This window comes from Canis aureus, chromosome 2 (assembly GCF_053574225.1).
Source record: "Canis aureus isolate CA01 chromosome 2, VMU_Caureus_v.1.0, whole genome shotgun sequence".
Classification (NCBI taxonomy): Eukaryota; Metazoa; Chordata; class Mammalia; order Carnivora; family Canidae; genus Canis; species Canis aureus.
This window is the reverse complement of record NC_135612.1, coordinates 86,433,168-86,577,346: the sequence shown is the minus strand read 5'-3', so window position 1 is coordinate 86,577,346 and position 144,179 is coordinate 86,433,168. Positions and strand designations below refer to the sequence as shown.

Sequence of the window (144,179 nt, the reverse complement as noted above, 5' to 3'; positions counted from 1 at the left end):
CCTCGCAGGTTGAAAAGCACAACAGAAAAAAAAAAAAAAAAAAAAAAGATAATGCTGGGTTTTGGAAGCTTGCACTACTGCCATCCCTAGGCGTGAAACTGTAAATTAAAGAATGGTCTGCTGTCTGCTGCACTGAGCCAAGTCAGAGACATTTCACATACACACTTTAATTGGGGTTTTCATTCTAATTGAAGAAATAAATTCCACCTAAGCAGATGCTTCCCACACACACACATACACACATACACACTCGCACTATGGTATGTTTTGCACATTGGCAAGTGGGTGCAAAATATCTGCAACATGGTCTATTCGGATATAAGATGGAATTTCCCAGTTTTTAAATGGTAACAGATGCAGTTTCGGCTCTGATACACATTGGGCTCTCTCCAGAAACATCACCCTGATTCCCCTCCCCCAGCCTCAGTGATAAAATGTCACAGAGAAACTAAAAAAAAACCAAACAAACAAACAAAAAAAACCTCCCAGTCCACGATGATCTGTGGTTGGGTTTTTGGTTTTTGTTTTGGGGGTTTAGTAATGAATAAGTGCCCGGGGTTGTTTCCAAATTTCTAGATTTCTATATAAAGAACCCCCAATCCTCATTATTTTTTTCACTCACTTGTTTATAACCAGAGGTGTCATAATCATGTTTCTTGTGAAAATGAAAGCAAATCAAAATGCCTTGTGATTCCAGGAAAAGAGCTTCTTAGGGAGACATGCCTGCCTGCTATTGATGTTGTAAAAAGGCTCCTTTTACATGGTATTAGATGTTGAGAGCACATCATATTGATCTAGAAATAAAAAGCTTGATTTTTTTTTTTTTTTAGTACAGTCAACCCTTACCTTCATAAGCACTTTATAACACTAGGGAAGATGGTTTTATTTTTAATTGAGGTAGAGTAAACAAATTATATTTGAAGAGCTTTGCTATTTTTAGGGAATGGAGGATTTGTAAGCTTTTTTGGCAGCAATTCAGGTAAAAATCATGAATAAGTCTCACTCTTTCAAATTTGGCCCAGGCCTTCCCATCGCAGCCCTGCCTGAGTCCAAGATGCGATTTAGTGTTGTCTTTGTTTCAGCCTTTTTCAAGGAAGGAACAGTCAGGAGCAGGTTTCTCAGTCCCCGGCCCAGGCTCAACCGCTGAAACCGTGACCTGCAGGGCACCCTCGCCGAGAGCCCGGGTCCTCACGCACATGTACACGCCTCACCCCTGCAAATGGGGAGCGGGCCGCGGTGGAAGCCGCACATCCCGGCACGACGCACCGCCTGGCTGCGTTCGTCACCGAGGCTTAAAGCTTCCGTGGCACTCGCGGGCCCCTTAGTCTAACGATGTGCACCTGCCATTTGCTTCTGTACTTTATGGCAAAGTTCACACCGCACCCCTGGAGGGAGAGATCAATTTTCCAGACCGGCCCCCTCTCCCCAGCACACGATTCCACCGCACTCCGAGGAGCGCGCCCCCCGGCACCAGCCTGCGAGCTAATCAGCCTGCACCGAGCAGCGCCAGCTGCTTTATCAGAAAATTCTTTTCCGATTTTCTTAGCAACACGAGTCTCCCTTTCTGCAAGGAAGAGCTCGCGTTCGGGGAGGGGGGTGGGGGGGATGCTTTTCCAAATCAAGTTAAAGTAACTTTACCCGAGGAAACCGAGAGTTTTCCTCTTTTTTTAAAAAAAAAAGGGGGGGGGGCTGCCTCTCCCCCCTCGCACCCCCCTCCCCGACTCCCCCAACCCCGCCCCCATCACCTTCTCGGGCTTTCTGCCTCCTTTACTCCAACCCTGCCCCCTCCCCTCCCTGCCGCCCACCTCCTTCGGTTTCCAAGGAGTTGGCACGTGATTGCCAGTCTTGCAAATTCGGGCCGCGGCCCTTGGCTTTGCCAGCGCTCTCCAGCGACTAGTTCCCTAGCTCGTTAGGGACGCTGCCCGCGCTGAGCTTCCCTCCACCCTTCCTCTGCCTCCGCGCGCGGCGGAGACGCGGAGCCCGAGACCCAGGTCGGAGGGACGCGCCCCGCGGAAACTTCTCCGAGCGCCCCGGGCGCGGGCGCGGGGGCGGGGGCGGGGGCGGGGGCGCGGCGCCGCCGGGAGCCCCGAGTCCTGAGTCCTGCAGCCGCGCGGGGCCGGGCCGGGCCGGGCCGGGGCTGCGGGGCCGGCCTCCCGCGCTCGCTCGGTCCTCGCAGGCGGGCTGGGGCTGGTCTCTGACTCATCGGCAGTCACACGCGCGCGCACGCACACTCACACTCACACGCGCGCACGCCCGGCCCTGGGGAGCCGGACCCGGCCGCCCGGAGGGGTCGCCGGGGACGCGTCCGGAGCCCCGGGCCGCGCGCCCCCAAGGAGCCCCCCCGCCCCCCGCGCTGCGCCGGCCGCGCGCGTCCGGGGCGCCCCCCTCCGGGTCCCCCAACTCCGGCGACCACCCCGCCAGTTCTGCAAGTTTCTCGGCACCGCGGGGCCTGCGCCCCCCGCCCCCCCGCCCCCCCGCCCGCCTCGCCCCCCAGCCGCCCTCCGCGCGCCGTGCGCTCCCCGGGGGCCCCGCGGCGGTCCGGCCCCAGCTCGCCGCCTCCCGCCGCCTCCCGCCGCCTCCCGGGCTGCTGCTGCTGCTGCCGCCGCGGCGGAGGAGCTGCTCCGGGGCTCCCGGGCTCGGTGGCCGCGGCGCCTCCGCGGAGCCCTCGCCGTGAGCCGGGGCTTCGGCCGGCAACTCCTAGTTTGGGGAGCTCCGTCCCCTGGACACTGGGGGTGAGGCGGGGGCGGCGGGGCGCAGGTCTCGGGGGCTCGGCTTTGGAGGGGCGGGTGGCTTCCCAGCCCGGAGCTGGCGGGGAGGGAGCGCGCTGCGCCCCGGGCCCGGGAGGGAGCGCGGCGGGCGGCCGAGGCCGGCGGGCGGGCGGGCGGGCGGGCGGCCGGGCCGAGCCGAGCCGAGCTCCGTTCCTCGACACCCCCACCCCCGCCGCCCGGCTCCCCCCGCGGCGCGCGCTCCGCCGGCCCGGGAATCCCCGCGCCCCGCGCCCCGCGCCCCGACCGCCGCCGCCTCCCCTCCCCTCCCCTCCGGGCCCCAACTTTCCCCAGCCTGGACACGCGCGTGCACACACACACACACACACACACACCCCTCCCTGCCTCGACTCCGGCTCCACTTCCCCGTGTAGTTTGGAGATGACAGATGCCTGTAGACTTTCACCAAACAAGCGGTGGGGGCAGCAGACTACAACAGTTATTTAATTAAAAGGCATTTTTCCCTCTCTCTCTCTCTCTCGCTCTCTCTCGCTCTGGCTCCCAGAATAGCTCTTGCACCCCCTGAACCCCGAGCACACTCCCGTCTCCCCAGGTTACCCGGGGCCGCCCAACCCCCGTCTCCTTCCCCCCTCCGGCGTCTACCGCCGGCTTCCCGGGCCCTCCGCCCCGGAGCCACACCGACATGCACACCTACAGGCCGGCGGCGGGGAGCGTCGAGGGCACGATGCAGCCGGACTGCATTGCACAGTCATCAAAGTTAAGTGTGTGTGTTCGTGGGGTGCTCGTGCGCGCCGGGGGAAGCGCCGGGTCACGGGCGCCCGAGCATCCACTCTGCCCCCCCACCCCCACCCCGCCTCCGCGGGGTCAGGGGACGCCTCCACTTGAGATTGCAGCCATTTTAGGGAAAAGAGGTGGCTCCGGGCCCGGGGCGGGGAGGGGGGCGGGGGGCAGCGGCAGGGCACCGGCACGTCGCGGGGGACTCACAGCTCCGCAGCCCCTCGGCGCAACTGGAGGGCGGGCAGGCGCCGGGCGCACAGGGGCGCGGCGCCCGCGGCGACTTGGGGAAGGTTGCGCTCGAGTTCCCTGGTTTTGCCAGGAGTTGTTCGGGGTAACGTGCCGGCTCCTGCCTCTTCCTCGGGTTCCCGCTGGGTTGGGAGGTGGTGGTGACGGTGGGGGGGGGCGGATGGGGCACGGGGAGGGGGGGCGCGACCGCCCCTGGAGACCGGAGAGCTGGCGCTGGGGAAGGGGGCACCCCCTGTCGCCGGTTGGCACTGCCCCAGACAGTGCGACCCACTTGGCCCCCCGGCCTCCCCACCCCCCTCCCGAGCCTCTGCCTCCCCGCCGAGCGCCAAGTGAGCGCGCGGCAGGGGGCACAGGGCGCGACGCCGCCGGGCCCCGAGCCGCCCCTTACCTGGCTGGAGGGGGTTTCCCAGGAGGAGCCGTAGTTGTAAAAGAAGGAAGAGAAGAAGGTGTCTTCCGACAGCCCGCAGCCCGCCATGCTCTGGATGCAAATAAAATGAGGAAAGGGGGGAAAAGAAAGAAAAAAAAAAAAGGCACACACACAAAAGCAACCCAAAATTTTCAAAATCAAATTAAAACCAATAAGCGAGGAGGAAACGCTCTCCGAAATAAAGAAAAGGAGGTGGGGGGGGGGGGGGGGAAGGGAACGGCGAAGGGAACGCAAACTCTCGGCGGTGCTCGCTCTCGGGGAGACGAGGGATGCTCGGGATGCTCGGGATGCTCGGGATGCTCGGGATGCTCGGGATGCTCGGGCTGCCGCCGCCGCCGCCGCCTTCTCGAGACGGTGCCTACAGAGGTTCGTCCTGACTTGGGCAGCCGCCGCCGCCGCCGCCGCCGCCTGTGCCGGCTGCGTGTGTGCGCGCGTGTGTGTGCGTGTGCGTGTGTGCGGGGTGTGCGCGCAGAGCGAGAGACCGCAGGGGAGGCGAGAGGGCGAGGGAAGGAGCGAGCCGGGATGGAGGGCGCAGAGGCAGAGCGGGCGGGCGTGTGCGCGCGGGGGTGCGTGCGTGTGTGTGCGCGCGTGTGGCTGGGTGTGCGTCTGTTTGGGGAGCTCACCGGAGAGCCGGGGCCGTCACGTGGGCGCGCTGACTCCGCCGGCTGCCGGGGACAGCCTGTACTACAGCCCCGGCCGCCCGCCCGCCGCGAGCAGCGCCCCCTCCGCGCCCCGCCGCCGGCCGTGCGCGCCCCGGGGCGCCAGGGGGCGCGGGTGCGGCGGGCGGGCAGGTGGGCCGGGGCCGGGGGCGGGGGCGGGGGCGGGGGGGCGCCCGCGGGGACGCCGGGGGCCTCGCCGCGCCCCGCACCCTCCTGGCCAGCCTCCCTCCCGCCCTCTTTGAAGATTTTCTTTTTTTTTTATAATTCCTAAAATTGCTTCCCCCGTGCAGAGAGAGACCCCTCTTGCAGCCACGGGGGCATTCTTTGCACACAGTTGCTGGGGCCCGATGCTCTTTCTTCCCCGGTGCCCCGCGCCCCCCGCGCGCGCACACGCAGGCACACACACACACACACACACACACACGCACGCACGCCCGTGGCCGCCTCCTCCCATCCCAAATGCAAACCCACTTCCTTTTGCCGGTTGCTGTAGTTAAGCTAAGTCGATGCTACATCAAACTAGGCTAGGCTGAGAAAACTGGAAAGTGGATTATAGGGGACAATACTGCCCCAGCAGGAAGAAAGGCTCTAGCTTGGCATTCTGTTGATTTAACAGTTTTAAACGGAAAGGGAAATTTTGGAGCTTCTGCACCCAAAACTCAGGCCCCTTGAGTCGCAATTCTTTAAGCGGAGCTATTGTCTTAAGTCTCCAGTGTGGTCCAAAAATATAAGCGGATATAATCTCTCCCCAACCTCAAAATGGCATTTTTTTTTTTTTAGGACCAAACCTTTTTCTCAATTTTAATAATTGAGTAGCCAGAAGTTTTTGGTTTTTTTTTTTTTTAATGCAAAAATCCATGCCTTACCGGCTCCCCGGAACTCTTTATAGAGATCTTTCCAGTGAGTAAAACTCAAATAAAAATGGCCAAATGAGTGTAAGATGCTCTCACAAGTATTTGAATCCTCACAGGACACACTTGAAACAACCTGTTCTAAGGCAATTTAAATTGTTTTCTTTCTGAATTCTTTTTCCAAATGCTGCCCATTTATATTCGGAGCCAATTGTGTTTTTCCAAGACTTCACACTTCCTCCTGCAAATTCCCCACTTGAGGTCGAAATCCTCTGTGAAATAAACATTTCCACAGCAACCCAGTGATGTCACAAACATCGGCTCATGATTTCAGAGGGGAAATAAAGCAGGAGAGAGGATCTCTCTAGAAAGACAGTTTCTGTTTTCCTGCAAACAGCATCGCTCCAAGCAGAGATTCAGAAAACACTAAATTTCTGGCTAAATACTTGGTTTTGTTTTTGTTTTCTGGGATTGGCTTATTTTTCAAAGCCATGTCAACCAATCTATTTAAAAAAAAAATAGGTCATCATCCCCTTTTCTGGGTTCACGAGCAATGATGTTGCAAATCAGTAGCCCCTGACCACACTTGGCCACTACAAATTTTAATGAAGAAATTAATTAGAAATTTTTTCTAAAAAAAAAAAAAAAAAAATGTCAGAGAGAACATTGGGAGACAAAATTTAATGTACTAACTTCAGACCCAAATAATGCTGACTGACCTCACTTCAAAAATACAATAGTTTTTAAAAAGTATTAGACCCACAGAAATTCTATTCCATTATCAAAAGTAGTGCTGATGGCGCCACTATTGCCTGGAGGGGCTTCACCTCCATCATTCCTTCCACTGTTTCTTTTGTCTCCAGGCTTGGGGAGAGAGGGAAGCATTCTTAATGCTGCCCCCCTCCCTTTTTAATCCTCCTGCCGTCTCTACTCTTATAAATATTAAACGCAAAAAGACTGGAAAATATAAGATGAGGACTAATGCCTGGCGTTTCTGAGCTTTCCTGTCTAAATAAAGTTCTGTAGACAATATTTCTACCTATGGAAATGTAGAATCAATCGCTTCAGTAGAAATCCAATCTGTAAAGCGCTTTCATTTACAGTTGACCTTTGAACAACGCAGGGGTTGGGGCAGCCCCAGCACAGTCGAAAATCTGGGCCTGGGATCCCTGGGTGGCGCAGCGGTTTGGCGCCTGCCTTTGGCCCAGGGCGCGATCCTGGAGACCTGGGATCGAATCCCACGTCGGGCTCCCTGCATGGAGCCTGCTTCTCCCTCTGCCTGTGTCTCTGCCTCTCTCTCTCTCTCTGTGACTATCATAAATAAATTTAAAAAATAAAAAAAAAAGAAAATCTAGGCCTCACTAACTGACTCCCCCAAAAGTTCATTACTAACAGCTTACTATTGACTGGAAGCCTTTCCAACAGCATAAATAGCTGATTAAAACCTATTTCGCGTATGTATCATATACTGTACTCTTCCAAGGAAGTAAGCTAGAGAAAAGAAAATGTTATTAAGAAGAGCAGAAGGAAGAGGAAATACGTTCACAGTACTGTGCTGTATTTATTTTTAAAAATCCACATATAAGGGGACCCGGGTGGTTTGACCCCATGTTGTGCAAGGGTCAACTGGATCTTTTAGTTCAGATTTACTTTCTGTGCCTGTGGCCACTTAGCTGCTTCCCTGCTTTCAGCTCAGGTCCCACCTCCACCCCAGTAGAGGAAGTTCATCCTGCATCTGTGACCCCCTTCCCATTTGCTGCGTGGATGGATGCATGCCTCGCGACAACCCTGGAAGAATCCGGACACTCTGTCCCCATTTCACAGGTGTGGAAATCGCCTTGGAGATGCTAAGGAACCTGCCCAAAGTTCCCCCCCGCTACAAAGTAGTAGGAATTGAACCCAAACTTTGAGACCCCACCCACCTCTCCCATCCAGCTCTACCCAAGCCCATCAGAGTACTGCTCTTATGCGACCGTTCCACATCCCCCCTCAAGTGGAGAGAGAGAGGTTCCCCCCCAACAGTCCCCCTTGTGATACATGTACATTCGTAAGGTGTTCATTTAACCCCGATTGCACGTTCACTAGCTCATCCACCCTTCACGAGGACCCCGTCAGGAAGCTATTACCGTGTTTGCTTTATGGATAAGGAAACTGAGGCTCAGACGCCCAACCCCCTCCAACCCACAGCTAGTAAAAGGCAGAGCTGGGTCTTGAACCAGACTTCTGGCTCGGGGCTTCTCTTTTCCTGAAAATTTGTGTCTCCCATCTCCAAACACACAGGGAAACAAATGGATGGATCCACTGAGCAGGCCCGGGACCCCCGGAGACAGGCGGAGGCGGGTGGGGTGCGGGGGTGGGGAGGTAGAAACAGGTGGAAAGAATCTCCTCTGGGCAACAGGAAAACATTTGTATAAATGAAGTCTGGCCTCCAGCCACAAACGTTTGGCTCCCTTCAAATCTCAAGCTCTTTCCCTTTAAACAGGGAAGGCCCAAGGAGGGCCACCTGGATAGACTTCTGCTAGGAGGACCCCCCCAACCCCCTTTGCCCAGCTCAGCGCTCTCCCAGGGCCTCCCTGTCACCCCGAAAGGCCTCTTCCTCAGTAGGTTTTTGCTCACCTGGCATGAGCACAGTGACGTGGAGGCTTGTTTGCTGAGTTCCCAACAACATAAAAACAAGCCACCCCCCTCCCTGCCCCCGCTGGGGCCCAGAACAGATGCAGACAACCCCACGGGAGGCAGAGACAGCCAGAGGCTCATTGAGGAAAGATCACCCCAGCCACCTCGCCAACTTCTTGCCACGCAGCGTTCGGAGGTCTGAAGATGGAAACCCGAAACAAAGCTCTTGATTTCTAAGTCCACGGGGGTTGGTTCTCTCCAGACAAACCAAACTCTTCCGCGTGCAATCCTGTCGTATTGCCACGTCACAATTTGTCACACCAAAAATGTGTGAAGTGTTGAACTGGGATCATGCCACTAAGGAGGGGGGTCTTTATTCATACCCTCTTCCCCCCACCCCAGAAATAAGTTTTGCATTAATCTCGTATTGGAAACGGGTTAACGGTCCAGACGACGCTCCGGGGTGTCTCCTTGGTTATAAACGAGGCGCATTAACGGTCTCGTCCCACTAGAGTTTCATTTAGCGAATGGTGGTGGCTCCGCTCTGCAGATGCGAGAGGCCAAATTGTCATGGATCGTGTGGATTAAAAAAAAAAAGTGATCGTTTTGGCTAAAACTGCAGCGGGGAAGCAGATGCGGTACACAGAGGAAGTAGGTTTCATTCAGTCTCCTTCCTTTACGAAAATAAACTCTGCTAATCCGTCTTATTTCTAAAAGCCCCCTGCATCCAAAGGCATGTGTTCCTCCCGAGGCAAAGTGAAAAACCAGGGTCCTTCCTGCCTTCAAGAAGGTGCCAGTCCCCACAAACTGTGGTCTGACCTACCCTTTTTCCTACTCGCCAGTTTGTCTCCGGAATTGTCAAAAATCTTCCATCCTCTCGTGGAAATGAGAGTTGCTCTGGGGAAAGAGGGAAATTAGGAAGTAGTAAGAGGGGGCAGAGGGCAGAGGAATGGCCAGACAGCGAAAAGTGCAGAAAGGCAAGGGCAGAAGGAAGGGGCACAGCCTGGGGGCGACAAGAAACTACAGCAGAGGGACCCCTGGGTGGCTCAGTGGTTGGGGTCTGCCTTGGGCTCAGGGCGTGACCCCGGGGTCCCGGGATTAAGTCGTGAATCAGGTTCCCCACAGAGAGCCTGCTTAACCCTCTGCCTGTGTCTCTGCTTCTCTGTGTCTCATAAATAAATAAATAAATAAATCTTTTTTAAAAAAAAGAAAAGAAAAGGGAGGCCTGGGGGGCTCAGTGGTTTAGCGCCTGCCTTCAGCCCAGGACGTGGTCCTGTAGTCCCGGGATCGAGTCCCGCATCGGGCTCCCTGCATGGGGCCTGCTTCTCCCTCTGCCATGTCTCTGCCTCTCTGTGGCAGAGACAAAGAATTAAAAAAATCAATTAAAAAAAAAAAAAGAAAGAAAGAAAGAAAAGAAAAGCTACAGCAGAAAGGAACTAGGAGGTCCTGGTAACAAGCAGGTCCTGCATGCTGGCGGCACGTCCACCCTGGGGTCGGTGCGGGACACCCTTTCGGGGTGCAGGCTTCCCTGCGACAGGACCGCAGGGCCACGTGTGGGGCAGGGAGCAGCGGCAGGGAAGTTAGAGAAGCGAGAGCAGCGAGCGGCGGGGGCGTGATGGGTGCCACTGCGGGCACCCGGAGCTCAGTACTGCTTGGGAACCCCTGCGAGTGGCAGGGACCGCACACGACTGTCACCCGGTCAAGGGCCGGGGTGGAGGGGGACGCTGGGTGCTGACCCTCCGGCTCCTCCTCAGCCCAAGGCTGCTCCCAGGCTGTGCTCCCTCTGGACGAGCTGTGGCGGACATGGACGGGGGGGGGGGGGGGGGGGGGGGCGGGCAGGGGACCCACAGGTAGAGGGATGCCGAGGCCGGGCTGAGGAGCTGGGGCTGTGGACCTGGAAATGGTTAAGGGCTGTGGGGACAAGGGTGAGGCACCAAAAGCATCTGCTACCCACACATTAACTCATTTCATTTCACAAAAAAAAAAAAAAAAAAAAACCCTTGTGAAGTGGGAACTATTACATTTCCACTTTCCCCCCAGAGAACACAGCCTAGGAGAGTGAGAAGTGGCATCTGTTGTTTGTCCCCAGTTACCATCAGCTCCCTCTTGCTGGAACGCCCCTCTCCCCTGCTTTTCCTTGGAGAAACATTCCTTCCCCGCCACCCCCCCCCCCAGGCTCTGACCTAACTGCCTCCATCCATGTACCTGCCTGTGACCCGGACTGTCCCGCTGAGAGCTCTCCCCCAGGCGGCCCCAGGAGCTGTAGGGCAGGAGGCGTGCTCTTCCTGCTGGGAGAGCAAAGCCAGGAAGATGTAAGCCTGCAGCTCTTCCAGGCCGTGTTCCTCCCACGAGAATGAGCCCAACCGCCTGAGCCTGCAGCCAGCCCAGAGGAAAGCCGGCCTGAAGATCCAGCCCCGACAGGAGGCACCGCAGGTTCCCGACATACATCTTTGGAGCAACTGGATCCAGCCCAACCTGAAGCTGGACACCTCCCCGGCCTTTCCAAGTTCATGAGCCAGTAAGCGCCTCTTGAAGTATACGCCAGGTGGAGCTGCGTTCATGGAAGCCAAGCACCTTGGCCGAGATCACACATCTAACGAGTGTGGAGCAATACTCAAACCCAAGGAACCCTAATTGCATTCGGCGCCACGGCGCATGTTCTGAGCCATCACGCTCAACGGAGCATCTGCCACAGGGCAGAGCTCAGAGCCACATCCTCCTTCTCGTTCCTTGACCCTCGCTGGGGGCCTCTTTCCTTCCAGAAGCAGCTGCCGACGATAAGGAAGGGATCGAGGTGCATCTCGGTTTTATTTGAATGGTTTGTCCCATCGAATTGTTAAAAGTGCAGCCACGTCATAATGACGGTCACTTGCAGAAAGTCTGCAGTAGAAGCGAAAGAAAGTTTTAAAAGAAAAAGAAATAGGGGCACCTGGGCGGCTCCGCGGCTGAGCATCTGCCTTCAGCTCAGGGCATGAGACCCCGGGGTCCCCGGATCGAGCCCCGCATCGGGCTCTCTGCATGGAGCCTGCTTCCCCCTCTGCCTGGGTCTCTGCCTCTCTCGCTGTCTCTCATGAAGAAATAAATACGATCTTTAAAAAAAATAAAGAAAGAAAAAGAAATAGAGAATCAGGCCTTCCCTCAGATTTTTGGTGGCTGGTGAGTGTTGTTTCATTTGGGTTTTTGCTTTTTTGTTTTGATGAGCCCATCAGGAGATATTTAGGGACAACTGTGCTAGCCAGCCTTGTGGTTGCAGGGGACAAAAACCCCACTTCCCTGGCTAAAGCAGGAGAGAAAGAGAGAGAGAGAGAGTTGCTGGCTTACGGAACCGAAGAGACCGAGGGTAGGGCCGTCTCCAGGCAATGCTAGATCAATGCAAGGCTCGAACAGCACCAACAGTTTCTCGGCTTCGCTAGCCAAGCCGTCTCTCGCTTGACCTTTGTCGGGTCCCACGCAGAGACTCCAGCAGCACCTGGCTCGCCTCTTCCTCTTACCTGCCCACGGATGCCCCCCTCTCCCAACGGCCCTCGCAGAAACCCGGAGGCGGCACATCCCTGGCTCTGCCTGGGTCCTGGGCCATCCTTGCACTGGCCAGTGGGATGCCCCGGTCCGACCGGCCAGACTTGAGTCACACGTCGGTGGAGTCAACACTCCCAAAGCAGGTAGACTGTGAGGCGAGAGAAGATGCGGGCCCCCAGAGGAAAATTGGGGCACAATCTGGTAATCGCCTATTTCTGGAAGAGCGACGATTGGCTGTCGAGCAGTCGAAAGTGGCTGTGATCCACACTGATCGACATTACAGGGGACCCCTGACCTCTCCCTTGTCCTTGAAGACCTCGAACCGTGTTCAGGGGAATGGGACGCCCCCCAGAGAACGACAGAGAAAATACACGATAGCGAATGAACTTGACGGCAGGCTCTCCTTCGCAGGCAGCACCATTCACTTCAATACTTGCAGCAGATAAGTCTGAGGTAACTTATATAATTACTGGGATGGGCCAGAGAATTGGGTTTAGATGCTACAAATAGGAACAAAGCAGCCAGAAAAAGAAGCTTGCGTGACAGGAGGGAGTGGACACCCCTCGCTCTACCACCCGCTGCCCTGGAAAACCAAGACGGCTTGGCCACCTCGTTGGCCAGACGTGCGCTCGCCCGCTCAGCAGCCCATGCGCTGCTGGCCTCCGCAGGCCCGTGCGGGGGCCTCAGGCGCAGGCATGACCTTACCTGCCGAGGAGTCCGGGAAGGGTCTTCAGCTTCCTGGCCTCCAAGCCCCGAGGGGTCAGGTAGGAGGTGCTGCGGCGGGCGGTGGGTGCGTTCGTTTACGGTACGGGCCGCAGAGCAGATTAGAGGGGTCCAGGGGGAAGGAGCCCAGAAGGATGGGACTCGGGGTCCAATCACCTGTCACACCCTGGGTCAGGGTGCCCAAGTTTTCTGACTTGGGCTCTGACTGCAAAGTCAGAGGCTCTAGATGCCAGAGGACAGGATGTCCACAGGCGCCGGACGCTCAGACCCCCGGCGACCCCCGGGAACCCCCGGACTGTAGGGCCATTTGAGGGCTTGGTGGCACATGGTGTTTGTCTGGGGGAGCCAATCAGGAGGAAGCCTGCACCACGCTGTGTGAAGAGTGACCTTGACACCTCCGTCCCCTTCCACACCCACAGGCCGTGTTTCTTTGACTTAAAGACTTCCACTGGTCTCCACTTCCACTCTGTCACCCTAGGCCCATCCACTGTCCTCTCGCCAGGACCTTACAGGAGACTCCTGACAGGTGCGTCTGCATCCATTCTTGCCCTACCCCCACCCCTGCCCCAACCAGCCATCCTTCCCCCCTGCAAACGGGATCATCTTTCCATTTGCTTCCCCTCGGTGATCGTGGCTTCCCCTCGGTGGCTTCCCTTGCTCGTTGGGTCAAAGCCCAAATCCGTAAAACCGCCCTTCCAAACCCCTCCAGCCTAGCCACCCACAGCTGACCCAAGTCTGGCACAGTTTTCTAGGATCCCATGTGGCCTACAAAGCCACAAGGCCCATCAGCGTCACCATCCAGTCCTACCATATACCTCTCCAATGTCATCCTAAGTCACGTTCTCCTGGGACGCCTGGGTGGTCCCTGGATCGAGGCCCGCATCCGGTTCTCCGCGGGGAGCCCGCTTCTCCCTCTGCCTGCGTCTCTGCCTCTGTGTGTCTCTCAGGAATAAATAAATTTAAAAAATCCTTTTTAAAAAAATCAAATAAAATAAGTCCTTTCCTCCTCTGCTCCTTCTCTCGGTCTCTCAGCACACACGCCCAAGTCCCACAGACATCAGACTCCTCCACCGGAGTGTCGCTTTGCCCTCCCCGCCCCCGCCCCGTTGTTCCATGTGCCTCGAATGCCTTTTCCATCCTTTCTGCCTGGCAAAGACCTTCTCAAAGTCTAGCTTGGAAGTCACCTTTTTGGGAGACAGGCCTTTGTCACAGCCCCAAGAGGAAACGCCCCGTGTGTCTCTTCTCCCCGTTTCCACCGCTCCTCCGGTCCATTTCCCACCGGCCAGTCTCATTCGCTTTGATTTTCCCCACCTAGCACAGCACCTGCTCGATAAAAGTTGACTGAACAAGGCAAAATAAACTTAAAAAAAAAAAAAAAAGCAATCCCCTACACAGAAAGCAGTAATAAAGAAAATGTGCTCTACTAGCACCTTGAGACCTCAATTAATGTGCTTTTCTCCTCGCGAATCCTTGCTTCCAAGCAAACAGAACCTGACAGCCTGAATTAAATCATTTATCTTTCTAGTTCTCTGCCTTGGCTCTCACGCTGGTGGAAGAGCCCTGATATTTCATAAGAAAATGCCAAAAACAAAGGCTACGGCCCAGCACCTTGGCTTTATCAGCTTGCCAAGCCCGTCTGCAGGCCGACAGGAGAGGGGTTCCTCTCCCCGTCCCTCGCGCACCGAGGCTCAGCTCGACGCCCCATTTCTGTCTTCGGTCATGTTGGTTTGGGTCCAGGAACCCCGAAGGGCCCACCTCTGCGAGCGCCCCAGCCCCGCCGCGGGGCCCGTGCGGGGATCACACACCTGCTACAGCCTTCTAGACCGGAGCACGAGTCTTCCGCTGAACGTGATGTTCTGGTGCCTTCTGATCGGCTGTGGAGCCTTGTGATGCAGGGTGACCCACGGGTCCTTGACCTCGGGCCGGTGAGGAAACAAGACTATCTCCACTCGGCGCCCCCTCCCATATAATTAAATACCTGGATGAAGTTTTCTCCGGTTCCGCGTTCGGAGCCAAACAGCGCTTGTTTGCATTCCATCATCATATATAAACACCCGCAGGCCAGGACGGTTTAGCTTGGCCCTGCTGTCGCCAGACCCTTAAATCGGGGCCGCCGGAATGGCATTTACGGCCTCAGAAGGGCCTCCGGTTGTGAAGCCTGCAGTGTTTATTTTTCTTTAAATAACAAAAACACCCTGGTTACCGGCCACCGCCTGGAAAGGGGGAACCGGGCCGCTGCAGCCACTCTGTAGGTGGCTGCTCTAGGGCTCCAGTGTCTTTCCTCTCTGCCCCTTTGTCTCAGAGCAGCTGAGTAGTCACCAAGAAGGGGGGGGGGCCACCACCGGGGGACCTGGTCACCCGGCAGCTCCTGGCCGCTCCTGGGTGAGGATGAGGCTCCCGGCCCCACAGTTTGTGATGAGGCTCCAGGCTACACAGGCCCAGCTGGGGGCTGTCTCCCGGGATGCTGGGCCCTCCGGGGGCAGATGACTTGGCCTCTCTGGGCCCTGGATTCCTTACCTGTGTAACCGCGGTGACAACACCTATCTGGCGGGTGGGCCGGAGGATTAAATTGTGTAATTGGTGACAGGGGCTGAGTGTAAAAGCATTCAGTAAGCGTCAACTTACTGCGACCGGCCCGGAGGCCTCCTGTGCCCAAGCAGGACGGTGACAGGACCGAAACCGAGCCCACCTCCCCTACTCCCTGGAAAGGGTACCTCGTCCACTCTACTGTTTCACTATTTTTTGTAATAAACGACTTTTCTTGGTGTTACTGCGATGCTATGCAAAGTAACGCGTGTTTGCTTAAAGGGCGAAAGAGAGGAAGGGGGCAAAGGGGGGTCGGAGGAAGGGAGGCAGGGGGACCCCTGGGTGGCTCAGGGTTGAGCATCTGCCTTCGGCTGAGGGTGTGACCCCGGGGTCCCTGGATGACTCCCACATCGGGCTCCCCGCAGGGAGCTGCTTCTCCCTCTGCCTGTGTCTCTGCTCCTCTCTCTGTGTCTCATGAATAAATACAATCTTAAAAAAACAAAAAAAACAAAAAAAAAAACCAAGGAATGGAGGAAAGAAAGAACAAAACAAAACGAGGAAAGTCACCGTGTCCCCGAGAGATCACGCGGCCCTGTGGTCGGTGTACCTGCAGCCATACGTACACACCCACTAGAAACACTGGAATCGTGCTGCTCGTATTTTCTGACCTTGTATTTTCACGTGACACCTCACAGAGACAAGGGGGCCCATACAGAAATAAGCAAAGAGAGCGGCTCTTCCTCATTAGGCTCCTACTGTGTACCACCCCCACCCCCCACCACGTGGTGCCCTAGCTCATTAATTTCCGCAGCACTTTGGCACAGACTCTCAACCTGATTCACAGGCGAGGGCCCCGAGCACCGAGCGTGTCATTTGCCCGCGTCGCACAGTCAGCATACGGGATGCGAGGCGGAGAGCGGGCAGCCTGGGAGCGCGGCTTACACACCTCGGGCCTCACAGGTTCATCCTGACACGCCATCCGATGGCCTGACCTTTCCCCCCACTTAGCACGTCCGGGATGCCTGTCCGGGCGGTGCCTGCCTTAGCCCGGCTTTCCTGGGGGCCTCGTGGCATTCCGCTGTCTACGCTCGCGTCCATCCCGCAGGTGGCAAAGGCGAGGCTTGGGCGCGGGAGACTGGCAGACGCTCAGGGAACCAACCACAGCTGCCGGGGCCTGGGCCCTGTGCCCCTGACGAGGCTCCCTCCCAGGGCGACACGGAGCACCTGCCACACGCACACACGCGCTCGTCCCGGGAGGGTGGGAGACCACCTCGTCCGTCCGCCGCGCTGCCCGGCCGGTGGAGCCAGGCGGAGAACGGTAAGCGAACGCGTGACCCAGACCATCCGAGATTTTGATAAGTGACAGAAAAAGAGTTCCAGCCTCTGATCTGAAGACTGGAAGCAGCAGTGAGAATCTAGAAAGACAGGGAGCCTGCGAGGCTCAGGGGACGAGCGGGTGCCCTCGGCTCAGGGTGTGACCCCGGGGTCCCGGGATCGAGTCCCGCATCGGGCTCCCGGCGGGGAGCTGCTTCTCCCTCTGCCTGTGTCTCTGCCTCTCTCTGTCTCTCATGAATAGAATATTAAGGGGAAAAAATTTAGAAAGACAGAAGAGGTAAGACTGGAGGTGACCCCCGTGACAAGCAGGAGGGAGTCACACCGTCATCTAGTCGGATTTATCTAAATCTCTTCACACAAAACCAAACCCAACCAAACCCCAGGGAACGGGCCCCAGAAGTATGTTTACAAAGTCCGGGGATCCCTGGGTGGCGCAGCGGTTTAGCGCCTGCCTTTGGCCCAGGGCGCGATCCTGGGGACCCGGGATTGAATCCCACGTCGGGCTCCCGGTGCATGGAGCCTGCTTCTCCCTCTGCCTGTGTCTCTGCCTCTCTCTCTCTCTCTCTCTCTCTGTGACTACCATAAATAAATAAAAATTAAAAAACAAAAACAAAAACAAAAAAAAAAAACAAAGTCCCCATAAAGAACACGGGCGAGAGGGCGCGGAGGCTGGGGGCGATCCTGGCTCTGCCCTCCTGTGGCCTCAGGCGGGCTTCAGTCTCCTGGTCTGCAAAATGGGCTTGGGACACTTCCCTTCAGGCAGGGCTGCTGGGAACAGGAAATGGAATAACCCAGTAGGGGACCTGCCTGGGGGGGTGAGGGCGGTGGGGGGGGGGGGACGGTGGGGCCGAGGGGGGAACCTGGGCCCCGTGGGGACCTGCCTGAGGAGGGGACAGTGGGCCTCATGGGGACCTGCCCGGCGGGAGGGGAGACGGTGGGCCCCGTGGGGACCTGCCCAAGGCGGGGACCTGGGCCCCGTGGGGACCTGCCCGAGGGGGAGAAGGTGGGCTCTGTGGGGACCTGCCCAAGAGGCGGGGGGACAGTGGGCCCTGTGGGGACCTGCCCAACAGGGGGACGGTGGGCCCAAGTGGGGGACCTGGGCCTTGTGGGGACCTGCCCGAGGAAGAGACGGTGGGCCCCATGGGAACCTGTCTGGGGGAGGGGAACCTGGGCTCCGTGGGAACCTGCCGGGGGGGGGGGGACAGCGGGCCCGTTGGGGGGGACCTGGGCCCCGTGGGAACCTGCCCGAGGGGGGGTGGACAGTGGGCCCGAGGGAGAGGACCTGGGCCCCGCAGGGACCTGCCCGAGGGGGGACCCGGCAGGGATCGCTGACGTGGACACCCACTGTTAGGAGGCCTGGCTGCTGAGAGGGCCGCAGGCGGAGAGCTCAGGGGCTTGGACCCCATCTCAGGATCCGGGAGGTCGAGGAGCCCCAAGGTCAGCAGCTGGTTAAGTGGCCGAGCTGGGTCTGGCCTGAATCCTCGCTGCTCCTCCGGCCACGGGGTCTTTCCTTCCCACCCGGGGGGTGAACACCCATGGTCTGGGTGCTCGAGGTGGCACCGGGGTCCCAGGAGCCTCGGCAGGTGCAGGTGCACGGGGCCTGCAGAGTCGCGTCACCCCGCCCCCCCAGTGGCCAGAAACAGGGGGGGCCAGGGGGGCCTCTGTGGGGGCGGGGGGGGGGGCTCCCGTGGGGCCTCCAGCTCCTGGACACAGAAGGCCGCAGGGGGAGCTCCCACCCCTCCAAGGCCCTGGTGTTTCTACCTCCTTCCTCTACTTCCCGGGGGCCGGCGATTTCCCGTGAAAGCCCCCCGGTGTCTTCCCGAGTCCTCGGAGGGGGGCCCTCCAGCCAGGCCGGCTCCACTCCCCGGCCTCCACCCTCCCGGGCCAACCAAGCCAGCACTTTATTCGCTGGGATTTTTAAGAGCCTTGCAGACACAGAGATCCTTTTAGCTTTTAACATATTTAATAATTTATCGTTTATCTGAGGTTTCTGTAAACGTGCCCCTCAGCTGGGGCCTCTGCACGTCCGGCTTCTAATTTGCAGCTACCTGACGGTTGCTCGGAGGCCGGGCTGGGCCTCGCCTCTGCAGCCCCGGGGCCCCCTGGCCCCGCTCCCCGCTCCCCCGCTCGCCGGCCTGCGCCCCACACGTGCCAGGGACACGCCGTTGCTTTCCCAGGCGCCGGGTCTTTCCTTAAACAGGTTTGCCCTTCAGCCTGCCATTAACCAGTCTCTTCCTCCTTTGAAAAACTCGCTCTTTTAAATTTCATCATTCAGTTTTTTCCTCGGGGATTTTACCCTTTATTAAGAAGTCAAAACCAATTTTGGAGCAATCAGAGATACCAAATAGTCTCATGAATCTTTTGTATCCTTCGCGGCTCCTGGCACGGGGCGGGCACCCGGCGGGGACGTGGCACACGCATGGGAGCCCGGGCGGTGTGCAAGCTGGGCGCACAGGGGTGGAAGTGGGCTGCACGGCTGGGGTGCGGGCTTCACCCCCCCCCCCCGCCCCCGGAGCTGGGGGGCCTCGCACGTGCCGCTCCATGCTCTGTGCCTCGGCTTCCTCGGCGCGCGCGTGGGAGGCAGAGTCGTGCCGCCGTCCTCCTACCGGCTTCCAAGGCTTCTGGCCGGCAGGTGCTCCCGCACAGGCCACGCTCTCGGTGAGCGGCGACTTTTGTCATCACCGGCTGCTCTTTGCCCAATTTACGTCCTTCGAGATGAACATCAGCCCGCGAGTCGGGGAATCGCAGCCCCCCGTCCAGATGAAGACCCACGCATGACAGTTAGGGGGGCCTGCCCTTGGTTGTCCGCCCGGGCTTTCAGCCGCGTGGGGAGGACCCCTCGTGAGCCCCAGGGTCACCCTGTCCCTTCGGCGCCACCTCGAGGGTGGCATCTGTGAAATGGGGACGGTGCTTGGGCGTTTTCTGAGAAAAGAACCCACGGCTCCGTCCTAAAATCCGTCGTCTCCATCCGAGCGGTCTCTCCACTCGTGTCCGTCCAGAGCAAACTGCCACACGCGGCTCACAGCGGCGGCTGCTGCGCCATCGGGTCCCTGAGGGACAGTGGACTCGGGTGGCAGAGGCCGAAAGGCCTGCTGGGGGCGAGTGCGCTGCTCAGTGGTCCCCGTGCTCGGTGTGGGCCCCAGGCCCGGGCAGGGCCAGGCCACCTCCCTGCCTACTGCCCCCCATAACCTGCCCGCTGCCCCCCTCAAGCAACTGCGTGAGCTCCGCAGTAGCCCCGAGGCACCGAGGCCAGCCTGCCCGGGACCCCACACCCGGGACAAGAAACGGAGGGAACCCCGTTTTCTCGGACTCTTCCAGGCTGGCCCCAGGTTCCCAGGAGAGGGCAGCACTCCGCTTGCCTGGCGGAAGGGAAGGCTGCACACACCTGGAACGCAGACGCGAACAAGGTGGTGGGTCACGTGCATCTTCCCCCAAAAAGGAGCACAGGTTCGGGCCTCCCTTTCCTAAAGGAGGTCCCAGGTCCTGGGGAGTGCTCTGTAAAAAGACTCGAGAATCACATGGGTCCATGAAACAGGGCCTTCAATTTTCTCTTTCCGAAATACAAAGTGTGCAGAAACTAAAGGTTCTGAGAAGTCCTGCAGGGAAGAAACCTGTTTGTTTGACTCGTTCAGCCCCCTCTGACATCAGGGTCGTTATATGCAGAGCGTGTCTATTAATATTCTCTTTGTTTCAGTAAATAAAGAACATAATGAAAGAGAAAAAAAAAATAAAACCTTACGCACTTGAATAAGGAATTGCCACAGATGCCTCAGGACAGAGGAAAATGCGTCCAAGCGAGATACTCATGGCAAGTCTGAGTTACGAAACAACAGAACCCGAACTACAAAGAGCCCCGAAGTCTTTCGGCGTTCAGGGTGACCCCCCCCCAAATAATCCAGAGGACAAAACCAAATGGCAACCAAGTTGTTTTGCACCGTGGGGCACAAACTGTATTTTATGAGTTCGTGCGCAGAGCTAAGGCCTTGAGCACGGGATGCAAGTTTATTCATGAGGTTGCTATGTTCACCAACACGGTCAGAGGTTTTGCTGCAGCGTGACATTTGAATGACCTAGAAAAGTATAGTCCAGGGGACGCCTGGGCGGTTCAGTGGCCGAGTGGCTGCCTTCGGCCCAGGGCGTGATCCTGGAGACCCGGGGTCAAGTCCCACATCAGGTTCCCGGCATGGAGCCTGCTTCTCCCTCTGCCTGTGTCTCTGCATCCCTCTCTCTGTGTGTCTCTCATGAATGAATGAATGAATGAATGAATAAATAAACAAACAAATAAATAAATAAATATAAATAAAAAGCCGTAGAGAGCTGAAACGCCACCTTCCTGAGCGACGGTCCACCAGCCACCGCGGCCGGTGCTCTGCTCCGTCCTGGATCTTCAGGAGCCTGGGGAGGGAGGGACTTCAGGTACAGACGGGACAGTGAAGGCACTGGCCTCGGGAAAGTTAAGAACTCACCCAAAGTAATACAAGAGCTCTGCTCCATCCGTCTCTGATAGCTGTAAGGAGTAGGAAACTTCTTTTTTCGTAAGATTTTATTTATTTGAGGGAGACAGCGAGGACGCACACACGAGCAGGGGCAGAGGGAGAAGCAGGCTGGGCAGGGAGCCCGACGCAGGACTCGATCCCAGGACCCCGGGGCCATGAGCAGACGCTTCACCGACGGAGCCCGACTAGGAAACTCTTAAACTCTTTAGGAGAAAGGTCCACCAAACGTGCTAGAGATAAAATCGAAAAGAAAATGGAAAGGTGGTTGTGGGGGCAACAGGCCACAGCTCAGATTCTGCCTAAGAGAGAATAAAGGTTGTAGGTTATGGAGAATTTTCATCGAAACGTGCTCTCCCTCTGGCTGCAGTCACGTCGCGGCTGTGGCCCGAATAGGAAACAGAGGGAGGGGGCGTCCGGGTGGCTCAGTGCGTTAAGGGGCCTGGATCTCGAGCCCCGCATGCACTCCGCTTGGCCCCCTCCCTGTGCTCCTCCCCCTCCCTGCTCACACTCTCTGTCAAATAAATAAATAAATAACATCTTTAAAAAACAAAACAAAACAGTGGTACGTGGGGGGCTCAGCCGTTGAGCGTCTGCCTTCGGCTCAGGTCGTGACCCCGGGGTCCTGGGATCGAGTCCTGTGTCGGGCTCCCTGCATGGAGCCTGCTTCTCCCTCTGCCTGTGTCTCTGCCTCTCTCTGTGTCTCATGATTAAATAAATAAAATCTTTAAAAAAGAGAGAGAGTATGTTCACAATGCCGAAGACTTTCCCCCGTAAGTGAGCACAGCTACCCCCTGACGACGCCCCCGACGTCCGTCACTGGAGGGCACTGATGCCATGGGCTTGGCCCCTGCTAGGGCCGGGCAGTGCCGCGGGCACACCCCTAACATTTGTAAGCGCTGTGGGGTTTATAGGCTACGTTTACGCCCGTGCTCATTTCATCACGAGCACAGATGCTTTTCCCTGGGGAGCAAACGGGGCCAAATCAATCGATGAGCAATTAATATTTATCAGGCAGCACCGATGTGCGGGGACATCGGGCCTCCTCGCCGCCCCCCGGGCAGGGCCCCTCGGGGCTGTAGGCCGCCCCTGCACACCAGCAGCCGCGCCGCAGCGCTTGGGCCAACGCGGCAAGGGGTGACGCTGGGGAGGACGGATGGGCGGACAGGGATGGACGGACGGGCTGCAGTTAGTTAGGCGGCGCCGTGCAGGAGATCTGCAGGGTCACCCCCTCCTTGCCCCATCCCGGACATGCGACCGACCGTGGGCCAGGCCGACCTGCCGTCGCTACCGGGGAGTAGGCGACTTGCTGCCCATTTGTCGGGGGCTGGAGGCGATGTTCACTCCAAAGCAGGAGCTCCGGAGAGGGGATGGGGGGGCAACTGCAGGGGAGAGGGCCACGGGGAAGGGAGCACCGGGCACGTTGCCAAGGCAGAAAAACAGATGCATCTGAAGTCTCACCTGGTCCCCAAGGGATCCAAGGCTACCAGGCCTTTCCCATCGGGCGTTAGGTGCGGGTGTGGACAGAAGCGGGGTGCGGGGAGCTGGGGGTCCTGGGGGCGGTGCGCGGGGTGCAGGCAGGACACCCGCCCTAGACCCTAGACCAGGGACTGGGGGCGGTCACCGCAGGCGTGCTGTCATCCGGTAGCCATGACACACTCACTGGTGCTGCCCACGCTCGTACCCCCACTTCACGGTTGAGGGAACAGAACTGAGGTCACAGGTCACAGACCTGGGGGCAGGCCTGCCCGGCTCCACCGCGGGGGGCTGGGACGCTGCAGCAGGCCACCCTCCATGCTGTTGCAGAAGGGCAGAGGTCAACCCTCATTCTACAGACACGACGTGGGCGCAGCAGGGACGCTTCTCCCAGAACCAGGGCCAGGCCTGATGCCCACCCCCAAGCCCGCCCCCGGGACACCCGTCGCCGGAGGGGACGGGGATGGGGGCGACAGGTAAGGGCGCTCTAGGACTCCGCCGTGTTTCCAGGTCGCCCAGCCTCTCCTGAGCTCCTCCCGACACGGCTGCATAGGGACAGCTCTGGTGCTGTCGGCTTTGTCGTCCTCGCCCATTTGAACTTCTCCGAGGAAAAGTCAAGGGAAGGGGGTTTGGCATGAAGAAGGGACATCGAGTTCGACGGGTTTACCTAAGGAACCGGCCTCCAGATCCGTAGGCGACGGGTCAGCAAGACACAGGCTCCCGGAGGAGGACACCCTGATGGGAGAAGACTTGCAAATCCCACCCCGACCATAAAACAGGGGCTCGCCTACAGCTCCACGGGGCTGCGTCCGGGGGGTCCCCCCCAACGGGAGGCAGCAGGAAGGACACTGCCGGGACCTGCTGCTTTGGGAGGCCAGACCCGGTGACGCCCAGCACCGCGTGCATAATGTGGTGCGATGGAACGGCATCCCATCACAGTCTCCCGCTCTTCCAGAAAGTTCTACGAGGTGCCTGACCCAGGGGCTTGTGGTACGTCGTGGAACGTGACTGCAGAGACGGCGTCCCATCAGCCTCCCCCTCCTCCAGAAGGGGCTACAGTTCACGTTGGCTCCAACCGACTGGTCGGTCAAAGGCGGGCCCGCGAGCCTCCCGCGCCCCCTCTGCGTGTGCAGCTACTGCCCAAGCGCTGAGCAGCCTCCTCCCCACGACTTCTACGCTGCCCGGTCGAGAAACGGTCAGTCCTCGGTGAGCGGACCGATCATCCAGCAAGGGCCACTGCGGAGGCGCCCGGGCGAACCGCGTGACAAGAATCCCGTTGTATTTGGGAGAACCACTGCAGTAAGTTTGAAACACAGGTTTTCGATTTTCCCTGTTTTCTTTGTGTTTTTATGGTGTCAAGACTTCCCTCTAAGTCTCTACCCATGTCAAGGTAACCTTTGTGTGTGGTGTAGAGTGAGGGTCCAGCTTCATGCTCTCCTGGGGTTACCTGGTTCTCCCAAGGCCAATCACTGAAGAGACTATTCCTTCCCTGAGTGCGTGTTTGTGGCATCCTTGCCCCAAATCAGCTGGCTGTGTACGGGTGTGGGTTTACGTCTAGACTCCGTTCTGTTCCACTGAAGTGGGAGAAAATACACGCGAAACCATGATCTGATAAGGGGTTGGTAAATAAAATATAAAGAATCTACACAAGTCAGTAGCAAAAAAAATAAAAAAAAAAAAAAGAAAATCCAACTTAAAAATGGACAAAGGGGGATCCCTGGGTGGCGCAGCGGTTTGGCGCCTGCTTTTGGCCCAGGGCGCGATCCTGGAGACCCGGGATCGAATCCCACGTCGGGCTCCCGGTGCATGGAGCCTGCTTCTCCCTCTGCCTGTGTCTCTGCCTCTCTCTCTCTGTGTGTGTGTAACTATCGTAGATTAAAAAAAAAAAAAAAAAAAAGGACAACGGACCTGAATAGATTTTTTTTTTCAAAGAAGACATACAAATGGCCAATAGGTGCATAAACAGGTACTTAGTGTCACTGATCACCAAGGAAATGCACATCAAAGCCAGAACAAGGGACCGCCTCGCACCTGTCAGGACGGCTACTATGAAAAAGACAAGAGGTAACAAACGTCGGCAAGGATGTGGGGGGGGGGGGCCTTGGACACTGCTGATGGGCGTGTACGCGGCACAGCCATTATGGGGAACAGAGGTGGCCCCTCAAAGACGGGATCCGGCCATCCCGCGCCGGGTGTTACCTGAAGGACAGGAAATCGGTATTTGGCAGTGGTCTCCGCAGCCCCCTGTACACCGGGCTTCGTTCACAGCAGCCAAGACATGGAACAGTCCAAGCGCCCTTCCGCGAATGAATGGACAAAGAAAACGTGGTACCGACACACACGCGCACACACAATATACACAAAGGAATGGTGTTCGGGCGTAAAAAAGGAAATTCTACCAATTGTGACAATACGGATGAATCTGGGGAGGATGATGCTCAGTGAAATAAGCCGGAGAAAGCCAAAGGTAAGTATGGGGTCACTTACATGCGGAAACTTAAAAAAAAAAATCCTACTTTATAGAAATACAGAATAGAAGGGTGGTTGCCAGGGACCTGGGGGAAGGGAAATGGGGTGTCACAGGTCAAAGGCTACAAACTTCAGTTTTTTTTTAAATAAAGATTTTATTTATTTATTCATGAGAGACACGCAGAGAGAGGCAGAGACCCAGGCAGAGGGAGAAGCAGGCTCCCCACAGGGAGCCCGATGTGGGGCTCGATCCTGGGACCCCGGGGTCATGACCTGAGCTGGAGGCAGACGCTCAACCGCGCGGCCACCCGGGGGCCCCTCAATGGTTCAGGTCTAAGAGCTAGTTCTCCGGATCTAATGTACATCTTGGTGACTACGGGTGGCCCAGGGATGTGACCGTTTTCAAGAGCCAGCCTTTTCCCAACGGGTCGGTTCCAATGCTGGGAAGGAGCACTTCTGCTTCTACAGTATCAACAACGCTTGTTCACCTTGTTCCGACAAGGGTGCGCATGTCCTGGGTGCTCCCCTAGGGCCGGGCAATGTGCTGAACTCCATCAATCCCCGTAACACTATTCCCATTTTAAAGACAAGGAACAGGTACTGTGGGCTCAGCTGCCAGAGTCACCCCGTGTGATCAGGGTCTGAGGGAGCAGGAACCCCTTCTCCTGCAGTCGCAGAGGCCACCCGCCACCCTGTCTGAACCACAGGGATTGGCTCAGGGGCGGGTACAGGTCCCACGGGTGCAGCCTTAGGCGAGAGCTCCTGGGAAGAACCACTATCTTTACAATGAGGCGGCTGGCCACGAAGTCGGGATCCAGGGGACCCCCAAGCCGAGTGCTAGAGCGCAAAGCCAACAGGGGGAAGCGGGGCGGGGAGAAGGGTCCTGAGTCCCAAAGCCATCATCTGAGCCCCGCCTGAAGTCATTCCCTGGACTCTTGTGCCCTAGGAGCCACCATATGGCAGTCCCCTCAGACCGTAGGAGTCGGGCTTTCTGTCCTCTACAAAGATGTCTGTAAGTGAATTTCTAACCACAATCCTTTTTTTCTGGATACCTGTCATTGCACTAGTGTTTGATGCGAACCTACTAGGTGTCAGGGTGCAAGACTGGATTTCTGGGGGAGATGAACAGGTCTGACAGTCCCTGCCCCCCAGGAACTTCCGGCCGCACCGGGAGGGATATGCCCACCCCGTGTACCCTGCCTCCACCAAAAGCTGGACAGTCAGAGCTGCCACAGGCGGTGGGTATGCGCCCAGGGCGAAGAGGGCTAGTAGCTGCTGGGGAAGGGCCGGGCCGAGCCGTCTGGGGAGGGGACGACAGGCTGAGGTGGGGAGTGCCACGAGCAGCTGCTCAGATGCCAGGGGAGCACCCACGGAGTGAACCAACCAGCGAGGGGAGAGCCGAGGGCTGATTTCCAGTTCGTGTTTCCCTAAAAGCAGACCCTGAGATGACCATTCAGTGCGTGGGTCTTATTTGGGATGTGATCCCTGAGGATACTGAGAAGGGGCGGGGAAGGGAAGGAAGCCAATAGCAGGGCCGCTGGAGGCCTGTCCTGGGAACCACTGCGGGACAGCGTGCAACACGCTTGAGAGGCAGTCCCCCGCAAACCTCCCACCGCAGCGACTCAAAGCTGCTTCTGGGGCCACCGCTCAAGCCTGCCCGCCGCCGCCGGGCAGCCACGAAGGCCTTGGTAGCCAGGCAGGCACCGGAGCTGGTCCCACAGGCCTGCGAGTCACCAATGCAACTGCCTCGGCATCACCCAGGCCAGCCAGGATTTCTGTGCCCCCGGGGGTACCACAAGACCTGTCAAGTGGCCTGCTGAAGGCTGGAAGTTTGAGGCCAGATGGCAACGGGAGAAGGAATGTTCTGAAAGGGGGCACTATTTTCTCAAACTCCAGAGCCCAGCGAATGTTTCCACAGTCCCACGGCCAAGGCAAGGATGATCTCCCCAGCACCCTCCCAGCTCTGATCTCTGAGAGATTAGGATGAAACAAATCTGCTCCTCCTGGGAAGCCCCGGTGAACCACTGGGCTCACCTTTGCCCTCTGCCCAGCACAGTGGCCCGAATCCCCACAATCATGGTTTTAAAAAGCTGCTGGTCTTGGACCAGGCACTTTGTTTTTCTCATTTGCAATGTAGAATTAATGCCAATTTCTTGCTGGCAACCTGCTGTGTGTTTGAAGCATTCCGTCATTTAAGCAGAGTGCCCTCGTTTTATTGAAAGATTTGAGGGAGAAATACACAAACTACACTAGGAATATAGATGAAGTGGGAATACCATTTAGGAAGCCTTTACGTTAGAGGAGTCCTGTCACAAACAACATCTTTCCTTCCTTCACTCAATCAGCAGATATTTCAGGGAGCCCCTGCTTTGTGCAGGTAAAGTGAGTAAAGCCAAGACTCTGCTCTTCTGTATATATGTAAATTAAAGTACGCGTTTATGGTCAGGTTGTGATCAGTGCTATGGAAAAAAAAAATTAAGCAGGGGAAAAGAGAGATACGAGAGCATGTTATTTGAAATAAATAGGTCCCTCTGGGTAGGTGGCATACGAGTACACAGAGAGCTAAGAAGGCAAAGATGAGGAAGGAAGCCATGTGGGTATCTGGGGAAGGGCATTTTAGAAAAAGGGAACCAGGGGCGCCTGGGTGGCTCAGTTGGTTAAGCATCTGCCTTGGGCTCAGGTCATCATCCAGGGACCTGAAATTGAGCCTCCTGTCAAGAGTCTGCTTCTCCTTCTGTGCCCCTCCTCCCCCTAACTTGCGATCTCTTGCTGTCTTTCCCTCTCAAATAAATAAGTAATCTTAAAAAAAAAAAAAAAAAGGAAACCAGAAAGCACGGCCATACTGCCTCTATAACTCCCACATGAAAACACGTGATTCAGGCTGTATTAGTTTCCGACTGCTGCTGTGACAAGCTATTGCAAATTCAGCAGCATAAAACAAAAAACAGATTTATTATCTTACATCTGGAGGTCAGAGGTCCAAGATGGGTCTTAGAGGCTAACATCGTGGTGTCAACACATGTGCATTCCTTCTGTAGGCTCTAGAGGTTCTCCTTGCCTCGTCTAGCTTCTAGAAGCCCCTTGCTGCACCAAATTGATGGAAAGTCACACAGCTGTGTGAGTGGTGGGAGCCAGCACCACAATGCCCACCCTCTCACACTGCACCGTAAGGCCCACACTGGGACGGACAGGCCCAGATAATCATTTATTTGAAATGTGCCTTCACTTTCCCAAGCCCTGAGCCACGTTACCCAAGGGAATATTTAAAGAAGGGAGAGAAGCAGGCTGGGGACAGCCGGAGGCCTTTAGGGAGGCATAACTGGGGTGGAGGTGCTTCCGTAGCCCAGGGTTTTCATTCCCGAAGTGCTTACCTTGTCCTCGTAAAGGCCCCCGGCTCATTCCTGGTGGCTTATTTAAGGAATGCTCTCTGGCATAACTTACCTGAGGTTTATGGGGAATCTGCATGGAAGGACAAGAAAATTAGAACTGGAAGAGGAAACAGGATCCTGGGACTGGACGTGAGAACTTGGGCCAGGTGCTTCTCAAACTTGTGTCGAGGTTGGGTTTGCCTCACTGCGAACGGAGACCTCTTTTCCGGCTCCACCTGCTACATATAGTTCCTAGTCGTTTACAAATAAAACACAGTAATAATCTTTGGGGAACCTGATCAACCTCGGGACTACGTTCTTTACTTGTATACTTGGTACACATGGATGAGGTAGATGCTAATACGGTCCCCGTTTTAGACGGCAAAACGAAAAGGGTAAGTAATTTCCTCAGTGGACCCAGGATGGAATGCAAGTCTGTCTGGCCAACAAGAGCCCCGTGATGTTAGGTTAGTGGAAACAGGGCATGACTGAAACATATCCTTGAAGGATCTGGATCTATCTTTTTTCCATTATGAGTTCCAAGGAGTTCATGTCATACTTAACTCACAGCTGCGCCTCTACCATAAGCCTTGATTGGTTTCGGCCTACAGGTCCGACAGCACAGAACCAAGTAAAACGGGTGTGTCTCAGTCGGGACAGGCTAAGTCACACTGCAAGGACACGGTCCCCAGACCTCAGAGGCTTCTACGACACAGGGTTATTTCTTGTTCATCTCCAGCTGAGGTCATCTGGGCACTCCGCTCTGGGTCCCCTCGCTCTGGAAGTAAAGTTGCTGTGGCAAAGGGAGAGGGCACACGGGAAATGCACACTGGCTGCGCTCTGCCTCCACGCAGGTGTGCCCGTCACCTCTGCTCCATCCCACCAGCTGAAGCAAGTCACATGACCATACCTAACTTCAAGGGTGAAAATTGACCACAGGGCCTGGAACCAAAAATGCCCGGGGAACTGCACTCGTGACTACCACAGGGATCTTACAGTTTACAAAGCATCTGTCACCAGTGACTACCCAACTTCATTCTCACCATAACCAAGACAGCAATTAATTAGGCATCAATTATAAGGCATCAACAAAACACCAAAAACAAGACAAAACTGGCGAAAATGCAGTCCTTAACAGTTTGGACAACTCTGCCCGCTGCTCGGAGCGCCTGGAGTCTATGGAATAGGAAGTGTGAGCAGACTCAGCTTATCATCTGAAGAGTTGCCTGCCTCTTCAAGTCTGTGCGTCGTCTATAACAAGTGGGATTCTCTCTTGATAGGGATTTTCTGTAAAAAATCTGAATGAAGGCCAACTGAATCAATTCTCAGCTTAAAAATTAGGATCTTCCAATACTGAAGGGGACAATGGCCATTCCCCCCAATCCCTTGAAATAGCCCAACATGCATAACATCTCCCCTACCTGGGGAGATTTAATTTGAATTATATAGTGATTTTCACCTTAAGGAGTCTGATCCTTGGGTGAAAGACAAGACTGCTTTATCCCTCTCTAAAGGAGGGAATGAAAAGAGGCTCAGCAACCAAGTAACTAGGACAGTGAGCAAGGAAGCAGCTCAGGATCCCCATCTCCTCATGTCAGGCTTCAGGGGGAAAGAAAATAAATAGAGATGGTTTATCAACCCCACTTAATTATGCCAATATAACCCAAGTGAGATTTGCTAAAGGACAGGAAATCGGCTGGCCCAAGTATGTTAATATGTCAGGGAGAGTTTACTAAACTTTCACTCATCTGATTCCATCAATTAATATTTATCTTTTCTACATCTGTACAAATAATTCATTAGGCAGCACAGTGAAGGGACCTCAATCCTTTCTCTTGATTAAAGATGAAGGAGTGGTCAACTTCCACATCCAACAATTCTAGAGACCGATAACCTGAAAGCTTCCTACAACAAAATACTGGAAATGTGGAAGAAAATAAACATAACAAGAGATTTTATTTATTTACTTAAGTAGGCTCCATGCCCAGTGTGGAGCCCAGTGCGGAACCTGAATTCAACACCTGAGCTGAGATGAAGAGCTGGACCAGAGATCAAGAGTTGGGCGCTGGACTGACTGAGCCCCACCAGGCGCCTCTCACAGGATGTTTTAAAATGCACAGCTGGGCCTATTAGGAAATAGGGGAAATCTCTGGTGTGGAGATGGGAGGAAAGGACTGAAGATGATGCTGTGGCTGGGTACACCCTGACATTTGCTAAACTTGGCAAGATAACGACAAGAGGGAGGGAGCTAGGAATGGACACATTGCTCAACTTCTACATAAAGGAAGCCTGAGCCTTAGAGACCACGGCCCGAGTGGCACAGAGATATGACAACGAAGGTCCACTTCACACTGGCTTGGAGGGGGGTGAGGTGGATTATGGGGAGAACATGGCTGGAGAGACAGTCAATGGGGCTTTTGGGTCTGCTCCCCTCACCCTTCACCTCCATCACCAAAGTTTAAAACCCAGCTTTCACTAGTCCTAGACCTTGGGCAAGTTACATTAACTTCACAGGGCTTCATTTTCCTTGGCTAGGCTGTCGTGAAAAATGGATGTAAATTTAGTGCATGTTCAGTGCTTAACTAGTACAGGATCTATACGTGAAAGTTGTGTTCAAAACATGGTAAGGCAAATCCAACTGTATGTGAAATGTTTTTCTTCCAGAGTTCAACACATTTTTCTTTAAGGAAGTCAAGAAATGGTATGCATTACCCGAAAATTCAATGAAAAATGAAACAAACTTGATCTTTACTTACAAAGGGCCAAGATCTTATAGCCATATGAGATCCTAATCAAATGATTTGGAAGAAACAATTGTATGAAATTAGCAAAGGTTTAAAACTTACTCCATGGTTAAATCACTAAAATAATGCACACACACAAGTTTTGATAACTATTATCCACATTCCCTTAATGCCACCGGCATAATTCAAAAGCCATTTTTGTTTATTTGAGGAAAGCAGGAAATCATGTGCAATTAAAAGCCACCATGTCTGCAACTGCATCTGAGGGGAAATGCCCTGACTTGGAATGCAGAGACGAAATAACAAACTGAATGACCTTGAAGAGAATTTGGTTATCTCGGGGGCCTTGGTTTTCTTTGAAAATGAGGGTTTAAAATCAAGGACTTCTGAGGCCCCTTCCAGCACTTTCTTTGATTCTATGACAGCTGTTGCAATTGCAACAGAAACTAACTACCCATTTGGCCTTCCCATTCCACAGAAACAAAACACAGTATCATTTTAAGAGTCAAAGAGTCAAATTCTTGATTTGAATTTTAAAGTGCTACATGACTGCTAAGGTTAAAACTCCTCTTTCAGAAATCGAAAAGGTTGAATCATCAGAGGATAAAACCCATCACCAATGTAAACCAAAGTGGATTTTCAACCTAGTAGAAAATTTGAATTGACAAAGCATGCAAAAATTAGCTCAAATAGCTGCAGCCTTGCTCTATGAGTATTCAGGCAAATGCTTAGTGGTTTAAGTGTTTATTGTTTATGCTGCAGGAAGCAATGAGGCTGGAAGCGTGAATGTGATATGCCCAGAAACTAGAATCTTCACTCAACAGGGAAGGAGTCTTCTTCAAGGAAAAAATAACACAACTAAAAAATGACAAATTCTTAATCAGAATTGTTTAATTTTTTCCACAAAGGATGGGGGGTGGCAGGGAAGGGGTGATGCGTGGGGGTAAATCACCAACTGTCAGTCATTGTTTGCAAATTTCCAATTTCTTACAGTCACTGGATTTACATACATTTGTTGGTGATGTTTCCTTCTCCGTGTACACAGTGAAAGACATTGTCCAAAATAAATTTTGATATAAAGTGGAACTTAGAAAGAAAAATCACTTAAGAAATCAAATCTTATATAATAGAAATACTTTAAACCACAGCATTCACACATTTGACTGTGGATCCCAAATGCTTATCTAAACAGAGGCAACGCAATTAAACTGCCTTCACTCAAAATGGTGTCAGAAGGCAACTACCCTATTTACTAGCCCCTGATAAGTTATGACAACACTATTTCATAGCCTGTCACTGTATTGCTTTTAACCCCCCGGCTCTAGGATTCAGGATTTCCTCAACACTAAGGACTTATCTCAAATATTTTAGTGCAGAACAGTAAGAAAAAAAAATCCGGGTGGCAATGCCATATTCAGAAACCAGATAATGACTTGGAAGTAAAAGAGGGATGGGCTCTGGAAGTGATGAACTGCCACTTACTTGTTTCCCTAGGCTTTAAATTTTTGAATCAAGAGTGAAACTTTGAACACTAACTTAAAAAGATAAATCTAGTAGGCCTAAAGATTGGGTGGGAAATCCTATAAGCCATGAAAATCTTTTAGGTCATTATTAGTCTTTGTATTATCCAGATCTAACTTAGTAATAATAAACATGAACATATGATTGATGGAGTTTATATTTGCTAGCCAGATAAGTTTGGCAAAAATGCCTAACATTCCCTTTCATAAAGTAAATGAATTTTGAAAAAGTAATTCTCTAGATCTACCTACACAAAAGCTATCAGTATTAAAAGCGCTCAGTATTACTTTTTAATACGGAATATGTAACAAACGAAGTTCCTTATTTATGCCATTTTTTATTTTCCCCCTCTTATGAGACTGAAAAAAATGCTACAGAAGAAAAATAACCGTTAAATGCCAAATAGTTCAAAACTCTTCTGAAGTCTGAACACCTGGCTCTCCTGTCTGCCTACTGGTGCCAAAACCCTTGTCATGAGACTAAAAAGAAAGATCCAAATGAGTACGGCCTTCCCCTGGAAACTTAAACTAGATGTTTAGAGAGTGCATGATGCCAAGTTCATCTTGTAGACCAATACTTCTTCGGTCATTTATCTGTAATCAAGTAACGACTTCAAAAGACTAAAGTACAATTTTTAAAACCCTGTGAACAGACACTAGACTCTGCCAATTTGTAATACAATACAGGGCAGCTCTGGTGGCTCAGCGGTTTAGCGCCGCCTTGAGCCCAGGGCATGATCCTGGAGACCCTGGATCAAGTCCCACATCAGGCTCCCTGCATGAAGCCTGCTTCTCCCTCTGCCTGTGTCTCTCTGTGTGTCTCTCATGAATAAATAAATAAAATTAAAAAAAAAAAAAAACAATACAAATTACCCATAACAAACTTGTGATTCTTTTCAATACATTCTTTCTTTCGAATACTTCCTGCAAGCATCCCCTAGGATGTAATCAGGGAAGGAAAACATTCAGGTTACTCAGATCTGCTTGTCTCAGTCACAGCAGTATCGATGTTTATACAGGGCAATCTCTTTCCAAGTGACTTTAAAAACAAGACCGATCTCTGGAAGGAGGTCACAATAACTATTCCAAGTACTAGGTAAAGGATGGACCCACAAAGTACCTATTTAAATCCTATTTTTAACAGTGGAATAGGAAAACCTGTCAATTATGAGCATCCACAGGACCAAATGCTATATATTATTTTATTTAGTGAACCAAACCCTTTGGGCAAGGTATTATAATCAAGCCTCTGCTTACAAATGAGGAAGCAGGCTAGGTAAATCACAAATCTACAACCTTACTGCCAGATAAGGGCAGAGGAAGGTTTGAAACCTATTGACTAGAAAAAGAAGAAAAAATAAAATGTGATTGGTCTGTTTACAAAATTTGTTACATCACATTCTTGCCCCAGTCCATTGCATACCCTTTTAACAATCTGGTTTTTAGCCTAATGGGAAAAAAAAAAAAAAAACTAGTAGGGAGTCATAAGTTCTACTACTACCATTAAGAAAGGAACATACAGGGAAACCTGGGTGGCTCAGGGGTTGAGCGTCTGCCTTCCGCTCAGGGTGTGATCTCTCAGGGTCCTGGGACTGAGTCCTGCATCAGGCTCCCTGCATGGAGTCTGCTTCTCCCTCAGCCTGTGTCTCTCATGAATAAATAAATATTTTTAAATAAATTTAAAAAACCCACACACATAAGAAAGCAAACATGAAAGCCACAACAGTTTTAAGTATGTGCTGAAAAGTGATTGCATACCAGGCCTAGGGTTAGATACTAAGGACACAGAGACGTGCAACATAGCTCTAGCCCTTAAGGAACTCACAGCCTAGCAGAGAAAAACAGCCCCAAATACTCAAACTCAAAGTATAGAAATTGGAAAGATGATCCATCCTCAAAATGGCTCCAAGTCATGGGGAACAGCAGTTTAGTATGAATAAAAGCAGGAGGAAATAACATGATTCGCTTTGGTTTGGAAATATTTCTAATCCCAAAACTCAACAAGTGACTTCTGGATTATTTTCAGACTTCACTTCAGATTATGTTCCCTGATCCATTCTAAAAACACAATCAAGAAACGGTTGCACTGAAAATCCACACTACAATAAACAAGTCGGTCACCAACTACAAGTATCCTCCTCAGACCCTTATAGTACCACTTAAGGAAGACGAGGGATAAAGTTCCCTTTCCATTTCTCACCAACATTAAACAAAAATGGAAAACTACCCACCTTGGTTACAAACGTGCCTAATACATGATATGGATAATGCTCTAAACTTATGATTCATAAGCATCACAATCTTTAAGACCATGCAGCCAATCAAGGACTCCTGACGAGGCTTTATATATCTTAGCTCCCCAAGCTATACAGCTTGGGGAAAACACTTTTAGTCCAGGGGGCTCAGGCAACATGAGGAATAGCCAGTCCTGCTGCTGTTAAGTGGCCACGTGACCTTGGTCCTCAGTTCGCCCCTCACTGCCTTCCAAAAAAGGAAATAATGAAATATACTGCAGAGCTATAAGGTTCAGTTCTGATTAAAGGACTCTGAAGATTTCCTAGGAAGCATTTTTAAAAGTTGCTATTGATTGCTTTTCCTTTCCTCCACCAGGCCCCATTATTTCTACTGCCCTTAGTTCTTGATGAAAACATGACCAAAACTATCCAAGAGCCATCAATTGGTGTCAAAGTCCTCCATACAGACAATACTTATATACTTCTCCATACTAATAAAACAAAAAAGGGGAAATGTATTCTTACCCAACAAATAAAATTATCTCGTACCAAAACTGACATGAGATCCTGATCATAACATTACTTGAAGGAGACAACTCTAATGTAGTCGGCCATTGCTTTCAGTACAAAGTCCTAGGTTTCTCTAAGGTAACTAAATGTCTCCAGAAGGCAAGTGCAGAAAGACATTCAAAGCTTAAAAAAATACCTTTAACAATCATCAGTCCAGCCCCTCTTAAATGTAAAAAGGTACATAATAAAACAATTAAATATATTAATTATAGAAAATTTCATTACTATAATTAATCTTGGTTATGAGTGATTACACAAAACAGCCCAATATAAAGCTTTAACAATTTTTAAGTTATTTTACAAAATAGTCCTGTGTGTTTTTGTACCAGGGAGAACTGAGACTGTACAACTAAGGAGCAAATATAATAAAGCAGTGTCACAATACACTATCCCGATTCAGAGATGAAATTCTAATCATTTGATAGAATTTACTGCATGAGTTTATCATTCATAAAAACTGTGTTTCCCTTTTAAAGAAGAATGTCAGCAACTAGTAAATAAATCTTCCCTATGAATCAAAGACTAGGTTCTTTGAGAAGACACTACATAGAACTAGTAATATAAAGCTGAAATACTCCCTATCATCTAACCTTAGTAATTCCACTTCTTTATATAATCTAAAATAAAACACATACCTCTGTAAGCATTAAATTTTCATTCATTAAGGGTTTTAAAATAAGTCACTCCCTGAAATTGAGAGCATGCCTCATTTCACTCTGACCAGGTCTCAGATTTGCCTGGGACAAAATTTCAATTGCTTAACAATTCATAAGAAAAACAAACATGGGGATGCCTGGGTGGCTCAGTGGTTGAGTGTCTGCTCAGGTCCTGATCCTGGAGTCCCGGGGTCGAGTCCCACATCGGGCTCCTTGCAAGGAGCCTGCTTCTCCCTCTGCCTGTGTCTCTGTCTCTCATGAATATTTTTTTTAAATCTTAAAAAAACAAAACAAAAAAACCAAAAACGTATGAGCTGAAATGAATCTAATTCTTAGCAAGGACATTACGACTAGTACTGTGTATAGAATGTTCACCAATGCTACTAACCAAACATCACAGAGAAGCACAAGGCATGAGGAAAATTCACGGATACTAGATGAATATATAGGGACAGCTATCAAGGATTCATTTTGTTTTTTTCAAGATTTGAGAGACAAAGAGAGCGTGCGTGTGCGCGCAGATGCACATGAAGGGCGCATGAGCAGGAGGAAAAGAGAGAAAGGAAGAATCCCAAGCAGGTGCCATGCTCAGGAAGACGACTAGCAAGAAACCCGACTCAAGGCTCAATCTCATGACCCTCGGCTCATGACCTGATGCCGAATTCAAGACGGATGCTTAACCAACTGAGCCCTGCAGCAGGCTCCCATCAACCATTCTAATGGCAAGATCTTAAACACTTGACCACTCTTCTCCAGGCCTTTGTTCCCACACTGCAGCAGTGCAGCCTTCTCCCTGTTTTTTACTCCCAGGGTAGAGACCACAGAGGAGGAGCCTGAGAAGTCAAATTCACACAATATACCTGTCCCTCAGGCCTGAACTTGATCCCCTGCACTCTCCACAAAAGGTCATTTGAACTGAGGCCCCTTGGCAGACCTAATCTAAGGAAATCTCTTCCTCATTTCCAAGGCTAACGTGAATCACCAACCTTGGCTTCAACCCCAGTCTCTTAAAACATTAGTTGAAATTTTGACTAAAAACATGTTAACGTGGTCCCTTTCTTTAAAAAAGTATCCCCTCTCCTTGATCCTAACCATGCAACTTCTTGTAAAAGGTAAACTGCGAAGTATTTTCTACTTCAAAACCCTCTCAACAACAAAGTTATTTAAATGTGGTTTTCCCAAGTTTATGCCTTCTTGAGTTTCCCAACAGGTTCCATTTACTACAACCTATAATTACAAATGAAGACCCTATAAGTAATAGCAAGCATCTTTTAAGTTGTAATAAAAGAGGCCCACACATTAACAAAAAAAAAGTAAGACACTTGCCAAACCTAATCAACTCCCAGGTTGAGTTAACTTATTATTAGCACACAAATGATGACAGAGGTGGCCACAGAGAACAGACCTGCTTTTGCTAAGTGAGGTTCAAATACCCTAGAAATGAGCGATTATCAAGTCCAAGCTAGAGAATTCAGTTCAGCAAAACTGGAAAATTCCCATCATCTAGCCAGTGTATACCAAGAAAAGTAATTAGAAGTCACCACGGCAACAAATTCCAAATAAGTACATTTGTCTTGGCAATGCAAGATAAACCACTTGACCACTTGTGCAATAGTTTATCTACAGGACCATTTTGTCCATAGGCCCAGTACTAGCGCACCACTAAAAATGCCTGGGAACACAATTCCTCCCCTACTTTCTCTAATATAGAAAGAAATTGTAAAATTCAAATCCTTGTTTAAATATGTACATACTAAATCTGTCAACTTAAAAACTGCATTTGAAACAATGTGTATGTTAGTTTCACAGTACAAGAATTCTAAAACTATGAGAAAACATGTACTTGAGATACTCCTTTCCCAATTATTTAGGAAACAATTTTTATGTCTAGAATTTTTTACTTTTTATTTATTTATTTTTAAAGATTTTATTTATTCATAGAGACACACGGGGGGGGGGCGGGGGGGGGATGCGCAGAGGCACAGGCAGAGGGAGAAGCAGGCTCCATGCAGGGAGCCCGATGTGGGGACTTGATCCAGGGTCCACAGGATCAAACCCCGGGCTGCAGGGGGCGCTAAACCGCTGCGCCACCGGGGCTGCCCGGTCTAGAATTTTTTAAATGTTATTTAATGGGCGATATAGAGATGCATTTAAAAGCATGAGGTGAGGTCTCCAAAGATGAACATGTCCACGGTGTGAGGGTCTTTCCTCAGCCCTGAGCCACATCCAAAACTATCACCTAATAATTGGATGCCTTAAATTTATGGTAAGATTAATGTGAGCCAAAAGTATGCTGTGGTTATTTGAATGGTTAATGTAACCATAAGCTGCATTAAAGAAGTGATGTCATGTCTGGTCCCCTGGGAAATACAAGTTCACCTCACTCTGCCCACTTTAGGCCACACTACTTGACTACAAGCCACAGAATCTTCAGCAGAGGTTTATCAGAGATGTCCAGGCTATCGAGAAACCGTATCAAAGAGACGGGTAAGGGACAGGCTATTCAGCCTAAATGGCATTGTGCAGTAAAACAATTATCCTTATTTAACTTTGTTCTAGAAGCGAGAATCAGAAACAATTAGTCACAGAGAAAGAAATTTTAGCTCAGCATTTCTACAACTATTAAAATGTCTTTGAAAGTAATGGTTTTCTTTAAAATATCTGAGCAGAGGGGATGGCCTTTAAAATCATTCAGAAGAGAATCTCAGGATATTTGTGTTACCTTATAAACCTGAAATTCTAGGACTAAGCCATATGCTGTTTTGTGGACTGTGGCTAAGTGGGTTGACTGTAGGGTATACTTTACTGTCCCATTCCCCTTGAGTTGTGTTCATTTCCTCAACTGTAGTCAAAGGCCTTCCCTTTCTTATGCTACATTCACAACAAAAAACAGCTCAACTATTCTAAGAGGTAAGGAGAGGTCTTCAGAAAATCTGGTTTTCTGAATATTAAGGAGAAAATTTTAAATTTAGCTTTCTTGTTCTACACCACTGAGGATTCATTTGATAGTTTTAGCCACCTGTGTGAACAAGGGAAATTGTGACCACTTTTGTATTCTGTTGCCAAACCTGTAACGAAGGGGTGAGGGTACACAAATTACAGAAGCCTATCTTTGCCAATTACATCAATGCTTAAGATTCACAGCTTTGGTCAGATGTGGCCAGCCTTGCAAAAACTAACGGCAGAGTGGGCACAATGACAGTTTGCTCTGCTGTCTGCCATGTAGCCACTCACAGTGCACACTCATCACTTACAAGATGGAAAAGTGTACTACTCGCTGTTCCTAGAAACTTGGCCAAATGCCAAACTTCCTCCTTTACATCTTTTTTAAGTTTCCCTTTAAGAAAATCTAATGGTTTAATTTAGGATTTTAAAAAGCACAAGATTAAACAACAAATACGCTAAAATGTGATCTATTTAAAACTAGATAGTCAGAATATAAAAAATATGCGCAAATGGAAAAAATGCAACATAATACTTTGGCAAAAGCTACCTATTTAGGGGAAACAGTCTGACCAAGTGCCTAGGCTTTCTTAACATACTCTAAAAATATCCTAGCAGACAATTTGCCGATACTGAGAGTAGGATAAATTTTTAACCAACTTAAATGCAACCCAAAATATTATGTCAACATGTAAATTATTCCACAGGAATAACACTAGGCCCTTACAGAAGTGTATTAACTAAGCCACTAGCATCATTTAATAACACCTATCTTATATTAAAAAGTATACAGCCTGAAAAACTCTTATTAGCCCAATTAACTCCCTTAAACCACATGATAAATGCTTTAATATATTTAAATTCCAACTAAACACACTTACAAATTTCCTTTAACATTTAAATATTTGTAAAAAGGGGGGGGGGGGAGTAAAAGAGGGGAGTCCAGACATTTCGGAGTACAGTATTTAGTCTTCAAGTGAAAGGAACTGATTACAGGCCCCTTGAAGGGTCACACCAAACACCTCATTTGCTGTTAAAAAAAAAGGGTTTTAACTTGTCTACTGCCTGTTACAGGAAACAGGAAAGTCAAGTTCACATCTTAACATACTTTGCTAATTACTTTGTACACTGGATAAAATATCCCACTGAGAGTTTAGAAAAACTAAGATCTACAATATAACATCATTCCCTACTATTTAATACAAATAAACATTTGTTTCAGAGGGTAGGGTGTTTAGGTTTCTCTAAGCATAATAAAAAGATCTGCTAAAAAAGTAGTAACAAATCAGCCTTACAAAATGAACTTTAAGACAATGAGAAAACTATTCTACCAGTATTCTGTCCTGAGAGCCAATATTGAATGAAAACTATATATTTTTATCCCATTAGGTTACACCTTAATTAACCTAACCAAGTGTCCTGCCATGTTCTTAAAAATGTTGTTTTAATAACTATTTCATCTAAGGAATAGCCTTTGTGGAAAGATGTTAAATATGTAATCATAGTATACTTACAATAAAAAAAAAAAAAGCCCCACATTTGAGAAGAAGCCATATTTAAAGAGATTAGAACAAAGATATCAAAGTGCTTTGGCTGAAATTAGTATAAATAGACTTTATTGAAGTCAGTGCCTCTGTACTGAGACAGAAGATTGTGTCTACATAAGCACAAGTTGTAACATTTCACAACTTCTAAAAGGAATGTCAACAATTACAACGATCATGCATACCATGGTCGATAATCACATTTTAGAAGCATTTTCAACCATTTCTAAAGAAATGCTTATAACATTGTTATATATAGAACTACTTTCAATAAACTGCAAAACATTGATCGACTTTTCCAGTATGAGCTACAGTGTCAACACAAAAGGGAGGCATAAATGTTTAATTTATGAAATCAGAATGGAATATTTACTGTAAAGAAAAATTAAAAAGCTTTCAAATAAAGGCCATTATTGAACCAACGTGAAGAGCACAACTTGAACTTTTCAGTTCATTCATCTTTTAAAGCTGTCCTCTGAATAACTTCAGTTCTAAGCACTGAATTCAGTACTGTGAATATTCCTTGGATTGAAGTTTGGCAATGATGCGGTCCAACTGTCTCTTTGCTTCACACTGTGGGAAATTGCTCATGTCATAATATTGAGGGGCAATTTTCACCAACCTGTCCAGAAGGGGGGGAAAAATTAGCAAATTAACATTTAATTAAAGACTGGAGTTGCTAATAGGATAAGAATTACTCATTAATATACTGATGAACAAAGGCAAATCTATGAATCCAAATCAACATTACAATTGCAAATGCCTAATCCATATAAACACCGCTTTCAGAAATGCATTATTTTAGTAAGCTGTAAATTTTCTGATGTTGGACTTTCTGTAACTTAAAAAAAAAAAAAAAAAAAAAAAACCTTTCTTTACACTAATGTAAAGATATTAAAATAAGGTTATTAATTTCTTTAATAACCCTATTTTGACCAACCTCCCCAAGGTTGTATTAATACAGGTTCTAAGTGAGAAATATCTTTGTATTCAAATGATTGGATCTTCTCATTTTCCAAGTTTAATAACTATAAATATAGATCTATACCCCAAAGAATTCACTTGACTGAATCTTTTTAAATGTTTAGCCATAGAATTTTTTCTCCAAAAAGCATTTAAGATAAAATGGTAATGTCCTACACAAGTGTCAAAAGTCATAAATCTGTGTAGGAAAAAAGCCTCACACTATCTAGCAAGTGACAACAACTAAAATAAGTGCTTTCAGCCCACCATTCTTGGCTGACATCTCTAATCCTAAGTTACGGAATGGATTTTGTTTGGCAAAACCACCACCAACCAACCAACCAAAACAAAAAACAAGACACACAAAAGGGGAGGAGTGGTAATTTTGCTTAAGATAACACAATCAGTTCCAGTAACAATTTGTAAATCAAATATGCTAAGACACAAGATGTGTAGCTTTTATGTTTGCTTAACTCTGTCTAAAGCATCAACATATAAAAATAAATAGTTCAGAGCTAATGATAAATGGGACAGATTCATTTCTAGTGCAGTACCAGGAGACTTGAGTTGATCACAACAACAAGAGAATAGCTCCAAAGATAGTCTTTGATTCTAGTCAACTACAATTTTATATTTGACTTCAAATCCTGCCCATGCCCATACCAACAATCCCACTATTCTCTTAGCAAAGATTTAAAGAGATCAACCATACCATCAGGTCGAAGCCCCATGCCTAAACCCTGGAGCACATATCCTGAGCTGATGATAACATTAACTTCAGGACATGACTACTGAAACAAAATCAGATTCCATTCTGAGCAAAATGTTAACAAAAACCTTTAAAACAAAGGGTGGTGCTTACCATTCTGGCTTGATATCTGTACACGTCCGGATGTAATTCTTTGTCGTAAGAACAAACTCATTATAAAGCACCCATTCAGGCTTGTGGTCAAGAACAGTAGAGGGATGCAACTGAACCACCTGGTTATCTTTCACAGTTAAGTAATGCCCTGTTCGTTCTAAATGTGCCACCTGAAACCAAAACCCAGTAAAATTAATACAATGCTTTTGATGTGCTAGTTATAAAGCAAAAGTGCTGTAAAGCTACTATAATTAGGAACAGAGAAGCTTCATCTTTTGCTTTTTATTCAATGGCTACACTTATTTACAACTGCCTGATAAAAGCAGGGATAAGCAAACTCCTGCAAGCCAAATCCAGCTCATTGCTTGTATTTGTTAAAGGCCTGTCGGACAAACATGCTCTATACATCTTTACAGAATGGGGAAGGGTGGGTGGGTGGGGCTGGCAAAAGGAAAATATCTGGTCACGAGTAAAAATCATGTAATTCAAATGTCAGGGTTCCTAAGTAGAGTTTCACTGGAGGGAAACCTGGGTGGCTCAGTGGTTAAGTGTCTGCCTTCGGCTTAGTGCGTGATCCTGGAGTCCTGGGATGAAGTCCCACATCGGGCTCCCTGCATGGAGCCTGCTTCTCCCTCTGCCTGTGTCTCTGCCTCTTTCTGTGTGTCTCTCATGAATAAATAATAAAAATCTTTAAAAAATAAAGTTTCTCTGGAACCCAGGGAGCCCATTTGCCCATGGCCGCTTTTGCACTGCAAGGGGAGGCAGAGCTAAGTAGTTTCAGAATGACTGAATGGGTCCACAGAGCCTTATATATGCACTATCCAGTCCTTCCTGCCTTAGACCATCTAGAGTAGGTTCTTTAGTGCTAGGTGACAAACTGTGTAGTAGATGAACAATTACTAAAACATTCACAATTAAGATAGAAAAAAATAAAGCAAAAAGGAGTGAAAAGCAAATGGTAGTCTACGAAAAAATAAATAAAAAGAATAGAGGGGACAAAGGTGCACATGCTTCTTGCCTGCATTTCTTCTATCTGTAATCAAATATGTCTACCTAATATTTAATTAGCAAACACTGAAACAGTTGATATGCCCTTTCTAATTCTAGAATTAGATAGTAATATGAAGAATGTGTGTCAATGATAGAAATGAGTAAGTATTAATAACAGAAAATGAACTCAGTTTCCTTTAAAAAATACTAAGTACCTAATTAATAGGTCCTAGGTACTATAGTGCATGCCCTGTTTCTAACAAATTTAATCTTCAAAGTAGAAATCCATGTTTGAATATGGCTTTGTCAATGTTTTTGGAATTACAAGCAAATTTAAGAATATGTCAAAAAGCCACTATATACTAATATATATTATATATTAAGAATAAAGTGTCTAGAATGAATTTTCATACCTAGCTCTATTATTTTCCTAACTTTAATGAATGAGATCTTATATGAGATGCCATAATAAAAATTCTTACTGTTATTACGATTTCAACTACAGACTATGCACCAATCAATTTTTATTTTGATTTTGAGCATTTGGGTCCATTCTATTTATTCAGCTCATTTGGCCTTAAGGCAGGCTACATCTTGCTTAAAAGACCTAGCCAAAATAGAAAATGAAAAAACAAACAGGAGATAGAAGAGATAATTAAAATCAATCCAATCCCAAGTAATGGATAGATTTGTTTTCAATTTTTACCAGTAGAGAATGAGTTTAAAACATAATTTAAAATCTCTTAAACACTTTGTTTACCTGACAAGCTATATATACTTCAATTAGTATCGTCCCCACGACAACACACTTAAAACTAAATAAAACATTTTAAATTATTTTTCATCATTATCACTTAAAAGACATTTTTGGCTTTTGCAGCACCCAGGTGTCTGCTATATATTTCCATGATCATTCTACAGCACTGTGAATGAAATACAGTTATCTCAATACTTGATTTTTTGGGTAGTCTTTAGTTGCTATATAAAGACAAAAGTGAACTGCACTTCTTGGATCCACCCAGACAACTGCAATGTTTTAGCATGATTTATAACTGTATCTCTCCAGTTACCACCTAGATTCACAGAAATGTTTCAATATTTTAAAATCAAAAGCCAAAAACTGAAATTTACATTGAAGAAATAGCTGTTAATCCCACCTGAAAATGGCTAACATATCATTTGGTATAATAAAGACTCTTAATTAAAAAATAACTACAAATTGATTTCTACATAACTGGATTACTAACTTTGTCATTTAACAAATTAATCTGTTACTCATTAGACACATAAAATTAGTATATTATATTAATTCACTTGAGAATCTAGACATAACATATAAAGTCAATATTCAGAGGCATTCTTTTTTTTTTTTTTTTTTTAAAAGATTTAATTTATTTATTCATGAGAATACACAGGGAGGAGAGAGAGGAGAAAGGCAGAGACACCGGCAGAGGGAGAAGCAGGCTCCATGCAGGGAGCCTGACATGGGATACGATCCCGGGTCTCCAGCATCAGGCCCTGGGCTGTAGGCAGCACTAAACTGCTGAGCCACCAGGGCTGCCCTAACTTGTTTTCAAGTAGATTTGAAGGGCTGTTATAGAAAGCAAATATGATGTAAACATTTAATTACGCATACATATGTTATCCACATACCTGCATAAAATACCCAGTAACCAAAGCTTTCCTTATATTAATATAATAGTCCCTGCTTGTAAAGTCAGTACTTCGACGAGGCAAATTAAATCTGTCCATAATTCGCGATAGCTGCTGGCGTACGTTATCTGCTGACATCAGGGACCTGTAGTTAATGAAGTTGTCATAACACCACTGAACCGATTCATGATCTACAAAGTTGGAGGGAGGGGGGAAAAAGAGGGGATATGAATCATCCAAATAGGTATATTATCTAATTAAAAATAAAAATCATTATTAAGAGTAAAATAAGTAACCCAGAAAGAATTATCCACATCACCGTTATAAAAGAATCACAATGTTATCAACTTTCCTAAAAATCTAGTGTAGTGAAGTTCAAAATCAGAAATAGCACTAAGGTTTCCGGCTACTGGATTTTGTGATTTTGAATAAACTATTTTGAATCAATGAAGTTAGGTTACTCATGAAAATCTACATGGATGCTTCTAGTATAGTCTAACAGACAGGGGTGGGTTGAGGGAATTTGATAAAATGCCATGTCTGCCTCATTTTCATAGAAAGTACACCTTAGATTAAGATTACCAAATATAATTTATGAGTTATAAAACTGAACTCAAAGGACTACTGTAATTTTTATTTAATTACTCCTGGGCTAAGGCACCAAACCTGAAGGGTTTAAAGGTTTTACTGCAACCTATGTGGTCTCTTAGTGGTGGACGAACAAGACTTAAAATACAAGTGGTTAAGTGCATTCCTTAATCCTCACCTATTTTTTTTTTTTTAACTCATCCCTCTTCCACCTCCCCTCTGGTAACTATCCATTTGCTCTCTGTAGTTAAGAGTCTGTTTATTGATTTGACCTTATTTTTTTTTCCCCTTTGTTGTTTCTTGAATTCTACATGAGTGAAATCATACGGTGTCTTTCTCTGACTTACTGCACTTGGCATTATACTTTGTTGTCACAAATGGCAACATTCCACTTTTTTTATAGCTCAGTAATATTCCATCATATACATACATACACACATTTATACATACACACACCACCTCTTTATTCATTCATCAATTAATAGACACTTGAGTGGCTTCCCCATCTTGGCTATTGTAAAATACTGCTGCTATAAACATAGGGATGCATGTATCCTGTTGAATAGTGATGAGCATAGGATGATGTTTGGAAGTATCGAATTACTATACTGAACATCTGAAATTAATACAACACTGTTATCTCAACTAACGGGAATTAAAACAAAAAATATCAAACAAAGAGCTATATTATAAAAGTAAAAAACAAAATAAAAAATAAAATACAAGTGGCATAATTTATAGGAATGTCTGGAATCCCCACTCATGTTTAATAAACAAGACTTGCTAATTATTATTAATAAACAAAGCTAACACTTCAAGTAATTTCACTGCATGTATTTATTATCAAAGGGATATTTCTCCACTGATGAATAATACTTGCGAAGCTTCCAACCAATCCACTGTGTGCTCATTTGAGCAAAAAGCTCAAACTGCAGCAAAATATAAAATATTATATAATGACATTTTTATGTCCTGGAGAGTCACAATGGAAAACTTCACTATTTACCTCACAGGCCTTTTGATAAATAAACCTAAGAGGGTTATGTGAAATTGGGGGTTGGAGCAGGGGGAGGACCTTAAAATAAGAACGATGTTGATCCTTCCGCAGCTTCTGGAACATACATTGATCTTTGGCACACTCTTTTCGCTTTAGTTCTACGATAATACCAATTATAACATACAACCTTTTCTCACTTAATTTTCAAAGGAATAACAACTGTATTAATAAATGTTTGTCCATTACAAAATGTGGCCACATTTCAGAAAAGGCAAGTGGGTAGGTGAGGTAGTAAAACGGATCTTTAAACTGAAGAACTGATGTGTTCAAGTCAATTAAATAACTGATCTAGAATGAGTAGTAGTATTTAAGACAACGCAGCAAATATCTTCTGGAGATAACTCAAAGAGAAAAAAGTGTGTTTTAAAGGCATCCTCGCTTATGCTGGTGCAATGTACAGAGCTGAAAGGCAATGGAAATGTCCACGCTGAGACAGTAAGAAAGGGGGCCCTTTGAAAAGGGCAGCTGATTTGCAGACTCTGATCTGGAGTATAGCTTTTCTGAAGGTTCTAAATTTCAGAATTCATACCCTAAAGAGTAACAAAATGGCAATTTTAAGTTGTCAAGATAAACAAACACTATCTGGTAGTTCTACTGTATTTTCTAAATTTGGTAAATGGGAGAAATAAAATCTAAAAATGGAAATATTTTCGTACAATAATGTTGGCTATAGATTTATTACCAATACAGCAAAACTGCTTCTAAGATCTAAGGTCAAACCAGTTCAGGGTGAAATCAGGCAGATACACAGAGCAATCAAGGTGTTGCAAAACAACTTAAATCTAGCTGTTTCTCAAAGGTGTGATTTCAGGGATGCCTGGGTGGCTCGGTAGGTTGGATATCCGATTCTTGATTTTCAGCTCAGGTCTTGATCTCAGAATGGTGAGATCAAGCCCCAAGGTGGATTCCAAGATGAGTGGGGAGGAGTCTGCTTAAGATTCTCCCTCTCTCTGCTCATGTGTGCACATGTGTGTGCTCTCTGAAATAAATCCTTTTTTAAAGTGTTATTTCAACATATGAATTTTAGCTTTTCTATGTAATCAACTATTGTCTCTTAATGAAATAGTTCCTCTTGACCAATATCTGAATAAGTTAATTTTTCAAACACATTTAATGTTTCAATTAATAATGTAACACAGCATCACTTAAAAATCATTAGTGAAAAAAAAAATCATTAGTGAAAACATTCCAAATTCAATAAATGGATATTAAATGTCCAAATATTACAGAGAGATCTGGAAGTCTGATACTTTTAAATGACTCCCCTTATTTAAGATGACAGGCAATAATTAAAGGCTAATCCTTTGACTAATGGGGACATTTCTATCAAATGTTCAGTCATCCGATTTCCTTTGACCTTATTTATTACAAGTATATAGAATAAAATAATAAAACATAAGAAGCATGTAGCAGGAAGACAAGGATCAAGCATCTAGGGAATGGATGTTACCACTCTAACTCACTCCCTCTGCTAGTCCTATTAACACGTGGCTGTGCCATTTATCAAAACTTAAAACAAATGAACACAATCTCCTAATTTACGGAACATTAAAATTTCTTGTGACACATACATGGTAAAAAACCCATGCTGATCCTTTAGAAATCTTTAATTTCCACTTAAAACAGTATCTTAAAGATAACAAAGGATTTTGAGAACTAAGATGGACGTGAATCCTTCTCAAGGCCTTCCTCTCTGCAGCCATTCCCACTGTCAGTTAATTATGTGCTCGGTGCTCAGCTCAACCACCACAATACAATGTGGCACATGTAGGAATATAGCATATTTCTTGGGACAGATCAAACCTATCAGGAATAGTCTTTAACATTATGTGTTATCAATACATTGAACACAAGAGGGATAAAATGTTCTTAAGTAAGCTGTGTAGTGGCCTTTGCTTCTTCACCAGATATTTATCAATTCTATTCAACTCATGACAGAGTTGATATGTAAGCCACAGACATGCAGCACGTTGGCAGCTATGCCTTTTGTTCCACTCTGCAGTACTTTTGGATTCTGAGATAAATAAATTCACCTCCATCCCAAAAGAGATGTGTTAAAATGACCAGACTATTTTAGGAGTATAAACAAAAGTTTTAGGAGATAACAAATGGCAATGCTATAGTAAATTAGGAAACCATTTTCTTATTGGCAGAAACCATACACTTTACTGACCGTGAACTCCACATTTTTGGTAAAGTGTGATGATGTAAGGCTATCGTTACTTGATTACATATCTAAGAGGTTAACCTACTGATATGTAGAAATCAAAAATTTTCAAAACTCGCAATTATTTCTCCATTTTTTTCTTTCTTTTTTTTTTTTTTTATTTATTTATGATAGTCACAGAGAGAGAGAGGCAGAGACACAGGCAGAGGGAGAAGCAGGCTCCATGCACCGGGAGCCCGACGTGGGATTCGATCCAGGGTCTCCAGGATCGCGCCCTGGGCCAAAGGCAGGCGCCAAACCGCTGCGCCACCCAGGGATCCCTCCATTTTTTTCTTTAATTGAAGTTCTCTCATTTAACTTTTATAAATGGTGGATTCCAATAATAGCATCTGGCAATAACTTCATTATGACTGTATTTCCTTATTTTCAAACAACTGGAAAATGTTTTTCATGTCACTAAATATTCTCCGAAAACATGATTTAAAGCTAGAACAGGGCGCCCGGGTGGCTCAGCCAGTTAACCGTCTGCCTTCAGCTCAGGTCATGATCACAGGGTCCTGGGATGGAGCCTGGAACAGTATTTCATCATGTGGCTATAGCATAAATTCTGAACTATCTTTTTACTGGTGGGCATTAAGGTAATTCCCTCCCACCCTTTTTTACTATCATAAATAATTCTGGGATGAAATCTTTAATTATATCTGTGTGCACAGGATACTGGAAGATCAGAGATTATTCATAGATTATTTCTGAGTCACAGGATCTGAACTTAACTTTCTCAGTAACATAAAATCTACTGCTTTTCACAAAGACCACATCAATTTATAGTTCCACCTCTCTTGTAGGACTGTTTCACTAAACCCACTCCTACATAGCTAAGGACTACTTTGCCCTAACCTCTGCCAATTTTGTAGGTGAGAAAATGGTACCCCTAGATAATAATGCTCTTGAACTACAAGTAGAGTTGACTTTCCTCCTCATGTTTACAGACCACTTGAAGCCTGACTGAGAACGCTGATTCACATCTACAGCCCATTTTTCTATTTTCTTAGTTTTGTATTTAAGAGCTACTTATTAGTAAAATTACTAAACAGTAAAGATTCTATAAATAATACAAAACTAAACACACAAAACGAATGAAAATAAACAGTGAAACAAAGTATATAAAAATCTGTGTATTAGTGGTAAATATTATACTGGTATTTTGTTTTTAACGCTCTCCATTTTCCAGCTTTCTATAATAGGTATTTTCCCCACTGATTATAAGAGTAAACAACTTTGAAAAAGACAGACAATTTCCATTTTAAATGCTAGTCAGGAGTTTTTTCTAAAGTACCTCTGGGTTTCTAATGTAAAGTTGTCACAGATAATAAATGAAAGTGAGATGAAGAAACATCTTATATACTGCAAGTGACATTTAGACAAAAGAGTGCCTTCAATCTAATTTACACTTACTTTGTTTAAAAGCGTGGTAGACATTCAGCAGTGTCAGATGATCTCCATCTATGTGGGCAAATCTCATCTTGGCTTCATCTGCGGCTTTCTTGGCCTCCGTGGGGCGAACAAAACACTGTGGGACTAAACAAGGTTGGTATGGGCCCAACACAAACGCCCATATCGATGAGTCACGCATTCACAGATAGAGGAACAAGGCCTAGCTAGGTCAGTTCACAGAGCATAGGGCAGGGCAGGATGGCCTCCAACTGCATCTTGGACTGTTTACTACCTTGATTTGGTACATCAACACCTAACCACATCTGTAAGACAAGAGGGTTTCAAAGCTACAGAGTACCTGATGATTTTAACTAGATCTAAAAGTAGGCATCAAACAGCTATTCTGAAGGCCATCAAGATACTAGAAATAGAAAGCTCAACTTATTTCAAAAACCAGTGCCGATAGCTCTACCAATAACCAGAATTATGGTGTCAATAGCCTTTAAGCTAAATGTAATTTTTCAAAAGGCCATCCACTGAATCCACTGAATGGCTATGGAAGTTATGAAGCTGTATCTGCCCACTGCAGGGCTAAAAACCACTTTCTAACCAGTCTATTGCCACATTTCTATTGTAATTTTTTCCCTAATGCTATGGCTATTACCAACTGGTGGGTATCACTATTAGCACCGGTGAGCAGAAGCATATGGAAACATAAAAAATATCATGAAATGTTGGGTTTTGATGATAGCAGTAGTGGTGGAAGGTTAAACCGCCTTTGAATTAAGAAAATTCAAAAAGGCTGAGGAAATTCAGCCTAGTTTTCCAGCATTTTAATAAAAAGATTAGAAAATGACGTCCCAAGTTTAAAAAAAAAAAACTGTTATTTGGTTATTTGAATCAAAACCTCAATATAAAAACCAAATCCAATATTTGAAAGTTGACAATTAGTCTGAAACAGTCATTATTTCAAGGGTCATCAAAATATGTAACTACAGTATTTGTTTAGAGCCTCGATGTTAATTCACATAAAATTTTAAGTTGTTACAAAGCGTGCACTACATTTTTAAAATACAACTTTCCTTAATTCACTTTAGCAATTCCATAGTCATAAAAGCAGTATGAAAGTAAAAATACTTAACAGCTTGGGACTTTGTCAACACATTTTTAAAGCTCTTAAAACCTTTTCAATATAAAAAAGTATAAATGAATCAGTCCAGATAGAAGATAATGGGAATAATCAACAACAAGATCAAATACAGTATCAAATTACTTTCCCATACAGTTTCCCCTTTAAAAGATACCAAAGAAGCCAAATAGAGACAATGACACATGATCACAATAAATATTAATTAAATGTCTTGCTTAATGTAATTGAAGCAAGCTAATTCATGAAAGTACAGAAACCTCTCAAAGATACGAAAGTAAAAGTGAACTAGCTCCCAGAATTAACAGTGGGAATAAGTAGCACTCTATAAGGCCCCTGATTTGCACTATTTATATCAGGACCTGAAAATGTCAAAAACTATTTAAATGAAAAACAAAACAGTATAAGCTTGGCAAACTGTTTTTGTTCTGTGACTTCTTCCTCACCTTTTAATACCCGCCCCCGACAAGTGCCTTGCTTAATAATCACTAAACATAAATGTCCATTCTCTTGATGTGCTAATAAACTCCTGTGTTGTACAGAGCTCCTTATTACAAATAAGAGATATAGGTGGAAGATTTCAACTGCGTCACAATGACCAGTTTTTTAAAGAACTAGTAATATAGACTCAAACGATGGTAATTATATAGTATGCCTGATAAGAGAAACTGGAAGAATAAAATCTGAGCAGATAACAAATAAATATGCAATCTGTTAACCCTTGCCCCACACTTTCTCTAAAACTAAAATCTTGGGTAAGTACCAACTGGGAGCATCTAACAAAAACATGTAAGAAAGGCAGACAACAACCTACCACCACCTCCGCAAGTGAGACTACAATTTTATTAAAATGATTCGATACTGCCCTGCCCATCTGCTCTGAGTCTGATCAGTCATAACTCTGCAAAAAAACATTTTTAGCTAGTTCTTAAATAAAAAATTCACACCATTAAAACATATCATACATCTAAACTAAGCCATAATTTTATAATTATAAAATTTTTCAATTTATCTTTTAATTCCATGTAAGATTTTGAATTATTTGAGGCATTAGGTTATAATTATAGACTAATAAACCACTCTGAAACTGAAGTCATTCTCCCCAGTACTGGAACTAGTAGTATAGTATAGAGTACTTTGGTCATCAGTAAAAATATAAAATGTCTTCTATTTTTTAGCTGTAAGAATCAGTGTAAAGCTGTTAATCATATTTCTTCTTTTTGGAAAATCTAATTTCCAAGTTATAATTCATTGATGGATACGCTTTACTGCTACTAAAAACAGCATGACTTGTTAACCTTAATGCTCCAATTTCCGAAATCAGCAATATTATCTATTAGGTGTCTTTCACGTATCAACTGTTTTCTGCCATTGTAAAAGAATTATGATCTGATGAGATTTTAAACCTAAAATTACACATTACTACTTCTATTTATTTGATACTAAGTTTGAAATTCACATTTGCTCAACTGCCACTAGAATATATTATTTATATGTGTAGGAAAAGTTCAATTTAAATGATAGTTTGGGTTTGTCCCAGGCTCACTTAATAGTGCCAAGTACTAGAACAAAGTTCTTCTTGTACTTTCAGTAATAAACCGCAAAACTGATGAACCTACCAAAGAACTGTTACAATTGTGTTCAGACTTGTTCTTTTCTTATTGCAATTTTTATTCGCACTCAAGAGAGCCAATGTTTTTACTATTATTTTGTGCACAAGCAATTACTTTACTTTTGTAAATACTGTATCTTCATAAATCTATTTACAAGATATTTAGGAAACAAAATGAGCTCCTCAAAACCATCTATAAAATCTACTATCATACTAAATAATAAAAAACAAAACCAAATGTGAAGTCCACCCAAACTGTGAAGAGCTGGGCTTTTTTTAGTTCCTTTCCCTCTATTACCTGACAACATAGCAGTAATAGATAGGACCTCATTAGAACAGTTGTAGTCACAACTTGCAATAACCATTTTAGCGAGCTGTGGATCTAGAGGAAACTCTGCCATCATGGATCCCAATTCAGTCAGATCTCCATCATCATTTAAAGCAGCCAGGTAATTCAAAAGTTCTAAGGCTCTCATCAGAGTTTCAGGAGCTGGGGGAAAAGGCAATCTATTAGACAAACTGCTTTAACAAGCAAAAAGGTGATAAAGTACAAACTATTATAAGCAATCTCATTTTTCATTCTTCAGTGGACCAAACTCAAACTGTCATCAAATTCAGTTAGAGTTCTAGCAAACAACAATTCATATAAATTTGCAATATTTTCCTGCACAGTAGTTAAAACTGTCATTTTCCTAAATAAATTAATTCCTAACAAAAAGAAAAATTAGAAATTTCTCATTTTCCTGCTGGGTCAGTAATTCCCGGGATAATTTAGTTACTCTGAGGAAAGAAAAAAAAAAAAAACTTTCTCATATAGTTGTCATTCTTAGTTTTAATACTAACATATAGGACTTTTCTTGACGCATACTACAAGAAAAAGTAAAGGGTGTGTGTGTGTGTGTGAGATAAGATGTAGAGATAGTGAATTTTGGTTAAAAGGCTTGCTAAAATATGCTTTGAGAATTCATACCTGGTGGATCCATAAAGTCAAAATGCACCAAATCATCAATACCAAGCTTCTTCAATTGTAACACAACTGATCCTAAATTAGAACGCAAAATCTCAGGATAGGTGTTATCCTAGCAAAAAACAAAAGTGTTTATTGTTAAACATGCCTTAATCCTCTTGCTCCAGAAAACAAAACATACCTGTTCTCTGCCTCTTTAGCTATTTACTTTGGCATTACTTCTAAACCAATGATCCACAGGAGAAGAATACTGGTGGAATATACCAGAAAGGAATCAGACACCTTCTGTGAACTATCTTTACAGGGTTGAAAGTGTTACTGCGAACTGTTCACTTCAACTTAAAATTTTAACAGAGAGCTGTATTGGTAGATTACACCATAAATCTCACTCAGGGAAAATGTAAGGCGCTTATGGTGCCAAAAGGCAAGATGAAGTAAATAAAGCAATTTTCTTCTGGTAACAAATTCAACTTAACCTTCCAAACACAGGAAGGATACAGCAAAACCTCTTACCTGCATTTCTGTTTTATAAGCTTTCTCTGTATAAAGTCTGAAGCATTTCCCAGGTCTTGTACGCCCAGCTCGACCAGCCCTCTGCTGAGCTGAAGCTTTACTAATGGCTGTTACCAAAAGAGACTCAACTCTGATTCGAGGATTATACACCTATAAGAATGAAAATAATGTAAGAATTTTTCCTTCAGTTAACCACAAAACTGTAATCTGTATGCAAAGTCCACAGCTAATCTCAAAATAAACAAAGCAGTATAGTGATGAAGGCTGCACATCAGAGACAGAAACTGAGAACTGGTTGTGCCTTAACTTTCTTTCAGATATTCTGAAATAATCATTCTGAAGACTCAAGCTAACATGGAAAGGTTCTTATCTATTACACACAAAGCTTACATCATCTTCACTCTTCTTAATTAAAAGCTTACATCATCCTTACTCCTCCTAACTGAAAATTAATTTCAGTTCTACCAGCTTTACTTTGCTTTTTTAGAGTGGATCAACAGTGTTGAAGGCTTTTGCCTGTAAAGAACCTGTCAATTTCAATACCTGATGTTCAGTGTGAACATCAAGAAAAATATTTTGAACTCAGTTCAGAGGTCAGTTACACACTGCCAGTTTAAAGTGAAAAATTTCCATCAGAAACATAAATACTGCATGCAACAAATTCTCCCAATTATACCTATAAAATGTAACCAAATGTAATTTTAAAAATCTGTGAATCATACAACATCACCAGTTATTTCCTGAGTAGTCACTTCCTCTGGCCAAAGTGCTTGGTATTCAGCACTGCTCAACTAGAAGATAACGTTAAAACCTTTTCAGATACTATGCCCAACACATAATAGAAACTCTAATCTTACTGGGTGATCAACCTACAAGAATGACAATCCTGTCCTCTTATTACTACTCTCATACTCCTTAAATGAACACAGAAACCGAAACACTTCCAACTGCTACAGAGAAACAAACAAAAAAACCCCAAAGCACCCTTAAAAAAAAAAAAAAAAAAAAAGGCCTAGGATTCAACATTATGCATGGGTTTAATAAAGGATAGTCAGCTAAGAACAGAAAGGGTTCATATCACCAAAGTCTGAAAACAAAACACAAGACAACAGGAAAATAATTCTAAAAAGTAAATTCTAGTCACTGAACAAGTACACAACACAGTATGTACTCTTAAGCTAACACCAATTTAATAAAGTAAACAACTAAAGTATTAAAGTATGTACCTTTTGTTTTGCAAATCCAGGATCAATCACAAATACCACACCATCTATTGTCAGAGAAGTCTCTGCAATGTTAGTTGACACAACTACCTGTTAAGAAATAAACAGTATATAAATTATATTATAAATGAAGTAAAATTGAAAAAAACCATAAGGGTAGCCATGACCTTTCACTAATGAATTTCAATCCAGTAAGTAAACTAGAAATAAGGTTTCATCCTCAATGGCCAATGCAATGCAATACAAAGACAAATTAATATTTAAGATCTTAATTCAAAATCTCATTTAGTCCATCATAGCAAATTCCTTTTTCAAAGAAAGCTATTATTTCAGGTTATCACTCAATCACATATGTTTTCATTACTTAAACAGAAAGATAGCATCAAGCGAAAAATTATTGATGAAACAGTATAATAGCTTGCCTTACATGTCTTGCTGACAGAACACTACTTTGGTTATTATCCAAAGTCCACAAAACATGTATATCTTTTGGTATTTTCTGGCAGTATTTACAAAGGGAACTTTGTATCACCAAAACTAAACATTTAAAACAAAATGGCACAGGAGGGCACAGGGGGACAAAATCTCAAGTTAAGATCTAAGAAGCATTGGCACATCATCAGAATCAAATGCAGATGTTTTAGAAAGTATACAATTTCAAAGAAGATGTCACTGCATTCAAAGCAACTGTTAATCATTTGAACCTTTTACTGCCAGGGAAAAACGTTTCAAGTATTTACATACTAATATGATCCCTTGTTTTTTTCTTTACGTAAGCGTGTGATGTATGTTAGATCTATTTTAGGAAACTGGCTGGGGTTTGAGAATAACATGTCACATAATTTTTCTTATTTAACGATAAGAAAATGGGATTCTTGTTAGATTGTTTTTCCCCCAGAACCTTTGATTTTTCAGGAACAGAAAAGTGCCATTAAGTGAAAATGCCTGTATATGCAAGCAGAGGACAAAAAAGATGAATCAGATACAGGGCCTGCTCTTGCAGCCTGTGAAGGAAGATTACACATGCATAGTGTAAATGACACCATAGACTCACCCTGAGACTTAAAAAGGGTTTACTTCCACAGTTAAGACCAAGGAAACTTACCATTTGAGTTGTCTAGAGTAAGGTGGAATCTACCACGAGAGAGAAGGGAACAAGAACACTAGGAGTAGAAGATTCAGCTTAAACTATGACATACAGGCAAAAAAGCCCATAGGCACATCTGAGAAATGAAAAAGACTCATACCACCAGGAAATCCTGGAGGTTTTGAAAATTTACTAGAGACCTATTGACAGGTTAATATTTTAGAATCATTCACACATCTAAAACCAAAAATCCTTCCTTTTTTTGTATTGTGTAGTTGCAAAGACTGGTAACTAGCAAATGATAAGGAACGCAGGTCATCTAATGTTACTCAAATACAGTTTTCAGTACATTTAAGATGGCACGCACATGGCTCAAAAATTAGAACCAAAGCAAACATAAACAAGGCTATGAGGGGATCCCTGGGTGGCTCCGCGGTTTGGCACCTGCCTTCGGCCCAGGGCCTGGAGACCTGGAATCAAGTCCCACATCGGGCTTCCTGCACGGAGCCTGCTTCTCCCTCTGCCTGTGTCTCTGCCTCTCTTTCTCTGTCTCTCATGAATAAATGAATAAAATCTTAAAAACAAAAAACAAGGCTATGAAATTGACAGGTGAATTTGAATAAATATCCTGAGTTTAATATTCTTCTACAAAGTCAAGTACGTTGACCTGGAAGGAGCAATGAATTTAGAAGTCAGTGACAGAGCCTGGAAGCCAACCTAAGTAGCTAAAGGTTTTAACACTCCCAAATCTCCATTTGCTTTTATAATTCCTGAATATTCATCTAGCTAAGACAAAACTGTTAACAAAATTAGGCAATAAATAGAGAAAGTCCTTATAAACCTATTACAGAACCAGTGACATGCTTGTGATTATATAAAAGGTCTTATGGTTTTCTGGAATTCTGGGGTGATATTATAATAGTTTTGGATACAGATTTAGAGCAGTGGAGGAAATAAAAAAATACATTTCACATGTTTCTTCTAAAACAGAATACAGTTAGTATGGAAAAATTTCTTGTTATGATCAATTCTTCAGAATTTAAAAATAATTTTTAAAAGATTTTATTTATTTGAAAGAAAGAGAGCACAAGCAGGGGAAGTGGCAAAGGGAGAGGAAGCAGCAGGCTCCCCCATGAGCAGGGAATCTGACTCCAGGATCCCCAAATCAAGACCTCAATAGAAGGGAGGCTTTTAATCAACTGAGCCACCCAGGCACCCCTAAAGTAATTTTTCTTTAGAAAATAATTTCACTTGGTGTGCATGCGTCTTTGGCTATGTCTGTGTGGCAAATAATGTAATACTTACAAGAACTGTGGATTTAAGAATCACAGGATTATGCCAAGCTGGCAAACCCCATGTCCTTATCGATAGTCTACTGCCAACCAAAAGTCAAACTCCAAAACAGAGGTGTTAAAAAAAAAAAAAAAAAGACCTTAGGCTTTCTTCCAAGGACTAAAAGTAAATTGGTTAAAAAGCTTTAAGGTAATAAAAGCTTTTTGAATAGGACTTATTTGCCATACTGATTTATTAAAGTACTATGAAAAAAAAGGCAGGGCTCGTAAACCATGGGAGGTAGGTTTGGGGACAAAAAGGGGGAAAACTCCTGTAACAAACTGTAGGACTTTCAAGAATGCTTCTTCTAATGACTTTACTACTAAAGCTGGAGAGGTAATTCTAGCTATGGCTAAAGAAAACATATATATATATATATGATGCGCAAGAACAAATACATGAGATGATAAAAAGTTATCTAGCTTCCTCGAAACCTTAGTAGTAGACTAATGCAAGCCCTAAGTGTGTTCTAGATGTAGCTTGCATATGATCTAATTAGGAACTGTTCAGAACACAAAGTGATCCTGAATTTGGTCAGGGGATCTACATACAACACATGGGAATATACACAAATGATACAAGCTTTCTAGACTGTAACATGGAAATAAGTGTTTCCCCCTCAATAACATGCCTCGCAATGAAATCCACTTTGATTTATTTCAATAATTCCACTTAGAAGTAGTAGAAGTGAGAGTACCCTAAGTTACTCTATTTGAATTCTATTTGGACACAATAATGCACTTAGGTTCAACTAGTTTGGATTTTCAGTCCCCAGGGAATTCTGTGGGGGTTGCCAATTCAGTAAGGACATTAACTTCTTTATCTGTCCACATCCCAGCAGTACCACACTAAGTTATCTTCAGATAGTGGATCATTAAGCCTCTCTTTAAAACTATAGAACCATCTCCACAAGGGCCATTTCTCTTTTTTATTGAGCAGTGTATGCTTTGAGCCATGTTAATTAGTAAACTGTAAGATAAGCTACAGAAAAATCAGCTATTTGTATGGATAAAATTAATGAAACCTAAATAAAATCAAAGAGTAGTTCCTGGATTTTAATAACATCAAATCTATAAAATAGCAATTCTAAGTCTTAGTCAAAAAATGCATATGAGTAAATTTGAGTAAACTTTTAACGCTTATAACAAAACCATAGCTTGAACTTAAACTCAAATATCTGAATAAATGTCAAGCATGATCAAAACAAGCAAAATAATCTACACTCACAAAAACACATGCATTCTCAACCTTTCTTTTTTTTTAAACATTTTTTTTTTTTTTTTTTTTTATGATAGTCATACAGAGAGAGAGAGAGAGAGAGAGGCAGAGACACAACAGGCAGAGGGAGAAGCAGGCTCCATGCACCGGGAGCCTGATGTGGGATTCGATCCCGGGTCTCCAGGATCGCGCCCTGGGCCAAAGGCAGGCACCAAACCGCTGCGCCACCCAGGGATCCCCTCAACCTTTCTTGATCATTAAAAATTCGAAACTATTCACCAGTAGTGCTGTGTTAGAAGCCCACATAAAAGGAACTCAGTAACTATTTGTAAAAGGAATGCTAGTTAAATCCCCCATGCCCATTAAAACTTTACCCTTAATATAGCCTACATTTTAAAACTTTAATACGAAAAGGTGCTTTTGGTAGTTCTACAACTGTATTAGGCCCTATTTTGCATAAATTAATACGAGTAAGACAACAACAAATAAGGCACTACCTTACAAAGGGTGTCCAAATATAAATACAGAATTACACTTATTTTGGTGGAAATTAAAAAACTATTAAATATTCTCTTTGTTTCCAAACGTTTTAACTTCTTACATTCTACTCTATGCCAGCTATTATCCTTGTATTAGAACAAATTTAACAAAAAATGAATCAAATCCTATTTGGTTTTACACAACTGGAAGCAGACCATAAATCCCTAAATGTTCCTTTGTATTTTTAAATCAATTGTAAATATCAACCAGTGACAGTTTAACACTTGTGAATGAAAGCGCCATTCTAGTAACTGGCAGTGAATTCAGGACAGAAGCAGCAAGCCTGGCCTCTAGTCCTTTATTTTATAATATAAACGGGATATTATCAAAGTTGCAGCATTTTAAAAAAAAGACAACAGGAAAACAGCAACTGACTGCCAGTTCTTCCTATTCCAGCAGAGAGCCACTCTCCTTTCACAGGACTTAAATTCGTCCCTTCCTCCTTCCACACAGTCTCTCAACCCTTCTGACGACTCTAACCCAGTCAGTCCGTCTGTAGGTCACCTGCTCCTCTGAAACTACCAGTTAGTGCCTGGCTAGAGTGTATTTTCTGCTCTCTCTGGTCCTATCTTCTTCCAGGCAGCTTCCCTGTTGTCCAGCATCAAAAACTTGAATGGATGAATGAATCCTGCTCTGTGCACTAGGCTTCCATAAAAACGTTCATTTTTCCTTCAACATGCCAGGCTTCAAAGCGTTTTTTTCGCATAATGAGAATGACACACAAACTGTGTCCTCCCTCCCTCTCTTTGGGTCATAGGTGCATGTGTGTATGCATGCACGCTAGAGACAGTTCTTCTCAGACTCTAAAATGAAGTTGATTCATGCCAAGAGAGAACATGATTTCCCAGCAAGAGGTCATGTAGTTTCAGCTGAATGAAACACTGTCATAAAGCATCACTGTGGCCCTAGGACGGGTTCCCAAGGTAAGCCCTGCCCTGGGAACTCCAGCGGTTCGCTCGTCATCTCTGGCCATCAAGCACACATATATCCAACTGTTGCCAAGTCACTCTTTCCAGTAAGACAAAATTCTCCTCGATATCCTTAGGATTTATAAGAACACAAAAAGCAATACAGTTAAATAAATTCTATTCCCCATGGGCTTAAGCTGTAGATTCTACAAAATGTATCACATTGGACTGGCACCAGACTGAATCTAAATTTCCAATAAACTAATAATTAACAGAGCAAAGAATTCAGATGTGAACTACATTTCAGTAAATTCAGGCCATACTTCTCAAGGAAGCCTAAAAATGGAATGAAAAGAGCTATGTGAAAAGACACAAATATGGAAAATCTTGCTATATGCCAAATTTACTCAATGGTTAAAAAAAATCAGCTTAAAATTAAAACAAATGTAGATATCCAAAGTATACATGATTTCAAGAAAAATTATCTGCCTCCACTCTACTCTTTACTATAGAATGTTTAAGAAATCCACACCTTTATTTACATACATCCACTAATACAAAATTAAGCTAAGAATTCCTCAGAAAATCAGAATTCTTCAGTCAACAAATTAACTTTAAAATTGTATACTAAAGCTATCACCTAAAATTTCAACTTTTCTCCAAAGTTCAGAATGCACACAAAGTTAACCGGGGAAAATGTTTTAACACGTTCTAGAGACAACACAGAGACAACACTATGACAAAAGTAGTTGGAAAGTCCAACAAAATGAAGCTATGACCAAACTGTTTTTGAAAAGTCAAGTCATATTCACTACTCTTGTTGATCTATGAAATACTCAGAACCTGATTTTTTTTCCCTATCAATCTCTTGATAATTTATATTCCACTAGGCTGGTGTTGTATACCCCTTCACTAAGCTTCTTCAATTTCAAAAATGTATTTGGTTCATTTAACTTTTACACAGCCATGTAAAGAAATAATTAGCCCTGATATATTTAAGTATCCTTTTATAATGTGTAATTTTTCTATAATCATGATAAACATTAGCAAAAAGATTGAAATAAAAAGCCGAAAAAAGTTGTGAGAGTCTGTTAGTCCTGAATTTAGAAAGAAGAAAGCAATTAATTCTAAATCTGACAAACAAGTAAATCATACATAAGTAATATTTCAAGTAACACTTTTTTTTTACATGAATATACTCCAGGAACTGATAGTAGTTATAGTTACCCTGAGGGATTAGTTTATTTTACATATATTAGTACCCTGTACACACAAAGTGTGATCCTTGAAGATAATCCCCTAAAGTGATGATGGTAAACTATACCTATTTTTAAAAATCAAAACTTTAAGATTAAGAATCTTACCAAAATTCATATGCAGCTACTATTTAACCTAATGATTGACTCCACTATACTAATGTTTTTCAAACCTTTTCAGACAATGTAATCTTATTTTTGAAGATCTAGTAAGAACATTGCTCTTAATAAAAGTGTAACTGTTCAGTTTCAAATTACAACTCAGATCCCCTTCCCAGAAGGGAGCCCAGAAACAGGTCTGGAAAACCCTTGTCCCTTTCTATGCCAGGCAGACACCCATACTCATAGAAACCACCTATTTAGGCAGCATGATGAGTGCTACTGTTATCAGAGATCTCTGTAGTCAATATTTCATACCTGTAAGACATGACATTTGGTTAGGTCCTTAAGGCAAATTCTAGGCAGAAGCCAAACCACTGAAGAAAGAACACAGTGCTTAGCTTTTGCCAAGTGACTTAATGGAGAGAAAGACAACACTTGGCCATCTCCTGCTTTCTTGACCCATCATAACCAACCACCCGTTTACTAAGAGGGGCTTCCTGTGGGGACAGGAAACAGTGCATGCTCTTACTTAAGGTCAAAAGATACACAAAATAATACCAAAATATACTTTTTTCTATTTGCTTTTTAAATACAGATTATTTTGTAGTGTGCAACACAGATTGCCATCACACATAACTTAGTCCTTAATAATTTGATATAGTGTCTTTTCTCATAGACAGTTCTTTTGGTATTAATGAAATGTTTACACAGAATATCTCTAGGCTAACCTTTCTTCCAATTGCTCCATTCTGCTTTTTTGGAGGCGGAGGCTCAAAAATGCGTTGCTGTTGCTGAGGAGGAAGTGTAGAATATAATGGAATGATTTTAATGTCACCAACTTCAGGGCCCAGATCATCAACCTCACGCTTTATTCTCTTACAGGCTTCATCAATTTCCTACAAAATACAAGTCTGAGTGTAAAAACAAAACACATACACACTAAAACATTCAAGTATTTATCATAATCCTAGTTCTATGCAGCTTACTTTGAACTTGGTAAGTCAAAACTCGGTAAACTTCATCGGGATTTCCAAAACTATCATTGAAATTTTGATTTCTGTACTCAAATAAATAGACACAACTATCTCATTGGCATTCTACACTTTTTCTTCTAGTCAAACGTCCTAATTAATTCTCAACAAATTGTACTAAAATTGAAATTTCTCACCCAGGAATATTTAACTGCACTCATAACCTTTTAAATTTTCACAATCTAAAAGAAATGGATGTGCTAGATATTTTAAATAAGCCAATTAGGCTTTAATGTCACGTATCACTAATGTAATTATATGGAAGATTTGCTTCATTGTGCCTAATGAGAACAAACACCTTTACAGTATCAACATAGATATTTAAGAAGTAGGCTAACCCAAATAACTCAGAGGATCTTCAAAAATTTCCCGACCACAGAAAATAATTCTAACACATTTGCATTCATCTCTAGGTTTTAAAGAGAGGACACACAATGAATACTCAGAGAGTGCAGAAGACAGAGAAAGAGAGGGAGATGGAGGCTCCAAGGGAAGGGCAAATGGACTTAAAAGGGGGGTAAGACAAATTTAAAGTTTACTGAAGCATTCATCAGATTAAATTCAGAAGTATGTTAAATGATTTGGCAGTCTGTCCAAAGCATAACTGAATTAGAAGCTATCCTTATCAACAAATTATCTCTTATCTGAAAAATCAGAATGATTAAAGAAAAACTTATTCAAAAGTCAGAATTAAAGAAAAAAATGGGAAAAAGTCTATCAGGTAAATATAGTCTGTATTTTTATTATATTAAACTACAATTATTTTCCTTGAAATTATTTTAAATCAAAGTGCAATTCTGTTTCCATGTTAAAAAATACAAAGCCTTTGGATACCTAAGAACAAAATTTTTCACTCTTTTAACCATAGGAGTTCTCTTAAAAACTGGATAAGGGTCTTGAAAATTATCAAGTAGAAAATTACTATTAAGTATTGGATGTTCACAGTTCCCTTTGAGATGACGTTTCTAAAAGAAAATTAAAGAATGGTATTGATTGAAAAAAAGAATATAACAAAACAAATAATTTTAAAGAAAAAAGGCTTTCAAATGCTGTATCTAGACTAGAATGCCCCCTGCTGGTATGCAAATACAAAATTATATCTCTTCCAAATCAAAATGATTTGAATATAAACCCCAAATTAGACTTCTCTAAAATAAAATAGAAAAACTGATGCCAATATTCAGAGTATTTTTAACTTAGTTAATCTCACCATATATTTGACCAGAAAACAAAGGGTCCAAAAAGTCACCAAACATCCAGATTTCACAAAGTAGAAAACACAGTGCCCCAAATTATACATGAGCACATTCCAAATTTTAGCAAGAAGATAATTCCAATTTTACTTGGGACTACACTATCCAATCTGTCAAATACATCTAAAATGAGATCACTACTGCATGGGATATAAAGACAACTCTAAAGATGGAAGAAGAAAAAAATCCCACACCACTTGTTTTTTAGACAAGCAAGGTTCTAAACACTTAGTTTTAAAACTGCAACAAATTTTTCCCTAAAGTTTACCAAATATCCATAGACAACACTAAGTTCAGAAGAGCACAAAGCTCATTGACATTCAGCAGCATAAAGCAACCATCTGCTAAGAGCTGCTTAGTTATGAGCAATATTGACTACTGAGACAGAAGCTCAGGAGTTTTTAAAGACTTTCAGCTCCAAAAGTATTAATATATGTGAGTAAATAAATTTGGACTGCTAATTTGAGGAGGCTGAATTCACTGCATATGGAAAAGACATTTTACTCAGCAAAATTAAAGATAAAAGAATGTGCTCCTTAAAGAATGGTTTTAACATCTTCATGTAACCCTTGACAATTGATATTTCAATTATAATCATTCTTATCTAATTCAGAAGTGTAGCTCCCCGAAGGACTTCTACTAGGCAACACTTAATTTTAATCATAGCTCCAGATTTTATGCATTAAGATAAAATAAAAAATATTCTAGAATTCAAATCTTTCCCAACCTTTCACCAATCAAGATTAATCTCCTATTCCCAAATTAACTCAGATTACTACAGATGCATTATTGTTTAAGTCAAAATGGTAAAATGCTCTTAAAAATCATTTTAAAATTTCACGGGAAAATTAAATTTTACAGGTGCTATTCATATTTATGAAGACAATAGTGAATTCCAAGAATCTACCACTTAACTGACCATGTAAAAATAACAAACCTTCACAGGCATGAAAAACAGTAATATTTTATGTATCTTTAATTCAACTCTACTAAAAACAATCAATGAAACAAAATACATTATGTACTCTGATACTTTCTCCCTGAAGATCTTCAAATTAAAGACTAGTCACCCAACAAAAGGTGATTTAAAAATGTAAGAGGACATATGCAAACCTTATTCACAGTTACAGTTAATAACTTTATTGGAAAACATGTACTCAAGCACACATTTGAAAACCATGGGGCTTACTCCCTTCCTTTCCCCAACTATGGGATAGCTGCCAAATACAAGAAGTTAAATCACAGGAAAGCCTTTCAGGTTCTCACCATGAGATCATCTGATATTTCTGATAAAATTCTAATATGCTTAGTTATCTGAACATAATGGCTATTTTAAAAAGTCATTTAAGAAAATACACTACACAGCACTCTATATGAATCAAGAAACTAGAGACCAGGCACAAAAGGACAAGATGAATACCTCAAATGCCTAAAGCTGCATTATTGCATAAATACCATTTTTATGCCCTCAAAAAAGCATTTGGTACTCTTGCTTCTAAAATTTATAAAAATTCTTCCATTCAAAATGCATAAAAATAAAGACAGGTACCAACAGAGGGTTTATCTGTAAAAGTGAATTTGCAACACATTTTATTTCCCAAAAGAACAAGTATGATTTTGTACTGGGAATGATTTTCTACCCAGGGGACATGTGACAATGTTTCTGCAGACATTTTTGGTTGTTACAACTGGAGGAGAGAATGTTACCGCATGTAATGGGTAAAGACCAAAGATGCCACAATGCACAGGTTACCCCACAACAAAAAAAACTGATAGGCCAACCATGTAAATAGTGAAGTTGAAAAAACCTGCTCTACAGAAAAAGCATTGTGGCCAATGGGGGTACAAATCATAGATCATACAAATACTGAAGAAATGCAAGGACAAAGAAATGACGCAACATTTATAGCTCTTAAAACAACAGCCTTTGCTGGAATATTATGTGTATCAAGCATTCCTGTAGAAATTGAATACAAATAAAATAATTCACATTCCAATGGAGGTAGGCAGTCACAGAAGACCTGTGATTTTTGTATCTGGGAGAATTAGAGCAATTCCCCACAACACTGTTTACAGTTGTGTCATTAATGTACTACAGGAATTATACTGGTTTAAACATTCCTCTGGGACAATGACCTTTAAACCTAGGGAAATATAAAAATGGCCCACAGACCTCATTGAAGATGCAGATTCCTTTTTCGCCTCAGATTTCACCTATCTCAGCAAGTCTGGAACAGGACCAAGAACTTGCTTTTAACAAACTCTTCTACTCTTCTCTCCTAAGTAGACTGTCCAATGATCACACTTGAGAAAAATGTTCTGGGGCAGGGGTCAGACCTTTTCCTTTTACTGTAAAGGGCCAAAACAATTTAGGCTTTGAATGCACACATCATCTCTGTTGCACATTCTTTGCTCTTATTTACAACTGCTTAAAAATGTAAAAACAATTCTTAACTAGTGGGCCATACAAAAACTGAAACTGGAGGAAGGTTGGCACATGTAGCTATTTAAATTAAAATGCTATAAAATTAAAATGTATTCCCTCCTCTCACCAGCCACATTTCAAATCCTCAAAAGCCATACACTCCTGGTGAGTGACATACTGAACGGCAGACAGAACATGTTCAGCACCAACAAAAGGTCTGATGGAACAGCACTACCCCAAAACCTCACCACTCAACCCTGGAGAGCTTCAACATTACTTGGGAGCTTGTTAGGTAGACAGAATCTCAGGCTACACCTGACCTACTGAATCAGAATCAGTAAGTGGAAATTTTCTAAGTGGAACTGCATGTATGTTAGAAAAATACATTCTAGAAAGTTCATAAAGCCTACTGAAACAGAGGACAAGCTCTAAGAAAACCTCCAGTAAGAGGCTCTCTGAAATGGTCTTCTCCAGATAGCTTTTTCCTGAACTTTAGCTTGAGAATTTCATAGCACACCTATAAACCTACGGTGGAAAACAAGTTTTAAAAAATGCAGCACAAAAAAAAAAAAAAAAAATCTACACCTGAGAATAAAACCTGTCAAAGTGAGGTAAATTCCAACTAAGAAATTTCACTGATTCCTTCTAATCTTCAGTGAACACATGAAGACAAAATCAAAACACAAACATTTGAAGCCACTCAACTTCACTCACAAGCTGACTAGGACAACATGATTTCACTGCAGCTGTGTGGTTCAAATTTATGCTTTAGCAAAGCTGCAAATTATCACACCACCACTTACCACTCAGGTATCTCCAAAGTTGAAAACTGCAATTGCTAAATCTTGAAATTCTAAAAGCACGTAACATTCTTAGGATAATTAACAAACACCAATTGTATAAAAGGGTATTCTTAGAGTACATATAAAAAGGGGTTATAATGCTTCATACATAAATACAGTCAAGTTGAAGAAAATCTTTAAACCTTGGGATAAGAAATACGTGGTTAATATATACCATGTTCTTAGATTTTAAAAGCTGTTGTATAATTTAACATGCTAAAGGCTAAATAATTAAGCAAATAATGACAATTAATACCTCTTGACCAGTTAAGAAAAGTAGAAGATCTCCTTCCTCCTCCTCACACATATGAATTTGGATCACTGTTCGAATGGCTGCTTCGAGATAATCTCTCTCTGGTTCAGGAGTATAAAAGATCTCAACAGGATGTGTACGTCCAGGAATAGTTAAGAGAGGACAGTTATCAAAGTAAATCTGGAATTTCCCTGCATCTAATGTAGCACTCATAACTATAACCTGGGGGAAACAAAAAAACACAAAAGTTAATTATTTGAAGCAGTCTTCAAGGATTCTTACATGGTCCTAAGGAAAAAAAGACAAGTAATGTCTATGTTCTATATATATCTCAATTATTAAAAAACCTACAAAAATGATTAAAAAAATCAAATGCAGGGGCACCTGGGTGACTCAGATAAGCATCTAATTCTTGGGGCACCTGGGTGGCTCAGTAGTTGAGCATCTGCCTTTGGCTCAGGTTGTGATCCCAAGGTCCTGGGATTGAGTCCCACATTAGGCTCCTCACAGGAAGTCTGCTTCTCCCTCTGCCTATGTCTCGGCCTCTCTCTGTGGGTCTCTCATGAATAAATAAAATCTTCAAAAGTAAAAATAGTAATTTTTAAAAAGCATCCGACTCTTGATTTTAGCTCAGATCACGATCTCAAGATCCTGAGAGCAAGTCCCTCATCTCCTCCTCGGGCTAAGCAGGGAGTCTGCTTGAAGGTCTCCTTTCCCCTGTCCCTTGCCTTGCACACACTCCCTTTCTCTAAAATAATAAATAAATACATCTTAAAAAAAAAATCAAATACAGAAATGCTGAACTATGATAAAAGAGTTACTGACATTTTTAAAAAATTAGAAATGAACACAGTATATAATAAGAAATAAATAACACCTGAAGGCCCAAAGTTCATAAACTGTTTTAACATATTTATGTTTACATAAGATTTATATAATATATAAAAGGGAAGGGTAAAAGACAACATAAATAAATAGCACAATTACTACTGTGTTTATTAAGACAGAACAGGACAACCTTACACACAGGAAAGAGCAGGAAATGCAAATAGAAAAAAAGAAAAACATCAGTGGCACAGATATAAATTTTCTCTTTTTCCAAATCACCTTTAATAAGAATGACTTCTTTAGAAAAATTGCTAAACAGGGATTTTCTACACTGTTGTAAAAAGCCAGTCACCAAAAGGCTGTTCCAAATACAGAGCGATGAAGACTGTACAGTCACCCTCTCTCCATGTAACTCAAACATTATAGCACCCATTAAAAATTTACTTAAAAAGAAGGCTCCCTCATAAAACATTCTACTACAGAGTAAATTCTACTTTGAGTTTCTTTCCAAAAAACCTTAATAGCTCATACCTGATTTCACTTATATATGAAATCTAAAAAACAAAAAGCAGAAACAGGCTCATAAATACAAAAAACAAACTGGTTGCTGCCAGGGAGGGATGGACAAAATGAATGAAGGAGACTAGGAGTTTCAAAGTTCCAGTTACAGAGTAAGTCAGTCACAGGAATAAAAGGCATAGCATAGGGAATATAGTCAATGGTATTGTAATAGCATTGCATGGTGACAGATGGTAGCTACACTCAAGGTGAACACAGCGTAACAGGGAGTTGTCATTGCCAATCACTACACTGTACATCAGAAACTAACATTATTAACACTGTTGTTGGTCAACTATACTTCAATTAAAACAAAATGAAAATTTCAAAAGCTCATAACATTTAATCAATAATGGGAATACTCCTCATTCTTCAAATACATTCTTTAAAATAATAAATTTAAACAAAAACATACTAAGATAACAATTTTTTAAGACCCAGAATCTTTCTGCCCCCCAGTGTAAAATCCCTCTATAACACATATACTAACAATCAAAGAATGAGTCTAAGTTCCAATAAATGGTGTATATACAACAGCAAAAAGAGGCACTTCATAAACTCTGGGAGGCAGAGAGATCAGAAATTCAGCCCGTTTTAGGCCCTTATCAAAACAGTAACACTGGCCAGGGCAGTAGTAGTAGGACTGACAGAAAAAAAAAAAACTCAAGCCAACTAGATTAAGTGAACAGAGTTCTGATGGGTGGCTTGCTTGTTCTGGGTATAGTTGTTCCTACTACCCAACATGATGAGTTAGAATGGGTGTGTTTATGTTGGGGCAGGACAAAGATTTGAGGTTTCTGTATTTAATGAAGGGGACGGTGAGCAGCAGGGATACAAAACTACCATGTTATTAAAACACAAAAAAGTCAGGTGGGTTAGAAATGGAAAAGGTTTGGTCTAAAAATACATACATCACTAGAAAGTGGAATCAAAGTAAAAACACATGAAGACACAGCTACATATATTAGAAACAAAGAAAAATAACAATGTAGGTACTTATTGTTCCTTATTTTACAATTGATATATTATAGTTGATTTAGTGATTGGCATATGTTCTGTTTTCTATACATACCCCTATTTTTAATGAGATGATTAAGAAAAAAAAAATTACTTCACCTTTAAGTCTGATCTTTGTCTTACAACTTCCTTCAGAACACCCATGAGGATATCTGTAGCCAATGTTCTTTCATGAGCCTCATCAAGAATTATTACACCATAACGCTCCAGAAGGGGATCATTCATAGCTTCACGAAGTAACATCCCATCAGTCATATACCTATATTCACAGTAAACAAGTTGGTCAAGGTTCGTTTAGGGCATTTGAAAAACTAAACTCCATGACACGCAAAGAGATCGGGTAAATCAAAATTAAATTTTTCTCAAAACCAATGTGTTATTGTTTCATGATCAATCGCAAAATTAAGCATCAAGAAAAATTTCTAAGAGTATCAAACGTGTTATACACTATCAAATTCTGTCAAGTGAGACTGTAATACTGAAATGCATTAAGATTGAATCTGATTACTGAATATAATGATTACATGGTTTTACACAAATGCATCACTTAAATGCAAAACAAAATTTAAAAGTTCGACCTACAAAACAAAGAAACCAATTTGTTTTGTAACATCATATCACTAAAATGTTACCACATGCAAATGTACATTTCTTTAAAGCCTTAGTAATTCCTCACTTAAGCTAACAATAGGCTTCCCTGGTTCAAAAGGGCTGAGACAGCACAAAAGTCTACCATTTCTTTCCCCCAGCCCCACCCAACCTAATGAAACGATGGCAAAGAAGCACAAAAAGAACAGAATAAGGGATGGCATGTGCAATATAGAGATGTTGATAAATAAGTATGAAAGACAAAAGAAATCCACTAACTCAATGAACCAGAGAGGGAAACCAGGTTGAGAGAAGGCTCAAGATAAACAGCATCTCCTCCTATCCATTCTATTCTGGCTGCTACTGCCACTAACACAAAACAACTATCCCTAGTTTGGCACAGGTACAAAACAAAGTCGGCCTGCATATGCTAAGGTCACAGTTCATTAAATTCATGATTTTATTTAAAATTTAAAAGCAGTATAAAAATGTAAAGTCATCATTTATGATTTCACTATTTTGGGTCTTTATTTTTCACAAATTAATCTAACCTAATCTTTCATGGACCAACTTGGTATTTCTAGTTAATACCGTTTGTTGGAGCAGTTAAGTTCACCAAATTGACAATGTACAGCAGAACTGAATCCTTCTCCTTACATCCCTTGAATTTAATTCTAAACTTATTAAGGCTTTTGGCAAACGAATCCATCCTTATTCTATATATTTTAGGCTTCTTTCTTCTTTGATCATATTTTTAAAAGTAAACTACATTTCTGGAGTTGACACTGCATTACCTGCAAGATTATTTTATATTAAGACCATGAAAGAAAAAACAGTGCCAATTAAACTATGACTCAATGCCTTAACGACAGTGTGGTGCAGTGCATGAATCAGCTATAGCCTCTAGCTACTTTAAATTATCTCTGATCTATTTGAGAACATTTAGTAATTTCTCCTGACTTCAGCTGCTAATTACTGACATGAGATAGGCAATCCTTTTGCACATCATCTCAATAGCAAAACATAATACAGTTCCATCTACTTGTGAGTAACTACCTCAGATCCCACAGACCTCATCTGGTCTTTTGCAGGGGAAAAAAAAAAAGAAATGAACTAGTAGTGACTCTTCAAATGATAAGTATTTGCTTAAATACTATAAAATTTACACCATGCTGTTCAGTTTCCAAGCTTACTCAATTCAACATGGAATCCCACTGTAATCTTTCTGAAAACATTTTAATTAGTAAATAAACCCAGTACACATAGTTTCAACAGTAGCACATTACTTATTTGATGTACAAGTAGATCAAGTTCAAGCATTCACAGGCAATAACCACCACCAAACTGCTACCAGTTTATAAGACTCTCAGATTGTAAAAATGTGCCTCAGTCTCACATATTAAAAATGTGAAAAAGTCACAGAACTGACAAAAGTATCAGGCTTTAACTTGAAAACTCCTTCAAACTCATTAAAAAAAAAAAAAAAAAAAGCCATTCTTTTTGACCTTTTTCCTCCATACATTCCTTAACCTTCAGACACCACAGGTAGAGAGGCATTCAAAAGCACAGCTAACCCAAATACTCATTCTTTTATATTTTTCTGAGGGGAAATGTTGTAAATGGCAGAAGAGATACTGTACGTTAATGAACTATTTGCCTTGTTTTATTAGAAACTACGCATAAAATACGTACTATGTTAAATAGTCAACTAAGCCTGACTTCCAGACTCCGGAGATAGACTCCTAACAGATGTCTCAATACTTGATCATCACTCAGTGATCCAATTATGAGATGCTACTCTTACCTCTACTGCATCACAGGAGCATAGGAAGCTTGCTGTCTGTGCAACAGAGAGCTTCAGGAAAAATTACACCTGTAGGGACACCTGGGTGGCTCAGTTAAGTGTCCGACTCTGTTTCAGCTCAGGTCATGATCTCAGGGTCCGGATGAAGCCCCAAGTTGAGTCAGGCTCTGTATTCAGTAGGGAGTCTGCTTAAGATTCTCTCTGCCAACGCATGCATGCAAGCTCTCTCCTTCTTTCAAATAAATAAAGTTGAACGGTCTCTTAAAAATACAATCAATATTGCTGCGTTTCCAATGTAGGAAATTCACTATTAGTAGTTAACTTTCCCAGGGTCTCAAAACCAGTTAAATAGTTTAAGACTAGGTATCAGCACACTGATGCCCATTGCTGGGCCCCTCCTACACTAATACAATCTCTTCAAAGTCCGAGAAAAATATACATATAAATACAACAGCAAAAGTTACCTAGTGTGGGGGTGGAGATTGGAAAGGGGGGGGGGAGTAGTTTGTAAACTCATCTGTGATCTACCAAAAACAGGTTAATATTAAAACAGTACTACTCTTCCCTTTCTTTATCCTCTGAAAAGACTGCAGGGGATGCTCTTAGCCATAACTTTTTTTTTTTTTTTGCCCTGATTTAATTGACCCAACTGTTAAGATGGCCTTTTGGTTTTTTTTTTTTTTTTTAAAGATTTTATTTATTTATTCATGAGAGACAGAGAGAGAGAGAGAGAGAGACATGCAGAGGGAGGAGCAGGCTCCATGCAGGGAGCCTGACATGGGACTCCATCCCAGGTCTCTAGGATCACACCCTGGGCAGAAGGTAGGCGCTAAACCGCTGAGCCACCCAGGGATCCTGTTTTTGTTTTTATTTGAGAAAGAGAGCCAGAGAGCACAAGGGGGGGCGGGGGGGGGGGAGGAGGGGGAGGAAAAGCAGGCCTCCCACTGAGTAAGGGGCCCAAAGCAGGGCTCAATCCCAGGACCCTGAGATCATGACCTGAGCTGAAGGCAGAAGCTTAACTGACTGAACTACTGGCATCCTTTTTTTTTTTTTAATTAGATAGATAGATGATAGATTGATTAGATAGATTTTACTTACTTATTGATTGATTGAGAGAGAGAGAAAGTCAAACAGACTCCACACTGAGCGTGGAGGACAGGACATCTCATCACAACCCTGAGATGAAATCAACAGTTGGAGGCTTAACCAACTGAGCCAGCCAGGCACCCCAGCTGGCCTTTTGTTTTAAATCAGGGAAACAGCTAGACCTCCCAAATACATCTGTATCTTCTATATAGAAATTTTTAGAAAAATCAACCCGTTACCAGATGCAAGTCAGATAAAAAAGTGTTTCCCCAAAACAGTTATGTCCTTTTCCTCCTCCTCCCCATCTTGCTTTATTTCTGAATAATCCTCTCTTTAAGTGTTCCAAAATGAGCAGATTTCTGCCATCTAACATCTTTCTCATGTGTCACCTCAAAAATTCTAATTTTGTCTCTGCTGGTATATCTTATGAACATCTGAGAAACATACATATTTTTATCGGAAAACTAGCTTGTCAGACCTTGAGTTTGGGGACAATTCTTTTGCTGTACATCGCCACAATCACAGACTCCTACCAGCATGCTTTGATTACTAGACTTCAGGCAGTCTTTTCCATTGTATCATATTCATACTCAATTTTTTTGTATGTGCTGTATGTGTGAAGTTTTGAAGTTTTAAATAAAAAAGTGTGCCAGTATGAACATAAGCAATTGATTTTAGGAACACTGGACTTTTCTTAAAGTACATTAAGTGGCTGGAACTATAGACATGCTGTTCACTGGCAAGATAGAGGGGATTAAGACCCAAACAAGTTCAATAGGTCAAATGTCAAAACAACAGAGACCAATCAACTGACCTGGCCCATTTCAAGAACAGAGGGGAGGCTGAGAGCAAGACCACACACCTATCCTCCCCAGGTTTCCCTCCCTCTCTGATTGTCCTTCCATCTAGACTCTCTGGCCCTTGTCACTGTTGTTTACTCATGCTAAAAAAAAAACAGAAGGAAAGGTCCCATGCTTTGCCTAATTAAGCCACTACCAGATTTACTGGCAACTATGGCACATTTGAGGTGATATTTTTTGTGTTCAGGGTGACTTGATTCTTTCTGTTGTTTTGTTTGGAACGAATGTTTACCTGTGTCTTTTACAGTTTTTGCTTGTTTTTTTGTTTCCTTTTTAAATTATGTGTGGCATTGTGTGTGTGTGTAATTAAAGCCTTTATTAACCTCAAGAAAAAAGGGAAGCTACCCAATGATTTGCTATACTACTAGATATATGAAGCTCCCTGCTTTAAAAAAAAAAAAGGGGGGGGGGAGGGATCCCTGGGTGGCGCAGCAGTTTAGCGCCTGCCTTTGGCCCAGGGCACGATCCTGGAGACTCAGGATCGAATCCCACGTCGGGCTCCCGGTGCATGGAGCCTGCTTCTCCCTCTGCTTGTGTCTCTGCCTCTCTCTCTCTCTCTCTCTCTGTGTGTGTGACTATCATAAAAAAAAAAAAAAAAAAAAAAAGTGACCAAACACCAAGCACAGAAAAAGGCAGAACCAAGTACTGGACATCCTATAAAAGTCTTAGCCATTTCCCTTTTACGTTTTATACCCTCCATAGTACTAATGGAATATTTAACCAGACTCAGGCATCAGTCACAAAAAATAGTGTCACAATAATAAAACTTGTGATTACCTAATTTTGAAGTTTCAATAACAGACTAAACTGCATAAGAGAGTCAAACTCTACATTTGAATGGATACCCTATTATCCAGTGTTTCTGTTTTAAAACAAAGACTCACTAAAAAGTTTTCTGTGTTACCTGTGAACTGGTTAGAAATACAAAACTTGGGTCTCATCCCTGACCTACTTAGAAATTTTGAAGATGAGGCATGGCAATCTGTTCTAACAAGCTTTCATGTATTTGATTCTAATATGCTTGCTAAAGTATTAGAATCACTAGCCTAAATCAAGTGAAACAAGAGGCAGATTAAGTAGATGCCTAAAGCAGCAAAACATCCCTGAAAAATAAGTCAGAAACAGTTGATATTTTCAACCATGACTACTATCTAATTAATAAAATACACAAAATATTAAAACATGTAAGAATAATTTGTGTGCTGAGTAGTACGAGCTTACATAGCTTGAGTATTTTTTTTGCAACAGGCACGTGCAAATAGCATAGTACAACTACAAGCCAGCTGCTAACCCTGATCCTAGCCAATATCATCAATTCCGACATGAACACGGTATGATAAAACATTACAGACTACAAAGGTATTGTTTAGTTTTGTGTTTACATATATTTAGAATTTTTTGAAAAATTCCTCAACTTGCCTGGTTCAAAGAAAAAAGAACCACAAAAAGGTGAAATGGTTTCCTAAAATGTACACCAGAAATTCTAAATTGTTTAATGAACTCTGATCTGTATCAAATTATTTGTAAGTTTAATGAATGTCAAGTAATGAAAAACTGTCTATAGGGGGAAACAATTCCCAATAACTTAGTATTATGTTCCCTGGTGTAGGAATGTGCTTAGAGACACAGTTGAACCTTCCTAAATCCCTATCTCAAGCCTTATATCTCTCTAAAGAAATTCCATATTGATCCAAGATGTGTAAAACAAAAAACTAAAACACATGGATTCATAGAATTATTCAATACACTGAATACATCTTTAATTAAGAACACTTGTATAAAATTCAAGTTTCTGCATGGCATGATGTGTGATAAACAAAGAAACATGGTAAAGTGAGCAAAAATTGGAACTTAAATTCAGAATGCCAATTTTGTTAAGAAAGTTGCAACCTATATCCAGAATGCTAATCCTGTGAAAAGCTCCTACAGTCAATATAAAAAAGGCCAACTAACCAACCACAGAAAGATGGGCAAAGAATGTGAACAAACACCAAGTTTATTACTCCCATAATACTGTACATTTTTTTTTTCAAATTTACCTTCTCTGTGATTGGGATGCATTTTAAAATAGCCCCTTACAAAAATGACTGTCAAGCAAGTAGCAATAATTCTGGAAAGATGAGAAAGCACTAGTCTCAGATCCAAAAAGAAACACAAATGACTCAAAAATACATGTAAAGATGCTCAATTTCATATAAAAGAAATGCAAATTAAAACAATAATATTCCATTTTTCACTTAAAATACTGACAAAGAAAAGTTCCATATTACACTGTGGGCAAGGATACATAAAGTGACACTCATTTGCTCATTCCTTACTGGTCAGAGTAGATAAATCTCTATAAAAGGCAATCTGGCAATCTAATAAAATTCAAACATACCCTGTGACTCAACCAATTTCATCTGAAGGTAATTCATTTCAGATATATACCTGCGCATTTGCAGAAAAATGTGTACACAAGGTTTTCTAAGAGGGTACTAAGGACAGTGTTTTTAATAGCAAAAACTACAAATCTGAGTGTCCATCAAAAGAATGAAACAATATACAGTCATTAAAAATAATAAAGCATCTTTATATTTACTGTTCTAGAACAATATTAAGTGAAATCAGCAACCATGTCTTGAACCAATCCCTGCTCCAACACTGAAAATCCTAGTTATGTAGTGCTCTTGCAATACTGTTAGGATTTGGTTACCTTTCAAAGTATAGGTTTTATTCTAGCGTAATTACACATGCAGATAAATCAAAACTGCATTTCTAAAGAATCCAAAACTTGACTCAGCACGACCCAAAGAAATTTTTGGTAACTGCTTCCAAGTTTATCATAAATGACTAGCATTGTTTAATTTGAGTAGTAAGATTTACTGCTTTCCAAATTACCTAGGAAAACTTTACAAATACTTAGACATAAGAGAATTACATGGAGATGAGGAATGAGGATGGTGAGGAACAACACACCCTTGTGAGCAGCCCGGATGGCTGTGGTTTAGCGCCGCTTTCAGTCCAGGGTGTGATCCTGGAGGCCCGGGATCGAGTCCCATGTCAGGCTCCCTGCATGAAGCCTGCTTCTCCCTCTGCCTGTGTCTCTGCCACTCTCTCTCTGTGTCTCTCATGAATAAATAAATAAAATCTTAAAAAAAAAAAAATGCACCCTTGTTACAAGATAAACCTAAGTTAAAGCCCCTACTTTCTTCTTGGCATTTGATCTTGAACATCAACTTCTCTAAAGCACCATTTGTAAAATGTGAATATGGTGGCTTTTGCTTAAATGAAAGAAAAGAATGTATCTAAAGCACCTACTATACCAATTATCTGGCACTTGTAAAATAACTACAAATAGAATTCTATACTAGCTCTTAACTAACCTTTCCCTAATAAATCCTTGGAATAACCTTACCCTCTGTATAACACACTGTGTTATAGCCACATGTCTGTCTCTACCAGCTGGGTCAACATAATTATATTTACATGTAATGACAAGCTCTTAGCGCAGAAAAGAGTTGTATAGATGTTTCTTGTTACATGCTTCACAAAAGCTTGAAAAACAGGAGTCTCATACACACACGAAACTATCAAATGTATGACATAACTACAAAAGAGTGAAAGGGAGTCTGGAATTTCAGAATTTCTAAAGACAATTCTCTTGAATTCCAGAAAAGTAACACCTGTGTATTTTTCAAGTGTGTGAAGTTTAAATACCACTGTTAAGATCTAGACTTTTTAATTGCATAATTGAATTCCAAACAACTTATATTCAAGGAAATGGTGATGGTCCTATATTAAAAGACTGATGAATAAATATACAGGTTTTAAATTAAACTTTTTTTAAAAGATTTTATTCATTTTTTTTTTTATCTTTTTAAAAGATTTTATTTATTTATTCATGAGACACACATAGAGAGGTAGAGACACAGGCAGAGGGAGGAGAAGCAGGCTACATGCAGGGAGCCCAAAGCAGGACTCAATCCCGGGAATCCAGAATCACGCCCTAGGCCGAAGGCAGACACTCAACCACTGAGCCACCCAGGCATCCCTTAAATTAAAATTTTAAAAAAGTTTAAGGCATTTTTTTTTTTTTTTTTTTACTATTTACTACTAAAACTTAGATTAACCCACTACAATCCAATAAGGTCGTATGAGTGCCTGCACTAAAAACTACACATATTAAAATGCCTGCACAAAAAGGTATGTAGAATTTTTTAAGTTATACTAGATCAAGACCTCTAAAATAGACCATAACCAAAAAAACATTTATTCACTTTTTTCCTCCCTACCATATAACCTATTTTTGTGTAAAGCCCCTATCCATAGACGGGGCACCTGGCTGGCTCAGTCGGTAGAGCACACAACTTGAACTCTGAGTTTGAGCCCCACACTGGATACAGAGATCACTTAAAAATTAAAAAAAAAAAAAAAAAAAAATTTTTTTTAAAGTAAAGCAACCTCAGGACACCTGGGGTCTCAGTGGTTGAGTGTCTGCCTTTGGCTCAGGGCATGATCCCAGATTCCCAGGATGGAGTCCCACATTAGGCTCCCCACAGGGAGCCTGCTTCTCCCTCTGCCTGTGTCTCTGCCTCTCTCTGTGTCTCTCATGAATAAATACAAAAAAATCATTCAAATAAATAAATAAATAAATAAATAAATAAATAAATAAATAAATAAAGCAGCCCCTTGCAGTAGAATACTTTTTGAATGACAACAGTAAAAGAAGAAGAATGACAAAACTAAAACAGCTTGCACTTACCAGGAACTATATTAGAAGAAAAAAAACACATATAGTATATAGGGACTTTATAAAATACAACTCTTTTCACTACTATAAATACAGTGAGCCTGAATACCCACAACTTACCCATCCTTCACAATGTCAACATTATGGTCAATTACCAACTTTTAAAAATGCTCACAGTGAATCAGGAGCTACTGAGAGTCATCAAATTACCTTCCTCCAACAATTCTTCCAATATCAAGTTATTTCTACATGCCATAAGTACAAAAATAAAGACGGGATCATCTAAGTATACATAAGTCAGTTTATTTTATTTTTTTTAAAGATTTTATTTATTCATGACAGACACACAGAGAGAGGCAGGGACACAGGAAGAGGGAGAAGCAGGCTCCATGCAGGGAGCCCAATGTGGGACTCGATCCCAGGTCTCCAAGATCACACCCCAGGCTGCAGGCAGCGCCAAACCGCTGCGCCACCAAGGCTGCCCCATACATGAATCAGTTTAAAACAAAGTTATTTACCTCTTTTAGGTGATCTGGCTATTTCTGGATTCACTGTTACCTTTAAAGTCTTCTCTGTGTCCATAATGCTAGAACACTGTACTTCTCAATATATGTAAGTTCTATGAACTTATGTTAAAAAAAAAAAGCCCTTACGGGGGGCACATGGTGGCTCAGTGGGTTAAGTGTCTGCCTTTGGCTGAGGTCATTCATTACTCAGGGTCCTGGGATGGAGCCCCACGTCAGGCTCCCTGCTCAAGCAGGGTGTCTGCTTCTCCCTTTCTCTGCCCCTCCTCACTCATGTGAGCTCTCTCTCTGTTCTCTCAAATAAATATATAAAATCTTAAAACAAAAACAAAAACCCTTACAAACCTGATCCATGTGAACACAGCAGTTAAAAAAAAATAAGACATTTCGTTGTTCAATATTAAGATCTCCCAAAGGGCAGTTTATGTATAATTCCCTAGCACAGTCCAAGTTTAGATTACTGTAGAACTTTAACATCTATTTATATATCCAGTAAAGAGAAGAGTAAACTACTTCCTTCTTTGGATATAAACAGGTAACTTTACTTGCTACAGTAAGTTGATTAAATTTGTTAAATGAAATCTTATTTCCAGAGAATAATTATATTCTTCCCTTATGATTCAAAACAATTTATATTATTGTTTTTCATACTCAACATGTGATGCCATAATACTACTGGCAGAGGCATTTCATTATTCTATATTCCTTTCAAAGACAGTATCTTTGAAAAGCTCTATTTTTGATAGTTGCTCTAATAAAAAGCAAATATTAGGCAAATATCAGTGTAAAACAAACAGTAAGTAAATAAAGGTGGCAGTGTCCATCCGACTCTAAAGTTTAAGAAACTGCAGTGTTCAACTGGCAAAGATACCACACTAGTAGATAATGGTGATTAATAATGAAATAAAAAGATTTTTCCTCCAATATATGTGTGGTATTTGTTTAAAGGCTACTAAGTTGTTAGAACATAAATACTTAACTATGTTTTTAGGACTAAACTAATAAACGGAATTCTGAGTTATTTCTTCAGGACAGGGTACTGTGAAGACTGAGACATTAAGCATGAAACTTTGAACCAAGGTAGCATGGGAACTTCTACTCTACTTAAAACCTAGCTCATCTAGTTAATCGGCCTATCTAAGTCTCTCTACCCTTCTCAGCTCAGATGAAATACCTTCTCCTCTGTGAAATCATCTACATAATTCGTGTGACTGAGTCAAACTATCTTCTTCATTGCTTCACAGCCTAAGTCCCCAACCAAGAAGTCCCAAGAGAAGAACCAGAGATAACACAGTTCCTTTATGCACATAATGTTTTTTTTCATTTGTAAAAGGATAAACATACATTTATATAGGGTCAAGTTCAACTTGATACATTCAAACACTAAACTTACTACAATCACAACCTATATATAGCATTTCTTACAATGAGAACTACTAGACGTGAACAGTCACATGGAAAGGCACCACACAGTATTTTGAATTTGGAATCTACAATGTTTCAATGCATTTCTACTACCAAAAAACAGACAAAAAGAAAGCAAACAAAACCTCAAACCTCACTTCTATATAAATAGCCTCACAGTTCTGAGATCAGCATTCAAAGCATACAGCTTTATTTGGGCAAACAGCTAAAACACATGTGGTATGTTTCAGTTAGCTATGTAAATCAACAAAAAGAAATGCCTAAGAAATTAACAACAGAAGGCAACTAAATTCTTTTCAAAATACACTGCCCATTCCTCACGTTTTTAAGGAAATGCCTATCATCCTCACAACAGAATTTACAGAAAGCTATTATGAATGTATAGGTTCTATTTAATATTTCGTAAGATGTTAGCACTGTAAACAAAGAGCCTTCTATAACTAAACCCTTCCCAAGTACTTAAGCATAAACACAAAGGTCAAATGTAATAATATATGCATACCTTTAGGAAAGAAATCAAGTTCGTTTTCATGAATTAACAAAAGCCAAAGAATTCTAATTCTAAGGTGATGATGATGAGTTTTCAGTATGACAGAAAACATGCAAGTGGTAAACAACCACATTTATTCTTTATTACTGCTCCTTGACTAAAGATTTTGTAAAACTACCTTTATCTAATCCCAATGCTATACTTGAATTAGAATAAAATCTACCATGTAACAGGTGTTCAATAAATTAGTATATAATCAATGTTTATATAATTAATGGTCTTTAAGTACCAGGCCTATTTCCAGGGCTTACCTCTAGCTCTAAAGAATATTTGCATTTATTCATTCATTTCAGAGACAAGTAACATCAAGTTTTAATTTCAGTTAAAACCCAAATTATAATTCAATTGCTGCACTAAAAGGAACTTTATTAAGTTGTTTTTATTGTCTCTTTTTAATTAACTGGGTTAACTGGTTAAAAGATTCAATAATTTCCCAAACTGAAAATCTACCACCACTATCAGCAGCAACAAAAGTAGAACTGTTGACTTAGCACTTGCTGGGCGACAGGAATTACTCTAAGGGCTGTACACGAATTACGCTATTTTATCTCAGAACAACCATATGAGGTAGTTATTATCACCTCTATCTTCTGAAAAAGCAACAATCACAGGGAGGTTAATTAACATTGCCAAGATCACAGCTAATAAGTGACAAAGCTGGGACACAACTCCGGCCATGTAATCTTAGTCTGTGGTTTGGGGTGTATTTCCTTTTGATTCTCTTTTCAACTCACCCTTTTAAGGAGGTTGCCTTATAGGAAACCCACTGTGGAATCTTTAAGTAGTCTTTTTATGCAGTTAGTGCTTCTAACTCTTATTTCCAGGGGCCCAAAGAATCTGCTACAGCAATGCCAGGTAAATCCTTCTTCTCAGTGTCAACCTCAAAGGTACTATACCAGCCAGCTCCTTATTGTAGCTGTGTTTCTACTGGAATCTCCTTACTTATTAAATATTTTTAGATTTTCTTTCATCTTCTTGTCTAGATTGCCTTTTTGAGATTAAAAAATGCATAAAGTTTCTGACACATATTGCATAGAATAGTACTTCTTTGGCTGGTTTTTCAAAACTTTTCTCCCTTCCTTTTTCTCCCTCTCCCTTTTCTCCTTGTAAACAAGGGGTTTATCACACCGTGAGACCCTAAGTTCTGTTCATTCTTATCACTCAATTATAGATTTAAACTACGTCCTGTCCGTAACTTTTCCTGATTTTTCCAGCAGCTTGTCCTGAAGCTATATATACAAACAACTCAGGATAGTACAGGTCTTACAAAACACATGTCCTTGAAAGAGTTACAACACTTTCTGCTTCATAAACATTACCCCAGATCAATTCCTTGGCCTGTGACAGATGCCAAAATTGAAATGAATCTGATACCAAAAGCAAAAGATTCAGAAGAGAAGGCAAATTATAAATTATATACACCAAGTCACCCTATCATTACACACTCTCCACCAAGAAATCAGGGGAAAATGTCTTTTCATGAAAAAGTTACCCATTTTTCACGATTATGTCAAAGATTCACCCGCAGTCTACAGTGTAGTGACAAATTTCACTCTCCTCTGTTGCCTTTTCCATCTCAGGGTTTTTTTCCCTGAAATTCCATCCACAAGGCAAGTATAAAGATAGAGACACAAACTCTGTTTCCCAAAGAGTTTATGCAAAAAAAGAAATCAATCTTTAGTTATCCATACAGTCCATAAGCCAGTCCTGTAACATCTCAAGTGATCTGGCATGGAAATGCTGACTTAACACAAATCATCTGAATACTTTAAAAAATACACAGACTGCAGTGTCCCTTAAAGTAAAAAATACTCTTTTTTCCCTTCAGAAAGAAAGTTTTTTATTTTTATTTTTTAAGATTTTATTTACTTATTCATGAGAGACACAGAGAGTGGCAGAGACACAGGCAGAGGGAGAAGCAGGCTCCCTGCGGGGGTGAGCCTGATTGATACAGGACTTGATCCCAGGATTCCAGGATGACACCCTGAGCCAAAGGCAGATGCTCAACCACTGAGCCACCCAGGTGGCCCCCCCCCCAAAATTCTTAAAAATGCTGTTCCATCTGCCAAGAAAGCTTTGCTCCCTGTACCCCAATCCCTACCCTGTTGAACTATCACTTTCAATTCAGGCCTTTATTCCATCCGCTCTTTTCCAATCTAAATTGAATTTTCAAATCATGCTTTCACACAAACCCCAGTATTCTCTTTCTGAAGCCTAATCACAATTTGAAATTGTATTTACTTTATTTACTTTATGGGGACAAGAACCAGATTACTTTTTAGTACTGTATCTAGCACTGTCCAACACACAAGATAATTAAATGAACAACTAACTTATCATTACTTATGTAAATTACTGGGTTCCCTCAACATCAAAATATCTCAGAATTTTGTAGCTGGGGAGGGACAAAAAGGAAATAACTAAATTAGCTACAAAACTACCAACTTCAAATGTTATGTCTGCCTGAAAGCTCAAGACTATTAAACTATTTTATTACCTAAAAAACAATTATCAGCTCCCTCAAAATAAATGGAGATTTCTCAAAATTTGTCGTAACTTCAAAGTGCTTCTTAAAATCCACTGAAACAGTTTATTACCTCATCTTCCTTAAAGTGAATTATATTTTCACTGACTAGTCACAAATTTGGCAACATCTTCCACTGACTAGTGTGCTCTTCTTTAACTAGCTCACTTTTTTTCTCCCAAAATTTCCAAGCCAAAATAGCAAAAGGAACATAAGTATTTTGCAAAAGGAATACTTCAGAAAAGCAACAGAAGCAGGCAAAAATCATAACAAGTGATACATAAAAACCATTTACAGTGGTAGCCGTTTGAAAACTAACTTGCCTGGGACATCTGAATAAATGAGAGACACAGAAGGAGGCTGAGACATAGAAGGAAAAAACATAGAGAAAAGAAAACTAACTTGTTTGAGACTGGACAGGTTTTTAAGACTAGTCTAATAGAGAGAGTACACTAATTTACACTAGAACCAATTCTCTGAAAACAGCACAATATTAGATCAAGGATCTAGAATTTATGGATATATGTCCCATACACCAGAAAAGGTATCTTTAGATCCCGCCCCCCCTTTTTTAAAGATTTTATTTATTAATCATGAGAGACACAGAGAGAGAGAGAGAGAGAGGCAGAGACACAGGCAGAGGGAGAAGCAGGCTCCATGCAGGAAGCCCGATGCGGGACTGGATTCCAGGACCCCAGGATCACGCCCTGAGCCAAAGTCAGATGCTCAACTGCTGAGCCACCCAGGTGTCCCGATACCTTAGATCCTCAGTGTACACAGAGATTTAAAGATACATTAATTTAAAGTACTCTGAAACAAATTTAATTAGTAAAAAAGTGTGTTTACTGTCAATAATGAAATCAGGAAAAATGTGGTTGAATTCTGAGTCCCTCAGACAGAATCTTCGGAAGTTAGTCCTCTTCACCATCCTTCTATGGTGAAAATTAGCAGCTTTTTACCTGACTAAATAATGGATACATAGGCTTTTTACATCCAAGACTGCCCCTGAACAACACAGGTTTGAACTGCACAAGTCCACTTATACACAGATTTGTTTCAATACAATACAGGACTGTACATGTATTTTCTCTCATGATTTTTCCCTCACCTTATTTTGAGAATATGGTAGATAATACATACATACCTACATAATGTGCTAACTGTTAATAGTGAGGTCAACAGTAGGCTATTAGTAGGTAATTTGTGGCAAAGTCAGAAGTTAAACACAGATTTGTGGGGGGTGGGGGCAGGAGGTGCTCCTACCCTCTCCATGGCTCAAAGGTCAATAGTGTTATGAGAAGAGCTCCAGGAGGAGACTGATAGGTGTCGTAGGTATTCACTCTTCCTACCCAACTGATTAATGTAACTGATCCTTAAATCTTGGCTGTTTTAACATCTGGGGTTCTCAAAAAAATGAGTTGATAGATAACTATACAAAATATATCTAGGGATTTATACTCCCATTTAGTGAAGCATTCCTATTATCAAAACTATCACTTGCTCCATACTCTTATATTGGATTTAGTATCACATAAAGACAGTATTACGTTAGCTTCTATCTCTTCAGATTCTCCAAGATATCCCAGTAAGCTTGCCCTGTCCAGAATTAAGCGGAGATTTTTGTTTAAAGTTTAGTTATAGCCTCTGGGAATCATTCCGTAAGAAAACATCACAATGCCAAAAATACGTTCATTTTGATCTATCAAATCTATTTTTATGTTACTTGTCATTCCCTATTAACCGAACCAAAATCTTTCACAAGTATACCTTTTGAAAACCTTCCACTTCCTACCACACACACACAGACCCAATATTGCATATAACTTGCCTCTCCCCAATTTCCAAATTCGTTTTCCCTGTTCAACTGTGGTTTGCCAAAAAAATTCAAGTGAATAATTGTATCATTTCTCCTAAAGATGAGTAAAGCCTGCCCTTTATTGTCCTCAAGTCCTTGACATTATCTACATTTTAAATTAGTATAAAACCTTAAGTTATGATTTATGTAATTCTTTCAAAAATTATATAATTAAAAGTGAACGTGATAATCACTAAACTAAAAAGATGCTCTCAATGAAACTTAAGATATAAACCAAAAACATACCCTAAAATCATAAAGACAAGCTGATTTAAGTAAATTGTCCAGCTACTATTAAAAACAATATTTAACTCTTTAACCTGAAGTTCTAATAATGCTTATCAAAGAAACTAGAAAAAAGCTGACATGAAACTTGAATGACTGGATGCTTGGAATAAGGAGATTTTTAAACCTGTGAATATCGTAACTGTATAAGAAACTGTATCTCTGACCTCTGTATTCTGAAATATTTACAGATCAAAGTATAAAACGTCTGATTTGCTTCAAATTATATGGGGCAGGGAAAAGGTTGGGATATGGATGAAACAAGCTGGGCAATGGTCGAAGATGCATGATAAACACATGGAAGTTCATCATACTATTGTATTTCTGTATACATTTGAAAATTTCTACAATAAAAAAAAGAAAATTTCTACAATATATATTTTTCCCTATAAGATTACATATATTTTTGCCATCAGTGACTCATTTCACTACCCATGTAACTTTTTTTTTTTCCAGAATTGTCTTTTAAAAAACCTCAGGGAGATTACATTGTGACAAAGAAATCATTTTTTAAAAAATGACTTAAATGTCACATATATACAGAATAAACAGAAGCAACAAAAGGGTAAATTTTTCAAAAGAATTACCATCCAGCAACACAACATTTCCACAACTTAAGCAGAATATAAGTGTAAGATGAAAAAAAATTAGGACAGTTAAAGAAAATATTACAAAAAAGCTCAACATGATAGTCAATCGTGCACCACAGCTATAAAGGAAAAGGACTTTGAGGAGACTCTAAGACTCTATTACACAACAAAAGATTCCTCCTTTTAGCTCATAACATCTGTATGATAATAACTGTATAATTAACATTAAAAGCCCTATCCCCCAAATAATTTCTATTCCATCCCACACAACATTCTTTCTAAAAGAAACTCATTTACTAAGATCTATCACTTTTCTATCACATTTAAATGATACATTTCACCTAAGATACAGCACCAAATAACTAAAATCTGACCTTTGAAGCTGTCTACTGAACAGCTATATACATTACCAGCAAGAAAGAGAATTCATATTAAAAAGTCACCTGCTAAATCTAAGAAGGTCTACTCTTGGACTATTTTAAATTTGGATGACTTGAGACTCCACTATCTAAGCCCTCTATCTAGTGGCAGAAAACCAGTAGAGAAACAAAATATGCATATTTAAAGATAGTACTTACTTAAGAATGGTTTTTGCACTACTGCAGTCTTCAAATCGAATGGAGTAACCAACTTCCTGGCCCAACATCACATCCATTTCATCAGCAACTCTCTGAGCCACACTCATTGCAGCCACTCTCCTGGGTTGGGTACAGGCAACTCCTCTCTTGGGTCCTGGTAATGATCGCATGTACTCCACACACCACTGTGGAATCTATCAAATAATTTCACATTTAAATTAATTCCACTCTGCCAGCATATCAGGTATATTTTACATGTAGTATTTCATTGCATTCTAATAATATAAAACAAAATTCAATTAGGCACACCACAAATTACTATTTAAGACCCAAACTTATAGCATGAGCTCTCCAAGCCAAGGAGGGGCCATATATAACACTAATCCAACGTAACTGTACTTCTGAGCAGGTTAGGTCCACTGAGGCTATGCTGAATATGCTCTACAGTGTCAACTATTCTATCATTAAGCATTTCTCTATACACTGGAAAAAAACTCAACTTATGAAAAATTCTACTTTATAACAAATGTTGAGTCTCCAAAAATATTCTCAGAAATAATAAATTCTTATGCAATTTGAATTACAAAATGCAGGTGAAAATAGAAATCACAAACCCTTGTGGTTATAAACCTGTATCTTTTACGTCAATACAAATTAAGTTGGTAAGCTCCTATTCTTCTGCCTTCAAGAGAGGTATGTACAACAGAACACCACCTTAGGTGCCATCTTAAAAGTCAATTTCAATAACTGTCAATCTCAAATTCAACAGCACCTAGAGAAAAATACCAACAAGCACAAGTTGGTTGGCTGCCAGGACAATGGCACATTTTCTCCTTGTTCCATCAATAGAACCTCTAATTTCATGGCTCTTCACTCACTTACCTGGGTAAGAACCATGGGAAAAATCTTAAGTGATCACTACATTAAATGGGAGTCCACTGCTATAAAGTCATGATAGGTCTCCAACAAAGCATTCAAAAGCCTGTCAAATACTACAGAAAATGTGTGTGTGTGGGGGGGGGAGGGGTGTTACAGGATTTGTACAAATGCACCTGAAGAATACTGGTTGCTGTACCATTACTACATTTTAGTTAGGTTACTTGTGCAAACTGGGGATAAGTGTTTTCACTTACAAATACCTGAAAGGGGAGGGATGACTATGTCGCTTCTCTAAGAATGTAACAATGCCTATCTTTAAAAGGACTTAAAATGAACAGAAATAAATACTACCCTAAAAGTGAAGGATCTCTCTAGGCTTGTAAACCCACAAACCAAATTTTAAAAGATTTTCCAGCGAAGTTTCATATCTAATCTCAGCAAGCTTCTTACAAAGGCAAAATGTACTTTTTAAGACCAAATAAAATGAAATTCAAAGAAACATTTACCATTCAGTTAAAGCTATTTAAAGCTCGTTGGAATGAGCTTGGAATTCTCAAGGCAAAAATGCTCAAATTTTGGAATTCTCAAGGCAAGAATTTGCAAAGTTTTTTAAATTCACTCCAGTGAAACGGATAACTTACTCCCATTTTAAAAGTAAGATATAAACAGTTTTAGCTAATTCAGCAGTTTTTGAACTTTTGATCTCAGGACTTTTATACTCCTAAAATAACCAAGGATGCCAAACAACTAATAGACTTACTGTATGAGGAAATTAAACTCAAAAGCTGTTACAATATTAATTTCTAACAAAAGAAACCCATTCTATGCTAACACATTTTCTATGAAAATTACATCTTCCAAGTAAGAAAAAAGAAAACAAAAAATTAGCAAGAAGACTACACTGTTTTGCATTTTTGCAGGTCTCTAATGTCTGGCTTAATAGAAGACACTTGGATTCTCTTACTGGTCTCAATTTAAATGTGTTGCACTATTTTTGTTCTGTTGAAGTATACAAAAAATTCCCAGGACCTCTGAAAGAGTTGCAGGAGCCTTCAAGGGTTCCCAGACAATATTTGGAAAATGGCACAGTCAATGCATCTATTCATATTTCTAAGAATAGACTGAAGAAGGGAAGTGGGAACTGAAATACGCAGTGTACTGGCCTGTTCAAACCAGGGATGATTCCTTCCTTTCAGCTTCTTCTCTTCCTCCATTTGAAGCTACCTTCCTAAAAACTGATCCTCAGCCCTCTAGTCTTACTTTACACATTATCCTGATTGGTCTTATTTATTCTCCTGATTTCTAATATTACCTATAATACATTTGACAATCCTAACTACGTTCCCATCCCTAACCTAACGGTCCTTTCCACTTGAGTATCCCAAATTCAAGAAGTTCAAAACCATTTTGCACCTTCCTCCAAATACTTATTAATCCCTCCCACGTCCCCTAAGATTAGTAACTCCACAATCTACTGTTTATTCTATTACCTTATACAGAGTCAAATTTTGCTATGATCTCCTACAAAGTCTGTCGTCCATATACAGAGCATACAAAGCTTTCTCTTCACCAAACCTGTGCCCCCGTTCACACTCAACTGGCTTTAGTTTCTTATATATGGATATAGCATGAACATACCACATTGCAATGTGGGATCAAGTCCCACATCGGGCTCCCTGCATGGAGCCTGCTTCTCCCTCTGCCTGTGTTTTTGCCTCTCTCATGAGTAAACAAATAAAATCTTTAATAAATAAATAAAATAAAGCTTTTCAGCTTCCCTTTGAACCCAACTGCTCTGCAATCCTAGGTACACAAAAACAAACAAAAAATACCACAAATATTCATCCAAATAATTACAAACCTCTCATTTTGAATTGACTTGACCATCTGCATTAACTGCTACTAAAGAAACTCATCTCTGAAATAAGGTTAACCACATAAGACCACAGAATAGCAGAATGAAATAAATATAGCATTGGCTATAAACAATAGCCAATGGGACAAAGTTCTTAATACTGAGCCCACCTAAATCTACTATGCATAACCACGGACAACCCACTAAAACCTCTAAGACTCTTATGAATCTAAGGCTCATTTTGTTCATCTGTGAAATGGTGATTAACAACTTCCTTGTAAGGTTGTTGACACAAATAATACATACAAGGGACACAGTGCCTAGCTTTATCCAATAGCTAATTAAATACTATGTAGATAAACTAGTTGAAATAATTCTTTTAAATACTAAATAATTCTTTAAAATAAGTTTAAAGTCGTATCTTTTCACACATTAAACTTCCATAAGGTGATAAAAATAAACCTATCAGTTTCAGTTCCTAACATCAATACTAGATTTTCGTTCAGTTATGAAGAAAAATCGTATTCAGTAAGGCTCAGTCTTTCAAAACTTCTTATTCTGGTTGCCACTGTAGCCTTCAAAATGTCTCCATGATATACTCCAATCTAGGTTTGTGGCATATGAAACTTAAATGGTAACTTGCGTATGCAGTACATTCCATTATAAACTTGGGTCACAGGTACATAAACATGGAAAATAAGCCAGGAAGAAACACAGTACAGTCATAATTTCTACATGGTAAGACAAGTTATTAAATTCATTTCGACACTTTCCAGATTTTCCAAATTTTCTACAATGGCCAAGGACTGCTACTTTTGCAATCTCTTAGAAATTTGTGACTGGTCAGGCTCAAACATATGGGAAATATGGTTAACACCTCACTCATAGCAGGAAATGCAAATTAAAAATTATGCTGATACTACTTTTCACATATCAGATTCGTAAATATTCTAATTCCACAGTATAGTCTAATGGATCTACTTGCTCATGAAAAACAACCATCAGAAGCAGCCTAGAGATCGATAACATGGGACCAGTAAACAATGGCTCATCCATTTTTGGAAAATATCCTAGATATATTACTAACAAGATAGTGTTTACTTCTAGGCCAAGTGTAACTAGATGGATGTGGAGGTCATGAATAAAGAGACTTTACTCAGCTCTTCCATCTTTTTAAAAAAAAGGATAATTTTCACATGGTTCAAAACAAACAAGAACAAAAACAAAACTATCCCAGTGGTTCCAAATTTCTACTCAGAGCAATAGAATACTTGTACCTCCAAATTTGTACCACCCCAGAGTCAAAGTGATCAGAATGCATCATTCTGCCATATTTAACATTAACAAAACAGCACTGCTATATTCCCCTAGACTCAGGAAAATAGGCACTCCCTACAGGATTCCCACTCTGTGCACTATAAACATCAAAGTAGCTAGTCTTCAGGATGTTCTAGGAGACAGACAAGGCAGAAGGACTTCCAATCAAATAAGCAACATTTAGTAAATGTAAACATTAATACAGTATGTACTGTGGTACACAATAATAACTCACCTGTGTTGTTTTACCAGACCCAGTCTCACCAACCAGTACAAAGGACTGATGCCTAACCAGAATATCTGTAAACCTATCCTTGTATTCCCAAACAGGGAGCTGAAGCCGTTTCTTTAGAATATCATAGTATCGAGGAGTATGGGGTAAGTTGGTAAATGGATTAATGCACTGTGGAAGTGATGTGTGTCCTGCATGTCCTGTGTGTGTTGAATGAGCAGAATGTGTCGAATGTGTTGAATGTGCAGAATGAGTTGAGTGAGCTGAATGGGAAGCTTTTAAAGGTGGTAATCCAGCACTGATAAGCATAGCATTAGTCGAAGCTCGCAATTCCTTCTCCTTTTCTTTCTCCCTTTCCCGCTCTCTATCTCCTCTATCACGTTCTCGGTCTCGATCTTTAGACCGATCTTCACGATCCCGGTCACGATCTCGATCCTTCCTAAAAATAAAAATTTAGAATTCAGATTCTGAATTTTACGCAAAATGTTCTTGGCAGTGTTATAGTCACAAAGAACAGGAATGTCTAACCACCAAATGAATAAACCAATGAATTATGTAAGTATCAGACATAATGAAAAAGACCTTATAATCAAGAATTCTCCATGCCTCACCCATAAATCTTTTTCTTTCCTTGATGAGACCTCAAATTCTCTTAAGGGACCATCTCTTTCTACACCTTTAGCCACCAGCTGTTGTTACACAAGACTCGGACTTGATTGAGTAAAGTAAAACCCCTTCCTACTTATTTAGACAGTAGAAATTAAAGACTGAGAGTAAGGTGGGGGGAAAGGAGGAGAAAATAAAGCAAGAGGGGGATATGGGCATCACAATTTTCCCCAGATTCTCCCTCAAGTTACATGAAAAGTTATTTTTTGCACTGAAAGTATGTTCAAAATTCAAAACTGCTTCTGGACACAAGGACCATTCTACTTCACGTAACAGTAATACAAACATGAGTTAAAGGATTGTAGGTGAGTTCATTTTCAAGTTATGCCTTAAATCAGTTTCCCAATTTTGTTTTATAAGCATGTATTTGTCCTATTAAAAAAAAAACTAAAATTAAAACACTTCCTTTTGTTTTCATTGTTTTCTCTTGCATGATATCCTTAATAGTAACTGCAAAACTCTGTAAACCTATGTATACTTTGGACATCTATCAAGTGAAATATAACCACTAAAAAAACAAGCTCCACTGAACAATAGTAAGTTGTCTTAAAATGCTAAAATTATGCAGACGGTCACTATACTAAGCCTAGGTCAACTTTAAGTACTCAGTTCTAGTATCTACTTCCAGTTAGCAGGCATGATTCCTAATACAATAATAATTTTTAAATAAGCTTCAGACCAATTCCTATAGCAAACTTCTACAAGGTATTTGGACCCAGACTTGAAATAGTTGAGGCAATATAGAGCTATGAGACAAGCCACTGAACACCTCAATATTCCTTATCCATAAGACACAAAAGACATACAAACTTCCCATGCACCAATTATCAGTAGCTGAGTAGGAAAAACCATTCATTCCCTATAAAAGCACATCAGCAGGACAACAGAAACCCCTTGACAGAATACAGCTAAAACTCTAGAGACAGCAGGAGTTAGGATGGCTCCCCAAATACAGAAATGTTAAGCAGATCAATCTTATTTTCTTTTGTCCTCGCTAAAATATAACTGTATTCCACAGGAATTTAAAGTTATTCCATATATACACATACATACACATTTCATATATATACTTTCATATATCCACATATTCATACTTTTCATACAAATATAAGATACATATATAAAAAGTAATCCTCCTCTCTCCCATCCAAGTGTTCACCCCCTACAGAATCACAGGACACACAAGCTAGGATTGAAACCTTTCATCCCATCTGATACAAAGAGAAAGGAAATCAAAGGGAAAAAGAACCCAAAGGATAACCTAATAAACAAAATCAACTCTCAGACTATAGCTTCCTGGGCTATCTTTGAAATATGCCGTCAACCATCCTTTCTTTGCTTATCTCATTCTGCCTTTGGTCTAAGGTACTCATTATTTATATTGCCCCAAATGTGAACGAGAAAGTTTACAACAGAGTACACAGAAATGTGGCCCACAAAGAGAGCAGCATTGTAGCCATGAACATACACGTGGTCACAGAACATAAAAGAACCCTTAAAGAACATCCGGTCTAAAAGCAAAGGATTCACGTGTCTAGTACTTTAGGAGTGGGGCTGGACAGAAGACCATTACATGACCATCAAGAGATGAGACAAAAATATAGTAAGTTTAAGGAGATTCTATACTACAGTACTAGGTACTAACATATGAACCTAACTAACCTTTCAAGGCTTTTAAAATATGGGAGGCGGAGAGGGATTAACAAAGTAAGTCGTGACGGGGGACTCCAGGGTAGCTCAGCAGTTGAGCATCTGCCTTTGGCTCAGGGCGTGATCCTGGGTCCAGGGATCATCAGGTTCCCTGCTTTGGTCAGTATGGCTTTTCTTCATTCAGATTACAACACAATTGATTCCGTGACTGCTTTTTTTTAGATATATCCTAGGCCCCAGGCAGAAGCATCATCATCTTGATTTCAGTTCCTCCTTTACCAAGTCTCCTTGCACCTTTATGACAGGCTGATGCCTCTTGGGGGGAGGGAGGCGTGTCCGCAGGTACAACTCTAACCTTCTCCCTCATTATTCCTCCAAAATTTTCAAGTACTGAACAGTAGCCCCCAAGCTGAGAAACCGATACACCCAGGGGGCCAAGATCCACAAAAGTCCTAAGAGTCATCGCGCCTCAACAATTTGCTGTGGCTTCAGGGACACCTATTAGGACGTGACTTATCTTCAGCCTCAGTGTCCACATTTACGACACCTGCCTTGCAGTGTTGCCCTAAGGATGAGGACAGAGGTAGGGTTAACACTGTGGAATCACATAATAGGCAAACGGGGGGGGGGGAGGACAAATTATGCCCTGACTGCCAATTTTCTCTGTTCCAGTATAAAAAACCTCTACAGGTTGAATGCAGGTAGGTTGTCCATGCTGGGAGCAAAATGGGGGCACCTGGAGTGCTCAGTGGTTGAGCATCTCCCTTTGGCTCAGGTCTTGACCCCGGGGGTCCTGGGATCGAATCCCAGATCAGGTTCCCCACAGGAAGCCTGCTTCTCCCTCTCTCTAGGTCTCTCATGAGTAAATAAAATCTTGGGAAAAAAAGAGTTAATCATAACACCTTACTTTGTTACAGTAATACCTATACAAAGATGTTTTTCAAGGGCCTACTTCATCAAAAACTTCATTACCAAAATAACTACAGCATAGAAAGTATAAAATACATTCTAAGGACACAAAGATTTAACTGCTGCCAGAGAAATGGGGGTAAAAATAAAAAGAGTAAAAGGAGCACTGAGATCACAGCTGTATAACCAATAGCAAGGTGTAAGTCTCAATTTGCCATCTGCAAAGAAAAAAGTATTAATAAAACAGTTGGGAGCTTAAAATAAGAAAGCAACAGGAAGGATGCACGCGGCAAATTCAATCATTTTGAAATGTTGCCTATGACTCAAACTATCTACTTTCAATGGGGGAGGGAGGATAAAAATTAAAAAGCAGCTACAGAGGGCTATCTCAAACCTACTGCTTCATAACTAACATGTAAGCTGCCATGTGTATGCATTTTTTTTTAAAGATTATTTATTTATTTGAGAGACAAAGCACAGAGCCCTATGCGGGGCTGGATCCCACGACCTTGACATCACCTGAGCCGAAATGAAGGGTGAGGGAGAGGCTTAACCAACTGAGCCACCTAGGCCTCCTGCTTGTTTTCTTTTTTAAAACAAGCACTTTCATTATACAGGAGAGTTTTACGGTTAAGATTTACTCATTGACATATAACGCTTAAAAACTGAATAAAAAGTGGTGCTTTATTGATCACACAGCCAAGTCTCAGCTCAGCCCTAGCTCAGCACTTTGGCTATCTGTATGACCAGTTATTGCTTTCCTTGCCTATAAAATGTGGCTATTCATAGATCTTGTACAGTATTTCAAGAATTAAATGAGTTAATATACGTAATATGCTTAAAGTTGTGCCTGGAATATAGTAAATACCTGATAAATATTGCTTATGACGGAAAGATCTTTTGGTTTAATTTAAAATACCATTTTAAAATTCTACATGGAATACGCACTACAGTACAGCTAATGAAGATGTAAAAGCTGGTTATCAAAAGCAGAGTATTTTAAATAAGCATTGTTTTGGGGGTGGCGCCTGGATGGCCCAGTGGCTGAGCCTCTGCCTTTAGCTCAGGGCGTGATCCCGGGGTCCAAGGATGGAGTCCCACATCGGGGTCCCTGCATGGAGCCTGCTTCTCTCTCTGCCCGTGTGGTCCTAGGATCGAATCCCACATCGGAGTCCCTGCATGGAGCCTGCTTCTCTCTCTGCCCGTGTCTCTGCCTCTCTCTGTCATTCGTAAGTAAATAAATAAATGCTTTTAAAATAAATAAGCATTGCTTTTTATCTGGCAATCTCACTCCTAGAACTTCTCTTAAGGATGTAAGTGTGCAAATTTGTGTACAAAAGGATGTTCTTCATACTTTTCACTTGTAAAATAATAGACATTGGGAAACCACCTAAACACTAAAGAATAGGAAACTGGGTAGATAAGTTATGATCCCCCTTTATACTTAGAATATTATAAAGCCAATGAAAAGGATAATATATATCTATTCTACTTTAGGACACATTTTTTTTTTAGCAAATAAAAAAGCACAAAACAACCCATAATGAAACATCCCACTGTTTTACATTATATTGGAAACGCATATAGAAACGTATGGAAACGTTATATTGGAAAATATATAGTTTATATTTGTGAATATACATGCAAAGACTGGGGCACCCGAGTGGCTCAGTCAGTTAAGTGTCTGCTTCCGGCTCAGGTCATGATCTCAGAGTCCCAGGATCCAGCCACATGGGGTTCCCTGCCCAGCCCAAACAGGAGTCTGCTTCTCCCTCCACCTCATTTAAATAAATAAGATGTTTTTATAAGACATGCAAAGACTAAAAACAATGTCCATCAAGGGGTAAAAGACGAGGATGAAGATTTCAGAGACACTGGACATTTTTGCCTTTTATTTATGTATGGACATTTCTTGTATTCCTTGGGGCAAGTTACTTAACCTCACCTATATCACAGGAAGGTAGTGAAAATGTGGTTATATACACACTGCCCCCAGAACAGTTTTGGGAGCACATTATGTACTCTACATATGTTAATATTTGTTTCACTTTCCCACCAATTAAGGAGAAAAGCTCTTATTAGGAAGTAATCTCTGAAACAAACATCAAAATGGAAAATGTCCTCATGTTCCATACTTCAGTTGTCTTTTTGGTATAACTTTATAAAGCAAAATTCTGTGGGATGATGAAAAAAGTAATAAGGTTAGTGTGTAACAGAAACCTTCAACTTCTCTACCTGACCTCCAAATAAATTACAGCATAAGTAACACCATATACAGTTTGGGAACTTGAATCTAAAAGAAATCTCCCACCAAATTACCTTCCTTCTCAGTATTGGGGAAATGGGCCAGCCAAGCTTAGGAGTGGAGTTCTTAAGACTGACTGTCAAGCTTCTCCCTCAGATTAAAAACCACTTGCTAATAACTATCAGGGCTAAAAAACAAACAAACAAACAAACAAACAAAAAACACAACAACCAACCAACCAAACAACTTCAAGATTGCATGGCAGTCAACAAAAGTGACTTAAAATCATTGAGGAGGCAGCACTATTCACAGCTGTAACCCGTTGCTAAAAAATTAATTGTATGAGAAGTGATTAGAAGTATGTATAGAAACTTCTCTGCAGAGTAGCTCAGAACTTGGGCTTTATACCAAACTCCTTCACCAACAGGTAGATATAGAATACCCATGAGAATCAGTAAGGCCACCATCGTAAGCCTAAAAAGTCCACAATTTTTTTTTTTTACTAAGGCTCTCTGTTCCTCAAGAGGAAAGGAGCATATATCCATGTAAAGCCTAAATGCTTCAGGCCACTAAACCTGAAGCAGTTAACGGTGCGCCTACATACAAATATGAATAAGTGAATTCATGGCATCCCAGCATCTTTTGTTCCAACCTGAACTCTTATGAGGGACATGAGCTGCATCTTGGCCAGATGACATGCCAATTTATTTTTACCTCACAGGAAGCAAGAACCAGGCGTTCCCTACTTTGACAACCCATTACAGATGTCATTAAAATAGGCTGCACTGACTAACTACAGCCACAGTCCGTGTTGTAATGAAGGAAAAAAAAAAAAAAAAAAGGCAAGAGGCGAGGAGTGAGGATGGAAAGATCAAGGTTCTAAATCCCGCTGTAAACCGTGTGCGGTCGTACCAGCCGCCTGGACAACTCTGCAGGCCCACTTCGCCTCCCTCGAGTGGGGCCGGTGAGTAACACTCTTCAAAGTAACTTCCAGCTGAGTCTTTAACCCGAAGTGCTAAAGTTTTGCTGGGGTGGGGGGAGGGAGATCCTAAAGAGAGGAAACAGTCCAAAAAGAAAGAAAGCCAACGTCTAACACTGCGGACGCAACCACTTTGCAAGACTCAAGTGTCGTATACGGTCCCGCTTCCCACATCCAGCAGTGGGAGGGTGTCGGAGGCACACGCCCCCCTACCCAGGCCCCCACTCCGCGAGGCGCTCCACAACCAAGTGGAGACCGGCCGAGCCCGAGCGCCCCGGGCCAACAACAGACCCAACACGAGGCACAGGCGGGCCGGGCCGATGGACACCCTCTCCACGCACGGTGGCCAGATCCTCAGGAGTCGCGCCTGCACGCTCCAGACACGTGCTCTCTGGCCGGAACCCCCCAAACAAAAATCTCTGCCACTTCGGGAACGGAAAACAAGACAAGGGAGACACAAGAGAGGACTTGGAGGAGCGCGCGGGTCGGCCTACTGCTCAGACTCCTCCGCGGCTTGCAGGGGGGCGGGGGGGGGGGGGAGGGGGGCTATGAGAAAGGGAAAAAGCGATCGCAAGCGCCCCCCGGGCATTTCGACTCTCGGCCCAACCTCCCCACGGGCGACATTTTGCCATAAATACCAAAAATAGATTAATTCAATTGAAGAAAATGAAAAATAAAATACACACAACCTTTTTGAAAAGTGCGTGTTCCAAAAGCTACTAATGAAGAAGGGATATACTGGCGGAGGCGGGAAAAAAAAAAGAAAAAGAAAAAGAAAGAAAGAAAGAAAGAAAAAAAGTGGGCTTGTGGTTCCTACACCCCCGGGCCCGCCCCCCAGGAACCGCCGTGTGACCCAAGGGCAGGAAACCGGGGAGATGGCGGGAGCGTAGGCCGAGGCGGAAGTTCGCCCCCGGACCTCCTCCGGGGGTTTGAATGGACCGAGGCGCCCGCGCTCCCGCTCCCGCGCCAGCTCCGGCCGGTGCAGGCGCCCCCCGCAGCCCCCGCCAGCCCCCGGGGACCCCGCGCGTCCGAGCACCCGTCCCGGCGGCCCCCGCGGCCCGGAGCCCCCGCCGCGCCCTCCCAGCACCCCCCGCGCCCCAGGCCTCCCCCGGGAGCCCGGGCCACGCGGTCGCGGCCGCCTCCCGCCCGCCCCGCTGCAGGCGGCTCCGGCCCGGCCCGGCCCGCGGAGCAGACGCCCTCGTGGCCACGCAGCCCCCCCCCCCCCCTCCCGCGGCCCGGGCGGCGGCCGCGCCGCACACATCTCCCCGCGCCCTTGCCCGGCCGAGCCCGGAGCGACACAAAGGGCCCGGGCCTGCGGGGCCTGCGGGGCTCCTCCGGGGCTCCTCCGGGCTCCTGCGGGGCTCCTCGCGGGGACCCCCTCCCCCCCGCCCGCCCGCCCAACAAAAGCCCGAGCCGCCGCCTCGCGCCCCCGGCCTGCCTTACCCATCGGTCCCCGCACGCTTCTTGCCGGAGGGGTAATCCTCCCCCAAGTCCAGCCGGTGCCGCTTGGACATCTTCGGGCTCCGCGAGCGGGCGGCAGAAGGAAGGCGCAGCAGAGGAAGCTGGCGGCTGCGTCGGTACTTCACTCCGGAGGACCCCCACCCCTCCCGCCACAACAGCCCACACCGTGCGGCCGGGACCAGGAGCTAAAATGGCGGCGGCGACGAGGGCTGGGCCTGCGCGCGCGCCCCCGCGGCGTGGTCGGCGTGCCGTGCGTGCCGTGCGTGCCGTGCGTGCGGGCGTGCGTGGTGCGCGCGCGCCGGGGGCGGGGCCTCCCGCCGGCCCCCTCCGCGCCCGCGTCCGCCCCCTGGTCCCGGGCTGGTCCCCCGCGGCCTGCAGCCCGCGCTGATGCGGGGCGCGGACGCCGAGGACCGTCAAGTCCCGCTTCGGAAAGTTGATCCACCTCTGCCGCCCCGGCTTCAGCGGAGTCTGACCCCGGGAGAGTTTGAGAAACTACCCAACCGGGACCGCTGATGCGGCGCCGACGCAGGACTGGAACCCAGAGCTCTGCCCCTGCAAACCCTGAGCTTGGGCCGCCGACCAGACCTTCCCAGTTGGGCTAAGGAAGCAGCTGAGAAAATGCCCAGGCTGCCCACCATGCATTTTGCCCCTTTTTGGGTTTTGTGTGTGTTTTAAGAGTTGTTTTTTGCTTTTTTTTTTTTTTTTTTTTTGTAAGATTTTATTTATTTGGGGGCAGCCCCGGTGGCTCAGCGGTTCAGGGCCTGCCTTCAGCCCGGGGTGTGATCCTGGGGTCCCGGGATCGAGTCCCGCATGGGCTCCCTGCAGGGAGCCTGCTTCTCCCTCGGCCTCATCTCTCTGTGTTTCCCATAAACAAATAAAATCAATAAAATCTTTTTAAAAAGTAAAGACTTGATTTATTTAATCGTGAGAGTCACAGGCAGAGGAAGAAGCAGGCGCCATGCAGGATTCGATCCCAGGACTCCGGGGTCACGACCTGAGCCAAAGGGAGATGCTCAACCACTGAGCACCCCAGGTGCCCCCATTTTGCTCCCAGCATGGACAACCTGCATTCAACCTGTAGAGGTTTTTTTTTTTTAGACTGGAACAGAGAAAATTGGCAGTCAGGGCATAATTTGCTTTTTTTTTTCTTTTTTTTCCCCCCCCTCTGTATGCCTGTTAGGTGATTCCACAGTGTTAACCCTACCTCTGTCCTCATCCTTAGGGCAACGCTGCAAGGCAGGTGTCGTAAATGTGGACACTGAGGCTGAAGATAAGTCACGTCCTAATAGGTGTCCCTGAAGCCACAGCAAATTGTTGAGGCGCGATGACTCTAGGACTTTTGTGGATCTTGGCCCCCTGGGTGTATCGGTTTCTCAGCTTGGGGGCTACTGTTCAGTACTTGAAAATTTTGGAGGAATAATGAGGGAGAAGGTTAGAGTTGTACCTGCGGACACGCCTCCCTCCCCCCAAGAGGCATCAGCCTGTCATAAAGGTGCAAGGAGACTTGGTAAAGGAGGAACTGAAATCAAGATGATGATGCTTCTGCCTGGGGCCTAGGATATATCTAAAAAAAAAAAAAAGATCACGGAATAAATTGTGTTGTGACCTGACTGAAGGAAAGCCGTGCTGACCCAAAGATAGTGGGCTGTCTGGAATCTATAATTAGGAGAACAAAGGGCCAGAAACTACCAGGTTGTTCACACCACCGGGGAAGAGGGGCAGAGTTCCGGGCCTAGATGATCCACCCTAGATTTTCAGATAGAGCTGCCCTAGAGTAGAGAAGAGCCACCCACCAGGTTCCTACAGCTTCCTGGAAATGCCAGAGAATATTTCCTTTATACCAACAGTTTGTCTACTAGACAACCCTCTGACTACTATTTGTCTCTGGCATGAATTTATTACCCTAGAGGGAATGTCTTAGGCAGCTAACCAGCTCCAGGTGTCCAGGCAGCGATGTCTTCCAACCGAAATTTATGAATAATAATGATAAGAGCAAACACATATAGAGAACTTATTGTGCACCAGACACTTTAACCCACCCGGCCCTTACAACTATTTTTGGCTAGGTTTTATGAGTCAGACTCATTCACAGGTGAGGAAACTGATGGGCAAACAGGGCAAGGACTATGGTCAAGGTGACAATTCTGGGATTCCCAGATGGTCTTGGTGCTTAGGGCTGGTATGCTGCTGCTGCTTCTGCTACTGCTGATGATGCTGATAAAAAATAGGTATTTTATTCCACATTATTCTAGGGTTTGGTTATTGAGGAAAAGTTCCACCCGTCTGGCAAACTCAGCGTGGACCAATAAACTGAACTTCATACCTTGTGCAAGGGGAGGACTCCTTTACCGAGCTTACCATGGACGGACAAGGATTTGGAAGATTTGAACCCAGCCTGATTACAGAGCCACACTATTAACCACTACACTTTATCACTATTATCTAAATTTCTTCATTTATTCATTTGCTCAGTGAGTATTTATTAAACACCTAGGTCAGGCATTGAATTTAGTCTAAAGGGAATAGCCATAGTTCCTGCCTTCATCACACTTATCAGAGGAAGAGAGGCATTAGACAGCTAACTACAAAAAAACAAAACAAAACAAAAAACAGAAAACAACAACGTGTCATTTGTTACAGCTCTGATAAGTACTAAAAGGGCCAGACCCACTGTAAATGACAAAGACAATCCTATTACTTGGCAAATTCCAATGGTTTAGAAGTTACCTCCCAGGAACCCGGAACAGTATTATGCAACAACACCACAGCCCATTTTTTTCACTGTCTGGTCCTACTGTCCTCTCTTCCCTTCCACTGCTGTTGATCCTAATATACCGCTTAATAAGCTTCCCGAACATTCATCTTGCTTCAGAATTTACCTTTTATGGAACCCAACCTAAAAGATCTGGTGCCAGGAATGATCCAAGAAAGCAGACACTGTGATTGCATTTTGGGGTTGGCCACTGGTCACCCGGCCACCATGAATCAGTGGTAATGGGTAGAACATGGCTACCATGAGCTATGTAAGCTAGGCAACTAAAAGTTTCACCTGTGGTGTCCTGGGAAAGAGTGTGTAGTGTATAGTGAAAGAACATGCATTGCTATCAAAGTACAGGGGAAATAGTACCTGTAAGCACACAGGATGTCATGACTACCGCCAAATGGAATTGATGGTGGCAAGAGGTAACGAATAATTAGAGTGGTGGATCTGCAATTCACAGTGAAGTGTGAAAGCCAGAAGACCTTCTGGGAGCATACAAAGAGGTTCTCCTCTCCTGCGGTGAGAAGACAGAGAAAACTGAGGACCAGCCCCAGGACTTAAACATAAGAGTACAAAAGCCAGGTGGTAACTTGCAAAGACTAAACTCTCCACTTAGGCAGGCGTGATATGTCAGGGTCAGGAACCTAGTCGGGAATGAGTGGGACTGTGACACATGGGATGGGGACATTTAGGTTCAGATACCTGAACAGTTTGAATCCCCAAAACCCCTTCAACTTACTGAGCCTGCCCAAATGCTCCACTCCTCCCTATTAAAAGCCAGTGTTCCTTGCTTGTAAATTAATGAGAGGCCTCCCCTCTGCAGGATAATAATGCATTTCTCTCAAGATACATCTACACTTCTCTGCTGATTACTAGGCAATAATTAAAGTGAGGTCACAACATATGATATTCCAGGGACATCCTAGGGCCAATAACCCTAGGATGACCCTGCCCCGAAGAAGCTGTAGGACCTAGCTCACAGGTACCAGCAGGACCTGGGAGAGTACACTTGGCAACCACTACATTTACATGTAATTGATAGTTAAAAGAGGAGATAAGATGGAATCATATAAAATACTCAGTTAAAACCAGAGAAGGCAGACAAAAGAAAAGGTGAAAAAAGACATAATGAAAAAACTGTAGAAAACAGTTATAAAATCAACCTAGGGAAACAAGAAAAACAACTTACCTAAAAGATGGGTGAAGGATTTGAATGGAGATTTCTCCAAAGAAGATACATAGATGACCTATAAGCACGCGTAAAGATGCTCAACATCACTAATCGTTAGGGAAATGTGAATTTAAAATGCCATGAGGAGCCACTTTTATACCCATTAGGATGTCTATTAAAATAAACAAAACAAGTATTGGCAAGAATGAGGAGAAATTAGAACTCTTGTGCGTTGCTGTTGGGAATGTAAAATGGGGTAACCACTATAGAAAACAATGATGGTGATGTCTCAAAAAATTAAACATAGAGTGACCATTGGATTCAGCAATTCCGCTTCTGGATATGTACCCAAAAGAACCGAAAGCAGGACTGGAATGGACATTTGTATACTCATGTTCATAGCAGCATTATTCACAATAGCCAAAAGGTGGAAACAGCCCAAATGTCCACTAATAGATGAATGGATAAAGAAAATGTGGTGTACACATACAATGGAATATTACTTAATTTTAATAAGAAACGAAAACCTGACACATGTACAACACAGATGAACCTTGAAGGCGTTATGCTTAGTGAAATAAGCCAGACACAAAAGTATCATATCATTCTGCTCATTTGAGGTACCTACAGTGGCCAAATTCATAAAGATGGAAAGTAGAATGGTGGTTGCCAAGGGTTGGGAGAAAGGTAGAAATGGGGATTTCTTGTTTAATGGGTACAGGATTTCCGTTTGAAACATGAAAAAGTTCTAGAAATGAGTACATGCACAACAACGTGAATATACTTAATACCATTAAACTACATACTTTCAAGTGGTTAAAAGGGTCATCATTATGTTGTATATGTTTTACCACACTAAAAAGAAATGAGAGAAAGAAAGTAAAAATGGTTGCCTTCCTTAAAGATCTAAAAGATGGATGATGGGTGGTAGTCCCTGTCATACCTCCATTTAATTTACTGGTCAGGCCTCTGCAAAATCCAGACAGATTCTGGAGAAGGGCCACTGATTATCACAAACCTGACTAAATAGCATCCCCAATTGTAGATGCTATGTCAAGTGAGCCATCTTTGCTAGAGCAGATTAGCATGGACTCAGGTAAATGATATGTGGCAATGATCTGGCAAATTGACTCTTTTTCTACCACTATCAAAAAAAAAAAAAAATCAGAAACAATTCACATTCCTTTGGAGCATGCAACAGTATCCATTTATAGATTTGCCCCAGAGCTAGTTTAAAACTCTGCTGTCCTCTGTCATAACACAGTCTAAAGAGACATGAACCAGCTGGACCTCCCACATGATAGCACATGGGTCTGAGAAACTGATGACACATGCTAGCTGGACCAAATAAATGAGTGGCTAGGAGATTGGAGGCCTTGGTAATTCACGTGCACTCTTGAGGGAGACAACCCTTAAAAGATTCGGGAGTGGGTCACTAGGGTGGCTCGGTTGGTTAAGCATCTGGTTCAGGTCATGATCTCGGGGTCATGAAATCGAGCCCCATGTCAGGCTCCTAGGCATGGAGCCTGCTTAAGAGTCTCCCTCTCCCTCTGTCCCGAGAGAGAGAGAGAATGAGATTCAGGAGCCTTCCACATAAGTAATTTTTTAGAGTCTAGTGATCTTGGCTATGCAGGGACATCTCCTTGCCATCACATGCAAGACAGCAAACTGCCTGCTAAGTAGGTCTCTTCAAGTTCTGTAAGCAATATATTCCCAAATGTACCGCTCTAGCTCGCATAGCAGGTGACACAGATGGATGCCTCTTTTTCAGGGGGCCCATAGTAGGGAAGGACTGTCACAGGTCCAGGCTGGAGGGCACAGCTGGCCTCTTGGACCATACAGCCCAGCAGATCCTACAGTGTTAAGGGGTGTCAGTGATGGAAAAAGATGACATGTGGATTTTATATAAGCCTGATTGGAGAATCACAATGTAGATTCATAAGTTCTGGATCAAGGCCATATCAAATGCAACCCCTTTCAAAAAACAGCTTTTGGAGTATCCTGATTGAGACACGTACCTAGTCACAGAACATCAAGTGACCAACTTCCCCTCACAAGCTAGGTTCCATCGCATTCTCAAGCCATAAGGTGAGAAGGGCATGGATGGAAGAGGCACCTCTAGTATCGGACAGCAATAAAACTAGAGCACAAGCAAGCTGTGTCAGTGCAAGTAGCATGCATGTAGCTCCATCAACCACCACTGTTACCTGCACCTCTCCCTCAGCTCTAATGGTGTGCTGGGGCCAGTTTGTACCAGCTCATGAGTGCTCATTGTTAAATTTTCAGGAATGTTACCATCCTGTTGACATCATGTGGATAGTTAGAGACTGACCATAGTAGAAGTATTTATACCATGAAAATGAAAGAATGCTACAATCACATATTTTTTCTCCTTTTCAGAAAACTGGTTGTTAAATACTTACCAGTACCGCACTGCTCATCTCACGATCTCAATGATCAGTTGACATAGAGGGGAAAGCCTGAGATGGAGTCACAAATGACTCGATTTGGTTCGTTGGTGAAACCTAGAAATGAACAGTGACGGCACCACTGTCTTATTCAGCATGATCTTGAAAGATTGGTGGTAAGGGGAAATCCTCCTACTCAGTGAGCTCCTTTGCACGGAAAGAGAAGTGGCCTGAAATGAGAACCCACAGGGATTCATGGGCAATGCTGAATAACTTGGCCATCTGGTCAGGGGTCTGGAAGCAGAAAGCTTGGAAGACTGGAGAACAATGAGGATTAGGGTAAAGCCATGCAGATGAACATTTGGAAGTGGGAACAGAGTGTGATGATCTTTATTTCATATGCTAATGCCCATCAAAGAACATCCATCATAGAAGAGGCACTAATAAACCACATTTCATCAGCCACTCCAGTGCTTGCTTGATGGACACATGACCTTCATGGTAGCAGGGATGGAAGCTATAGGTAGATACAGCAGCATGGGTTCCACTTAACAAGGCTCATCTAGCTACTACCATCACTGCATATCCAACCTTTTCACAGCAAAAACCAACATCGAATGCCCAATATGATATAATCCCTCCAAGAGACCAAGCGACCACTTGATAAGAAGTTAACCACATTGGATACCATCACCCCTGGAAGGGGTAGCCATTCATTTTGACAAGAATAGACCCATATTCTAGGTATGGATTTCTTTTTTTCTGTCCAAAATCCTCAGCCAGTACTATTATTTTACCATATAAGTGTTTAATCCTCTATTATGAGATTTCACATATCATGGTGTCGGACGGGATTTCACATATCATGATGACAGACAAAGGGATCTATTTAGCATTAAAAGAAGTACTTGAACAGACATATGACCAGGAAAGACACTGTTCATATCACATACTGCACTACCCAGAACTAGCATGATAGACTAACTGGCTCAGAGACAACATCTCATGAAGATGGCATGCCATCCTCCATAACGTGATGCACATTCTAAATAATGACTAAATGACTTTTGTATGGTGCTGTTTCCCCCAATATTCTGGAAATCAGAAGGTGGGAGAAGATGCCCACATTCCTTCACTTCTAGTGGTCCATTTGGGGAATTTGTGCTTCCCATTCCTGAAACTCTGGAGTCTAAAGAATTAAGAGTCCTAAAAGGAGGGACACCTGGATGGCTCAGTGGTTGAGCATCTGCCTTCAGCTCAGGGACTGATCCTGGGATCCCAGGATCAAGTCCCACATTGGGGTCCCCACAAGGAACCTGCTTGCTTCTCCCTCTGTCTATGTCTCTGACTTTCCCTTGTGTCTCTCATGAATAAATAAATAAATAAAAATTATTTATTTATTTATTTATTTATTTATTTATTTTATTTTATTTTATTTTTTTAAAGACTCTGTTCATTTACTCATGAGAGACACACAGAGAGAGGCAGAGGGAGAATCAGGCTCCATGCAGGGAGCCTGATGTGGGACTCGATCCCAGGACTCCAGGATCATGCCCTGGGTCAAAGGCAGGTGCTACACCACTGAGACACCCAGGCGTCCCCCCCAAAACAAATTTTTTTAAAAGACTCCTAAGAGGAAATACTTCCACCATGGCTGTTAACTGTACTCTCTAAGCTCCTCATGGTAAGGGACCAGAGGGCAGGAAAAGGAATCATCATCTTAACAGAGGTAATTGGCCTGGGTCACTAGGATGAGATTAGGCCTGCTGTTACACACAAAAAAATATGTTTTCCTCTCAGCACATCTTGGTGCTCTCATTTCTAATTTTGATAATAAATATACAAATGTAGTAGCCACAGCCCGAGAATGGCATAGGTGACCATGGACTTGGACCCTTAAGATTTGAAGTTCTGGATTTTATTACCAGGTAAGCCATCAGGAGCATCAAAGATGCTACCTGGGGATGAAGCTTAAATAGATGGCTAATAGAGGAAGGAGGCGATGAGCATTCATTACAACAATAAGATCTATTGAGTGCTGGTATCTGTAACCTCCTACCCACGGTAGCCTATGTCTAATGATCGATTATTATGGGAATATGTCTTGGTCCACCCACTATGATCTGGACCCAAATGGAAAAGCTATCCTAGCTTTGGAGTCCTCATTGGGATTGACTTTGGCCTGTTGAAGGACTATCACAGGCACGCTTTTGTTTCTATCCAATCCTATTTTCTTCCTTTCCCTTCTACTGGTGTTGATCCATGGAGCACTCCCTCATAAATTTCCTGTACGCTAATCTCAATACCTGAGTCTGCTTCCCAAGAAGCCTAATTTGAGATATTAAAGAGTAGGTTTCCTTATTTTAAATATGAACCACTTCCAAACAGATTCTATATGACTTGTCAGAAAGTTCGAAAGTTTCATATAGGGACGCCTGGGTGGCTCAGTGGTTGAGCATCTGCCTTCGGCTCAGGGCGTGATCCTGGGGTCCTGGGATCGAGTCTCTCATCAGTCTCCCCACAGGGAGCCTGCTTCTCCCTCGGCCTATGTCTCTGCCTCTTTCTCCATGTCTCTCATGTACAAATAAATAAAAACTTAAAAAAAAAAAGTCTCATATTCATTCATTCACTCAACACATATTTACTTAGCATCAACTCTATGTGACGAACTGTTCTAGATGCTAAGGCTATAGTGATGAACAAAATAGAAAAGATTCCTGCCCCTGTGACACTTATATTCCAGTGGAGAGTAACAAACAATAAGCAAGAAATTAATAGGATAATTTCAGATATTGATGAGTACTGCAAAAAAAAAAAAATACAGGATAGTATGACAGAGAATGACTGGATGTGCTGGAAGTGAGAGGGATTCTAGCGAGAAGGTAGTTAGGAAAGTCTTCTCTTTGAAGTTGTATTAAGCAAGACAAGGGCTCCTTGCCATGAGGAGCTTAGAGAGCGCAGAGGACAGCCATGGTGGAAGTATTTCCTCTTAGGACTCTTAACTCTTTAGAATCCAGAGTTTCAGGAATGGGGAGTACAAATTCCCCAAATGGACCATTAGAAGTGAATGAAGGTGGGGATCTCCTTCTCTCATCTTCTGATTCCCAGAACTATGTATTCAACCTATTGGGGAAATAATACTATATAAAAGTCATTTATTTAGAATGTGCGCTGCATTATGGAGCCTTTTTAAGGACTGGAAAAGAGTCTTCCAGGCAGACAAAAGAGCAAGTGTAAGGAAGGAAATTAGTGTGAGTGTGGTAACAATAGGAAAAGACCAGCATGGATGGACATAGTGAGCAAGGGGGAGTGGGCTGAGATGAGGTCATTACGGTAGGCAGGGGCCAGATTGTATAGGACCCATGGGTCATTATAAGGAGTTTGGATCTACTCTAATCTCAATGGAAATCCATTGGAGAATTTTAAACAAGGGAGCAACATTCTTGTTTTACTTTTTAAAAAGTCACTTTAGCTACAATTGAAGGATCAACTATGGGAGGCAAAGGCAAAAATGGGAGCAAGAAACTTGGTACAGAAGATACTGAAGTAACCCAAATGAGAAGTGATGGTGATTCAATCCAGAGTGATGGCAATAAAGCAAATGTGACAGGATTGGATTTGGGATCTATTTTTAAGGCAGAGCCAACAGGACTTGCTAATGGGTTGTTTCAACAGAAGGCTGGGAAAGGAGAAAGAAAGGAGAAGATTATGGGATATCTGATCAACTGGGTGTATGGTGGAACTATTTATTAAGATGGGTAGGATTGTGATGGGTGGATTGGAGGGGATGAATTAAGAGGTCTTTTCGGGTCATGCTAAGTTTGAGATGCTTGTCAGACATCCAAGTGGAGATATCAAGGAGACAGCTAAACCTACAATTAAAGGTTAAGGCTGGGGATGTAAATCTAGCATCATTAGCAGAGAGATGTTATTTAAAAACAGGGAACCAGGGAAGCATGGGTGGCTCAGTTGGCTAAGTGTCTGCCTTCAGCTCAGGTCATGATCTCAGGGCCCTGGGATCAAGTCCCACATTGGGCTCCCTGCTCAGCAGATAGCCTGCTTTTCCCTCTCCCTCTGCCCCCACCCCTCTCATGCTCTCTCTCTCTCAAAATAAATAAATAAAATATTTTTTTAAATAATAAATAAAAAACATAGAACTAGATGAAGTCACTTCATCTGTGAGTGAGAACGGTGTCTTTCATCTGCCAGTGAAGGCAACCGAGAAGAACCGACCATCAAAACCAGGTCCCTTAAACTAAGAACAGTAAATACACATAGAAAAAAAAAACTTCAATGTTTCTAGGAAGCCCAATGTACTAGGCAGGACTTTGGCTCCGTGATCTTTATTCTCCGGATAGTTTTCACCTATATCTATTACATTTGCAGATGAAATTAAGCTCACAGGCTTTAAAACAGAGAGATGATCCTGGATTATGCTTGCAGTCCTACTGTAATCCAAGAGCCTTTAAAAAGGAAGAGGAAGAGCACCTGGGTAGCTCAATCAGTTAAACATCTGTCTTTGGCTCAGGTCATGATCCTGGGGTCCTGGGATCAAGTCCAAGTTGGGCTCCCTGCTCAGCAGGAGGTCTGCTTCCCTGTCTCCCTCTGCCCCTCCCCCCCACTCGTGTTCTCTCTCTCAAATAAAGTCTTTTTTTTTAATAAAAAATGAAATTAAAAAATGGAAGAGGGAGGCAGATTGATGTGATAAAAGAAGAGGAAGGAGAGATTCTAAGCATGGAAGGGACCCAAATCTCTGTTGCTGGCTTTGGAAATGGAAGAAGGGGCCAAACCAGCAAAGGAATGAATGTGACCTCTACAAACTGAGAACAATCCTTAGCTGATAACCAGCAAAGCAAACAGTTCTACAACCACAGGAAACTGAACTCTGCAAATAAATCTGAATAAACAAGCGAACAGATTCTTCCCTAGAGCCTCCAGAAAGGAATGTAGTCCTGCTGACACCTTTATTTTAGCCTGGTGAGCTGCCTGTCAAACTTCTGTCATACAGAACTATAAGATAAATTCTGTTGCTTTAAGCTGCTAAGTGTTTAATAATTCGTTACAGCAACAATGGAAAATGAATGCAGGAGTAAGATGGGGCTGGTATCTGACCACTGGATTGGGAACAATGGAGGCCTCTGATAACCTTTATGTGAGCTGTTTCAGAAACGGGGTGAGGATGAGAACCCAGACAAAGGGGTTGAGTGAATGAGAGATGAAAAGATATATAGGAGGAGGAAAGAAGCAGAGACATGATGCGCAGGGATAGGTAAAGCCAGGAGTTCCAATACAACATCTAGGCCCCAGAGAAAGCATTCAAGCTGGCAAAAAATAATATTGGGTTCCACCAGCAAGAAGTCAGGCCACCTCGGGATTGCCAAACAGGTCTACTGCTAACATTGAAGGGATCTGGGGCAAGGAACACAAATGAATGCTCCCAGCCTGTGGCATAGACATCATCCCTCTCCTCCCTTTAGGGACACCCCGGCCCAATTGTCATGCCAGGTTCCTAGGGACAGGGATTCCAAATGGCCAAAGTCCCTTGGCTCTGCAGACAACTTGCCAAGTGGGTGAATACTGGCTTGAGAAGACCCCCATTGGAGCCCTGAGTGGCCCAGGACTCAGGGAGTTATGAGAATGGTCATGAGACCTGGGCCATTCAGGGTGTGAGCCCTGTTCCCTGAGTCTAAGAGAGACCCTGTTCTGGCCTCTAGTAGTTTGCAGCAGTATCTCCTCCTCTCATGATAACTTTATAAACAGACGGGTAGAAAGCTCAGGGTGGCCCCTTACAGGTACTGAGGCAAGTAAGACGAATGGAAGCCTACAAAGAAAACAGAAAGGAACAGAAAGTGAGAAATCAAGACAGAGACTTGAGAAGAGCAGCCACATGCCCCCCAAGCTGAATCTGGAGCATAAAGCCAGAACTTACTTGGTGTGTAGGGACAGCTTCTCCTTCCACCCCCAGCTTTACACACTTTTCAAGCAGTCTTCCTCATGGGGAAGTACATAGGGAGGAATATTACACCATTTCCACTGAGCCAGTGAAAGCCTGACTTCCACTGGTCCATGTTTCTCAGTTGAGTAAGATTTTTTTTTTTAAGATTTTATATATTTATTCATGAGAGACACAGAGAGAGAAGCCGGTACACAGGCAGAGGGAGAAACAGGCTCCGTATCGGGAGCCCGATGCAGAACTCGATCCCAGGACCCCGGGATCATAACCTGAGCCAAAGGCAGATGCTCAACTACTGAGCCACCCAGGTGCCCCTCAGTTGGGTGGGACTAATGAATGAGTCACTGGGTGACCCAGCGTTTTGGTTCTCATTCTTTTGGGTCTGCAAGCCCACAGATGGAGTCCATTCTCTTTCTCCACTCCTCCTCCTCTGTGTGACTTGCCAAGAAAGAACACAACACGTACACTGCTTATGCCCTGGGTTCCCACCAAGAGGAGGGAGTCTTACAGTTACCCAGGTCACAGGTCCACGCTACATTTGTGGTCGGTTCTCCCAAAAACACTTTTCTAAAAGCTAATTCTCCAAAGGCTGATATACTGAATGGCTCAGTCTCCAAAATCTCAGTTACTAGAAATTTCATGTGGATCTTTCCTGTATCTTCCATGTCCCTCCTTAAGAGACTCATGCCTTCCTCCACCTTCTTAAACTTGGGATTATTCTTTCAGTGCCGTTGTCTACTAATTTTATCATCTGTGTTATTTCCGGGTCTATTTTATTGATTCCTTTTTCTCATTATCATGAGTTACAGCATTCCGCTTCTTTGCATGTCTGGTAAACTTTTATTAGATGCAGATACTGTGAGTGTTGTCTTGTTCCACACGGGGTATTTTTTGGTTCCTTTAAATATCTCTGGACTTTGCTCGAGGGCAGAATTAAGATACTTGGAAGGCGTTCAATCCTTTCAAAGCTTGTTTTTATGCTTTATTAGTTCAGTCCAGAAGGGCTTTTACCCTAATGCTAGTGGTGGAGATTGTTCTCCCTCATTCTTCCTGGTGGTCTTTCTCTCACTTCTTGTGGTTTTCTCATTCACATTGCTGTGGCCTGAATGTCTGAATCCTCCAAATCCATACGCCGAAACCCAACCCCAACTTGATGGCATTTGAAGGTGAGACTTTTGGGAAGTAATTAGGTCATGAAGATGGGGCCCCCATGATGGGATTAACACCCTACTAAAAAGAGGAAGAAACATAAGATCTCTTTCCTCTCTGCGACTAGCACTAAGGAAGACCACATGAGAGTATAACCAAGAAGAGAGCCCTCACCAAGAACCTGACCAGGTACCTTGATCTTGGACTTCAGGCCTTCAGAACTATGAAAAATAAATGTTCATCATTTAAGCCACTCAATGTATGGCAGTTGGCTACAGCAGCCTGTGTTTACTTAGACACACCTTACTGATGAGCGCTAGGCTGAAACCCTCAAAGGGAACCCTCTGTAGGTCTTTGGAGCTCTCTCCATGTGGCTCTTGGTTGTCTGGTGGTGCCCCACAGATTCCCGCTTGCCTTGACCTCTTCAGACACTGATTCTGTGCTCAGGTCAGAGGTCACTCTGGGTGCTCCTCCCTGAACTGCAGCTGAGAAATTCTGGGCAGGCAGTAGGTTTAGGCAATCTTAGGGCTCATCTCATTTGTTTTCCTTCTCTATGTTCCCTGTTGGCCAATGCCTGAAACTGTTATTTTATACATCTTGTATAGTAATTTCGTTGTGTAAGGAGGAGGTTAAATCTGGGCACTGGTTGTTTCATGATGGCCTGGAGCAGATGTTAATAAACCAAGTCTATACAGTAGACCCTCAGTGTGTGTTCAAGTATCTGGTCAGGGAGTCTTTTCTTATTTTTCTTTTTTTTCAAAATTTTCTTTGCCATCTAGGTCCCTTTGTCTTTCCTATGTATTGTATAACTAGCTCCCTAAATTCCCTTTAAAAAGCCTGTTTGGATTTGAATTGCAATTGACTTAAATTTATATTCTAAAATGAGAAATAACTGATACCCTTATACTTGCATATATCTCACCTTTGGATAAGAAAAGGTAATATCGTAAAATAACACTTCTCACCTGCTGGATGCTGTCGATGGACTGGCAAGGGAAGATGCATGATATAATGGAAGGGTGCATTTGAAAACCCAGTTGAGGACACGCTGGCCCATTCACAGCTGATAAACTGGGAAGAGTGGGAACTCCACTGTATGAAAATATCAAAATTCTCAGGATTAGGGAGAGAGAGTGATCTCTGGGAGAGTTTGTTAAATGTAAAAAGGTCGAGAGAAGTATATACAGTTTTCTACCATTTAGGAAAGGGGAAATACAGGGGCACCTGGGTGGCTCAGTTGGCTAAGTATCTGACTTTTGATTTCAGCTCAGATCATGATCTGTGTCCTGAAATCCAGCCCCATGTCAGGCTTTGCACTCAATTAGGAGTCTCTTTGAGGTTCTGTCTCTCTCTCTCTCTATCCCTCCTCCCACTCAGGCACACACACACTCTCTCTCAAATAAATAAATCTTAAAAAAAGGGGGGGGGAGCTACACAAAATGCATGTACACATGTATGTATGTATACACATGTGCATAAATCTACTTAAATTTAAAATTGTAAAGTTGATTAGCTGTTACCACAATCTTAAATGACTTACAGTTACGGGAAGTAGTGAAGGAGCAGGCTCAGAAGCTGGACTTTTCCAAATACATCTTGCTTTTAGATTTGACTTTATTTATTTTTTATTTTTTAAAAGATCTTATTTGTTTATTCATGAGAGACACACAGAGAGAGGCAAAAACACAAGCAGAAGGAGAAGCAGGCTTCCCGCGGGGAGCCCAATGTGGGACTCCATCCCGGGATCCTGCCCTGAGCTGAAGGCAGAGCCTCAACCGCTGAGCCACCCAGCCATCCCAGATTTGACTTTAAAACCATATACAGATTACATAGTTATACATCTAACTTACACTTTTTAAGAATCAATCTCTTAAAACTGAAAGTAGCCAAATGAACCCAACCCAAATGGAATTAGGTTGGTGCTACAACTACACAGAGAGAGCATATATAAAGTGACTTTTTAAAAATTTTTTTTATTTATTTATGAGAGAGAAAGAGAGGCAAGCAGAGGGAGAAGCAGGCTCCATGCAGGGAGCCCAACATGGGACTCAATCCTGGGTCTCCAGGATCATGCCCTGGGTCAAAGGCAGGCGCTAAACCGCTGAGCCACCCAGGGATCCCCTAAAGTGACTTTTAAAGCATAGTAACTTGATAGCTCGTCCCTAGTGAGATGTGCCCCAAAGGGAGGAAAAGAATTGCAGAAACTATCTTACACTGCTCTCAGAAATCTCATGTTTTTGAGGCAGCATGGAGATTGTTATTTTGAGACTGCAGTGTGTGCCAAGTAGCCTAAAGTAAACGAATTCTGTTGGGATTGTCAAAAACCCAGATTTTTCAATATGGCAAAAAGGAGATCGATGAGTTAAGTAAAAATCCTGTAGTCTTTCATTTGATTCCAAACTATTGATATAAAGTCATGATAGGTATAATCTTACAAACAAACACCATTTTCTACTCCATCCCCTGAAAAAGTCCAAAAATTGTGACTCAGCCTGCAACATCAAGTATCCAGATGGTGGTCCCATTCCATTTTCCCTAGAAGGCAGCAGGGCCCCTGGGGTTCCCGCCAGGACAGCTCTAGGGAAGGAAACACACTGCCTGCTCTGAGCATCTGAGCTTCCTTTTCTCTGAAATGACCTCAAAGATTCTCAGGGCTGTGTGCAAAGCACTCACCAGCCAACGCCGAAACATAAAAATAATACCTATAATTGAAATACATCAATATTTTAGGCCTGCTAATTCTTAGCAAAACAAACAAACCAACAAAACTCAGGGGTCACCTTTATAGGATTCCAGGAAACTAGATCATCTGAAATCAATTCTTTTTCTCGTTATCCTGTATAACCCGCATTCCAAATAGCCAGGTGGTCCTAAAGGACATAGCATCTTTGTAGAAAAAACTCCTTTTTTTCCCCAAGGATTTATTATATATTCATGAAAGACACAGAGACAAGCAGAGATGCAGGCAGAGGGAGAAGCAGGCTCCCTGCAGGGAGCCTGATGTGGGACTCCATCCCAGGACCCTGGGATCGAACCAAAGACAGATGCTCAACCCTGAGCTACTCAGGCGCCCCTAGAAGAAACTTCTAAAGCTGGTCCAGTTAACAATAAAGAAGGAGTGATGGAATGAAAATATCACCCCTTTGAGAATCCTAACAATTCGGTGGATACAAGAGTGCTGGGCACCAAAGAGAGACAATCAGATATCCTGCACCACCTTCTGTAAAGAGGATTTGCCAGAAAACTGAACCTGAGTCTGACCAAACTTCTCTGTCTAACCACCAACATACAGAAACTACAGGAGACAGAAGAATACATCCAATGACACCACAGAGGTGCAATGATCAAAATCCAGCCCAGGAAAATGCTACTAGGCAGTCTGTTTTCTTCAGTAAATTGTAAGACCAAATGTGACAGAGGGAGAATCTACAGATTAACAACAACAACAACAACAACAACAACAACAACAACAACAAAAAGCCCTAAAAACCAATCACCCCCAACTGCAATTTATGGCTTTATTTTGATCCTGAATCCAGCAAATAAGCTAAATAATCATGAGGTAATTGGAGCAATTTAAACAGTGACTAGACATTTCATTACATCAAGAAATCTTTAATTTTTTAAAAATATTTTATTTATTTATTCATGAGAGACACACAGAGAGAGGCAGAGACATAGGCAGAGGGAGAAGCAGGCTCCCTGTGGGGAGCCCAATGTGGGACTCGATCCTAGGACCCTGGGATCATGCCCTGGGCTAAAGGCAGGCACTAAACCGCTGAGCCACCTAGGTGTCCCAAGAAATCTTTAATTTTTAAGATGTGATCATGCTGTTAGTTTTTTAAAGAAATACTGAAATTGTTACCGATTTTAAAAATATCAGTTCTCCCCCTAAATAGACATAGCACAATTCCATTTATTATCTCAATAGTTCTCCTTTGGAGGGGTGAGGGAGTTGGATAAAATTATATTAAAATCCGTAGGGAAATATAAATGCCTGAATGGCAAAGAAAACTATGAAAAAGATAAATAATGAGAGACTTGTCTTCAATTGAAAGCCACTATAATAGAAATCACTGTAACACAACCACCATGGTATTGGCATGAGAGTAGACAAATCAGTGGAACACAAGAACGGATCCAAAAATAGATCTCAGTATATATCATAATTTAATATGTGACAAAGGTAGTATTTCAATTCTATGGGAAAGAATGGTTTATTTAATAAACAGTGCTGGCATAACTGGTTGTTCATCTAGAACGAAATGAACTTGTATCCCAATTTTACAACAAGCCCAAAGATAAATTTTGAGTGGATTAAAAACTTAAATGTAAACAATAAATCTTAGAAGAACATTTAGGTGACTACATGCAAATCTAGGGGACAGAGAACACCTTTTAAACTAAAATCAGAAACATGGAAAGTATAAAAGATAAACATTTGGTTATATAAAAGTTTAAACTTTGATATGGTGAAAGATACCATGAAGTCAAGAGTCAAAATATGCATTTAGAACAATATGTGCAATGAAGGTAACAGATAAAGGGTTAATATTTCTCATATGCAAAAAATTCTTACAAAGCGATAAGAGAAGGATAAGCCCTTCCAATTTTTAAAAAGGGCAAAAGGTATAAACAGGCAATTTACAGAATAGCAAATCCAAATGGCTAATAAACATATGAAAAGACACCCAAACTCACCAACGTCAGGGAACTGAAAATTAAAATAATAATGAGACATTACTCTACACCCATCAGACTGGCAAAAAGTTAGAAAGAATGATATTATCTATTGCGATCTCATGCATCGCTTGTGAAAATATGAATTGCTATTGCCTTTTGGGAAAAAAAGACAGTCTAGAAGCATCTATCAAAATAAAGAATCCGCATGCCCTTTGACCCAAGGATTGAACTGTGAATATGGCCAGTAGAAATAAAAGAACCGGTACAGAAGCCTATATGTAAAATTGTGTACTGCAGAACTACAGTGGCAAAAACTAAAGACAAAGTGAATATGCATCCATACAGAAATGGTTGACTAAATTGTGTGTGTTATCTGCATCACAAAATACTATGTAGTTACAGAGGAAGTTACTAAAACTACTCCCTATGGATTAGGAGGATTTCTACAAGATGTTGAGAGAGAAAGGCAAGATGTTGAGAATTGTATACAGTGTGGCTGCCAGTGATCGAGGATGGGTACAAATATATACATTTACACACTACACATGTGTATATTTGTACGCAAACCTCTCTTTATTGATGACTTTGTGAGCTTGGGGGAAAAGCATGGAATATTCTACAAGGGGTTGTTAATAGAGTCTACACCAGGTTGAAGGGAGGGGGATGAGATCTGGAGAGATGTAAGAAAGATAAAAGAAAAAAAAACCAGCTGATCTAATGTTTTTAAAACTAACATAATGATATATATACAACACATATCTACACACACATATCTGTACAGTGTATGTGTATATATATGACATATATTAAAGGAGAAAACTAGAGTTGAAGCTACATCTACATATTTGCAGGATGTCCGTGATATGCTGTTAAATTTTAAAAAGCTCGTAATGTGTATGGTATGATTCTGTTTTGTCAAAACAAAGCGCGTGCAGGCAAACCTTTAAAACTGTGGGCTGCCTAAACGCTTGTAATACTGAATGAGCCATGAAAAAGATGTGAAGGGATAAATGCCAGGTTGTTAACATTTGTTATCTCAAAGGGGATTGAGATGGGGATGAAATGGTGATTCACTTATTCTTTATACATCACTGTACTATTTTACTTGTTACGATTGGCTCTCTTGCTTTGTAATGTGACAAACACCAAGCTGAGAAAACAAAGAGAAACTGTGTGTGTGTGTGTGCGCGTGCGCGCACACACACACACACACACACACAAACAGGAAATCCTGTTTGCTCTACCTTCAAAATATATTCAGAATTGACCGCTTTCATCACCTGCACTGCTCTTGTCCTTGGCACCCCCACCCCTAGAACATACACTCCAAGTGGGCAAGAATCTTGTTTTGTTCACTGGTGTGACCCAAATGCCTGGAACAGTGCTTGGCACATAACAGATGCTTAACAGAGAATTGTTGAATGAAAGAACCACTTAGTGAGTTGCATTAGCTGGGAGCATAGAACTCCCCCCAAATAATGGCGCAATTCCTATCTTGCGTGTGTTTTGAACTGTGATACTCTACTGGATTTTTTTTCCTCTTAAATATGACTCCTTTTGCTTTTCCCATTTTAGAAATAATTCCACATTTCTGGCTCATTAACGAAGCCTCCTATTATTTCCCCACATGGTTATAGATTCATTCTTCTTAAAAGTGCCTCTACAGTGAGTGATTTCATAGAATTTGGTGCAGAAGGAAAGGCAGATGTGTGTGCTCACTCCCACCATCCTCGACCTCAGAGAATTGGTAGTTTGTCAGTGTGAGTCACTGTCTCTGTGTCTGAGTACATCTGATGGACTGGAGTTAACTGGTGACCCCATCAACACAATGTAGCCTTGTAAGGCCTGGCTTGGCCACCAGCTGGACTCCTCTAGGATCTCCAGCTCCAGCCATTGAAATGTAACACTGCTTATATTAACTAGATATTATAAAGTATCTTTTTCAGTTCAGAGAGGAAATGAATTGCATAAATGCTGGATAATAAAAATGAGGTTCTAATGCCTGACACCACATTTCTTTTCTGCTAATCAACTCAATCTTAGTATCAAAGATACCCACCCACGTCCTTAGGGAACTCATTGAAAATCTTATGCAGCTGAAGAAATTTCTAATCTCCTTTTGCCATGGCTCTACTAGTCAATTAAGACTTTTCAAAATGTAAAATATGCGGTTTTTTTGTCTGTTTTTAAAATCACTAGAGACCAGATTTTGACCATTGATTTATAGGCTGAATATGCCTGTCCTACGAAAAGAAATTTGGTTAGTTTGAGAGTTTGGGAACGTGCTAAACTATTTTTATCTAACTTTCCCACCAGCATAGCATTTCTAAACCACAGAAAAAGATGCCTTTTGTTCCCTTATTTAAAAAAATATATATATACATTATATATACATATATATGTATATATATATATTCTCAATGCTCTTGGTTCTTCGCTTTTTATGTAATTTCATGAGTATGTTGGATTTGAAGGGAAAAGTGTTCATTGTGAGTTTATTTGTCCAAGGCCAAACATGAATTAATACAGATCACAAAATCACGAGGCTGTGACCAAAATTACTATTTTTAAGAATGTGACTTGACCTTTAACTACTAATATCAGCCGATACTGAGAAGAGATTTGAGCTATCAGCTGAATCAGCACCCCACCTGTCAACACCCCATCTGTCAATGATATAAACCAGTTTTTCCAGATCTTTATGTTCAAACTGATAGTCCCATGCCCTTGGCCCTCAGCCAGCAGCCCTACCTTTCTCTTACTCCAGATAAGAAGTCTTGTTTGTAAATCATTAGTATCAGTGATTTCCATTATCTTGGGAAAATCTATGCAAACGGAGGTCCTCATCTACTTTGGGATTTTATTCCATTGTTCTAGCAGGTCAGTTCTGCCTTGTGTTCATCCACAATGTATCTACTTTGCTGTAAACTCATTTTCTCTCAATCAAAATTATCGGACATTGAAAATCATTGCTCACATCCTCTGTATTATTCTTGGAGACAATGCACAAGTTCTGTTTTTGGTCTGTCCTATTTAAATTTTTACTTGTGAAGAAACAGAAAACTACTTTTCATTTCTCATCATTTCTGGATGCTGTGTAGCAATGCATGGGATTATTAAAATGTGGTGACAATGGGACCCTATTTACAAGATCTTTGCAGAAATGGTAGCTTTTGAAAGACTGAAACAATGGGAAAAATTAAACGGGAAATGACAGATTTAATGGTCTTAAATTTTTGGATATTTTTTACCAGGAAAATTAATAAAGCTGGTGGGGAAAGTATTTGCATCACATATAATGGTTAGAAAGTCACATCTCTATGATCTAAAGAATTCACTCACATACGAAAATCTGTTTATATATAAGTTGCAATTCTTAACAGATACTTTTGCATTTACTTTTTCACTTATTTTGTTATTTTTAACTAAAACAATCTTTTTGAGTAACATCAAGACTCCAGTTGATACATAAATGGACAATATGCTTATTGGCCAATGCTTACTTTTCCTTAATATCTACTTGACATGTCATGTCTTGGAAGTCCCAACAAATTGCTATAGAAAGTAAGCTTTTCTTCAAACTCTGTGATCCTATAGTCAATGCTATAGCAATATACCCTATAGCCCTTGTTACAGTAATCACTACAATATTCTGTAATTACTTATATAACAGTCCTCAGTACTAGAAATGACCACCTGATAAGGTGTCAGAGCAGGGACATGCCTTTACTTCATTATCTTTTTATTATTTAACATGGTGTGTGGTACAGGCAATAGGTGCTTCATACTTGTTTATGGAATGAATTAGTTCATGTTAAAATAAATGTAAATAGTAATTATAGAATTACAGAAAATCTCTCCCTCCTCAAGCTCTTAATCAAAGATATGCAACATAATGAAATATTATTTTGTTCAAGAAAACTTTATTTTTTAAAAGATTTTATTTAAATCTTTACTTAATTAAGTAAAAAATCTTTTTTACTTAAAAAAAAAAAATCTATCCATTCATGAGAGAGGCAGAGACATAGGCAGAGGGAGAAGCAGGCTCCCTGTGGGGAGCCCGATGCAGAACTCAATTCTAGAACCCTGAGATCATGACCTGAATCAAAGGTAGACACTCAACCATGGAGCCACCTAGGTGCCCCTCAAGAAAACAATATATTGATGGACGTGTGTCCTTTTGCCTAGGAATTATAAAGATATGGAGATTATTAAAAAGATATTAAAAGATAGGAATTGTCCTGAAATGAATTTATAAATTTAGTGTGATGCCAGTCAGAATGCAGGGCTTTTAAAACCTTAATGGAATTGTTCTAATGCTCATCTAGATAAACAAACATGAAGAAAAGCCAGAAAAAAAAATCTGCAGATAAAAAGAAATAAAAGAAAAGAGGGGCAACTGGCTGGCTCAGTTGGTGGAGCATGTGACTCTTGATCTTGGAGTTGTCCGTTCCTACGTTGGAGACAAAGAGTAGATTAAAAAAATCTTTAAAAAAAGAAAAGAAATAGCCCTATCAAATACTTAAATGTTTCATTAAATTCAGGTAATTAACATGCTATGAACTGATATGGAAACAAAAAGAATCTACTAACTAAATAGAATTGGAAATTCAGAAATGATTGGAAGTATATATGATATGATAACTTTAGCCTCTTAAAAATAGTGGTGAAAGATGGCCTATCCAATGAAGTATGATGTAAAAAATGGAAAGCCTTTTGACAAAGATCATCTGAATCTCTGCATCATCTCTTTCAGAAGGAAATTCAAGGCTTAAACTCTAAAAGAAATGCCATAGCGACAACAAAAGCCCTAGAAGAAAACATGAGTAAATTAGAAAAGAAAGTCTGGGGATGCCTGGGTGGTTTGTCAGTTAAGTGTCTGCTTTTGGCTCAGGTCATGATCGCAAGGTCCTGGGATCCAGCCCAGAGTCGTTCTTCCTGCTCAGCCTGGGTGAGGGGTGAGCAGGTGGGTATTTGCTTCTTCCTTCCTCCCCCCTTACCCCCACTTGCTGTCTCTCACTATCTCCCTTTCTCTCTTTCTCTCTCAAATAAATACAATCTTAAAAAAAAAAAAAGAAAAAAAGGAAAAAATAAGTTTGAATGGATAAGACCATACTAAGCTTGACATATTAAGAAACCATTAATGATAAAATTTATTATTTAAATATTTTGCTTAATCCTGGAATTTCCATGCAGCAAGTAAAAGCTCACAAAAACAAGTCAACAAAAATACCTTCCAAAGATAAAAAACAAAACAAAACAAAAACAGAAAGAAAAGTGTTTGTAATACATGACACATGAAGGATTAACCTCTTAAATATGCAGAGTTCATACTGATCCATATGGAGAAAATTAATGATCCAATAGAAAGATGGGCAAAGGATAAGAACATAAAATTCATAGGAAAGCAGTAAATGGCTAATAAACCTATAAAAAGATAATAAAAGAATATCAAAATAAAGCAATGATGTTACATTTTTTACCTATCAGATTAGCAAAAAAAAGTTTTTGAATTGATGGCATACAGTGTTGGCAACAGAGGGAAAATAGATTCCATTCCCTCCTGAAACAATTGGTGAAGGATGAAAAGATACATAATATATTTGAGAGGGCAATTCGGCAATATTAATAAAAAAAACTTAAATAAAAATGAACAGGCAAAAATATATTTAGGGAGTTTTTGTTGTTGTTGTAGCATTGTTTGAAACAATAAATGCTAGATATACCCTGAATGTCTATCAGTAGGGAATTCATTAATCAAATTATGAGAAAGCTACAAATTGGATTCTGCGCAGCTCAAATAGAACGTGCTAGAATAGGAGGATACAGAAATTTGCCTGTTATATCTCTCATAGAAAAGAAAAGCAAGTTGAGAAGTGGTAGGACAGGATCCCATTTGTTTTTCACAGCGCATCTATAGTATGTGTACGTTGTTGCATGCATTTATATCACAGCTATCTGGGAGAGCACATAATTTATTAACAATGGCTACTTCTGGAAACGGGATTGAGAGGGGAAAGATATGAGAGATGTTTACTTTTTACTTCACACTCTTATTTTTTATGAGTATGCAGTATTCTTGTAATCAAATTTAAAAACATTGTAAAATAATGCTCCTGTTTTGCGTAGCAGATATTAGCCGCAAAACCCTCTGACAAACAATCTGGGAACACGTCGTGAGCCACAGAGCTGGGATTGGTTTGAGGCAAAGGAGGCATTTGTCCTGGGTGCAAAATGTAAGCGGATAGCAAAAGCTCAGTAGTCAAGATAAGTGATATTTTAATGCAACATTTAAAAAAGCAATAACACCAACAAAGTGCACCAAAAAATCTATTGGTGAGCAGAATATCAAAAATTTAAATGGAGTCCTACAATTGCATGAGTGGCCTTACTCATCTCACTGGAACCCCAGTCCCTTTGGATTCTCTCTTTATTTAAAATATTGGAGGGCCTGGGTGGCAATTTGATTAAGCGTTTGACTCTTGGTTTCAGCTCAGGTCATGATCTCAGGGTCGTGAGATCAAGCCTGGAGTTGGACTCTGCCCTCACTATAGAGTATGCTTGAGACCCTCTCCCTGTCCCTCTGCCCCTACCCACCCCCCCAAATAAATAAATAAATAAATAAATAAATAAATAAGTCTTTAAAAAATAAAATAAAATATTGCTATTTTGCTAATCACTGATTTAAAATTCTTTTTAAATAATTATGCATTTACAGGAAATTGCAAAGTTATGCAGTAGTCCCTCTTTATCTGCAGTTCTGCAGTTTCAGTTACTCACGGTCAACTGCGGGCCAAAAGCAGATGATCCTCCTTCTGACATATCATCAGAAGGTCAACGGTGGTAGTAGTAGACTAGCTTACTCAGGGACCACACCAAAAAAAAAAAAAAAGGAGAAGAAGAAGAAAGCCAATAGTAGCCTAATGCTACATCACAATGCCTAAGTCCCCCTCACTGCATCTCATCAGGTGGGTGTTTTATCATCTCACCACGTAGACACTTTATCAGGTGACATCTAAGAAGGGCTAAGAAGGGTGAGTACAGTACAATAAGGTATTTCGAGAGAGACTACATTCCCATAACTTTTATTGCTTTGTAGTTATTATTAATCTCTTACTACGCCTAATTTATAAAATAAACTCTATCATAGTGTTAGGAGTTAGTTGGACATTTAGGTAGTCAGGGCTAGTGTCCCCAACAAGACAATATGGAATTTGGGCAGCTAAAGTAAAACAGCACTTTGACATCCTGTTTTGCAGCTTAGACAGGACCGCACTGACATTCTGCTTTGCAGCCTTTGCAGAAATGACTTCTGCAAAATGTCCTAAAATAAGGCAACTAACCACAAAGCATTTGTCAACATCAAGGGCAAGGGGCAGTTAAGGCCTAAGCCCCCAGATGTCAGCACAAAAGACCATCAGCACCTGGACATTAACCTAGTAGGTTGACAGATGCGTGACCAGAGCCCTGATTGGCGTGACTCAGCACTCCCTGAACACTTTAGAAAGTTCTGCAAAAGAGCTCATTAAAACCCCTAAGCTTAGAAACTCGGGGGACAACCCTCTAGGCCCCACCCCCTTCGGGAGCTCTATACCATTGCTCAATAAACTTTGCTTTGCTGCTCAACGCTGTTCGTCTGGTCTACCTCTTCCTTCTTGGAAGTGGTGGGAAACCCAGGCACTAAGGGAACACAAATCCTGTAACGATAGGTCTGTATGTAGAGGAAAAATCATTGTATCTACAGAGTTTGGTGCAACAGGTTGAGGCATCCCCTGGGGGTCTTAGATGCATCCCTGCGGCTCAGGGGGACTACCCTTCAGTGAGGTCTTGCGTATTCTTTATCTAGTTCCCCACAACAGTTACATTCTACGTAACCAGAGTATAAGGTCAAAAGCAGGGATTTGACATGGATCCAACGTGCGTGTGTAGTTTCGTGCTATTTAATAACACGTGTAGATGGTGTAACCGCCACGAACAAGATGCAGAATGATTCTATTTCCTCAGAATTCTCCCTTGGGCTACCCTTTACAGTCACACTCATCCATCCCCCGCTCCCCCCCCATCCCCCCGAGTGGGGGTAGCCCCTGGCAAAAACCCAACCTGATTGTCACACCTCTGAGAGTGTCATTTTAAGAATGTCCACACATGGATTCCCTCAGTACGTGACTTGTTGAGATTGGCTTTTTTTCACTCAGCATAATGACCTTTTAAAAATCCTTCCAAACTGTCGCAAGCATCAATTGTGTGTTGATTGCTGAGTATACTCTATGGTATGAACGTGCCAGAGTGTGTTTTACCATTCACCTATTGAGGGACACTTTGGCTGATTCCAGTTTGGGGGCTGTTACAAATAGTGCTGCTATGAAAAGGGGGGCACCCAACTTTTGTACAGGGGTAAGTTTTCATCTCTCTGGAATAAAAGCCTCGGCGTGCAATTGCTATGTTACATTGTACGTGTATGTTTAGTTTAGCTTTTTAAAAAACTGGCCAACTATTTTCCGGACGTGGCTCTACCATTTTAGATCCTCACCAGCAAGGCACCCGTTTTCTCTACGACCGCCTCAGCATTTGGTGTTTGTTATAGGTTGAATTGTGTCCCCCCATCTCCCAACTCATGTTGAAATCCTAACCCCAGTACATCAAAATGTCACTGTATTTGGAGATAGGGTCTTTAGAGAGGTAAATAAGGGTAATGAGGTTATTGGGGTGGGCCTTAAACCAATATGACTGGAGTCCTTATAAAAAGTTTCGGACACAGATAAATACAGAGGGAAGACCGTGGGAAGACACAGGGGGAAGACAGCCAACTATAGCCGAGCACAGGGGCCTTAGGATGAAATCAACCCTGCCAACACCTTGCTCTGGCTCTTCTGGGCACCAGAACTTTGAGAAATAAATTGCAGGTGATTTACCCAGTCTGCGGTATCTGCTATGGCAGTCCTACTAAATTAATACTACTGTCACTACTTCTTATTTTAGCTGTTCTGACAGGTGTGTAGTAATATCTCATTGTACTGTTAATTTGCATTTCCCTAATGGCCAGTGATGTTGAATAGCCACGCAGATGCTTATTTGCCACTTTGGTAAAATGTTTAATGTTTCTGCATGTCTTTTGCCCACTTTTTAATCAGATATCTGATATCTTGACTTTTAAGTATTCTCTGGGTATTCTAGAAATGAGACCTTGGGGTTTTGGTTTCTTAAAAAATATTTTATTTATTTATTCATGAAAGGCACAGAGTGAGAGGCAGAGACACAGGCAGAGGGAGAAGCAGGCTCCATGCAGGGAGCCCGATGCGGGACTCCGATCTCCAGACTGTGATCACGCCCTGAGCCAAAGGCAGACATTCAGCTCAACTGCTGAGCCACCCAGACATTCACCTTGGGGTGTTTTGTTTTGTTTTGTTTTCAAATATTTCCTCCCAGTCTGTAGCTTGCTTTTTCATCCTCTTAACAGGTCTTTCACAGAGTAAAGTTTTTGTTTTGATGAGGTCTAATTTATCCACTTTTCTTTCTTTTATGGATTGCTGCGCTGAGTCTTTTAATCCATGTAAGTTGTACTGTATTTTTAATTTTGGCTTCCACATATTCATTGCTAGTGTGTATACAATTACTAGTATGTACACTAGTATACAATTGATTTTGATATGCTGATCTTATATCCTGCAACTTTGCTAAAGTTGCTTATTCATTTTGGTTGTTTTTTGTTTCTTTTGTCTAAGAACTCTTCACTATGTCCAAGGTCCTGAAGACTGCATTATCTTTTAAAAATTTTATAGTTTTATATTTTACATTTAACTCCGTAATATGTTGAGTTAATTTTTGTATAAGATGTGAGGTTTAAAGCAAGTTCACTCTTTGGTGTTTGGGTGTTGTTTGCTTTTGTTTTGCCTATGGATATCCAAATTGCTCTGCTGCCATTTATCGAAAAGACTATCCTTTCTCTATTGAATTGCATTTGGCTTTTATCAAAAATAAGTTGACTGTACTTATGTAGAGCTATTTCTGGGTCCTCTGTATTGTCCCCCCAATCTATGTGTCTATCTCTCTGCCAGTACCACACAACTGTGATTTTATAGCTATTTAGTAAGTCTTGAAATCAGGTAGAGTGATTTCTTCTATTTTATTCTTTTTTTTTTAAAGGATTTCAGCTATCTTACTTTCGTTGCCATTCTATATAAATTCTAGAATAAACTTGTCTGTGTTTACAAGAAATCTTGCTGAGATTGTGACAGAAATTGCACTAAAGTTGTATATCTGTTTGGAGAAACATGACATCTTTAATACTCTGAGTCTTTTAATCCATGTAAGTCGTACTATATTTTTAATTTTGGCTTCACATATTCATTGCTAGTGTGTGTACAATTACTAGTATGTACACTAGTATACGATTGATTTTGGTATGTTGATCTTATATCCTGCAACTTTGCTAAAGTTGCTTATTCATTTTGGTTGGTTTCTTTTTTTTTTTTATAGATTCCTTGTGATTTTTTAATGTAAATCAGCATGTCATCTACACACAGAAAGTTTTATTTCTTCCTTTACAATTGTATCCTTTTTATTTCGTTTTCTTCTCTTACTACTCTGGCCAGAACATCCAGTGCTATGTTGAGAGCAGTGGTAAGAGTGTACAACATTAACATTGTCTTTTGATCTTATGAGAAAAGCATTCAGTCTTTCAAATTAAGTTTGATGTTAGCTGTAGTTTTTGTAGATGTTCTTTATGAAGTTGTGGAAGTTCTCCTATGTTCCTTATTTTCTGCTAGTTTTTATTATGAATGGGTGTTAAATTATGTTGAATGTTTTTTCTGTCTCATTTGATATGATTGTGTGGTTTTTCTTCCTTAACCAGTTAATATGGTGGATCACATTGATTGATTTATGACTATTGCTTCTATAAGAAATCAAAAGGAATTTAAAAGGGGAATTTTCTTTCTAAGGACTAAATTCCTGAATTCACATACTTTTTGTACTTCTTTACCTCCAATAATATACATTTCCTTTGTCTGTCTCTGGTCTGGTCCCATACACAGAATTCAAGAATATGGTGAAGGATGTGGTAATACAGCAGAATGCAACTTTGAGGAGTCACTTCCCTTATCTATTTGCACAGCCACTTACTTGATTGAGTCCCTCATCATCTCTCCCTTGAAACTATAACAGCCTCCACTGGCCTCCCTGCCTCCAGCCTTGTTCTCTTCCCATTCATTTTCTCTGCAGCTATCACAGCTTCTTTTTTTTTTTTTTTTTGAACACCTACATTTGTCCTTGAGACTTCTCTTTTTAAAATTTTTTTTGTAAAAAAAAAAAATTTTTTTGTGATTTTTTTCACATGTAGAGGATAAAGTGAAACATAAGCCACTTCACATGGTTTTGTCACTTCTGTACTTCTGTCACTATCCTAAACTAAGCTCTACAATCTAGCCACTGAGCTGCTTGGTTTCCTGAATAAGCCAAATATTTTGACTTCATTCATGTTATTTTCCTCTAATTTTAGCTCTCCTTACTCCTGTGACAAAAATCCATCATTAAAGACAAAATTTTTAAAAAATACAATTTTAGAAACCCAATTTATTTTTTCCCTCTCCTATTTCAAAGAAAATAAATATCTTACATCCCATGGTCCTTTCCTCTATCACCCAAGACTTTATCTTCCTGATCAATAAACATAACATATTTTCTGATAAATATACTAATACTGATGAGAATGGATAAATTTTAAATTAAGAGTCCATAGCACATTTGACAATATAATTACAGTATATTAAAATACTCTGTCATCCCCCCCATAAACAGATTTGACTGTAAAGTGCAATCACCATTGTTCCTTGATTTGAAGACACTATTGGTTCTAAGGTTGCACATTTATTTAGTAATGACTTTTAAAAACAACCATTAAACTACATCAAATTTTTTAAACTACAAAACTGATCCAGATTGTTATGTTCTCCTTTTTTTTTGTTTAGTATTACAAAGTTTGAGTGTAATATTGAGACTATAAGGGTCCTTTTGAATCATGTCTCAAGACCTGCAGTTTGCCTACCATTGTGGTTTACGTCATGATCATGTTTGTAATCTGAATTGATGACTGTGACCTCTTTAGGACCATGAGGTATTGTAGTATATTAAGGATTATCAGAGTTTTGTCTTTGTTTCTTATTTTGTTCAAGTCAGAGTCTTGATTGCTCCATCACTGGAAGTTAAATGGCTTCTCTCTAAGTGATAGGAAGCTTAGAACAAAGAAAGTTCTAGAGACTGAGTGACAATTCTTCATGTTGTATAGACTGGTCACACCCATCTCTCCCAGGTTTGGGAAGTTCTATCAGCTATTTCTGAGAGATTTGGGTGTTTGTACTACCTTTAATTGCATTGCCTGTTGAAGACAGGCTTTTTACTTTGTGTTCAATTTAATTCATTTATTTAATTAAAAGACCATTTTTTAAAAAAAGATTTTATTTATTCCTGAGAGACACAGAGAGAGAGGAAGAAACACAGGCAGAGGGAGAAGCAGGCTCCCTGCGGGAAGCCTGATGTGGGACTTACTCCAGGGACTTCCGGATCACACCCTGAGCTGAAGGCAGATGCCGAACCACTGAGCCACCCAGGTGTTCCTGATTTAAAAATATTTTTATCTATTTACTGTAGAGAAAGCATGCGATCGGGGGAGGGGCAGGTAGAAGGAGGGAGAGAGAGAGAGAATTTCAAGCAAACTTCGAGATGAGCATAAAGCACAGCTTGGTACTTGATCTTCACAACCCTGAGATCATGACCTGAGCTGAACTCAAGAGTCAGCTTGATTGACTGGGCTAGCCAGGTGCCCCAATATTTATTTTAAAAAATTTTTTTAAAGATTTTACTTTTAAGTAATCTCTACACTCAATGTGGGGCTTAAATTTACAACCCTGAGATCAGGAGTCACATGTTCTTTTGATTGAGCCATCCAGGCACCTGAATATTATTTTGTTTTAATGCTTCATCATAACATCATCTTCTGGAAGACATTTTAAGCAAAAATTAAAAATCCAAAGTTTAGTTATAATTTTGCCCCAATGCAAATAACCTGCAGAGGTGAGAAAAGGATAAATACCTTCATTGTTCAGCACTAAATATTTCCAGGCTTGGGCCTTCCCATTTGTGTTATCCCAGGTAGTGACAACTTACTCCTCTGTCTGGCAGCTGGTAGGAAAGTCAGGGTCAACATTGATTGTAAACTGTAAAGACACACTCCAATCCCAGCAATATAAAATATGAGACATTTTGCATTTACAATCACAAAATTAAGATCCTTGCCAAATTGTTTATTTCCTTTGCAAGACTCTACATTCCTTAGTTCTGCTATTTGTTTCTACTTCATCTCTGTACTGCTAGAGTCCAGTATAGTGCTCGGTGTGTATTGCATGCGCAATAAAAACCGTGGGATAAATGGGTAAATGCAAACTAAAAGCTGGTCAGGTGGGCAGCCCAGGTGGCTCAGTAGTTTGGCGACGCCTTCAGCCCAGGGCAAATCCTGGAGACCTGGGATTGAGTCCCATGCCGGGCTCCCTGCATGGAGCCTGCTTCTCCCTCTGCCTGTGTCTCTGCCTCTCTCTCTCTCTCTCTCTCTCTCTCTCTCTTTGTGTCTCTCATGAATAAATAAACAAAATCTTAAAAAAAATAAATAAAAGCTATTCAGGTAACTAATGGTACACGTTCATGTATCAGTTGTTTAGCTGGACTGACCCAGGCTTGAAAGAATGGTTGTCAATTTATGCTTCCTTTTTCCATGAATTGTGATGGAGATGCTTTGTTGCTCGATTTGAAGAACATTTTTTCTCAAATTCCGGAGGAAAAGGGTCACATAAATGGATAGAATTTGCTCACTTAAATTGTCTATGAATCTTTGAAATTTGCTTCCAGTTCTCTGAAAGGGAGCAGTTCACATGTGAATAAACAAATAGCAAATACTAACAGGACATTTTAGAAATATCTGATAGCTCTTATGTCCAGAGACTGATTTTTTTTCAAGGAAATGTGTGCCGAAGGCTATGATTCTTTAATGCATAGCCACATACGTGCAGTGTATAAGCTAGTGAAATTGTACTTGATTGATATGATGAAATTAAATAAGCCAATATTTCATGGTGTTATTCTCAACTGCTCAGGGGTTGGGACTAGATGCCTTGTCTACCCAGAGGCTCTTTAGAGAGGGAGGCATGAAAAGCCTGGGAATGGGGTGTTTTATATATCCATTGCTACCTAACAAACTATCCCAAACTTATTAGCTTAAACCAGGAGCCCTTTAGTATCTCTTACAATTTAGTGCCTAAGGAATTTAGCAAAAGCATCATCTGTGGCATCACCTAAAATCACTGGGCAGCATTCAACTGCGGCCTAAGCTGACCAGAACGATACAAATTGGCCTTACTTACATATCTGGTGGCTTGGCAAGTTGGATAAAAGACTGAGTTCCCCTGGGGCTGTCCACTGCAGTGCCTACATGTGGCTTTTCCAACATGGTGGCCTCGGGGTAATTTGTCTTCTTCCTTGGCAGCCCAAGATTGCACGACTGTTTGGGAGCCAATCTCAGGAGCACGGAGTGGGGCCTCCGTTATGTTCCATGGGTCCAAACCTGCCCAGATTCAAGAGGCAGGAACATAGACCCCATTTCTCAAAGAAATGAGCATCATGGAATTTGCAGGTTTGTTTTAAAACTGCCATGAGCTGGGTGCCTGGGTGGCTTAGTTGATTAAGCCTCTGACTCCTGATTTCAGTTAGGCCATGATCTCAGGGGTCATGAGATCGAGCCCTGTGTCGGGTTTCTTGTTCAGCAGGGATTCTGCTTGAAATTCTCTCTCCCTCTCCTGCCCCTCCCCCTTCTCTAAAATAAATAAATCTTAAAAAACAAAACAAAACAACAACCTACCATGGGCGTGGAGTTGAGGAGAGTTTAACAGGAAGCCAAATGTATAGGGGGGACGACTGCATGACAATCAAACCTGAAGGGCCTGGTGAAGCTGCAAAGGGGGAGGATGAAAACAAGATCAGAACTGAAGCAGCAGGAGTCAGCAACTGCAGGATTGGAGGAGCACTGGGATCAGGTATTCAGAAGCAGGGCTCTGAACAGCAAGAGAAGCAGAGAGGCCCTTTAGAAGTGGTGCGGGGCCTGAGCGAGCGTGACACAGGGTATTACTGCCCATTGAGGTTGCATCGTTATGCTTGGATATCCGAATGGTCTGATAACATCTTTAACAAAATGTTAAAAAAAGAATTAGGGACACTTGGGTGGCTCAGTGGTTGAGCATCTATCTGCCTTTAGCTCAGGTCATGATCCCTGGGTCCCCGGATCGAGTCCTGCATTGGACTCCCCACAAGCAGCCTGCTTCTCCCTCTGCCTGTGTCTTTGCCTCTCTCTGTGCGTCTCTTGTGAATAAACAAATGAAATCTTAAAAAAAAAAAATGTTGAACTGGTCTGATCATGTGGTCACTGGAATCACCATTTCTTCTCAACAACTTATTCTTTTTTCTGGTCTACGGATCCCATCTCTAAACCCTGACCAGGGATTGCTGTGTTCCTGGTCTTTCCTCAGGTACAGGCTTCCACTCAGTTCCCCAGTCCACCCATTGCTTAATCTCTGGGGGCTCTGGGACAGGGGGCCATGGAGAGGTTCAGGGCCTCCCTGGCTTCATGAAACTGCCAGCAGGACCTCCATCTTCAGCAGCAGATCTCAGATCTGTCCCCAGCATCCTGTCTTCCTCTTTAATCCCCCCACCCCATCTTTGGTCTCTTTCCTTTCCTGCTATTCTCACCTCCAAGTTCTAGTTCCCCCAGAGTCCTCTTGAGGTTTTCCGAGAACCGGTATTTTCACCCCACATTTCTCCACTGGCGATTCTCGGGGTAGCTGCTTGTTGAACTGTCAGGAAATCTGCAGGCTCGTTGGCTTCACATGGATAACCTCAACTTGGCCATGGTGGAGCTGCCATGAACCAGCCCTGTCTGCCCCAGAACAGGTTGTCAGCCACCAGCACACCATTCCCCACCTCTTTGTGATTTTATTCTCTGTCCCCTCGCCTCCCTCCCGCTCTGTCTGAATTTAACTCAGAAATCACTGCTTCCACTTGCTGTGGGGTCACAGAACATTTGCACTTGAAAATATAAAAGGGTTAAGAGCAAGTGACTTCCCTTCTCTGAGCCCTCATCTCCTGTCTGTAAAGTGGTGACAATGACAACTTCCTTGTAGGTGGTCCTGGGATGAGGCCTGGTCATGTAGGTCTGTCCTCAGCAAATACTCAGGACCTGTTGGCTTATAGCACCCTTCCATGCCCTGCCCCACCCAACCTTGGGTGACTCATGTATTCACAGATATTTTTTGGAGTTGTCATGTTCTGTGAAAAGCTGTCACTAGTGATTCATCAGTGACGTGTGTTTCAAGTTGAGAAAAATCATCTTAATGATGGACAAAGCTCACAACAATCCATCTATACTCACACGTTTATGCTGTGATGAATTGTGAAAACCAGGCCTCTTTCTACAACACTAGACCCTGGGCAGTTTGTAGGCATTCTGAATACCAACTCTTGGATGTTATCCATGTGGCAGTCTTTTACTTGGATAAAGCTATTATTCTTCTGGGAACACCTATGCAGCCTCTGTCTACATTTGACGTTACCCTAATTTTGGATGATCAGCTTCTCTATGTGTTGCAGTCATTGTGCATTGAGAGCTGATATGAGTCAGTTGGGCAAAATATGGTTAACGGCCCTTTTCTCTTCTACTTCAGACTCTGAAACACATATATCCCCTTCTGTGCAACATCTGATTTGACCATGGTTTTTGCCCAGTGGAATTCCTTTGTGATTATTTTTTATTTTTTTTTAGAGAGGGAGATAGATGTGGGGAAGGGAGGGCAGAAGGAGAGGGAGAGAGAGAATCTTAAGAGGCTCCATGCCCAGCATGGAACCCCATGTGGGGCTCGATCTCACAACCCTGAGATCATGACTTAAGCTGAAATCCAGAGTCGGATGCTTAATCGACTGAGCTATCTGGGCACCCCTCCTAGCTGATTCTTTCTAAAAGGCTGGTTTACTGGTGAAAAGAAATATTTCCTTATGCTGGTGTTAGTTACTATATTTGATGAGATTAATTACCCCCTACTTTTAAAAATGCATATTTCAATAGCTAGCAAGGACTTCAAGAAATGCATAAAATAAAAATAAACGGAAACATAGAGGTTATTCATTAAACTTTGGGAAGTGCTGAGGTCCTTTTTTCCCTGCTCCATGGCTCCCTATGGACAAATTTATTTATTTATTTATTTAGAAAGATTTTACTTATTAATTTGACAGAGGGAGAAAGAGAGAGAGAGAGAGAGAGAGAGAGAACAAGCAGGCAGAAGGAGAAGGAGAAGCAGACTCCCCACTGAGCAGAGATCCCAACGTGGGGCTTGATCCCAGGACCCCTGGGATCACGCTCTGGGATCATGCCCTGAGCCAAAGGCAGATGCTTTTTTTTAACTGACTGAGTCACGCAGGCGTCCCTGGACAAATTCATTTTAAGGTCAGGTTAATGCAGCATAATTTACACGCAGTGACATTTATTTACCCATTTCAGTGTACAGTTGTGACTTTTGACAAGCACGTGTGTATAAGTAGAGGACATTTCCAGTCCTCCCCCAGATTCTCTAAGGCCCTCCCTTTGTAGCTGACCCCCTTCTCCCATCTACAAGCCCTGGCAATCACTGACCTGTTTTCCATTCCCATAGTTTTACCTTTTCCAGAAAGTTGGATTATGGAATTGTATGTAATATAGCTTTTTCAGATCTGCCTCCTTTTCCTCAGCTAATGCATTTGAGATGCACCTATGACGCACTTGTCCTGGTGGTTTCTTCTTTATCATCCCCGAACAGTATTCCATTTTGCGCACATGCCACGGTTTGTTTATCCATTTACCAAAGCGAAGGACATTTGGGTTGTTTCTGGGTTTTGGCAATTATGAATCAAGTATACGTATTTGCATACAGACTTATATGAACATAGGTTTTCATCTCCCTTGCGTAAATCCGCGGACCATTTTCTTGGCTCCCCACAACTTTTGTGGCTCCCCTACATCTGTTGCCTGGACCTCAGCACCTGTGCCTGGAGAGCTGAGAGCTGTTCTTCCTTCAAGCAGAGATGCATGGATTCTAGAGTCAGAGAGCAGCTTCAGTATTTAGGTCTCCAGACAGCTGACATACCCTCGACGGAGACAGGAAAATAAATAATAAGCAGAGGAAGAGATGGGCGATAGATGGAGGGAGGAGAAAAGAGGACAGATAAGGCAAGTGAGCATGAGACAGGTCTCCTATGTCAGGTGCTGTAATTAAGGGCTTCTTCTTAATTAGCAGCCCAGCTGCCTATAAAATTGAATTGTGCTTCTCTGCTTATAAACTGGAATCGTGACTCACTGAATTATGACGTGCTTAAATCCATTCTCGCCATTTGTGCGTATGAGCTAATGTATTGCAGCTGATATCTGGACTGAAGGGAAATGATTAGGAAGTCTCTGGCCATCAGAGGTTTTTTTTTTTATTAATAATTCTATTTGAAGAACAATAATTGTAGACACTGAGCACTTGCCATGTACCTGCCACTGTCCTAAGGACTTTACATACACGAGCTCATTGAAACCATCACAACCTCAAGAGCTAGAAATAACTTCCTTTTACGGATTTTATGGAGTCTGAGGACCAGGAAGTCTGTCCTTGCTAAGGACAATTAGCAAGTGAACAAGCTAAATACAAACACAGGCCTTCTGGCTCAAGAGCCCAATTGCTCAGCCACTAGGCTATCCTGCCCTTACACACCTGCCATTATGAGTCAGACGTTTGGTGTCTCTTTGGTCTTCATACTGGTCCAGCAAGGTGACTTCTTATTATCCCTATTTTTCAGATGAGAGAATTGAGACTCAGAGAAATTTAATAACTAGGGCAAGGTCTCCTGGCTGGTGGGTCATGCAGCTGGGAATCGAATCCAAGGTACTCCTCGTGCTCTCTACCACCTTTCCCTGCCTCTAATAAAATTACGTGGTTTGCCTTGGACTTGACCTAAGTTGAGAGGCTGTCGAAGACATGAAATGAAGATGAATTTGTCTGAGTCTCTGTTAACCTGCTGTCCAGGCTCAGCACGTTCTGGCTGCCTGTTCTTGCTAGGATCTTGCTCCATGCAGCCTGCGGGCCCCAGAGAGCGTCTCTATGGGGACCAGGAGGCAAATCGTAAAAATATTCTGATTTTTCACCCAGCCTTTTCTCAAACAATAAACTCCCCCAGGGAAGTTGGTGAAAAAAACAAAAAATAAATACTTGTTAAGAATGTATGTATAATATACATCCTTTTGCATTCATTTGACTCACATTTCTTTAATAGGCCGCTTATTCTGAACACCATGCTTGCTCTAATTAGTTTTTTCATCACGTGATGCTGGTCTCTGGAGGAAGAGTGAGCTTGAAAGTTTGAGCAGCAGCTATGCTATAAAGCCGCCAAATAAGCCCATCATTCCCTTGGCTGAGCTTCCAAGAGGTGGAGGTGACGGCCGGCCGGGTCCTTATCAATCTTGCCCTCCACAAAAATGCTCTGACATGGTGGAGGCTTGGTTTTTATTATTTATTTTATCATTACTGGGCACCTTCTTTGTGCTAAGCCCTGTGTTCAGCACTTTTGGACATTTGCTATCTCTGGTTCGCACAACAGACTTTATGTATACATCTGTCTCTGTCCTGAATTACGGGCTCCTGAGTGTAGGGAAATATGTCATCAAGGATGAATTGGATCTGGTTTTTCTATCACCCAGGAGCCCCTAGTTTAGTAGGAGAAGCTGACACACACACATACACACACACACATATAAATAATCTGAAAGCATGGAAACTATGATAGTGCAATATTATCCCAACAATAATAAACCTTTAAAGAAAGAGTATCATGGTCCTGGCACTGTGCTAAGTCCTGCACATGTTTATAGGCTTCTTTAATCCTTAGTAAAATCGGTGCTGTATTGGTTATCTATTACCATAATCATGCTGTGTAATGACCATAAAACCTCAGTGGCATGCAACAACATTTATTTTCGCTCACAAGTCTGTGCACCGGCTGGGAGCTTCCGCTCGTGGGGCAGCTGGCTGTTGGCTGGGACCCCTCAGCCAGGTTCTCTCCTGCATCCGGGCAGCCAGGGACCGGCCAGTCTGGGAAGATCTCCGACGACACGATTTGCCTCCATTTTCCTGGGTCTCTCCTCCTCCAGCATTGTCACGATGGAGGCAGGATCCCAAGGAGCATGGAAAGCCCTGGAGGCCGAGACATGAAGTCGGCACGCCGTCAACTGTGCTGCATTTGCACTTGGCCAACGCGGATTCCCTAGATTCAGGGAATGGGGATGAGAGGAACCGTAGGGTTCGACTGTAAAGAGATGGATACCAGAGGGGCAAAGAGTGGCAGCCCATTTTGCAACCTACCCAGGGACGATTATCCCCATTTCACAGACGGGGGAACCGAGGCGCGAAGAGGTACCCGAGCTCACATAGAAAGTAGTGGCTGCAGGAACAGTGTTGGTGAACAGAGAGATGGATGCTTTTATAAATGACTGGAAGCTTCTCCGGCAAGGGGATAATTGGAGCCGGGACACCGTAGATGTCTAGCCCCCAGTTCATACCACCCTGCCCCCAGTTCGTACCAGGACCACGTGCGGGTTCAGCGGCAGCCAGGTGGGCAGTTCCCCAATGCTGACAGCATCTCACCTGGAGGGACTCCCGGCCCGTCGGCTTGACGCTTTCTCCAGCACCATCGATGTTTACCTTCCTGCTTGCAGGGCAGCCTGCAGGTGCCGGACTTGATGCCCCAGAGGAGACCCTCAGCCAAGGTGGGAGCGCAGCGGGGAAACCAATACTCACCCTACACCCCACAAGGGGACACTTCTGAGGCGTGTTGTCCCAAGGTTCCTCAGATGATCCCCCCGGGATTGAAGCCCAGGTTAGGATCCGTAGTAACCTGCTCCTTAACACACACCTCTCCTCCTTCCTCTTTCAATGGGGCCGCCTGCACCCCAGCCCTCGGCTCTGCTTTTGTAGGAAACCAAGCTAAGAGCCCTTGAAGGCTGGATGGGGTATTGGCAGACAGAGGGAGCTGAAGCCGTGTTGGAGGTAGAGGATTGTGCTTGAATGAGGCCCCCAAGGGGTTCCAAGCTAGACTATTCTGTTTGTCAAGAAGTGCCTTCCAGAACATAGGACTGATTCTGTAACACGTAGCACACATATTAGCCAACGTGAGGGGTACCGCTCACCTGGTTATTCATTATGCATGTTCGCATGCTTTTTTTTTAATTAACTTTACTAGCTAAAGGAGAAATCTGGGCGTATTGTAGAAAAATTGGAAGTGCAGAAGTTAAGTAAAAAAGGAAGAAAAATTGGGACACCCGGGTGGCTCAGTGGTTGAGTGTCTGCCTTTGGCTTAGGTCCTGATCCTAGGGTCCCAGGATCGAGTCCCACATCGGGCTCCCCACAGGGAGCCTGCTTGCCCCTCTGCCTCTCTGTGTGTGTGTGTCTCTTGTGAATAAATAAATAAAATCTTAAAAAAAAAGGAAGAAAAATTGCATAATCCTCCCACCCAAGCAATTCTTACTAAAATCTTTTTCTAGATTTTTGGTTTTTCTTATAGATATATTTTAATATATTTCATATATGCTATATATTCAATTTTGTATTCTCATTTCCCCTTTATATCAGAACAAAAGCATTTTCCACTATTAACAGATCTCTAGAAATCTGACTTCTAATGACTTCTTTGTATTATATCCTGTGAAAGTCACATAGTTTTACTTACTCATTTCCCCATTTCTGGACAGTGAGTCTACATTTTCTTTGTGTAAACATTGCTACATTTACATCTTTCTGTAATCACAGATTACATGTTAATCTCAGGTATTCCTTTTAGGATTGGTCCCTAGAAATAGAATTAGTAGGTTGCAGGGTTCACAAGCTTTTGACCACCAAAATCTTAACTTTAACATTTAGGTTTTTCTGAGCACAGATTTCTATCTCAGTACCCGAAGAGGTTTTAATTAAGAACTGTTTTTGGGGCTCATGGGTGGCTCAGTTGGTTGAGCATCTGCCCTTGGCTCAGGTCATGATCCCAGAGTCCTGGGATTGATCCCCTCATTGGCTTCTTCCTCTCCCTCTGTCTACTACTTCCTCTGTTTGTGCTCTCTTTCTCTGTCAAATAAATAAATAAAACCTTAAAAATAGAACTATTTTCATATTATCAACATATATTTATTGAGCACCTATTATGTTCAGCCATGATTCTCAGTACTGAAGATACAGCAATGAACAGAACAGACAAAAATCCCTGACCTAACTCCAAGATGAACCTTGAACATCTTCTAATGCTTAGAGAGGAAGGAGGTACCCCCAAAAAGGATGGAGTGAGCATCACAAGGACACAAATCCTACTCAGAGGGGTTCCCACCAGCAAAATCTGGGACATTTAAGAACCAGATAACTAAAGACAATAGTGAATTATAAAAGTCATTAAAAATTAGAAACAGGTGAATCCACTCTAATAATGGGTAAAACAAGAAGGATCTTGCTTATAATAAAATGTCAAGTCCCCACTTTATATTTGCACAGAGGGCTAAAGTTGGAGATTACCCCTTACCAGCATCGCAATAAAGTTAGCTCAGGCAAAGATCATCAGTGGTTCTAAACCTAGGACGTATTTTCACAAGCAACAGGAGATTTGCATGAGCTTAAGCGTCTCTCTAGAGGTTGGTCATCAGTTTTAAGGGAAAGAACAGTAACTGTAAGTGCAGAAATCGGACAACACCTTGACCAGATGTTTAAAACTGACATCACCCCTGAAGGGCAGGTGGCTGTTGTGTATTTCCAGATGTCCTTTACTGAGAAGGACACATATCACCTATGGTGATCCCTGTCTGGGAATGCATACCCTGAATCTAACCATGAGGACCTATCAGATGAACCCCAAATGAGGAACCCTTCCATTGAGAGAGAGAGAAGCTCTCTAGTCTTCAAAAGTGCTGATGTCATAAAATGCAAAGAAAGGTTAACTAAACTGGGAAGGAGAAATGCTATAAAGGACAGTATTGGGTTGATTGACATTTTGGGTCAATTGACATTATTGGATCAATTGTCAATTGGAATATAGTAAGTAGCCTAAAGTGTTTCGCTCGAGTTAAATGAACCGAAGTTGATAACCGTACTGTGGTTACATAGGAGAATATCCCAATTCTTGGAAAATATACGCTTAAGTAATTAGAAGCCATAATATGGTTATATAATTAGAATAATCATTGGGGCGCCTGCGCGGCTCAGTCGGTTAGGCGTGGGACTCTTGATTTTGGCTCAGGTCATGATCTCAGGGTCGTGAGATGGGGCCCCGAGTGGGGCTCTGCACTTAGTGGGGAGTCTGCTTGAGGTTCTCTCTCTCCCTCTGCTCCTCCCCTTGCTCACGCTCTCTCTCTCAAATAAATAAATAATAAAAAAATCACATATATTTTCTATACAAGAGGGAAGGAGTGAATTATAAAGATATGGGTAAAATGCTAAGGAGAGGTGAATCTGGGGAAGAGGTACAGGAATGTTCTTTGTGTTATCTTTATGTTTGCCACTTTTCTGTGTTTGAAATTATTTCCTTTTTTTTTTTTAAGATTTTATTTATTTATGAGAAACACACAGAGAGAGAGACAGACAGAGAGAGAGGGAGAGAGGCAGAGACACAGGCACAGGGAGAAGCAGGCTCCATGCAGGGAGCCCAACATAGGACTCGATCCTCGGTCTCCAGGATCACGCCCCGGGTTGAAGGTGGCACTAAACCGCTGAGCCACCCGGGCTGCCCCTTGAAATCATTTCCAAATAAAAAGTCACACACTCACACACACACACACACACACACACACCCTCAGACCTCATTGAGCTTACATCCATTAAAATTACAAAAAGCCTGGACAATACCTGAACACTGCTTTGAACATTTTACTAAACCTGTACTTAAGCATATTTAGTTCCAGTGTCTCCTTCCAGTACCCCCTCTCCTGGACAGGATGGGGATCCTCAACCTGAGGAGTGGAGGTCTCCATCTGCACCCCACTTCTTCACGGGTCTGTCCGCCTCTCATCCCCCTGTTGTTCCACGTGGTGATATTTCCCATCCCAGGGCTTGGACGGTGAGGCTCCAAGCAGGACAGTGGGAACCTTCTGGGTATTTAACAGGGAGTTTAATGCAGGAATTGCTTCGTCAGGTGAAGGAAGAGTTGAGCGGGGAAAGGCGAGAGGGAGGTAGCCCAGGGATTTGCGAAGCAGAAGGCCCGGCCGCCCCCTTGGAAGGACATAGGGAGAAGGCAGTGCTGCTGGCGCCCAGGAGCTGGTGGCCCACCTGGTCGATGCCAGAACCACCACACTGGCAGCTCCGGCCCAGCCAAGCTGCTGCAGCCTGGGCTCTCCCTTCCCTGGGTCCCAGTCTTCCACTCCTGCACCCAGTGGGAGTCAGCTCACAGGGCTGCCTGGGGAATGCAGCCGGTCGGGCTCGCCCAATGCACACACCCTGTGGGGTCCAGAGAGAGGAGGGGAAAGGTGGAGAACTGGATCTTAGCACAGCCGCCCCCCACCCCCAGCCCTTATTGTTATTTGCAGATAGGCCTTGGCTTTGCATCGGCGAGGGTCAAATCCCTTAATGTATGATCTTTAGGAAGGTGTGGCTTCTCTCTTATCTTATAATGTGCACTTTGGGCCTAATTCTTGGGTCCGTGATTCCGTCTCCCTCTGCTAGGTTCTCCCCCTGTTGGCCATTGGCCCTGTCAAGCCGCCCTGGACCAGCTGTGGTTTCCGTGGTGGAGCAGAGCTGTCCCCGAAGGCCTGCCCAGTATTTGTGTTAAGGTTTCTATTGTGGCGGCATCTCTAGGGGTGTTAATCACGTACTTCCTGCCCTCCCGCTGGTCCGGATGCTGTTTCCTGTTTTAACCCCCTTTGGTGGAAAGAGTCTTTTCACTTGGGACCTGGTCTGAAAGCAGAGTTCCCCATCAGGCAGGTCTTTGGCACTATCCTGTGTCCTATTACTGAAGAGGATCCCAGTGTCACCATTCAGGGATGCTCCTGCCCCAGTCACTTCATGCCCAGTGGGTTTTTTTATCCTCTTCTCTTTTGTGGTCTTGTATATGGAGTGGAAACGATGGGATTTGGGCTCCCATTTTTCCTGGAAAATGCATTCATTCTTTCCACATCCACACTAAAGATGACCAGAATATTTGAAACAGGCACGTATTGGAAGGAGCACTGAGGGAGGACAGGAGACACTATCTCAGGGTCACTAAATGTCAGCTATCTAGAGGCCCCCAATTCTTCCAGCCTGCGGTCACCATGTCCTTTAAGATTTAAAGAAGACAGGAACACCTAGGTGGCTCCGTGGTTGGGCGTCAGCCTTCAGCTTAGGCCGTGATCCTGGGGTCCTGGGATCGAGTCCTGCATCGGGCTCCCTGCAGGAAGCCTGCTTCTCCCTCTGCCTGTGTCTCTGCCTTTCTCTCTGTGTCTCTCATGAATAAAAAAATAAAAACTTTTAAAAAAAGATTCAAAGAAGATTAACCTAAGTTCTTATCTCACTTTTGTCCAGAATCAGCATCCCTCCTGAAATCTTTTGCACTCTTCACCTGTGGCTTTAAATTCCTCCTGGCCACCTCTGGTTTCAATTTCCGGCTTCCATATAACTCTCAATGTCTATTCTACATCCTTTTTGGAGGGCAAGCTGTTCCTTTTCCACATCGCCTGATTGATTTCATTCTTAATATGGTGCAGGCCTTTGACCTGGGAGGCCATGTGTTTGAACGCATAGCCACAGAGTGGCTGCCCAGTCCTCATTGGATTGTGACCAGAGTGAGAAACAGACATGTGTGGGTCAAGGTTTATCCATTTTGGGTTTCCCTGTTGTCTCAGCTAGCATTGCTTACTCAAATACAGGCACTTCCCTCAAAGTCCATTTTCACCTAGTCCATTTTCATCCCCCACCAAGACACAGGCATAGGAAACTTCTACTGATATTTTGAGAATATGGGGGTTGCTTTTACCGCAGTAGAGCACGTGCACTCGCATGTGTACACAGCCCACCTTAAAAGTAGACATTAAAAGGACGCCCGGGTGGCTCAGGGGTTGAGTGTTAGCCTTTGGCTCAGGGCGTAATCCTGGGGTCCTGGGATCGAATCCCAC

The 144,179-nt window shown here is 42.6% G+C and overlaps 2 protein-coding genes across 3 annotated transcripts in view; both read right to left on the bottom strand.

The window, feature by feature from the left end:
- Positions 1-4,774, bottom strand: part of PPARGC1A (PPARG coactivator 1 alpha) — a 639,247-nt gene extending 634,473 nt beyond the window's left edge. The window contains exon 1 of one of the 2 annotated variants that reach the window (XM_077880956.1): positions 4,138-4,774. The gene's annotated coding sequence lies outside the window, so the exon portion shown is untranslated. The remainder of the gene's footprint in view (positions 1-4,137) is intronic. The other variant, XM_077880987.1, reaches the window with a different exon arrangement.
- Positions 4,775-40,469: 35,695 nt separating this feature from the next.
- DHX15 (DEAH-box helicase 15) lies at positions 40,470-100,041 on the bottom strand. The gene is made up of 14 exons (XM_077880920.1): positions 99,822-100,041; positions 91,933-92,368; positions 87,647-87,840; positions 70,345-70,504; positions 67,846-68,064; positions 62,767-62,934; positions 55,599-55,685; positions 54,373-54,522; positions 53,863-53,971; positions 53,191-53,382; positions 50,155-50,277; positions 44,888-45,078; positions 42,245-42,414; positions 40,470-41,041 (listed from the first exon to the last, which is right to left on the bottom strand). The coding sequence occupies exons 1-14, from the start codon at positions 99,890-99,892 to the stop codon at positions 40,924-40,926; spliced, it is 2,388 nt and encodes a 795-aa protein (XP_077737046.1). The 5' UTR covers positions 99,893-100,041; the 3' UTR covers positions 40,470-40,923.
- Positions 100,042-144,179: the final 44,138 nt, after the last annotated feature.

Bases quoted from the DNA above. Each gene is read 5' to 3' on its own strand.
- DHX15 (XM_077880920.1), bottom strand. From the start codon at position 99,892: ATGTCCAAGCGGCACCGGCTGGACTTGGGGGAGGATTACCCCTCCGGC. The intron at 68,065-70,344 runs GTGAAGTAATTT...TGTTTCCCCCAG, and splicing joins GACAAAGATCAGACTTAAAG to GTTATAGTTATGAGTGCTAC. The intron at 62,935-67,845 runs GTATTAATTGTC...TGTATTTTGTAG, and splicing joins TTTTCTTAACTGGTCAAGAG to GAAATTGATGAAGCCTGTAA.